This window comes from Atractosteus spatula, chromosome 1, assembly GCF_055471065.1.
Source record: "Atractosteus spatula isolate fAtrSpa1 chromosome 1, fAtrSpa1.hap1, whole genome shotgun sequence".
Classification (NCBI taxonomy): domain Eukaryota; kingdom Metazoa; phylum Chordata; class Actinopteri; order Semionotiformes; family Lepisosteidae; genus Atractosteus; species Atractosteus spatula.
Window position 1 is genome coordinate 20,577,896 of NC_142706.1, and position 144,179 is coordinate 20,722,074.

Genomic DNA, 144,179 nt, shown 5'->3' on the forward strand with positions numbered 1-144,179 from the left:
GGAAATGTCAGAGAGAAACGATGCATGACAGATCAAGGGTGGATATTCTTCTGAAACAAATATCACATTTGCCATTTCCCATCCTGCTGATCTGATAAATATCTTTTGTCACATATATAATACTGTACCTCTTCAGTTACAAAGATGGGATATTTCATTAAAAAGTAAACTTTTTCAGCATAAGCACTTGAAAGGGAAATCTAATGCAAAATGTTTGGAATTAATGTGGCGCAGCAGAAATAAAAAGGAATATTCCGTCCAATCTCTCATTATTAGAAATTTGCTTATCCTACTGCGAGCAAGCTAAAGTCTGTCCTGTGAAAAGTGCATAGTTGGATGACTCTCCCCCTGGATAGAATGTCATTCCATTAGGACTAAAAAGTAATAGTGTAATATTTAAAAAAACAATTTTTGTTGGAGTGTCTATATTATACCTATATATTATAGTATAGGTATGGAGTATAGGTGTACATTTGACTGCACTTTTTCAGTGTAATTTTGCTTTTGATTTAATTTTTTTTGTATTTATTTTCCCAATTATTCGCTAGCAGCTGGCGTCATTCACATCCATTTTCAAAAGCACCTTTATTTGTTATTCATGCAGATAGTTGTTGGTGTCTTGAAGAAACTAACAAACCCTGATCTAAAATCTGCCAGTTTGTCCTGTCTATTTCGTGAGCAAATAGTTAAAAAAGAGAAACTGTAAAGCTTCCTGTTATGTGGCTATGAGGCCACAATAGGTTGAATAAATTTGTCCTTCAGGTTTGCTTCTTGTACTGAGCAGACCTACTAATTTGCAGCTTTGAAGTTAAAATTTCTCATTGCCTAGACTAAGCACAAAATTTCATGTGAAATTCACAAAGACCCAGCTTTTGTTTTTCACACAAATCTCCATAGTTGTGAAATGAGCAACTAAGACAGCAAAAGGTCAATTGTTCTGTTTTTGTTAAAAGAAAATTGTCTCTATCTGCCTCACTTTCATTGAGCAAAAAGTCACAAGCAGTACAAAACTGACAACTCATCACAACTGTCCCACAGAACAGACAGGTTGTCAAAACAAAACCTAATCTCCTCATATTAGCAAAGGAAAACAGGTTTCATAGCTCAGGAACAGTAAAAATAGTCAGCGGTTTTGAAAGCCCATGCTTATTGCAATTTAAAGGTTGTGCATTGGTTGCACACATTTGTTTCTGTCACTGTATCGTATAGAAACTTGTTCCTCTTGATTTATATCCCTTTGCATTACAAGTTAACTGTAATTGTTAAAGGCTCAGATACAGCCCCCAGTTTAAACTTTGCTCAATGTTGATGCTGGTTTCTTATGCATGTGACTCCTTACTCACCTGTCTTTGTCTTTCGCTTCACAACTGCACACAGCTCTCAGCTCCTGGTTACTGTAACACCTCTGCCTTCCCAGCCTTCTCCAGACTAACTGCAGCTTAGCCAGTCCCTATCTCTCAAGTTTGATTTTAAAAGTGAGGATCTCTTCAAGAGTGGGTCTCCACTGACATACAATAGAACACATGTTCCCTTTACCTGTTATTCTGGCCAACTATAAAGTTATTAACAAAATATGTGTGCACAGACAACATAGAAAATTAATTTTGTCAAATACAGCATGTGTTTGAGCTTCCACATTTTCTGCCAGTAGACTGTTTTTCTGTGAACAAAAGGGTGCTTTCTTGTTTTAATCTCCAAAAGGAGGAGTAACTGGATATATGACTAGACTTTGAAAGACTTTGATTGCAGCATGCAGTCCCACTTTGGCATCAAAGATTGTTCCACAACTTTTTTTTTGTGAATGCATGAAAAGGAAATGTTAATGTTCACATGATTGCCCTCTCACTGAACCATTGTCCATTCTCTAGTGATGATCCAAAGGGCTTCCCCTTTTGTATTTCTTAATTATTTGATTTTACAATACTAACAAAAACAGGCACTTAATCTTTGGTTCATCTGACTACCCAAGTCACACCCATGTTTCGGCCAGAAACAAAGTTTTCATGGGATAAGAAGAACAGATTCCCACAGATATGTGCAAGTGCAGTGCCTTCTACAATTCTAGCCTTCTGAAATCATCAAAGAATGCCAAACACATATAAGGAATAACAAAACAAGGTCAAAAACAACGGTCAATGTGCTGCCTAGGACTTGCTTAATGTCTTTATCATTTGTTGACTTGCTTCTGCTTGAAAATGCAGTGTAGAAGCTTTTTTTCACCCGAGAATTATATTTATTGAAGGAGGCATGGTGGCACAGCGGTTAGCATTTACTGAATGCCTTGCAGCACTCAGGCCTTAATTCAATTCTAGACCTCTTGTGCTTTCTGTGTAGAGTTTGTATGTCCACTCTGTACATACAAACTCTGGGTGCTCTGGGAGGGTTTGCTCTGGATGCTCCCTACTGTTAGTGTGTGTGCATGTTTGTATCTCCAGTATGACTGCCCTATGATGGACTACCTAGTGTATCCTGCTTTTTGCCTGTTGCTCACCAGGATAGGCTCAGGTTCCCCAGCGATCCTGATTTGAATGATGCAGTTAGAGAATGAATGGATGGATTAATAGCTTTACGTAAATATGTTTGGGAATGAGTATGATTTTAAACATCTAAAACAGGGTGAAAGTGACTTTTATGTCAGCATCCCTCCTGAACTTCAGTTAAGAACTCCATTTAAGTTCATAACTGGTTTATGTCAAATAGCATCAGTCTGCATAAAAATCATAAAACGGTACCAATCAATAACTCTTTATTAGTTTTGAAGTCTAAAGCAAAGAGATGGAGTGGAATTCTTAAATTATATTACAGTATGAAGCAGTGTTACGGTATTTCAGAGGATTAGAATCTGTCAGAGACTGGGAAGTTGTCCATTTTTCTTTAGGCCTAACCTGTGTGGTTAGAACATACTGTAATTCCTGCTAGGAAGCAAGAACTAAACACAGGGATTGAGGGTGAAAAAAGGTGGGTGGTTTTATTTGCAGACAAACCTGGATGATGTTGATGAGGTGACTAAGAGCATGCAGTACTGTTTGTAACAGTTCAGAAAAAAAACCAAAACATAGCAGGAACAATGGATGAAATGCAGGAAATGGCAAGATAAATACTGAAGTCAAATAAACAGACTAACGGCAGTTTAGTAGCAGACAAAATAAACACATTAACAAGTGTTTAACAAGTCCAGAAGTACATTTTAACAACAGCTTACAAAGTGTAGTCTTGCAGTTGAACTATCTAAACTCTGTCCTTTTATACCTAAAACTATCGCACCAAGAATGTACCAAAAGAGTAAATATTAAAGCCATTTAGAATTTGAATTACTACTAGTTACTTAACAACTTTACAACAAAAGGGGCAAAATAAAATGCCCATGAATTATTATAAACATGAAAATAACCATTTGCAGAATACACAGGAATTTCAAATGATCTATAAGTAGAATATAAAACTATGTATCCCCTAATTCCTGCAGGTGGTTTGATCTGGTCAGTTCTTAGAATGTACTGTACATATTGTAGGCCAATTAGACAGCCATGGCTATGAGCTGTACATTAGAACTATGATTTCTATGAGATCTGACAGTTTGTTGAAGATTACAGATGTTAATTGTAAATTGTTGATCAACTACAGTAAGTTTGTTGTTCAACCATGTTTAACAATAGGCGACCTATAAAGCCTACCAGACTGAGGCCCAGGAGGATCAGGGTGTCCAATCCTTTTCCTTGCAGGGTGATGTCTCTGAGTTTTCATGACCTAAACCACCCGGTTAATAGCTTAAAAGGACACATGTAATGGCATCTCTCAAGTCTTCAGGTTATGAAAGAAACCTTGTGAACTTTCAGATAAACCAGCCAGGACATCCCTCTTTAAAAGTTACTGTATATCGCTTCCCTGACATATTTGCCACTTAAAGTTTTATATGCAGAAATTGTTGGAAACACTTCCCTTAAAATAGGAAAGGAAAAGGAAACTCAAAAGGTTGACCAAGCAAGCAGAACAATTAAAATCATCACTGGAGCACAGCTGGAATGAAAACGTGGTTTCAGTGTGGTACCACTGGAAAATACATATAATTATCTATCATTGAGTTTGATGGAGAATTTGTAACAAAGTTTTTAATATATAAGGAACATATAATAGTCACATCAGTTATTGGATTTTAAATGGTACTGGCTAGTGTTTGCTGGTTTTGTGAGTCTGATTCTTGTTAGCACTATTTAATCAAACAAATCTTTGGATTTTCAAATGAGGCACAGAAAATAGTTCTCCTATTTGGTTAAAATAAATGCATACAATACTGTAAAAAATCACACAGCCAGAAAAAAAGAAAACAGGACCTTGTGAAATAACACCCAAAGAATTAGAAGGAATTGTTTTTTATCTTCTGATGAAATTGTGATGTTTCTTTTTCTCTTTAAAATTTGAGTAATACAGTATATGTGAAATTAGAAGATCATTGTGGTTAAGGGCAAAACACTGAATGAACTTCATTGCTGTGCTTTTTTTTTCTTTATCATACAAATGCCTTCACAGCCTGACAACATCAGATCGTATTGTATCTTTCTTGACAGGTTATCTTAGTTCCATCCATTCATTTTCTAACAGCTTCCTCCACGTCAGGGTCGCGGGAGAGCCAGAGCCTATCCCAGCAAGGAGCAGACGAAAGGCAAGATACACCTGGGACACACAGATGCAAACAAGACATGCACACATTTTGACTTTGGGCCAATTTTTCCAGAAGCTGATTAACCCACCAGTATATGTTTGGACCCTGGAGAGGAAAGCAGAGAACCTGGAGGAAACCCACATGAACTGGGGAAAACATACAAACTCCACAAAGACAGCACCTCAGGTCCATAATTGAGCTCAGAGCCCTAGTGTGCTGCCTGGTCCTCTCAGTTCTTTTACTTTTTTGACAAATAATACTGTTTTACTTAATAGTATACAGTATATTCTTGTCTGTAAAATCTGTATCCCTTTGTGATTTTATTTTTGTGGCAAACCTAAAACAGTTAACGTCAATAGAACAGGAACATAACAGAATCTTCACTTTGGGGTGGCTTTAACCGAATCATACAGTATATTATATTTTTTGCCTAATCCTTGCCAGGCCCTCTAAGAAAATGTGAATTCAGAAAGAGTTCTTTGTCTTTATTTGTTCCAAGCAGCAGATACCATACATATATACAGTGCTTCGTCAGCAATGTCCATTAGTGTACTTTTCAATAACCATTAATAGTTGGAACAAGTATGACTGAACTTTCTGCATGTGAAAATTCATTTGCATTTTTTAACTTTATTTTGCTTAATTCCTTATTTCATAAGTTACAGCCATTTCATGTTGAGACATATTTTGGAATTAGAAATGCATTTTAGCATTAGTAACACTTAAGCTCCTCATCTCTCCTCACCCTGCCTTTGTTTTTTTTTAAAAGTACTCTGCACCTCCAAGATATGTCTGGCCTGTAATATTATCCTTTTCTATTCATTGTTATTTCATTTATGTCTGAATATTTTGAATGTGCAGTACATGCAGGGGTTTCAATAAAAATTAATTGAATGAAAACTGGAATCCCATTTGCTCCTGAGGGCAGATTGAGTTTAGAGCAGCACTGGGGAACCCAGCATGCTCTGGGGCCTTGCAGTTCCTATTCCACCAGTGCTAAGAAATAGACAAAACTTTCAAAGGTAGCGGGAGTCAACCCTCACAGGCCAGGTTCCTGTGGGTTTTAGAGGCATCTTTCAAAAAACACCTGATTTAAAACAGACCTTGTACTCATTTAAATTGATTGATTGTATCCTTAATGTCTGAGACGGAATGAAAACCAGAAAAGAACATGGTTGTTTGTCTGCCTTTTCATTGCCTGTCCCTGACCTCAGGCTTAACAAAGCAGGCTCGTGGTCAGACTGTCGGCCACAGAGGTCACTTTTACATTGTCTGTGAAGGGGAGAAACCCTGTTTGACATAGCTGCACTCAGATATGCATGACCTTTGAGGAATCCCTGCTGCCAATGACAGCAGTGACAATTTCCTCCACGTCATAGACTTGCCTGGTCCAAGCTTTACGTTAAGGAAAATCTTCACACTTTCAGCCTCTTCAGCGATCTCTGCATGAGGAAAGTATGTTTGTGCACTACCATTGGTACAGCTTAGTTTCAGTTGGTAGGAGGTTATATTTCATGTGAAACACACGGTTACTGTGTGTGGGGTGCCAGACAGCAGCAGGACTGTGAGTTGTAAGTACAAGTTTGCCCTGTCTTCCAGCTGGCAGTTTAATTGTTTCAGTTCCAATTGGCAGTACTTAAAAGTACTGTCAGAGCTAGCAGAGTTAGCATAATGACACACTCTCAGGGTGTAAACTCCAAAGTCCACCTTAAAATGAAACAATCTGGCAAGGATATACAGTAAAGAAACTTTAGCATCACAGCCTTCAGTTCTCTGAAATGAAACCCTGAGGGGTGTCCACATGTAGCTTACTAATAATCAAACTCCAATTAAGCTTTTGATCTTAGCCTTAGGTGGGATACGAAACTTAATCTCCGTTACATCATCACACACTCCTGCAGGCTATGGTGAAGCAACTGGCTGCAAGGATGGGCTTTGTTCCTCATAAATCCAACCTTGGGAGACAAAACAGGAGCAATGCCATAAGAAATTCTGCTTGGAGTGGGAAGGAGTAAGGTAGTTGTGCATGTGGCATACACATAAAAGTTCCTTTAAGGTGCCATGCACAATGCAGCTGATATTCAAAGTCCTCAGGTAATCAAAGTCCACTGAAATACTGTACGTGTTGTTGTTATTCTCTTGCTCAAACTGCTACAATAGTTTATTAGCTTGTTCATCAAAGAAGTTATTACAAAACCTACAGCATGTCCGGAACTGTACTGCTCAAGTACAATACAATCTGTATTTCTCCTGTGCTGCAAAATCTACAGTACATTGACTACCTGTCTCTTACGGGATAGGCTTTAAACGTCTCTGGTTGACCCATCAGGAGTTCAATGGGATATACCTGTGTACTTACAAAAGTTATTATCCTAACATGTCCCAGTGTATTCACTTAATTCGGCTGGTTCTAGGCTCCTTAACGTTCCATCAATTTCACATTTATTTTACGCAGCTAAGCTTTTCTAGTGGTAGCCCCTCTTCTCTGGAGAACAGCCCCTGCCCACATTAAAAAGCATTAACAGCAGCGGATGTTGATGTTTTAAATCACCTTAACATTTATGTTTTCGTTTCCATTTTTAATCGTTTTCTTTCTTTTAATTTTTTTCAGCTATGTCTTATGTTTTATTGTACATTCTGTATACTAGGCTGTTTTTATTATACATTTTATGTAAAGTGCTCTGAGAATGTTCTGTATTGAAAGGCCCTATATAACAATAAAATAGATTGATTGGTTGTGGAAAGGCGCTGCCTTCATCCTAATGTGCATGGACATAGAGACTCCTAGCCACATAATATCCGTCCATCCATTTTCTAACCACTTTATCCAATACAGGCTTACAGGGGCACCAGAGCCTGTCAGCAAGCAGCGGGTGAAAGGCAGCATACACCCTTGGGAGGGATGCCAGTATGTCACTGGGCACACACAGATACAAACAGACGCACACCCACTTAAACCAGGGCCAGTTTTCCCAGAAGACAAATATCCTACAAGTATGTCTTTGGACTGTAGCAGCAAAGCGGAACACCTAGAGAAAATCCATATGAATGCAGGGAGAACATTCCAACTCCACACAAATAGCACCAGAACAATTAAAATCCGGTGCTGTGACACAGCAATGGCAAATACTGCGCCATTTTGTCGTGCACTGCTTCAAATAAATTACAGAATTCCTCATTAATGACAGACTGACACTCACAAGATGTTTCTGACCAGAGTGGCTTACTCCTGGTTGTTGAGAGCTGCAGCCCTGCAGGCTTTATAGGTAACTTTGAATCATCAATCCCTAAAGACATGAAGACTGCTGAATAAGACTGCCATTGCTGAAAAATGAAAACCAGAAAACCACAAGACTGGAATGAATATCATCCTTTTTACATGTATTTTTATTGATCAAATAGAAATGTCCTTACACTAGGTTTGTGAGAGAAACCTTACAAAAAGCATACAATATTGCACACTATCACTGATATAAAATAGTGAACTATAAAATTCTAGTGTAGCTTCGTTGTCCTGTACAAGGACTTCGTATACTAATCCGTGCTTAATCTCTTCTTTGGTAGAAAATAGAACTGCTTTGTGATGTGATTTTTTTCTCTTACCTTTTATTTCTGAACTGTTACTCTTTACAAAGGATTCCTTCTGCTCTTTCCATGTCTGTTACTGGTACAAGCCCATACTGGCTGAAAAAACACTGGGTTGGGCTGGTTTCAAAATTCTGAGGTTTAGTAACAGAGTGGGAGTCTGGAAGCCCAGTGCTGCACCTGCATTTCATGCTATCTCCTATTTTTCATCTGCTGAAAAGCAGGATTCTCTATGTATATGTCTGTGCTTATTGAAGTAAGTGACTCAATTCAGGCTCAGTGAAATGGAACGCTTAATACCAGCCCAAGCATTTCTTACACTGGATTTTTTACACAGTAAGGAGAGAAACAAAGCTTATGACAAAATAATTAAGGAATACATTTTCAGGATGTTGGAAGTAACTTATTTTTGTCTGTCATGACCCTGTAAAATCACAAAATTAAAAACTCCATGATATTAACATGATCTCTGAAAAAAAATTGTTTTGGAATTATAGACATATAAACTTTGGTAAACAAAAAAGTGATTATGTTTAATGTTTAGGTCAATTCTTGGCCTGATAACTACAGATCTCACTGATAAGTTCACAATATAAAGCAGCACCTGAGAACAGCTTTCTATCTCTATCAACTTTTCGAAAAGTCAGCAGTTTGGAAAGCAGTCCAGAGAATAAACCTCAAAGAGTTCGTTTCAGAATATGAAAGAAAACATTCATAGATAAAGTATAACACACAGACTGCAAGCCCACATCTTCTAATACTGCTACCTTACTGCCAATTGGAACTGAAACACCTAAACTAAATTGTGAGTCTATGCAATTAACCTGATTCTGAGATAATCAGCTTAAGTTTTGTACTGTATGTGATTTTCTTTATTGTTCATTGTCATGTCACGAGGTATATTCCATGTCTGTTAAAAAGACAGTTTATCGAAATGAGTTTAGCACCATTGGTATACAATATAAATGTTCTTGTACTGTATATTTAAGCGGTCCAATCCCTTTCCTATTAATTTTATCTCTAGAACTAACCATACATTACAGTATATTTATCCCAGTACATGGCAATATTTTGTGTGCCAAAACAGAGTCCATGAACAAAAGACATCCTCAGGTATCATGCTTTCTTCTCCATTATCCATCATTATCCATCAATTGTCTTATCTCTTCTTCCAATTCAGGGTCATGGGGAAATGTATCATACACAGTGGCAAACAGCAAACAGCATATTGTGCATATAAACAGTAAGCTTGCTGATTGAAAATATTAACATATCTTTCATTCTGTATTTTTGTACATACACACTCTATGTATTGTATCGCCACCAGTCATACTGTTACTGCATAGAGTCTGAATTTTTCTCACCTAATTGCAGATGCCAAAATGTGTTTTATTAAGGAAACTACTGGGGAAAAAACTCTGCATAATATCAAGTGGGATTTACATTTGATCCCCTGGTATTTGACCCAGCTGTTGGATTGATTAAAACATGAATTGAGAACTAAACTACCTCTAGATGTAATACTAAAATACTTCTAGATGTAACTACTCTAAATGTCATACTAATGTGCATCACATGCATTTCAACCAGAAATATTTACAGTAAATTGCGTGGCTCTGGAATTGTTTCCAGTTTACCTCTTCACTGTCAATATTTAGTGAAGGATATTTAAGGAACATGTGACAGAAAATGAAGACAGATCAACAATTACATTTCTTTCATTTCTTTTCACTCATCACCTTACAAATGCACCAGACTTATTTGATGAGTCTTTAGAGGTTTTCATCTAAACCCCTAAGTAAAACTAATAAATTCATTTTACATGGCTCTGTTATCAAAGGCTTTACAGGAAATACCTGTCCACGTAGCATTTTACAAGCAGCGCTATACAGTACCTCAGTATACTATAAATCCATATTGCATTACAAATTTAAACATCGTCGGGGCAGACAACAGACTTAGGTTGATTGAAAGGCTACAATGTTTTTTAAAAGGTTTCTATGAAATGCATGGATACACTTCCAAAGACAGGACTTAATCTACAGTATATTACATTTGGCAGCCGTGAGGACAGATTTTTCACTTGCACACAAAGAAAACTACAGTATATATTCATGTTCCCATTAAGGTAATTATCAAAGAGATCAAATAGTGGTTCCCAACGCAGATCTTGTGGGACCCCTGTGTCTTTGGGTTTTCTTCCAGCCAAATTAAATGCAGGTGTCAATTTTCTGCTTCAGATGTGCTTTTTGCTTTCAGCTCTCAAAAAGGTTGAATGGGGTCTGCAAATGGTATCACCCCTGCATTAATTTCTGAGTGTTTCATCTCATTCAGATGCGCCAGTGTGAAATTGATCTTATTGAACCTCTGAGGGAAAAGCGCTCAGTGTGGGAATGCCCAATACACTACCATTCCCAGCTGTGTTTGTTGATCACCTGTTTAGGGAGTTAGAAAGAAAGAAGGTTGTTTATTTAGGAAGTTGATACTCAAGAGAGATAGCATGAATTGTATGTACAATGTAGTTACTGGAATAATGTGGCTGAGGTTGGGAATTTTGTAAACCAAGGGCTGAATGCACAAACAGGTTAAAAAAGTCTATACAAGTAAGCAATTCAATCTATGGCACACATCAGCATTGTTGATTGACAATGTGAAAACAGGTGACACATGTCACCCCAACCATCATCATCATGATCATCATAATAATAACAGCCTTGCTCCGTTGGCTTGCCTGATTAAAAAATTGAATGGAATAATCATCATCATTCCTGGTTTTGTATAGCTCTTTAAAGTCTAATCACTTTACTTTAAACTTTTATTGCTGAAGTGCAGCACCTACCTGTATATAGGTGACTTACTGGAATTATACCCCTACAGCCCAACTACAGAACAGTTCAGATTGAGAACTGAAAAAATGCTACTCTAATCGATCGAAATCGATTAGAAAGACCAGGAGGTCTAGGCTGGTACTAGGGTTGTGCTATCTAAGAGTGGATTTCTGCCTGGACTCTAGGATTAGCATCCCTTTCATTCTAAGAGTGCCATGGACACTTTTATGACCAAGCTGTCATGGTCAAAATTTAACTTCTATAGCAAAGGTGTCCATAATTCTGTAGTGGGCCACTGGAAATTTGGAAATGATGGCCCAGAGGGAAGAGTGTCGCCTACTGGTTCTACCACTGTCACTTGCAGAAGTATAGTAACTTATTGTTCCTGGGAAGTCTCCTTTTCAAGTAGTCATCTGTTATTTTAAAATAAATAGTTGACAACTACAGTTCAGATTCTCTTACTCTTGTCAGGTAAATTTTGTTTCCTGCCACAGGTTACCTGAACACTGTATCCCATTTTGAGGAAAAGAGAATAAGGTCACAAACTGGGATGAATGGATCAAGCAGCTGATTTGTTTTATTCCAGCTTACCTGTTTGAAGGCTTTTGTATATCTAACTAAGGTCGCAGGGGAGCTGGAACCTATCTTGGCAAGTGATGGGGTACACAGTGTTTGGGATGCCAGTCCATTGTAGGGCACAAAGGCACAGACATTCACATACTCACACTGGGGTCAGTTTTCCAAAAAGCCTATCAACCTACTGGTATGTCTTTGAACTGTGGGAGGAACTCCAGAGGATACCCATACAAACACAGGGAGAACATACTGTACAAACACCTTGCAGATACAATAATAATAATAATAATAATAATAATAATAATAATAATATTAGCAAACCAGGTCAGGAATTGAACTCAGGGACCCATGGCTTTGAGGCAGCAGTGCTAATCACTGCCTTTAGCTAAAAGTAAGTCTTCAGGGTGTTATATCAGCGCCACCAAGTGACAGCTTTAAGCATGAAAGGATTGCACTTCAGCGCATTCTGAAGGAGATGTTTACATTTTTGTGCATGTTTGTGACATTTTAGTCTTCACATTTGACATGCAAACCTGTTGACAATTATTGGATATATCACTTTTATTTTGCAGAGATTATGGACATACAAGACAGTAAGCAAAGCATTAAAGGAGAAGCATTCTTTGTTGATGTGCTAACAGATTTCTTATAAAAACACACACAAGGCTTTAAACAAAATTCCTGGATCTCAAAAGCTTTTTGTGTTTTAAGCTTCTGTATTCAAATATCTCTGCAAATCAGTCAAAATCCTCCAAGAAAACACAAAAGAAATGATTCTTTCTCTTAACCCATACATAATTTGAAACCAAGAGGAATTCTATAATAACTTTAGAAGATAGTTTTTTCTCATTCAGCTCTAAGAAGTGTGCCAAATTCGCATTCATTTGTTGCCTCTTTTACTGTTAATCCTGTTAAAGAAAGAAAGAGGCTTTAAATATTTTTTTGATGCCGGATCATTTTTTACCTTCAGAATTAATGTAACCAAAACACTTTGCCACATAAATGTATAGAGCTCAAATGTCTAAATGTAATTGAAACCATGCATCCAGAATATACTTGCTGTATACAGTACAATGAATATATTCATGTAATCACTGTTAGATAAATGATATTGTGTCATGAGTTATAAGTGAATGATTTTGAGTAATGTGCAATACCTACTGAGGAATTCTTTATGTGATTTGTTCCTTACTGAGTACCTTTACTGAGTAATTTCATAGGCCCCCCATGGTAACATATGAATCTGCTGAGAACTACAGGTATAACCACATTAAAAGGTCATGGTACAGATCAATTTTCCAGAAACTCTCCTAACACTCCCTATTTAGGGGATCATTCCAATGTGAGAAAAATGCATTGAACATGGCATTGTAAAAATCCCTGTCAGTTCTTTGAAACCATACATTAACTGCCTGGTAAAGGCATCAGATACTGGAAAGGCGACTCTTCAAAGGGCCAAAGCATAGGGAAGCACTGGGTGCTACAGATTACACATTCAAAATGTGTGCATGACTACCAAGGAAACATCATGCTCCTTTGCCATGGCAATTTCAATAGTCTGATCCAGTTCTTATCCTTGGCAAAGGTGCCTGTGAATCTAGATTTCTGCTCGCCTTGAATGCTGTTGAAGACCTTGCATCCCTGTTTGGCAAAGAGTTCAAATATCAGATCTTGTTTTAACCTTATCACTTATAGGGCTGAAAAATTGCATGCACATGCATCTGAACTGGATGAGTTAGGTACCGTACAGGGCAGAAGTGAACAGCGATGTGGCATGTATACTTCCAGGAGCTGACAGTGAATTAAGCAGGGTGTTGTTTTCTCAGTACACAGTGGTCCAATTATCCTGATGATAATATGGCAATAAAACAGGAAACAATGCTAGAGTCTTCCAGCTCACTAGTTTGTGAATGCATGTTATTTGTTGAAACTTCATCTTAAGGATCACAGTTATAATGGCATTCATTACTTTTTGCTATTGAGTTTTATCGAATTATTACATATTTTGTATAGGAGGTGTGCATTTTGTTTCCTACCACTAAACCTGCCTATCAATGTATCAATTGCTAGATATACAGTATGTACCTTTACATACAGTACAGCAACATGCAACTTATGAATCTTAAAAGACATTTCTGAAAGCAAGTTCCCTAACATATTATGTCGTGTTCTGTGTGTTGCATTTTTTATGCATAGCAAATATTTGAATTTTGCTCTGATCTGTGGCAACTCGGGTCAGATGGTAGGTCTCAAACACACCCTCGAGTCTCCATTTTTCAGGGTGTTAATCTAGCCATCACAATTCAGAAGAGGGGAACGCTTCCACTGACTAGAAAAAAGATACTTAACATAAGCATGAATTTGTCTTTGTGTTTATTTCAATGATTAACACTATATATATTTTAATTATTTTTTTCACAACAAGCATTACATTTTCATGTAACCCAGCACAGGAAGAAAAAAAATATTTTTGTGCAGCACAAACTTTTACATTTTTATTACTATAAACATATATGTGTGTGTATACAGTGTATATACAGTATACCAACACACATACATATACTGTATATTATACATAGACTTTACCACTGTTACAAAAGTAAGCTAGATGCATGACTGTACACTGAGGGTGAAAACAAACACAAAAGTAGCTGAACAGTCCTCATTGAGGGCAAAAATACTCACAATATATGTTCAGAATAGAAACAATCAAGGAAGGAAATGTTGCCAATCTAAGTAAAAGTGCTGTCGGTTCACACTACCCGAACAACCCACCAATGAACAACACTGTTGTAGGTAAAAGTTGTGCTTCCTCTTTTTATTAAAAAATCACTGATATTGTAGATGCCAACTGGCTCAAGTCTAGTAATCTTACTGGTCCTTTTAGGAGTGACCTAAAGTTCTAATGTGAACAAGAGAAACAGATAAAGAAAAACAGACATATATAAAAATACACAGGACCCCCCACATGCTACCCAGTTGATAAACATGAATTGTTCAATGTAATATTACTACGATATCAAAAAGCTTTAACAGAGTGGAATGCTCTGTGAAACAGAGACAGTCAAATTAAAGAAAACCTGAAATGTCAAGCTTTTCCTTTTAAAGGCCTAACTGAAAGGTGAAGCTTCAGGATACACAGTATTTGATTTTTTTAGGTTTTTCTCTTGATTTGGCATTTATGCTATTTTTTCAGAAGCGTCACTGCAGCTTGAATAAATGATACCAATACAGGTAAAGTAACACCCGATGTTCACTAAAGCATGTGGAGGGCTTTAAGCATTTGGTGAGGAAATCAAATGAAAAAAGTGTTGGGAAACTAGAGTGTGTTTTGTGTCTCCAAAATACTTTCAAGGACAGATAAAGCAATTCAGATACTAATTTTATGGAATGTATTGGAATAAAGGAGAAATAATGCACACTGGCACTACAGACTTTGCAGTGTCAATAGACAAGTGTTAATAAACAAACTACTGGCTGAGCGTCAAGCTGTCTACCACAAATGCATGACAAAAGTAACAATACAGTACATAGCGCTGCAGCTTCTAGCAGAAATTAGTACATTTTCAAAATACTGTACAGGAAGTCTATGCAGTACAATAAAAGATGGCCCTGTGGTTAACCAGTGGAAACAAAAGACTCCATGCTGCTAGAACAACTATTTGGCATTTAAGTTTATAAACCTGTTAGGATGTTATGCAGAACTATAACTTGAATTGTGCATTTGTCATTACTACATTGCTAGATACAGCATACCAGTTCTAAATATTTCATGGGACATTATTTTCACTAAATAATAATTAAGCTGCTTGCTCGTACAGAAGCAGACCACTGTCCGTCAACTGCAGTAGTCCACAATCTGTGGGAAAGATAGTATGACTTCCTAAACAAACTGCAATTAATTGGGCTGCTTTCAATAACATCCAACATTTTTAATAGCGCAATACATATTCACAAAAATGTCAAGGTGGTCAATTTGCTACAGGCCCATTTGCTAAATCTGTTTAATGTTCTCTGTTTTTGCTTTAATAGTAAAATTACAGTATTCATCATATTTTCAACAACAGAGATTCAATAGCATCCAAGAACACTTCCAAGCAATAAAGCCTTCAGACTTCTGTGTCTCCGAGAGACCTGTTCATCAGCAATATTTTACATTACAACTTTCTGTACATTACTTATTTTCCCCCCTATTTGTTTTATTTTTTTCAGTTGATCTTTTTTTCCATTGTTTCCAATAAAACTAGCTAGACTGTTAAGCTCTGAAGAAATAAATCTTTTGACTGCTATCATTGCAAAAGTGTTTTTCACCCCTTCTTTCAGATAAATAGTGTGCTCTACATACTGTATAGTCCAAAGGTGGCCCAGTAGGAAGTGCAATCCGCAATGTACTTGTTTACCAAGAAAACATACTGTAAGTGACACCCATTATTTATCAGGAGAGTCTGCAGAAGTTTGACAACTTCCCAAAAGCACATTTCATTCAGAAAACAAACATAAATACTTCTCATGTGAACGGAAAGATTGTACACTGAAGGAGACGTTTATGATAAAGTCACATAGCCACTGTTTTTTTTTTTTTGCACTCATATGTGTAGGTGTGTCGCCATCATCGCCATCATCGTCGTCGTCGTCGTCATCAAAGCAGTAGCACAGATGCAGGAAGAAGCCAGTGCCCAAAGCGAGTGTGGGTGATGTGCACACGTTAGTGAGGCAGGGGCACCAGGATATCCACATAGTTGATGGGGAAGAATCCCGACTGGCCGTGCAACATTCCCTCGTACCAGTTGTCGTCAATCTGATTCGTCAGGGTGATGACATCTCCCTCCTTGAAGCCCAGCTCGCCTTCGTTCTCGGGGTCAAAGTCGTAGAGGGCCCGACAGCAGGGCTGGTCCATTGGGGCTGGAGAGACAGTCAGGGCAAGGAGCTGTGAAGAGGCTGCTCAGAGCATAACTATTCATGAAGCACCAGGTGCTCTAAGCTCTTAAGGTTAGACTCTACAGCCTAGGCTCTATAGAAGTTTATTTTAATGGAAACAAGACAAGAAATATGTGTAAAGGCCTTAGATCTAAAAAATGTGATGACCTCTGATGCACACATTATGTCATTTGTGTCTGTCCCTGTAAAGAATTATGCATGTGATTATGATGTCTTACCATAACATCATCCTAAACTACAGTTTTAAATCAAATTCAAGAAATCAACAATACATTTGGGAATTTTACATTTACTTTACCCTACTAATTTAACACTGCTCAGGTCATTGTATTCTTTGGTAAAAGTGCACTTTCTTTTTCCAATAACTGCATTGGAAACCCTTTTGCCAAAATAAGAGTTGTGCCTCCAGATTGGTTGATATGAAGAGCTGCGATCTGACAGAAGGAATAACATGGGTCTATTTTTATTCCCTTACAGCAGGCATTCATTACATCTAAGCACTCAGTTATTGGATTGAGCCCTTCATTTAAAGTCAGATAAAATAATTAGATCAGGTGGGTAGCTGCGTCAGCATGCATAGGCTGTAAAGGAACAAGTAATAGGTTTATTCCAAGCTGAAAAGAAGGAAGAAAACACAACGTTTTGGCCGTGGAGCCATCTTCAGATGTGAGAAAGACAGGGCAGTAAGCAAAGGTAATGTAGCATAGGAGAACAAAAGCTGGGAGAGAGGAGGAGTGGGAGGCAGGTGCAGGGGACAGACAGAGTGGTCAAGTGGCCATTTAAAATAATTTGATACTGTGTTATTTACTTTCAAACCATTTCACCTGAAATTCAACAATGAAATGTTGTTTCAGTTATTCAGTTTAGTGGGCTCTCCCTTACCTGGGGATTTTGCAGTGCCACTATGAGCTATACCACCATTCTGGTTCTCACTTGGTGTGAACTCCATGACCATGCGAGGCTTGGGCATATACTCTCTCCTTGGCTTGCTTGAGGCTTCCCTTATCCTAGAAGACAGTGAGGCAATATTCTAAATGGGCTTTTCCATGTGAACGAAATACTCTCCAAAGAGTAAGGAGGAGTGCCAGCAAGCACTGTAAAGAGTCTGTTGTCAAGATGCGGATTGTATCTCAGTCCTGATAGAGGAAAGCCTGGCATTTCATTTTATAACCTTCCGTAATATGCAGATATGCTGATGTCCAGATATGCAGAATAAACTCAGATATATATTGTAGGTTTTATGAGGTGGAAAAATAACAAATTGATACAAGGTTTGGTCATTCACAACTTTGTTTAAATTTGAGTGTTTTTAATAAACTTTCGTACACATCTGATCCTGTATTTATTTTTGTAATTTTGTTCAGTTGCAATAGTCATATATAGTTAATAAAAATCATTTATAGTTAAGATGTACGTAATCAAGGGTGCAAGCACTTTCTGTCTGGGACTGTTAAGTCCTATCTTTGTGTATGTGAAATTAAGACATCACTTTGCTTAACCTGCTAAAAACCACAGCTGGTTTTAAATTTAATTAATCTGAAGTAGGCTTAAATAAAGCATTATTGTACATACACTATTCCATTACCCTTGTGAAAGATACTCTGAAATTTTTCAAACAGTTGACCAGTTGGACACCTACAGTATGTGCTCATTTACAGTACCTGTTCTCCAGTTTGCTGGACAGCTGCTGGAGGATCTCAGTAGCTTGTCGGTGATACTCCACCTGTGCTTGGACCAGGGCAGCTAACTGGCTGACCTGTTCAATCTGCTAATACAAACACGAGAGACCAAAGGGTCTCCTGTTACGTACAAAGTAAACAGTCAGGATAAGGCTGTCTATCAGTGCTGCAGTACGGACAAGAGCACCTTCATCTTTGCTGGCCAGTGGAAAATGGATCCCTGTCAAAGAAGGCAGCACTCCCAGACACACCGAATCTTGCGGGAAACTAATTAAAATAACAAACACTCAATAGTGTGCCTTTAAGTGAGAAGTGTTACTTAAAAGTGGGCATTTTCACAGATCTGACTGTTACTATCATATAGTAACTCTTGAGTAATAAGTGATATTAAAATCTTGGACTAGGGTGGCGTTATCTCAACTTACTGTAGCCTTTTGCAATGAAAGAGAATTTTGGCACACTAGTTTGAATACGAAATAATTCAAAATCTATTCGAAACTGGTCGACTATCCAAGTTTCATGTTCTTTTTTGTATTCACCAAACCCTCCCAACAAAGCCTCGTCACTGACATGGTGGTATTATTATGGCATCTAATGATTGCCTTTTTCAAATGCTGAAAAAAAGTGCTGGCTTAGTTAAGGCACTACTAAGAAATATATCACAAATAGTAACATTACATGCCACATTATTATCATCATATTCAGTTGCTTTCTTTATCTTGTTCTGAAACTGAATGGAACACAATGGTTACTGATTAAAATGCCCAGTGCCTGAAAAGACCACACTCAGCTGTCCTGCCCAATCTTTTGTTAGGCTAATCTTCTGATTCTATATAAAATTATTATTTTATCTTGGAAAGTAGCTCTCCGTACTTCTAAGACACTCAAGAATAAAACTGGCCCTGGCTTTAGCTCATTGAGTGCACTCATTCCAGGCCTCAGGGATTTTCATGCTTCTTAGATACTAGAAACTGAGCTTCAAAACACAAAAAAGCAAACAAACAACAGTTATATTACTAAGGAAATGTGAGGGTTAATATTTAAATTTTCTGAACAATGTTCTGTCAGCTCTTAATTATTCAGTTCAGTTTCACGATTAAGAGATCATTGGGAATGAATGCCACCAGACCATGTGAGCCTTGAGGAGCCGGGGTGAGTAAACACTGATGTATCGGACGTGTACAAGACGCAAACACATGAGTTCATAACCAACAGAGTCCTTACATCACTTTCCAACAGGTTAAACATGCTCTGTTCTGCAATCTCTTTGGACTCATCAAACTTCTCCAGGGCTTGCTTGATCTCTTCATCCTGCAGCTTGCCCTGTCTCTTCTTCTTGTAGTCAAAGTCGAGGCGCCGGCCCTCCATCTTCTTCAAGTGGTGCTGTAAGAGCAGAGGAAAACATTACATGTGCACATCCACAGTCATAGGCAAAGTAAATCTTAGATCACACAGATCGTATAGCCAAAAAGATGCTCTTTAGGCATAACCTTGATGTGCTAGCTCAATATGACAAAGGCAATCTAAATTAAATTACTTTAAAAGTTTCTGTATTTTTCTCTGAAGGTGAAACACTTATTCTTTTCTTCTTCTTTTTTTATCTGGTTTAGATCCATCTTTGTTGGCAATAATCCATCACAATGAAAGCCATGAATCTCATGTTTATCATTTAGTCCCAGTTATCCCTATCTTATAGATAAGATCACTTATTGCTGGTACTTATGGAGCCAGAAATACATCTGCATGTATTTAAAACCCATACTAATGAGTTGTTTTCATCATTTCTGACTCTCTCAGTATTATTCCTGCTTCCAGGCTAAGACAGATGGCCTTGAAAAACCAATTCTTGAGGCTCTTTGAAAACCTTAGACCAGCACCAAATTCATTCAGACCATATGGTCATAGCACAAGTCATGAAATAACGCTCAGTGAAGAATATGATGGAGATTAAATACTGTACAATAACAACTGATGAACACTAAATAGCCCTGTCAAGGTTTTTACCTGTATCTCCTTGAGGTCTTTGTCATGTAGATTCTGCAGAGGGTCTATAAAATTCTGCTTCACTTCCATATCAAGTGCATCTTTCACTTCACCTAATTCCCTAATGGCTTCCCCTGCATCAATGAGTGCAAGGCCTGCAAAATAGTAACAGACCAAGATCCAGTATGCAGTGCAAAATCTGTAGCCTTGTACTCAGAACTCAATAATATTCACAATGAACATTCAACATCTAGAGTAGTAAAACTACGCTGAACACTTATGGCAAGCCTTGATTTTAACATGAGAAAAGTTATGGTTTCATCAAACATAGCTTTAATATCTAATTTCATCAGTCATCATTTCTTATGTCATTGGTAAACATGGTTCAATAAATAGTTTGAATGGCAAATGAGGTATGGGTCACATAATGAATGCAGGTTCCCCTTGAGTGGGAATTCAGAATCCTAATTATGACTAAAAACACAAGTGTAAAAACAGCATGGCAGAGGCAGACTGACATGTTTCCCCATTCAGTCTGTAAATCGACAACCCATTAATAGTGACTTGAACAGCGGCTGTCTGCACATATTGGCAACTGAGTAAAGACTTTGCAAACACCAGGCAATTCTCTGATACAGATCCCAGACTGAACTAGAAACATTCTTGTATAGCACGTAATACTCATAAATATCACATAGGAATATTTTAGATACCCAGTTTTGCTGAGTACTTAAGATTCAACTTTTTTATATGAGGTAATGCTCCTACTATACCACAAGGGGGAGCGAGTAGCATTGCACTTTTAATCCTTTCTGCAGCCAAATATGATACATGAAATCATTGCTATGGGGATTTAATTTTGCGCATTAATGGCTCTTTGGGGCCCTTTTAAAATTACAATCCGTAGCAGCTCTTTTTTCAGCAGGATTTTCTACTCTTCCATCCATAATGCTGTTATCAGTGCCCACGCTATTAGTAGCATGTCCCATAGGGGAGTCATATATTTCACTCAAGATGTTAGAAGAACACCGGTACCTTCAGAGGAAAAATATTAAAATTGGAAACCTGTTTGTCCTGCTGTTAAAATAGGATCAAAACATCTAGTAAGCTGTAAAAAACTCAGTTCTTGTCATTTAACTTCACCACGGTTCCTTTCCAGCTCTTAAACAGACTTGTCTTGTGAGCTCAAATTTTATACTTGAAAAATGGTTTAATTATGGTGTTGCCAAAGGAGCTCAAGATTTAAACAAAGATAAAAATGGTTATTAGCAGCCACAAGTGACGAAGTCGAATATCCTGTACACTTATGTGTGTGACAGAGACTGACTGGGTGCTTATCAAGCCAATAAAATGACACTAACTGTGACATATCACATTAAACTAAATAACATTATTATTAATAATACATTTCAGAAATAACCAAATAAGAAATATACAAAAGGCCAGCACATTTGAATACAGATGTTATATATATATACAATTAAATAAGCATAAAAAATTAACATAAAAATTAAACAAGGACAGATTCAGAATCCCTGACAACCCTAGAAAGAGTTTCATAATTGAGGTGACTATGGAATTTAATGCTCTGTCATCAGTGGAGCAAAGCTGTCCCCTTGGCCCATTCAGGAGAACAGAATCAGAGGAACGTAGGCCATAAGATGAGGAGCAGCACTGAAGCAGATCCTTAAGAGAAGATTGTGCCAAAAGTATAAGATAAGATCACTTTATGAGCCATATACAATTTCTTGCATTAGGAAGTCATTTTTTCGCATACCCCAGCTTGCTCTCCATGAGACACAGACAGGGAGAGAAGCTTGGGGTCAGAGCTCACGGTCAGCCATTGTACAGTGCCCCTGGAGCAGTTGGGGTTAAGGGCCTTGCTCAGGGGCCCAATGGAGTAGGATTCCTCTGCCTGCTGTGGGATTTGAACCAGCAACCTTCCAGCCACAGGCGCAGATCCTTAGCCGCAGTGCCACCGCTCTGCCCCCAGTATAGGGAGGCTTGCTAGCCAGAAACCGTATTTTAAAGAAGCTTCAGAGATGCACAAATATAATTTTACAATGTGAGATGGGTGTGCAGCAGCTGCCACTACTGGAGCTCTGCAAAGAATTGCCTGACATCCTACAGAAGGAAACAGAGTTAAGACCAGAGAAATATGTAACAAAACCACAGGCAAGAAATAACCAAGCGTTATGCAAAATGTGTGTTCTTTTATTCTCTGAGACAGTTCAGATGATGGAATAATAATCATGCCTAAACATAGAAGGACAAAGAAATATTAACAATATATACCACAACTATATTATGACACACACAATGGTAAAACTAGTGTGTTACAGTAACAGGCAAAGCCTTGAGGAGAACCTGCTTCACTTAGCAAAAGACTTTAAAATGGGGTGAAGAGTCACATTCCAAGAGGACAAAAACCCCAAAGGTACAGCCAAAGTGGCTTCAGAACAAAAAGGCTGAATGTCCTTGAGGGTTTCAGAATTGAACAGTGAAAGAAACAGATACAGTGCCTTCATAAAGTACAGTATTTAAAACCCCTGAACAAATGTAAATGTTGTTATCACCAGACTTTTTAATACATTGATATTATTTTACTCTTGAATTTTACGCTATTTTACGCTATTAAAAAGGGGTAAAAATAGTTTCATTGTGTAACATTTATCATGGTTGAATATGACTGTTTACTGAAGTATTCAACCCCCAGAGTCAATACTTTGTAAAGGTACCATTTGCTGCAATTACAGCTGTCTTCTTGGGTATTTTTACCCATTTCATGCTTGAAGATTTGCTCAAGCTCTGTCAAGATGGATGGGGGGTCGGTAAACTGACTAATTTTTACATCGATTCACGATAGATTCACGTCTGAGCCACACAAGGACATTCAGCCTTTTTGTTCTGAAGCCACTTTGGCTGTACATTACATTTGGGGTTGTTGTCCTGTTGGAACGTGAATCTTCAGCTCAGTTTAAAGTCTTGTGGAGTGAAGCAGGTTCTCCTCAAGGGTTTGCCTGTCACCGTAACACTCTAGTTTTACCATTGTGTGTGTCATCATATAGTTGTGGTTCTCCTCAAATATTTGCCTATATTTGGCTCCATTCCTTGTTCCCTCTATCCTGAAAAAGTTCACCAGTCCCTCCTTTTGAACAGTATCTCCATTAGATGATGTTGCCACTACCAGGCTTCATAGTAGGAATGGTGTTACACTTCTGTGAGCTATGCTTAGTTTGCACCAGACATGGTACTTTGCATTCAGTCCAGTTCAGTTATTGTTTCAATATGTCAGAGACTTTTTTACCATGTGGTCTCAAGGCTTGCCACTTGCCTTCTTGAAAACTCTAGGTGTGCTATTGGTTTTCACCAAGCCATTCTCGCATAGAGACTAATTCAGTGGAGTGCATTTCTTGGACAGGTCCTCCCATTCCAAACTTTATTATTCATCAGGGTTATCACTGAGTTCTCGGTCCCTTCTCTGACCAAACACCTTCTTGCCCAGTTGTTATGGGAAAAGTGGTTCCATATTCTTTCCATTTCATATCAACCAATTGGATTATCAACACACATTAAATAAATTATTTCAGGTGGGTAGCTGCGTCAGCATGCGTAGGCTGAGAAGGAACAATTAATAGGTTTATTCCATGCTGAAAAGAGAAGAAAGAAAACACAACGTTTCGGCTGTGGAGCCTTCTTCAGGTGTGTTTTCTTTCTGCTCTATTCAGCATGGAATAAACCTTTACTTGTTCCTTAAATAAATTATATTTACCCCCCTAGATTTATGCTAGAGTTGTAAACACTGCTCTTTGATCTTCATGGCACAGTTTCTGCTCTGATGTGCACTTGTCAGCTGAGGGACCTTATACAGAAAGGTGTATTTCTTCTGAAATCTCATGAACTGACCACAGGTCGACTCCATTCAAGTTCTAGAATGATTTGACAAGGAAATTAAAACCACCTGGGCTCAAGCTGGAGTGTCATAGTAAAGGGGGTCAATATTTATGAAACACAAGACTATGCTAGGCCAGGGGTAGTGAGATCTGTTCTCCTTCCCTCCCTTCTTCCTGTCTTGTCTCTCCTCTTTTCTCTGCATCTCTGTTATATTCATGATCTCCCTAGGAAGCAGTCTTATTGAATTGCAGTGAAGTTATTAATTAACTGCACATCAGCACATGAGCACCAAGAGCTACACACAGTCACTCCTTCATATAAATTTAATACTGTTATGCATTAGATCAAACAGCAATAACCAATGAGAGAAAACTGTTGACCCTCTCCACTACAGTCCCATTGATATAAACAGGTGTGTGACCTCCTCCCTGATGTTTCCTATAATCCACGATCATCTCCTTAGTCTTACTGATTTTCAGAGAAAGGTTGTTCTCCTGGCACAATGCTGCCAGGGTTTCAACCTCCTTCCTGTACGCAGACTCTTCACCATCTATGATCAGGCCGATGACAGTTGTATCGTCCGCAAACTTCATGATGGAGTTTGAGTTATGCCTGGCGACACAATCATGGGTAAATTAGGAGTAGAGGACAGGGCTAAGCACACAGCCTTGGGGGGCATCAGTGTTTAGAGTCAGGGTAGAGGATATGTTGGTGTCCACCCTCACCACCTGCTTTCCATCAAGAAGTCCAGGATCCAGTTACAGAGGGAGGTGTTCAGTCCCAGGTCCTGGAGCTTGATGACAAGCTTTGAGGGCACTATGGTAAAACTTAAAGCAGTATTAAGTTCCTGGGAGTTAACACCACAGAGGACACACCAACATTGTGGTCAAAACAGCACGGCAGCGCCTATTCTTTCTCCTCAGGCTAAAGAAGTTCAGCATGCCGGCACATATCCAGGGCAGCTTCTACAGTTGCACTACTGAGAGTATCCTGACTGGTTGCATCACTGCCTGGTATGGGAACTGCTCCGCCCAGGATCGCAAAGTACTGCAGAGGGTGGTGAAGTCAGTGCAGCTCATTACCGGCTGTAAGCTACCAAACATCCAGGATATCTACTCAGCTAGATGTCTTAAGAAGGTCAGGTCCATTCTCAAAGACCCTAGTCATCCCAGTCATAAACTGTTTTCTCTCCTACCATCCGGTAAATGGTATTGAAGCATTGGGTCAAAGGCCAACAGATTACAGAACAGCTTTTACCTCCAGGCAATAAGACTGCTAAACAGCCAAGCTGCAGTTCCTTCAGCAAATCACCCATAATGGCTACATGGACATACAGTTTTCACTGTATAATGCATAATGCACAACTTGGACATAATGTACAGTATTGCATACACCCTGGACACATAGCAGCTCTATTTATATTGAGCTCTGTCTGAGTTTATATTATTCAATTTCTATTGCACTATTATGTATTATTATGTAACCTTATTTTGTAACTTTAATTTTGTGATTTTTATCATTCCCCGTCAGTGAGCTTGTAGAAAAGACATCTCATTGCCAGCAACTACTGCTGTACGCTGTATTGTTGTGCATTTGATAAATAAACTTTGATTTATTGATTGAAAAAATACAGTGAAGTGTTTGCATAATACCCCTTTTCTGATTTATATTCCAGAACCAGAAACCATGGCAGCAATATTCTATTCTAAGAAGTACTTTCAGTCAAAAAGCAGACTGGCCATTGTAAGGAACTTAGTGCTATTCACATAGGCTTGTGAACACAGACAATGAGTTTGTCGTGGTACTGCCAGACAGATCTATTCACATACATTTTTATATTTCACTTTGCATTTGCACTTAGATTACATCTTCAGGACAGTGCTGAGGTAAAACATTGAGTGTATATCAAACCATGAATCTGTATTGGGTCAGCATTTATGGCTTCTTATTTGACTTTTTCTGTTATAATCCATGGCACGCTGATTACTTGCTTCAGCTTAAGGTTCAAACTCTTTATTTTCTGGAAATTGCCCAGCTGACAGATTTAGTTTTCTTTCCCCCCATAATCTTACCAAACCAATAAGAAAGATTAATTTGATTAAATCGTCTTGTTCCCTGCTTCTAATCTCTTTGAATGCGTTAACTACTGTATATGTCATCTTGAAATTAGTCCACAGCCTTCATAATAAAAATACTATGGAGAAAATGTTTCATTTGTGTTTTTAGTGAATAATGACACTTATATGGTGCTTACACTTAAATGTGAAAGTAAATATTTAAAAAGGTCTTAGATGTTTATTTGGAGTCCTTAATTTCCTCCTCCAGACAACTGGGTGAAGCAATGAAAGAGGCCCACAAAATGTGTAGATAAATTGCATAAAGTGAAATGGCATGACTTAAACACTGTATGAAATATGGTCAAAACTTTACAAAAAGGAGAGTGCATCTCTGTATTCAGTTCAATGAATGACAATCAGATCCTTGGATCAATAAGCTACTAGAACCCAAATGAGAAAGATAGCCTCCTCTCACTTGTTACCTTTCTTATGTTAATATTCTACAGGGCCTGTTACTCATATAAAAAATCCTTAACAAATAAATTACGTTGGGTGAATGCAGCTGTATCTAATGCTCGTAGGACTGCCAGCATTTGGTGTTTAGAGAAAAGCCATTGAAACTGATGGCCCTCAGCCTCTTCTTACTCAGTACTGGCTGAGCTGTTTCTTGTGGAACTAGTTTATTAATAATAATAATTGCTTACACTTATGTAGCGCTTTTCTGGACACTCCACTCAAAGCGCTTTACAGGTAATGGGGACTCCCCTCCACCACCACCAATGTGCAGCATCCACATGGATGATGTGACGGCAGCCATAGTGCGCCAGAACGCTCACCCCACATCAGCTATTAGTGGGGAGGAGAATAGAGTAATGAAGCCAATTGATAGATGGGGATTATTAGGAGGCCATGATTGGTAAGGGCCAGTGGGAAATTTGGCCAGGACAACGGGGTTACACCCCTACTCTTTTCAAGAGATGCCCTGGGATTTTTAATGACCACAGAGAGTCAGGACCTCGGTTTCACGTCTCATTCAAAGGACAGCACTCTTTCACAGTACAGTGTCCCCATCACTATATTGGAGCATTAGGCCCCACATAGATCACAGGGTGAGCGCCCCCTGCTGCCACTAACACTTCTTCCAGCAGCAACCTTAGTTTTTCCCAGGAGGTCTCCCATCTCCCTCATATTACTCCAACAGGGTGTAGCTCTGATGCATCAAAGCACAATTAAAATGATAACCTTATCAATTATCCGACTACCAATCCTTCCCACTCAATTTGCATTTTTAGTTTATTTTACTACACCTCCCTTATAGTGAGGGTGACAGAACCAGTTTGCCTTAACAAATACTGTATATAGTGCCAAAAATGGGATTCACTTAAGAAATGAATGCAGATTAACAGTGTTAAAGTTCAAACTACAACTACAAAAAAGACAAAATAATTGTTGAAATCTGGTAGATACATTGTCCGCTGTTTGTACTAAAAATAAGCTTTTTTCTAAAGTTTTAGTGGAAATATTGTGTATAATTGACACCCATAACAGCAAAACTTCCATTCCTTGTGACTGATAACATTCCACATATTATTCTACTTATGTTGCATAAGGTGTAACATTTGTGAGCTTGGCACAAGCTCAGGGTGCAGACTGTGAAAGAGAAGTGAAAGAATAAAAACCAGTCAGGTTTCCCACATACCGAAATTGGACTCCTCCCCAAGTTCTCTGCCATACTTCTGCATGGCTTCGCCCAGTAAAGTCTCGGCCTGTGGATACCCAGGACCTTTTTCCTGGCCCCGGATCTTGGACATGGTGTTGATCATGCTCAGCTTTGCTCTAGAGGCTGACGGGTGAGAAGAAGGACAGTGAAAACATTGTCATCCTCACTTTCTCATCTTTCAAGGACAAGGAAACATCATTGTTACCCCAGCGATCTGCCCCGCATATCATCCCAGACATTACTATTGGCCTGATACTATGAGATGTTCTGATCAGATACATTTACGATTTGCTAGACAAAACAACCTCATCTAAGGTACAGAGTAAATAAATTACAATTACTTTATTTGGTGTATACTTTTATTCAATGTGATTTACATGTGTAACCATTTATACAGGTAGGAATTTTACTCAAGCAATCTGAGTAAGGTACTGTACCTTGGTCCAGGATACTGGATTATAACCTCACAATTATAAATTACAGTATAAATCCATAAACCTACATTCAACATCACTTTACTGCCTCCAAATACTGTATGTGGTGGAACAATCCAGACTATTTTAGCTTAATTATCAAAACTATTTCTTATCACACATTGTAACTAAATTGACCTCAGTCCCAGCATGAATTGTTATCGATGCATGCATTAAAGAAAAAATCTCAAATTTAAAGAGTCAACATCCCCAATCCCCTGAAAGCTTATACAACAGGGATAATTCAGAAAAAAACAATGTGGGAGAGACTTCCTGTCTGAGTTGATTAATTGTGCAATTTGTGTGCTTGACACATCTTCAATTATGGCAGTCTGATAAAGGTGAAAGACAAATCAATGCAAGTTCACACACTTAAAGAGATCCCTGTATCTGTCAAATCACCACAAACAACATGCTAGCAATTGGAATCTCGTTTCCAGTGTAGACACTAAAATGGATTATTCCACCTGACATCAATCACTGAAATCTGCAACTGCCTTTGATTTTCATTAACCTTTACATTGTGTCTTTACGAGAAGACTTTACTAGTGAGTTTGTATTTAAGAGATATAGAATGTCAATTTTTATATGGTCAACATTTTCTCAGTACATGACATACAAAGTAAAACATACAGTATTACTGGAAACAAAAGCAAAACATTTCTTTACAGCCATGAACCAACTGACATCTCCTCTCCTGTAGAACAACTTTAAAATTTTAGTGGAGTCAAAACGCAGGTCAAATGGAATGAAATGGCTTGTTCTCTGGAAATTTTTAGATGTATATAATTTCTTCAGTTCAGAGAATTCTGAAAATACTGGAATCTCCAACTTAACTGAGCAAACAAAAATATGGCCTTTTCATAAGAATATTACCTAGTTTTCAAGTTAGCATTTGAAGTAATATTTGTAATGAGGAACAGCTTGAAATGATAAATATATAGATGTATTTATAAGGACATTTGAACATAAGTTCTGAGTAACAAACATTTTTAATTCAATGTGTTCCACATCATTAGCCTTTATTGACATCAGTGTTTTAGAGCTAGAATGACTCTTTACAGCCAACAGAAAAAAAATATTTTTAGATGATAAAAGTTGGATTCATTGACTTGGAACAGCTGAGAAAGCAAATAAATAAACAGCATCTTCTGACGCATGAAAAGGAAACTCAAGGCTGAACTGCACTGTAGATGTTTGTGGTCTGAATTTGAAGGTCTGTGTAAACACTTTGAGCATCAGATGGAAATATAATAATGGTCATAGTAAACAAAACAGTTAATTTGCTGGTAGAGGTAAATGAACAAAGAATGGGAAATTATAGATTTCTCACTATTTTAGAGACACGGATAGTTTGAATATTCAGGAAAAGGTAATTCCCAAGGAAAAATGGTCAAACAAAATAAAGAAAATATTGTTCTACCTAATAGTGCTGATCATTTGAATTTAATTTCTCTATGACCGTCAACCACTGCTGTCCTGATAATGTGTACAAGGACAGTTAGAGCCTCTAAACATCAAAAGGTAAGGAATCACCACAAACAACACTTGTAATGATTTTTCTCTCTGTTTCATGAGATGATGAATGTGTCTTTCAAGCCTTAAACAAAATACAGTACCTTTTGAGCAGTTCTATATTGTTAACAAAAAAGCAGAGGTGTGTCTAATGTATGCCAGAAATCTTGAATAGCATAGTTAATCACCAGCAATATACAGACATTTTCATTAATAAAGAAGGGAACTGCAATCAACGGCTTTAAAAAAGTCCTTCACAATTGTGGCAACTGTTGACAACAAAAACTGTTGTATGGTCAAATGGAGTCAGAAAATCAGTTTAGTCAGGAATGAAGTAGGGTAAACCTCAGTTACAAATGAAAGATGGACAAAAAATGAATAAATGAATTAAAAACAGCATTCTCTCAACTATTTGTACAGTACCATCATTCATGTCTTTCTTAGTTCTTTAGCAAAGGAAAAACACACAAAAAACACCTCCCTAAGCCTTGCTGCAGAGTCTCTTAAGCTACTTTTTTTTCCATTGTCATCTAACAGTTTTTTAATTATCCCTCTCCCCTGCACTGACATAAACATCAGAAAAAAAATTGCTCACTCTGTTTTAAAAATAGTACTCACTACTTGTACAATTCATTGAGCTTATGAAGCTAAGATCAGGCATTCCTAAGACAATGCATTAGGGCTCCTGTTTTGGTCCTGGAGGGTGTCTATATGTTTTCAAGATCTCTTTAAAGCAGAAATACCCGAAGAGCTGGGAGAAGCTCTTCAAGGGCTTCAGTTAAGTAAGTAACCAGTTGCAAGGTATAACCAGTTATAACTTGCAACTAGTTAGCTGGCACTTGCCACCAGTAACCACTTGCAGTACCAGTAACTAGTTATCTTACCAAGTAATTAGCGAGTAACCACTTCGAGCTTAGAGCTGAGTTGTAATGAAAAACCAAAGACAACACCCGTCTACCAATACCAGGGTTTGACACCCCTGCGTTAGGGTTAACAATAAAGTCCAATGGAATTATTTTCAATATATAATACTCAGCATGCTCTAATAGGCTTCTGGGAAAATTGGCCCTGGTGTGAGTGTGTACAGTATGTGTCTGTGTTTGTGTATGTATCTGTGTGTGCCCTGTAACAGACTAGACATCCCATCCGGGGTGTATCCTGCCTTGTGCCCTTTGCTCGCCGGTATAGGCTCTGGCTTCCCTGAGACTCTAAATTGGAAGAAGTGGTTAGAACATGGTTGAATGGATGGAAAAATCTATCCAGACTGTTTTCGGATCAGTCTATGGTCATTTAAGGTAACCCACTCATTTCCCAATAAATTTTCTTCTTGTACTTTTAAGTTCTATACTGTATCTAGGCACTGTACTGCTACATTAACCATATGTTACAATATGTAAGAGTTATTAATATTACCATAAAGTTCTTTATTTCCTAAATACTTAATTCATTTGTTTTAGTGTGCAGAACGTGTCATTATATCACGAAATACAATGCCTTAACATACAGTACACATCAACTCCTAACCAGCCATTTTCAAGTACATACTGTATTATATAATGAGATCCAATGTCTAACCATAGTTTTAATATCACAAACTTAAATTACTTTATACAGTATCTAGACTATTTAATACAGGACAGAAATGAAAAATAAGGCAAGACATTTTTCATGTTAATAGTACACAGTATGTACTGTATATCGTGGTTATCTTGAAATAAAGACAGATTATGACTCTAAAGGCTGTGCACCTCTGGAGCTGTCAGGAGAGACTGTGTGCTGGGCTACAGAAGAAAAACATTGATTCCTGTCATTGTAGTATAATATTTCTTGTGTCTGCTCCTTCATTCATCTTCTGCTTGATGTACTACAATGAAAACTGGCAATTCAAAATAATGCAGTTAAAGGGAAAATAACTTATGATTCTAAAATGAAATTTTGGAAAGTTTCGCAATATCTTAAATAATATATTATGTACCATATCAATCACAATAACAGATTCAACTTTATCACGTTCTTTTTTCAGTGTTATTCTACCAGATGTCACAGAGTGAATTAAAAATTGTTGTGGAATGCTGATATTTATCCAAAATTGCAGAAGTGGTTCTATTACAATTTGACTTTTTGATTACAGGCTGTAATGTTCCCCTAAGCAGGTTTTAAAACTCTTTTTTATAAGATTGGGATGCAAACTAAACATTACATCAATTTTCCAGTCTATATTCGCCTGTTGTCTCAACCAAAGAACCTCACACAAACTAAACAAACCATGCCCTTTATTTAAATTAGATTATGCAGTACTTAGTCTCTCTTGAGCAGACAGCTTTACTGTAGTAGTGTGGATAAATAGTCCAGTTGAACTGCTGTATCTCAGCTGTTGATAGACTTGTGAGAAGCTCTATTAACTCCAAACATGAAAATGCCTATCATGCTGAGAGAGAGCCTTGTGTGGGGGAACTGTAAAATTTGTGTTTTGTTTATTAAATTCATTGGAGGTACACTGAAAGCCTCTCTATTATTACATGTAAGCAGCTGTAACATAGAGAGATCATTTCTGTATCACACCACCAAAAACATAATGAAGCAGACACACACACACAACACTTCTGCATAGCCTGGCCTTGTGTAGATTCTAAAGGGAATTTTGAGAATTGCACTGAGCCGGTGAGATCTTGTGTAATAGAGAATTCTGTAAAATTTGCTTCATGTCTTGAACTAATGTTCAAGGCTTTTTTTAAACTCTAAGCTTGCTGTTAACAGCTTCAGAAACTTAAATTGACATCATTTCTTGAAATGCATTATCTAGCACTTTTTTATCCCAAAGGATCCCAAAATGCTTTGCAAGTACAGTAGGAAGGGATCCACTCGATCCTCTCCTGAAGTGCTGCACCCCCCTGAGTCACACACAACAGCCATTGTGCATCACCTACCTGGATTTGGCTGGAGATACTCGGTTGTCTTGGTCATTATTTCCAAAACAGCCCTGCTGGTAATGTCGACTTTCTAAACGGATTCCACAGAAAAAAAAAACATTAAGAAAAATCTTAGACAACACTGCATATACTGTATGTACTTGTATTTGGTTACTCCCCCCAGTAAGAAAAGAACACGACGAAATTATGGTTTCTTTTTGATTTTGTAATATCTGTAGTTTTTAAAATCCAGTACACATATCAAAACACCGAAATTCTTGGCACTAGTGCTCAGGTTTCATGTCATTTATTGCGTTTTTGACACAATCAACACTGGGAACCTATGTCTCATCCTTAGTCCCATTCCTACATGTTTACAGCCAAACAGTAGTTCAATTTTCCGGCCACCACTTTTCAAACAGTTTCCATGAGCAGCTCACTGATTTATTTGAGCCAGTGAACCTTTTTGATATTCACCCTCTGCTATCCAATGTACATATGTTGCCAATATACTCCAGTCATAACTTAATTCTGGTCCTGGGATTAAAGCCTCAAGATCAGACTCACCTTCTTTTTCACCTTCACTGCAATATAAAACGGATAAGCACAAACAGAATCTAATGATGTGTGCTAGGTTTTCTACAAGCACACCTGTTTGCAATAAAAAAATGACTGACTTCATTACTGAAAACGAACATGTCATTTGTAATAACCGTGGTCAGATGAGTGCCATTTCTAGTTACACCGCAGCAGGTGGGCAATCATCAAATCATTCACTCAATCTGCCCGTTGCCGTAACAACACGATCAGGTTGGTGTCTGTGGCCACTGGTCCCTAATTAAACACTGCTCACCTGGGGGTATTTATTCCCTTTTTGCCAACCTTAGTTTACTCAGCCTTGCTTAACCTTAACTCTGAGTCGGCACTTGCCCGTTTCTTATGTTTTTTCCCTAGTCTGGTCTTTGGCTTGTTGCCCTTGTGTTTTTATCAACTCCTCTGGCTGGACTCTTTGATCGTTTCCTTTGACACCGATTCCTGGAATCGCCTTCGGCTTTGTTTTGTCTCTGGTGATTGACCGCCCGACTGTTGACCCTCTTCACCTGCTCCCCCTGCTGGCCCTGCAGCCTCACTGCGCTCAGCACCATCCTTCTCCTGCACAAGGATCCTTTCCCAGCTCTCGACCACCTCACCCTTTCGGGGTGCGTTTAGCGATTCATTACAGTAACCACTGTATGTTTTGCAGTCCCACGTGTTTTCCTTGCTGAGATAATCTATTAATGTACTGTATTTGCAGCTATTAATTTTTGTAACTAATCTTTATTTATGAGTCACAATGCATTCATTATCCCAGGTATTAATACACTACAGTATGATTATTCTCCACATTAGTGAAATCTGATACTTTGAGCAAGTGAATTTCTCCTAAAAGTTACTATTTTACTAAAATAGACTGTTTTTAAGTGATTAAAATTACTAAAAAGAGAACATTATCTACCATATACTAGTTTTGGTAGCACCCTTGTATTCATTGAAATGCAGGTGCTATAAGGAAGGATAAACTAAACTATAAGTGCCTTGAATTTAAAATGTACAGTCTAGGATATTCCAATATAGGTTCATTAGCTTGTTTTCACAGATAAAATGTCTGTTTTTTTCTGTATATTTTTATTCCCACTAAACAAAAAAGATCCCTAAATTGGCACTGAGAGGTTTTCTATTTTTTCCCCCTAGTAAGATGAGTGACTGAACAAATATTACAGGAGCCCTGGTTCCCTTGAAACACTTCTGGGTGGCAATCTGATTCTCTGATACTCTGGCTGGAAACTGGCTTTAATTAAGCGTAATGTAATTTCCCTGTGAAACCTGAGTGGATGGCCAGTGAAGAACAAGCCATATTAATCTGTCAATCAAGATACCTAAATCCATACTGCAGTGCAGTATTTTGTAACATTTCAGATGATAGAAATTTCTCACAACACATTGAATTGTAGCTGAATTCCTAAAAGATATACTGTTATAATTCATTGTGTGTTGCCATAGTTGTTTAAGTAGCATGTCTGTAAATATTGTATTGATTGTCCGAATTGAGTCAAGATTGTGAGCGTTAGGTTAAAAACCAATTACGTTTTAAGAGTTGAACTGTCAACTTTTCTTTAAGAGCAGGAGAGATGTGTTCTTCTGCCTGCTGTTTATTCCAAGTCTATCGCAGCTTCTGGAGGAATATTTTTTTAAATGGTAGCCAGCGTCTACCATTTTCTCCTGTAGCTATGAGTGACATCAGACGGATAGTGCCCTTGAGGACACACCAGCGCTGCCCTGAAGGGAAGCTGACCTTTTGGAAGTGATTAAATACAAAATGTCAGGAATCGAAAACCTAAAAGCATAAAAGAAGCAAATTACTTCAATAATTGTGACAACAATTAAATATAACCCTAATCTTGGTTTGGGGCCTGAAAAGAGCTATTAGGACCACTGTGAATTTACAAACCTTATGACATACTCTCAAGTTTAAAAAAAAGTCGTTTTAGACTGTAAAATGTTCTAGTCTTATAAATGTTTGGAGACAATTCAGCTGACTTATTGAATATCTAGCAAAGAGTTAACAGTGAATTTTCAAATTAAAAGATCTCAGATTAACACTAGATTATGCCTTAATATACAGTACTTTAATAAGTAATTCACTATAGCAGTTTCACAACTGGAGCCACTGTGAATGTGTCTTTTTTTCTAGTGAGGAAAATTAAACATAAATGCAAAGACTGAGTTTGTTGGATGCTGGTTTCTTTTTAAATTTAGAATTGCCAATTATTTTTTTGTGATACCCGGCTAATCTGGAACAGTAAATATGTGTTTTTCACATCTCATCTCACGGCTCCAATCTCTGTGATCACACATACAGGAAAATGAGGAAGAGTAAGCAGACTCCCCCAGCATCCTCACCTTTGAGCTGCTCATTTTTTAACACATCACAGTCTGCACAGCTCAAACTGGAGGTTCAGTGCCAAATGGAAAAAAAGGCTCGACCCTGACTGATAGCACCTTCTGTCACTCTGTTGCTAAAAGCCAACAGAGCCATAGATGACTAATCCCAACCTATCCTCAGTGGTGCTTAGCCAATTACACGTCAGCGTTAAGGGAATCCCAGCTAGTGATGTAACCCAGGTTCAAACCCGTGAATCACAGAGCACATTCTGCCCTTGGGAGATCACCTTTACCAACAGGAGCTACTTGGAAGGCCTGTTGGGTTAACTCCTTATAAAATAAATACTAATAAACAAATTAACGCAAAGAGCTCGCATCTTATAGGCTATGCAAGTCTGATTTCATACCCACAGCATGAATAAGAAGGTGATATCTGATTTCAATGTCCATTTAAATGTCCTTTTGGAGTATGAGAATCCATTCTGAAATCATACATTTGTCAGAAAGGGATGTCTTATCCAACATCAGAAACTTAAACCCAAATGTATTATGATGGGGCTGCGCTTTAAAAATTCTACCTAAACACTTTGCCGATTGTTTCAGAGCACTTAGCAACACGATTTCACATTGCTTAATGCCTGTACGGTACGTAGCTCAGAATACTTAATAATAAATCGTTCCTTTGGCAAGAAAAATGGGATTACCACTTTCTTATCGAAAATGATTTGGGGAAAAGGCATCTTACCTTTTCCATTTCTTTGAAGTCATCGTCTAATTTGGTTCCCTCTGCTCCACCAACCTTCTCACTCACTTTCTGCAAGAAGAAAAAAGAAAATGCATTTAAGACTCAAACAGTTAGGGTTAAAGGTGAGTGAAAGAAGTACAGTAAACCGTGATACTTAAGGCCCCGAGTATTAGATCAAACTTCTGCAGGATTTATTCAGTAATATACTGTAGATTTGAAGTTCAAAAGCACAGCTCCTCTAGCCTGAAGTGATATATTAGATCAGCATTTTACATCTAACTGCAGCTCCTCAAATTGGCTAAGTAAGGGAAGCTCTGCTGAATGTGAAGTTCACAATGTGTATTTAGTAAAGGGCTTTGGAATACATATACAGTATCTCTCATCCAACATCACTGTAGTCTAAACTGTCTTTATTACACTTGGAAATGCTGTCACTTGTGTCTGTGTGCTTCAGGAGAAAAAAAAAATGTGAACCACTTGAAGTGAGCAATTGATACCTTAACCTCTGTGCATATTAACTGACTTCATACACTTTGCTGCCTACTAAAATATTTTCTGTGCTCTTTCTTTTACTGCTCAGAAGATGTGCACTGGAATTTGGACTGAAAGTTAAAACACCTATCTCTAGCTGAGAGTCATCTACCTCAGTTTTGAGGTCAGAACCTCAATGAGATATTCAGCAGATATGAATACTTCATTAATATATTCAAAGATTATCTGCTTACTTTATTACATAACACTGTATGGACATGACCTTGTGCACTACTACTATGGTTTACACCTATCATGAGAACGTTTCACATTCAAAAATAATATCTGTCCCCAGTTCCTTCTTTTCTTTAATTTCCTACTTCTTTTCTTTTGATTTCTTTTAAAAAAAGCAAAACTATTGACAGGTGATGTCATGCAATTTCAACTCAAGCAGATACTTATTAGTATTTATATTCAATCTGCCACTAGCATTTATAATTAATCAGTTATTGAATTAAGTACAGTGTATTTCGTGGCAATAATTATTTAAGACCATGGTTCTATCCTGCTAATAATGTGTCAGTAAGCACATTTTCCCATTGTTGTAAAGGAACACCTATACCCGTGACTACTAATTAAATTGTATTTAATTAACCCAAAGCCTTGTAGCAGATTTTTAGGCTCTCTTTCTACCACCTCTTCTCTATCTGAAAAGGACCTTGTTTTCTGAAGTTAGAAGCTTTACTACACCTTTACAGCACAGGTGTCCCTCACCAAAGAACATCTCACCTCTCCACCCCCAAAGTAGGTTGGCATTATCTTTCTCATTTTCCCCAAATGCACAGGTTATGTAAATCTGACTTTTTAGATCACCAAATAGTACACTGGACCACGTCATAACCCAAGCATGATCATAACTGGGACCCATCAGAACTTGAATGCGCTTGAATACAACTTAGACGACATCTGATTTTTAAGCAGATGAGCCAGTTGTGACACACTGAGAGTGGAAGGCAGGAGTCTGGAGTAGTTGCTGCTGTAGGGTGTGATCTAACAACCTTTGATGCCAGATAAAGGTGATCTAAGACACTTCAAAGTGAAAAACATTTTATCTGTCAATTATCACAAAGCAGCTCATTCACGGAATTAGTGTCAGGTGACACGGAATCCATCGCAGAAGTATAGGATGCAAAGTGGGAGGAAGCAGGACAGTTTATCACAAGGCATGCCACATAGGGACAAGTGAGAGAGACTGATGAACCAAGCCAACATCTCGCTGGGAGGTGGAGGAAAACCGTAGCACCCTGCAAAAAACCTACAGTACATAAACATGGGGAGAACATGCAGAACATGTGGTGACATAGAAACCACCACAGTGCAGAATCGAACCTAGGACACAAGACTTGGGAGGCAGCGGTGCTGACTGTCACAACACTGTATCAACCTCTTTCCTTTCAATGTCTTGAAAACGCATCGTTTTTAATCATGTGAACAGAAATGAAGTAAGTTCAAGTACTGTCTTTTTCAAATACAGCTCAATCATCTCAGTGTGTTTTGAAATCAGCTGGTTTTCCAGCCCACACACAGATTTCCCCATTTCAGTCATCGCATGGAATCCCTAACATTCCTAGCAACCTGTTGCCATGGAAACGGAAACCGGCTCTACTCAATATAGGTCTTTCTAGTATCTATAACTTTCCCTGCTTGAAAAAAAAAACATCCGCAACCTCAAGTCCCTCTTGGGATTTACTGACTTGGGAGCGTAAAATTGAAAAAGTAAAAAAAAAAACTACTACCTTTTATTTGTGAAAACATCTCTGTTTTTATAGAACTTGAAAGATAAATTAAAGAAATAAGAGGGAACCACCGGAGAGCAATGAAAAACATCATGCTTCCAAATTTTCTGAACGAGGAAAATCTCTAAGAAAACCCTTCAGGTGCTGTAAACTAGCCTGTGAGGTGACACATCTGTTCTGCTGGGAAAGTACTTAGAAAGGTTAGTCTCTTTGAAAGCTCTGGGGAGAATTTGATATAAAGAACAGAAAGCCATTTTGAACTAGAAAAGGTTATCTCACATTTAAATTGTAACATTCCATATCCTAGGGAGAATTCAGTAATCAAAGCTTCTACACTTAGAGAAAAACCTCTCTGCCATTAGACCATCCTCAGACCTCTGAGACTAGAAGTGGGAAGTCCATCTGAAAGAGGAATTATTAAATCAGAGGGAGGCACTCACAGCTGTCTCACAAAATTGCAGGTTTCCCACGTAATGTCTTCTTAAATTGGTATAGCATCAGCTGTAATCATGGAACTGTGCCTGTACAATGTGTACTCAAACAACTAGGGAACACATGTGACTTGATTCTGATTGCTTGTTCTGCAGTGACCCTGAAAACCTGGAGTTTTGTAAATCACAGACACTATGTCTCCCATACCACCAACATTAAGAGTCTATCAAGACCTCTGTATGGCAATCACTCAATGTTCATTGTGTTGACAGTAAGAGCTTATTCCATGTCAGTGTATCACTGAAGAAACAATTATTCTGATAGCATAAACAGAGAACTTTTTTGAAATATAGCACATTCTATATAAGTACAGTGAAGTTATGAGATTTGTTTTAAAATTCACCATGATTCATGTTTCTTGCTTCTAAACACCCATCTCATAATTGTTAGGTTGGCAAGTTGGAATTGCTATTTTTAATGTGGAGTAGAGGAATTTGATACATACCTCAGACATGAACTACTGTCTGCATAAATCTCTTTTTGCCAGAGCCAATGGGCACTATTGGTAAGTAATCTATGTTTGTAATTTTTGTACGTATTACAGTACATACAGAGAGAGAGTTATTTTAAAATGTTATCCTACAAAACAGCTCTTTCAACAGATCATTTAGAACTTAAAGTTCACCACTCTTTTAGGTATACTGAAGTGTGCAACTGTCACGCACAGATGCGCCAAAGTTTGCAGCCCCCGGTCTCCACAACAACAGGCTGTGTTCGCACATCCCGGTGACGTGATAACTTGTTTGGGCTGGCTATCTGTGCCACCTGCCTTCACTTAAAGGGCAATAATCTCATCAGCTCCAAGTTACTTCGACCCTGCTCTGTGCACAGTCAAGTGCTCCATCATTGAGCTTCCTACTGAATTAGGAAAGTGCTCTTAGCACTAACCTGCCTGTCTGACCTAAAAGGATTGCACCTGAAATCAACCCGATCCTGAGATAGAGCCGCACTGCCAGCCGGATCGCTGTATTTTCCATTCTTATTACGTCTGAACAGCGACCAACCAGACCAGCAGAACTGTGCAACTTCCAGGTTTTCCTGATCTGCCTGGCCACACAGCTTCCATGATTGTTTCTGCTGAGCTGCACCCTGTTTTCCCTCCCCTATTTAACATTTCCTGTTTTGTCCACTCTCTCTCCGCCTGCACAGAGCAGAGCACAGTGAAGTCTTGCCTTCACTGGGATCAAGCAGGTGGACTCCTACATCCATGGCCCTTTCCAGCTCAGAGCCACGACGTAACAGCAACTACTTGAACTGTATCTGCACTTTCCAGTGCCTTATCATTTAACTAAATTTGAATATATATATATATTAAACTGTAATCATATCTGCAAAAACAAATCACTTAAAATTCTGACTGATACAAAGCGTCTGCCAAGAATTAATTACAACTGAAAGTGAAATCAAAATCGACTTCTTAATTGACTCAAAATCCGTTGGCTTGTGTTTCACCAGATGTCAATTAAAACCCATTTCATATACTGTACAGATGCAGCCATTCAAAGTGCGCGTTACAGACACGTACCGCAGGTGACGTCGCTCAGTATGACGCAAGATGACGCGGGGCACCGCAGTACGTGATTGGTTGACCGACAGGGGCACTCGTGGTCCGTTGGTCTGTCGTGGAAAGACAGTAAACGTCTTTGCTGTGCCCGTTGTAGGTATTGAATTTTACCACTGAAGGGAAATCTTAGTAGCTGAGCATAAAAAGAATAGGAGCATACTGCAACGCGTGTGAAGGCCATAAACGATATTAATTTTGGAACATAAACATACAGTGTATAGCTGGTCTTGGTACTTTAAAGAAAAAAATACACACCAGTATTCCATTTCTCCCTAAACATTTTAAGCTTCGAAGTCTTTAACTAACGCGATACCGGAGTCAACAAGCATACTTTTAGAATTTGATTAAAAGGGAATATAATATGGAATCGCGTATCTAAAGAATTTAATAACGGTATTCGTGTGCTGCGACAGGGCTGTGTAGGGCTGTTTCGCCTGCCTGTTCATGTGAGCTGTCTTGTAGACGTGACTACCAGCTGACAGGTTGTGTTTTCGAATCCAGCTGGTGCTGCACTTTTCTTTTAACAAACATTTCTTCGAAAAAATAGAATAGCGATATTATGGACAATCAATTGACTTTTATATTTCAAAATATCGCAACATGATCGATATTTGCGATATTTTGAACATATCTTCCCTTCTGACAGCGGTGCCTGCTTCTATTGTGTGTGTGTGTGCAACAGAGTAAATTTTTAATAGCGTTTTAAGCGAATAGGTAATTAGATTGCTCGTAAACCTAATCGCTTTTTCTACATAAACACAGCATGATTACTCTCTGAAAATGCTTTTCCTTTATTTTTAAAGTAGGCTCAGATTTCAACTATAGATCGTATTATTATAAACTTTCTTGGAAAAATGTATTTTATGTAAACCATGTTTGCTATTAATTCATTTAGGGCTAAAATACGTTCATTGTCTTCCAATCGAGTCGAGTTGACATTGGAAGCCTGCCACACCCGGACTGTTAAACCAACGCATTAGCACGTCAAAGCCCATTGAGGGTATTGAGCCAGTATTGGCTTTAGTATTCCCCCCCTCTCCCCTCAATTCAATTCAATTCAAGGTGTTTTATTTGCATGACAGATGGGTACAAGCAGTGTTGGGTATGTATATTGTAACGCTTACGGCAGACAGGCACTGTGTAACAGCCGGCGCACCAGAGCAGCGCACCGAGGGAGCGTCTGCATTTATAACTTGGTTTTTAAAATTAGTCAAGCAATATGAAGCATCTTCTTTTACTTTTGAGTCCCTTAAATACATTGAACACAGCTTTCTCACCACTTAAGATTGCTCTTGATACCATCCTTACACAAAGCAGAAGGGAGATTTTAGTGCCTGAGCATAAAAAGAATAGGAGCATACTGCAACGCGTGTGAAGTCCATAAACGATATTAATTTTGGAACTTAAACATTCAGTATATGGCTGGTCTCGGTACTTTAACGAAAACATACACACCAGTATTCCATTTCTCCCTAAACATTTTAAGCATCGAAGTCTTTAACTAACGCGATACCGGAGTCAACAAGCATACTTTTAGAATTTGATTAAAAGGGAATATAATATGGAATCGCGTATCTCAAGAAATTAATATGCAATAACTGAGTCAAGGGACTCAGAGGATCCAAGGCTAGACTGAGTATAATAGGCTTCGGGCTTCTATTGTGACATCTACTGTAAATTACAGAAATGTTAAAAGTAAACAAAATAAAGTAACTAAAATGTGGTCTGAAGTCACCCCTTTAGACACCCCTTTTACTTCACTGGTGTCAGATATGAAAGGCAATAGTCTCCCGTTCTGTCTGCTGTGTGTTGCAGCAGAGGGACTCCCTGCAGCCGAAAGGGGCAGAGTAACTTGCATGCCCTCTAGTACAGTTTACACATGCACGACTTTAAAAGCTAGCAAGACAGGTTTCGATTCACATTAGCTGGCGAGCCTTGTTAAAAAAACGAATGATAATGTAACATGCCACTGTTCATGAACAAAGTTATACTGAGATTTCCTAAGATACGCGATTAAAAAATAAATAAATAAAAATTTGAATCTCCTGCGGAACACATTCCATAAGAATCATTGGTTTTACAGTATATATCGCCTTTAAAGGTGGCTTCTCAAAACGCTTTACGGGATAAAAACAACCAGAACAGCAGCAACAACAATATTGTATTTCGTTGCACTTTGAAAACCAAGTAATAACTTAACTATACAGTACGTGCAAACGTTTCGTATGTTGCTGTCGTGAATGCCTGCGTACCCATAAGTATCTTATTTGCCTTGAGTCTGTCTACAGTATCTCTGTCCCACTACCCCCATCTCTCCCTCAATTCAATTCAAGGTGTTTTATTTGCATGACAGATGGGTACAATTCTTGTTGGGAATGTATACTTTGATATTTACACCCGGTGCGGCACCGAGGGAGCGTCTGCATTTATAACTTGGTTTTTAAAATTAGTCAAGCAATATGAAGCATCTTCTTTTACTTTTGAGTCCCTTAAATACATTGAACACAGCTTTCTCACCATCCTTACACAAAGCAGAAACTGTCCGATGACTCACAGTACAAGTGGAAAGATTACAGATTATAATCGTCTTTAATTTTGCCTGTGGAGTGTATCTTATTAAGCTCTAAATTGCATTTTGAGCGCGGTTTTTTACTTTTTTTTTAAATGCATTTTGGGCGCGGACAGCACATACAAGGGTTAATGAACTGCGCCAAGAAATTTAAAATAGTATTCTTTAGGTGTGAGGGTAGGAGTGGACCGCAGCAGGCATAATCAGCAAACCAGGAAAACAAAGAACAGGACAGGTGAGATGTGTATCCAGAAAGCGAGTGATCAGAAAAAGGAAATGGAAAACGCAGAAAAAGAAAACGCTTTACAGGATAAAAACAATAACAACAGTAGTGGCTGGGCAAACGATTTTTTTTATCGAAATACAAATTGAGATACTGTACTGTATATTGATGTGCATGAACAAAGGTATACTGCAATTTTCCTTAGATACGCGATTAATGCTTCGTAGGAGGAGGCGGTCTTTTCCTCTTGTCTAACAGTCTGTCCACAAACAAAACATTCCTGTTAGACAAAAGGAATTGAAAAAAAACAATTTTGTCAATGAAAACCGGTGTGTGTGTCTCTCCCTGCTGGATGTTCCTCTCACAAACTGCTGAATGAATAAAATAATTTTATTGAAAATGCGTTTGCGATTGTCTGGTATTTAATTTGGTCCCTTTTAACTGTTTTTCGATCTACTGTATTGCTTTGAGATGCCACTTTTAAAGGCGATATGTAAAATAAAGTTTTTTTTATTATTGTTATAGAGAAACATGATCAGATTTTCCCTGGTTCAGAAAAAAGATCTAAAGTGCTACACATAACTTTCTTAATTCGATGTATTTAAAGCAGTGAACTACTGTAGGTGTCACATAACATTCAGAAATACAATCACGTATTTGACAAATAAAAACGATTATAATCTAATCCTTCCACGTTTGATCCCAAAATCCCAAGAAATATAAATCTTGACGGGTAGAAAGCTATGCTGAAAGTTTATTAAGATGCTTAGAAGACAAAGATATTGTATCAATTTATGTTGCATTAGCCTGATTATGATTAAAAAACACATATAATTAAACACGCGTTTGCGATTTAAATCAGAACACGATTTAAATCAATATCGATTCCATATATATTAGCAGAAAAGCTTAAAACTACCACTTTTTCACACGCTATTTCACATGCTAGTTAAATACTTCGATGCTTAAAATCGTTAGGGAGAAATGGAATACCGGTGTGTATTTTTCCTTTAAAGTGCCGATTCCTGGAATCTGACTGGCTGACACCCCTCTGAAGTGGTTCCATAAAATCTGGTATACGGAAAAGAAAGCGTTGATAAATACAAGTGTCTTTTAATACACTCTTTGCTGTGCTCTTGAGGATCCTTGTGATGTTTTGAGCTCTAGTTGAATGATAAGTGTCGCATTTTAAATCATTTTCGTAGTTAGAAATTATGAAACGCCCTGTTAAAAGCAAGGAAGTTTTTATGCCCGTTGAAGTAAAACAAAATGCCTGACAAAGTATGGCTTGGACAGATTCCAAGTGTTTGTACAAATGTGCTAAAGAAATAATACTTTGACTATACAGCTTGTCTAAAGTCATCCATTATTAATACTATTAGTAATATCTTCAGTAAAGGCTTTGATGCATAAATATTTCTGATAAAGGTAGGTTGTGTACTTTTGTCCAACTGAGCAATCTTGCTTTCATAAAATATACCAACATTTTAATGACTGATGATTAACATGCTGTAATACACAGTTCAAAATTAAAGGCTCAAATGCTGTACATGAGAGGTTAAGCTCCCCCTGGCGGTTTTACAAGGCGACGCCGGATAGTTAACCACGTGACACCACGTTAACTGCGTCATACCGCGTGATACTGTGACACGCCCACCGGGGTATGCCGCGAAATACCTCACGCATTTTGAATGGCTGCATCTGTATACTTCCCTCACAGGCGTGTATCAAACCCATCTAAAAGAAGAAGCAGAGCTACTATATTTCTCTAAATATTTTGTACTATAATTGCCATTCTATCTTGCAGAAAGAAAGTGAGTCATATGATGTGAAGTGAAGGTCTAACCCCAGACACTCTTGCTGAAATGATCAAAATTAAATATGTGCAAAACATTAATTAGCCGGAATAATGTCATATCCACAAGTGGTCTTTGGAGGATTTCATTCATTGTTTTTATGGTTGATTTTTTAAAAATAAATTGGTAAAGCAGCTCCAAGGCAGGCAAAAGTTTTAAAAAAAAGTCAGGCAGTGAAGACGAGGACTTTTTTTTCCCTATGGGAAAACCAAGCATAAACTGCCCACTTAACAGTAAATTAATTATATGGAAAATAAGTCCTCTATTTGGCCATAGGGAAGGTTCAGCCAAGCAAGCCAAAATTATAATTAATAATAATTCCTTACATTTATATACTGTAGTGCTTTTCTGGATACTTCACTCAAAGCACTTTAAAGGTAATGGGGACTAACCACTCCATCACCAATATGCAGCACCCCACTGAATGATGTGACGGCAGCCATAGTGTGCCAGTATGCTCACCACACATCAGCTATCAGTAGGGAGGAGAACAGAGTAATGAAGCCAATTCATAGATGGGTATATATTAGGGCATCATGACTGGTAAAGGCCAGGGGGAAAATTTGACCAGAACACTAGGGAAATACCACTACTCAGGACCTTGGTCTTCATCTCATCCAAAGGTCAGTGACGTTTTGAAAGTATAGTGTCCCCATCACTATGCTGGGGCATTTGAGCCCACACAGAATGCAGGGCAAGCACCCCCTAATGGTCCCACTAACACCTTTTCCAGCAGCAACCTTAGCTTTCTCTGGAGGTCTCCCATCCAGGTACTGGCTAGGTTCACACCTGCCTAGCTTTTATCAGTTGCCAGTTATGAGTTGCAGGGTGATTTGCAACCACACGTAGGCTGAAAAGTAACCAATGGTCTCAGGACCTCTAAAACATACGTTTGTTGAAATAAAGCAAGGATAAAAAGATAATTTCATGTCTCAAAAGCGAGACTTTGCATGTAAAGTATAATATATTATATACAGTACACTAAGAATAATAAGAATAACATCCAATAATCCATTCAAAGTGCTCCCTATTGTAATGAGTCATTCCAGATGTGGTACTACTACAGAAACCTTGATTTACAATGTTTCCCAAATCGGGGTATCATATCCAATGAAGCAAGAGCTTTTCTTAGTGTTACTTCAAAAGCAGACTCAAAGCACTACTGTATATTCTTACAGATAAAAAAAAACAGTTTTTGAGCAACTATGGGGTAAATACTATAACTTTTGTAAAAGGAAAGATGCAGGACAGTTTTTATACTGTTAATGTCCAGTTGTAAAATAGAACTGGCAGAACAGATGAAAGATTTAAACCAAGTACTTTTAACCCACAGCTCAGAGGAGAAAGATTGATTTCCATGGCAACATGAACAGCTTTCATCACTTCCCATCCTTAATTTTGTAAAAGCAGCAAACCATAACCACTGAAAAAAATCTTTATTTCCATTGCAAATAATTAAACAATAATGTAAGTCGGTCATCAGTGTGATACTTAAAGGTTGAGGGTATAGCTGTTGACTTTGTACAGTATATAGTGCCCTACTGTAAAAAACCACAAAGGTATTCTGTTCATCTTTCACACACCACTGTTTGAAAGCTAATCAGTCCCTTATTATTAAGTCTGGAGAGCTTTTTGCTCCACATAAGAGGCATTATTACACTTCAGTTTTACATTGATGAATATTTTTGTCCTTAGAGATATACTGTAGCTCTTGGTAATGAAAACAGAAACATATACTGTGGTTTAAACCTGTGTGTCGACATACCACATTAAAAACAACCGTAAATCCATCATTTTTATGAAGTTACTCAGAACTGCAATAAGCTTTGAGAAATAATCCCTGCTGTCTTTCAGTACTGCGCTTAACTTTAGTCAGGGATTCCATAAATGTGAAGTGACAATATCCATGCTTTTCAGGTCACTACAAATAAAAACCTACCTACAGTGTGTGGGTACCAGAAGAACATCACTAGAACACATAGCATTACTTTGTGTGGCCTACATTTTCTCAGAGAGTTACAATCTGGAAGCAGATGTGATGTACAAAGGACCAAATTTAAAGCTTTGTGCTATCAATAATCCAGTACAAATTCTTAAAAAAGTTAATGTGATGAAATTTGTAGTTGCCTTTTACATAATTATACCGTCTCTTGCTAAATTTGCACCTTTAGAAGTTAAGAATTACTTTCACTGGAGCAAAATGCTTTGAAAACCATTCTATGGACCTCTGGGTAGCAATGTACTGTACTTGAGTATAATTCCATGACATTTATATATCTTCCAGTCATTCAAAATCACCTCTCAGAGGATTAGATTCTTTAGCAAATGTGACAAAGACCATCAAAAATAACTTTAAAAACTGCAACAATGTTAAGTATTCAATTCTATTCAAGCTTTACTATCCCCTAGGGGAAATTCGTTTTGGGTCTACAAAACCAAACATCACCAACAAAGAATTCAGGACAACATTATTAAACAATATCTAATCATTAAACTATTTTCAATGAGTATAAATACAATCTGTAAAGCAAGTGAACAAGGCCAGTGAACAAAATTAAATTAGAAATAGTGGGCTGAGTGAAATATTTTCTTGTAGTCAAAGTCTTTTCTTCCAATTATGCAATAATGTAAAGATAGTTCTGGTAAAAAAAAAATTGTTCTCATTTGATTGATACGACCACTAAGAAAATCTGTTGAAGAATTCAGTAAAACGTGTTAAAAAAACAAAGAAGGAATGAAGGGGCTTCATTTTGTGCATCCTAGAATGAGATGTAAGTATACTGGTGTGTGGGGGAGATCTTTGTGGAGTCTGTACCGCAAAGCAACAGACTGCAGAGACACTGCAGTGTACCAGAGGCAGAAACAGATGCAGTGTGGAAAAGGAGCATGTTGGAGTCCCACATTAGGGACAGACAAGGTGACCGAGCAGACCACATCTCGATCACAATGCACCTACATTTCCCAAACTTCGGAATTTTGTTTTCAAGATAATTGGAGATTTCTCCTCAGCTAATCATTTTTGGGGCTCAAATTTGTTTTACTCCAGCCTTGTTATGTTTGGTGTAACTTCATAACTTCAGGTCTAATAACTCTGACAGTGTGTGATTTGATTTTACTTACTGTACATGGGATTCTCCTAAACAAGGCAACGATGGTGCTAAGCCTTGATATTTAGTTTGTTTGGTTATTTCAAGCTTGGAATATTGTGCTTTTTAAAGCCTTTTTAAGGCTTTAAATTGGGCAATTGTCAGTGTCCTTGCAAAACAGATAACAAGGTCAGTGTACAGGGAAAAATAATAAAGCACTGCAGCCTCCACAAAGCACTCAAGCCAAGATCAATACAGTACGTGTCAAACTTTACTTGGATCAAATATGCTAAGCAAGGACAATAGAGGCCTAGCTTGGTCAAAGAGGCCAAAGACTTTGACTGGTGTTTTTTATAAATGTGTTCATTCGAAAAACTGTACTTAGAAAAGTCATGATCTTGGAACTGTAGTATCCTTTAGAAGAAAAAGCAATAGCACTGAATGGCAATCACTGCTTAGAAGTGTATTTTTACAGATGTGAATGCTCCAGCGAAATAAGAGTGAAAAAAATCACCTTTTCTCTAGTGGTCTCTAGTGCACACAAAACTACATGGCTTATTAAACCTATTCTAAATCCAAAAACGGTTGGTTCTTCACTTTATTATTTAGAGTGAACAGCACTAATGTTCATGCACTAAACAAGAAATTCTGAATCTGAAATGTATCTCAACAGAAGGCAATATACTGTACTGTAAATCCCATAATAACTTGACACAGATCAGCCTCTAATACTCCTTTTCAACTGGCCAAATAGGCTGTAAGGCCCTTGAGGTTGCAGTGAATTTCCATTTTCCCCGGAACAGGGCTCACAATTAAATATACAGAGATCTGGGGTTCGCATCCTGGCTGGTAGATGTCTATTAAAAAAAAACATTCTTCTCAATAGGGACCCCCAATTTAAATTTAACTGGATGATAATGCTACTATTTTAATTGAACAAAAAACATGTACTAAATCCACAATAACCAAAATACTGCTAAAAACAAAATATCATATTATTTAACATATTAACATAACCAAGGTACTGTACATGATACCATCTAGTAGCGTTAAAAACGTCTATATGAATAAAAAAATATAGTTGAATGGCAACCTTAATGCACATTATGAGTTTTCTAATGCATTCCTGTCATTTTGGAAATTTTATGAATCCACCTGACATCGGCCCTTTCTTTTTTTTTCTTATTGTGTTATATAATATCCCTTACTAATTACAATTAAAGGGCATAAAGGTTTACAAGTTCAAGAATTGTTGGACTCAAAATATAATGCTTATTATAATGCTTTTCCAGAGCATTTTGCATAAATTCTTCGTAATTTCTTGCCCCTACAGGGCTGGGCTCTCATTTAATCTGCCTAATTTGTGTGAATTCCAGAATTTCAAAGACATCCTATTCGTGTCTTTAGAACGAGCAATAGTGTCTTACACGGTCTCTCACCCGATAAGAGGAAAATATGTGGCTCCCAGATACGATGTAACAGCATCAGCAGATGATGCTGAACAATTCGCTGCAGGAGAGCAATGAGTCAGGACTGTCAGGGTTCTCCTCAATGCTAGCAGAATGACCTGTGCGAGCATAGTTCCTCTCAGGCCTCAAAATCCTGTAGGCCTGAAAACAAGGGTCCCACAAAAATGCTAATAGATTATTGCTATTATCTAACAAGGCACAGAGATATAAAATGTTCAGGCTCGGCTCCAGCACAAGGTGTAAGGTACTGTTGAATTACAATTTCCAGCTGAGTCAAATACTGATGATCTTTTACTAATTAACAACCACTTTTATGTTGCTTGAACTCGGTTAGGATGTTTCCAATGTCTTTTTCTTGCTCTTTGTAAGACAATAACCCGGTGTTGACTTTACACTGAAGTAAACCACATCAGACCCTATTCATCAGATCAAGATCTCACTACTAATGAAAGGAGATGCTGCAGTCAGACACAATGTAGTCAGAAATATATCCACTAAAAACATCAGAATGGCTAACAATAGGACATTTTGACTGGCATAAATGCTTATGCATGACAGCTTGTGGTCTAAATAAAAGCTAGACTAATTTGTCAGTATATTAATAAGGAAAGGACCTACAAGAACCAGAATAATTGGGAAAATCTCATCGAATCCACCTCCACATAACAACTCATTCTCCCAGGCAAGCAGACGAGCATGTTTGAACTGGCTGGCTTTGTCAAGTGCTTTGTGTCTGGATTTAACAAATCTTTGACAATATCCTTTGGCATGTTTATTCAAATGGTAAAGTACCATTTCTTTTTTTTATTCCTCAGTTCACTGTTTCAGATGGGGCTTTGAGATCATAAGTTAATATTTTGGAAATCAACTAAAATAATGTTTTAGCAAAGTCCATTTATGAGAAAGGTGTTCCTTTAGCAATGATAACACTGTTTTGTAACCAAACCAGTGCAACTGAAATCAAATACTGTATATTGCAAAGGCTGCTTTCCTGTGCTCTTGTTAGCACCAGAATGTATCATTTTAACTACAGAATTTTTATACTAAACAAAACAGGTTATGTTGTGGTTAAGTTTTATAAGAAACTTTAAAAATCCAAAAACAGATTACATGGAAATGCCTCAGACTAAAAAAAAATTTATATTTTTTTTATAGCTCAATGGCTATAATCCTAATTGTTATTTTTTAGTTTTGACTACAAAGTCAAAATAAATATTTAACTTTTTTGTCATTAACAAAACTTTAGACACACTAAAAACAGGAGATACTGTAATAGCCTCCATCAGCCTCTCTGTCATTAATAATAAAGGTGGTATTGGATTCTAGTGATAAATGATTGTTGTGTTTCAACTGTTAGAAACAATTTGGAAGACAAAATATTGACCTCTCTGTCATATTTCTTTGATTCAAAATAATGATGCTATGTATAGAATCCAAAACTACTACCCCTTTTCCCTCCCAGAAAAAAAAAGCATTCTCAAGATACCTGGACACTATTAAAACATCCTCAAATTTAGAAGCCAGTGATGCAAATATTGTATATACATAAAAATACTATGTGGTTTAAATCACATAAAGTACATACCATAAATAAGTTTGACAAAATGCAATACCACATTTAATGCTTTGCTCACACTGAATTGATAAATAACAATAAATAACACAAATTCTGGCATTTGTTCTTGTCACTATGACAGTCAGGGTGTCAGAGTTGCACATTGTGTGGAGATCGATGCACAAAAGAAAGTCTTATCTAAAAACCTTCCCATGTTCTTTACCTTTATGTTTTTTTCCTCAAGCTACAAACCTACTTCACAATCTAGCAGCTGCTATATAGGACAACAAGACTAGAGCTACTGTTATCAAATTCATGGGGCAACTATGTTACATATACTGTATACACCACCCTAGATGTTTCAGACTTAGTCCAAAACAATTATTATTATCACTTTTAATAGATTTTAATGGATGTAAGTTGTACCCAAAGCAACATGTGCCCATTTATACAGCTACTGTATAAATTTTACTCGAACAAATGGATAGCAATAAAATTGAAAGTTTTTAGTCTTTAACCACTCCTCCACACAGCACTATTGATAAGCCAAAAACAGCATAAATGGTTTTCAAAAAACAGTATTAGGTGGCTACCCCTTAAGACATATGGATAATCTGAATATAGGTTTTCATTTTACACGTAGTGTACTAAGTTGGACTGAGAATTTGACTTGAATTACAAAGCACAGCTCTTTAGTAGTAATTAAAATATGTTAAACCACAAACAATGCAGACATAATTCCTCTGCAAAGTGAAATTGTTTCCAGCACATTCCCCTAAACAATGGAGCCATGAACAGTAGTTCCAGGCTGAAGTATTACAAAACAATTAATAAAATATAACTTTGACATAATATTCAATTACAGAAAGAATTGGCCAATTATTTTATAGATGTGAAGACAGATTGTGTGTGACTGCAAATTACTTGTAAAATACAATATCACCTTACTGTTCTGGCTCCATATTTGTTAAACTGGCATTCTTTTAGCCCACTGATACATTTGCATTGTTAAACTTGAATGAGAAAGCCATCTTATCTGCTCAGATTTCCCTTACTGAACGTTGGGCTTAATGAAATATTAAATAGGAGGAAATTCTAAAGAAAATAAAACTATATTCTTCACAACAGATTAAACTGTTAACAATGACCTCCTGTTTCTCCTAATCATCCAACAGTTATTAAACACCTACATTTCATATTTTGTGCTTTCATTCAGACTGAAGTGCCTCTTCAACACCTTGCAAGCATTTGGCATTTGCACCAAAATAAATTGTTAATTAGCTGCTTAGGTCTGTGCATCATATTAATCATTTCATTTGTCTTTATCAATATCTTGGGAACCTCTAATCATGCTCCATCGGCCTCTTCAGATATTTCTATGCAGAATTAGTCTCCAGTTAAAAAAAAATCAGTTGGTATCTGAATAAGAACAGCCATTTTTTAATTAATGTGGAAAAAAGCCAATGTATAAATAACATGGCTTGGTAGTTTGTCCATACTCCTACAACGCTTTGGGTAAAAAAGTACCTTCTGTACATAGTTTCAACTTGTGTCCTCTGTTTCATGTTTCACTGTTCGATCTGGAAAAATCCACAGTGTTCACTTTGTCAAAGTCATTGAGGATTTTGAATACTTGCATCAGGACTCCTAGTACTCTTCTGTTTCCAAGACTAAAAAGGTTTAATTCCTTCAGCCTGTCAGTGTAGGACGTTCCCTTAAGCCATGGAATCTAGTTGACCATGTTTAATGATTTTTAAAATTTGTATGTGTTTTATTTTCTGAAGATTAAAATTTGTCAAAGTATGAAAAAACTTTTTTGTGCTCTTCTCTTCAGAGAGGTTATGAGAAAATATAATTTCAGATAGTGAAAGAACACGTAAGACATTTAAATCTGAAAGAGAAGTAAAATATCTACTATAGTGCCTTCCAGTTTTTTTCTCTAGGTTAAGTAATAGTCTGTTTTAATTTCATCACTTTTGTGTGTTTGTTTTATGATTAAGGTCTTCCAAGAGTTAACCATAGTTTTTCCTGTTCAAAGCCTTCTGGTTCCTGCTTGCAGATACTATCACTGCTAATTACCAATCATCCCCTCCTGTTTCAACCCCAGAACCGACTGTTTCCCCTGCGCAGCTCAACTGGCTGCCGTTCTCCTTTCTGTCTCCTCATTACTGCATTGTCATCATCCTCCCACCTAATAAACTCTGTAATCTTCACCACTAATCGCACTCTGAGGACAATTACTTCATTGAGCCCCGAAACATCGGAGCCCAGTGGCTAAAGACAACTGGACCCAGGACCATGGAGAAGGCACCTCAGGAATCTGATCCAGGATATCCAACCGAATACACCTTGTACCCTGTCTCTTGCCTCCTCCATGGATACTATACCTCCTGACTCTGTCCCTGTGTTCTTCCAGATACCGATCCAGCCCCAGTCCCAGGCTCCAGGTCAGTGGCCACCCCAGTCCCAGGGTCCAGGTTAGTTTATGATTACCGATCAGAAGACTAAAGAACAGAACAAGGACATTCCATGACCCCAAGTTACTGCCTCCCACTCCTTTCTTCGGGCCTCCAGATCAATGCAGAGGATTCCTGATACAGTGTGAAAAAGTCATGTCCATGTAACCTTCTTCATTCCCTAATGATGCAACATGCGTGGCATATACTGTATCTTTTCTCTCCTTTCCGGAAAAGCCCTGGCATGGGCCTCAGCACTCTGGTATAACGGAGATCCTGTTTGTTCCTGCCACTCCGCGTTCATCCAGAGGTTCCTCCAGGTTTTTCAGTCCCCCGGATACACCAAAAGAATGGAACAAAAACTTTTACAACCCGTCCAGGGAAATCAGTTGGTTAGTGATTATGCCATTTGATTTAGGGCATTGGCCTTGGGAGACGAGGTGGAATGAAGGGGCCCTGTGTTCATTCTTTTATTATGGCTTCGCAGAGAGGATCAAAGATGAACTTGCATGAAACGAATTCCCGGATTCATTTGAAGAGATGGTAACACTGGCCACCCGTATCGATGATCAGTTCCATGCGAAACGCTCCAAAAAGTCACAGAAGAACTCAAAACATGTTACCTCCAATTCGACCTCCAGTTCCACCTTCCAGACTCGTGATTCCCAGTACCCAGGAACCTGTACCCAGGAACCTGAGGAACAGATGCAGCTTGGAGATGCTCATCTACCCCCGGAAGAGAGAGAGAGCGAAGACATCAAAATGGCCTGTGCATGTACTGTGGGGAAAAAGACATGTCCTGGGCATCCGGAAAATAAAACAGATCAGTAATTCTCGAGGAGCCCTTACTGAGCGGATCACTCTATTCTCCTTACCCAGGTGACAAATTGCTACTACCGGCCTCCCTGTCTTGAAACGCCAAGGTGGCACATCTTTCTGCATTTATCGATTCCGGGGTGGCTGGTACTGTAACTTCATTGATGAAGACACGGCCCGCAGGTTAAAGATCCCTCCGGTTTCGTGTATTCCTGGATCAAGATCCAGTCATCAGACTGACTTTTCCTCCGGCTACCACCCGCAGACAAATGGGCACACTGAGCAAGTGAATCAGGATCTGGAAACCTACCTCAGGTGTCTTGTCTCCACTTTCCAGAATGACTGGGTGACACATCTACGAGTTCTCCCGTAACGTCCTAATGAACTCACCCATGTCACCCATATATGGATTTAAACCCCGAAGACCTGGTCCTGGGTCCCGGCAAGGGACTTGTCTGCACCCCGGCTGATAAGGACTTTCCAAGCGAAGTTCCTGAGAAGGCCTGATCCAGCGCCCACAGGGCGCCCCTTTGGGGGGAGGCACTGTGATGCCCTGACGAGCTCCAGTGCTCCTGCATCAGCACCCTCAATCACCACGGCGCATTCCACACGTGGAAGGAGCTCATCAGGGCCATCGCTAATGAGATCAAGCCGTGCTTATCAACCTCGTTAGGAACCTCACACACTATTTAAGCCATGAGGAACCATTCCTCAGGGCTCTGATGTTGAGTCACCTAAGAAGAGTATGTGTTTGTTTTATGTTTCAGGTCTTCCAGGAGTTAACCACAGTTTTTCCTGTTCACAGCCTTCCTGTTCCCATTTGCAGATGCTATCACCGCTAATTACCAATCATTCCCTCTTGTTTCCATCCCAGACCTGACTGCTTCCCCTGCGCAGCTCAACAGTCTCCTCATTACTACATTGTCATCACCCTCCCACCCAATAAACTCTGTAATCTTCACCGCTAATCGAACTCTGAGGACAATTACTTCGCCATGCCCTTTTTCCCACCTACGGGCCCGGCGTAACAACCCTGTGATATTCCTCTAAGTTCCAAAAATGTGGGCATGGTGCTAGAAATGGAAAAACACTGCAAGAAATAATTAGCTCCTCCTTCATAAACAGCATTCTGCATTTTTGATATTTTGCAAACACAGCACTTCAAAATGCAAAAAGTCAGGCACTGCATTTGCACTAGATTCCAATTTAGCATAGTTTGCATACTGTTTGACTACACAATCATTATTAACTGTAGTTACTTACAATATTGTTGCATAATGTAAGGGCGTACACTACTTATATCACATATATGGATTGCGAAACAGTCATTTAACATTTAGTAACATTAGCCAATACAGGCCAGTAAACAATGAGGGCACACAGATGGCTCGCTCAGGCCACCCACTTAATGGCTCAGCGATGTCTGGAAAGCTGTGCAGTTTGCAAAAGCTCCAGGTCAGGTTGGAGAGTTTTATAGAGTGACCTCTAAGCCAGCTGGCCAATAGGAAGTCAGTTGCTAAGGCAGACTTGGGCCATAGGATTTGTTATACAGTATTTATTTAATATATGTTATATTTTAACTTGGTGTCTAATTTCTTACTTGATTTAAGAGGGTGATATTATCATTAATCTTCATAATTTGCTTTCATAGCAAGCTGGTGTACAGAACTGATTTTTAGCTGAATTTGATTTGAATGATAATTCCATACTTATAATAATTTTAAAACACTCCAATTTTTTGTAACAGTATTACAAATTTATATCAAATAGCTTTTCTCTCTAGCAGACATATAAAGCTATTATATATACTGTATACATTTACTCTACACCAAATAATAAAGAAAAAAACAAAAATGCTTCATTGATTAAACTACATAAGTGTTAATGATATTGCAGTAGGATTCATAACAAAGAAGCAAAAGCAATTAAACATTACCCTTAATTTCAGTACCACAGCAGTTCATGATCCTAATTTTACATTGGACTCAGAGTATTCAGTCAAAGGTGCATTTTTGGTTTTAAAAAATATCATTTTGTTTTAATTTTAATTTTTTAATTCAATTTTATTCAGAGCAGAGAGTACTGCTAATAAAAGGATGTCACTAACCTAGAGAGATGTTAGCTAGCTGATTGTCACTCTTGCCTCTCAATTGAAAATCTGAGAGATTTGTTAATTCGGTCTTGGATAGCTTTTTATATAGATTCAACCACTTCTAGCATCTTTTTCTGAGAACAAGTTTTATAACTTTTTTCCTTGTCTTTCAGCAAGTTATCAAAACACTTCAACCCATTACCATGGCAATCAATTTCACACCACAGTTGCCATCTCCCTGTCTAAAATTAACAAGGTATGGCCTGTTCTTCTTAATGTCAGTAAATCCCTCTGCTTCAGGTGTTTAATTCTTGACAATCTTTTAAACCTTTCAAACTGTAATCAAGTATTCTATCTACTGTATGTTATATCTATATATTGTTACAGCATGGTCTCTAAGAGAAGTGTCTCTTAGATTTTAGATAAATGTTCGTGACATTTAGCAGAGTAAACACTTCTGGCTTCAAAGCAAGGAGGATGTTTGCTGAGGTTTTTACAGAAACAACTGTAAAGTTTACCCTAATATACCTAGGTAGGTTGTGGGTTAACGATTGTCAAGGAACAGTACAGAAACACAATATAAGATCACATTAAGAGTACAGAGAGAGGGAAGAAAAGAGAGGAGAAGAATAGGCAGGGAAAAAGGAAGGACAGAAGAGTCCGGAGGAGTTGGGACTTCATCGTCCCAACCAAACCTGACTGGAGCTAAGTATTTGAACCTTGCTAGAGTGAGTGTGTTATTCTGTGTTTTTAGGGAACTTGGGTTTCCTGGGTAAACGATACCTCAGTCAGAAATGCCTTTCCTGCTTAGGGTGCATTTTTATGGATAGGGATATAGGCTTCCATTTATTTTGTGGCATCTGGGGTGCAGAGAGAGAGATTTAACCGTTGGTTACATTGTATTTAGTTAGAAGACAGCTAATGTCTTATGGGGCCTCTGTAGGCATTATGAGTTTAATGCTTAGTTGCAGTCTGGGCTTTTCTGGGTGACCAGAATGTTAGGTCTCCGAAACGCCTTGTTTGTAAATACTGTACATAGAGTAACTTGTGTGGTGTATGTTTTATCGTGTGTAGTGTAGTTTGTGTCTTGTCATTGTAATAAATACTTGTTTAACTAAGTGTGCCTGAATTTGTGCTCCTCTCACTAAAGCTGTGCCAGAGAATAAGGAATTCACTTGCCTCTAATTATACCAACCGCTTGGGTATATTATGGAAAAAGCACTTAGAAGTTGAGGGTTATGAGTAATTATTTCACTTATTGACTAAACTGCTCGGTCAAATCCTGATTTTCACAATTTTCATTACCCCTCCTTTGTAACAATATGTTAAAAAGAGGGCTGCAGGGTGGTGTAGTGGTCAGCATTGCTGCCTCACAGCACTGGGGCCCTGGGACCAATTAACTGGGTGCTATCTGTGTGGTGTTTGTACACCCTGTGTTTTTCATGTAGTTTTCCTCTGTGTGCTCCAGTTCTCTCCCACAGTCCAAGAGACATACTGGTGGGTTAATTGGATTCTGGGAAAACAGACTCCGGTGTGAGTGTGTTTGTGTCTGTTGCCATGTCCAGGGTAAATCTTGCCTTGTGCCCATTGATGCAGGCCATTGGTGCTGTAAGTGAGGAATGTACCTCTCCTCTAATCAGCACCTAGACTTATTCAATGAATAAGCAGCTCAAAATCTGACAAAAGGGATCCAGATAAAACTACAATAAAACAATAATGTATATGACATTTCCTTTCTGAAAATGAAACAGCATGAGAAACAGAACATTCTTCTCACTCCATGATTTTGGCATATAAGCTGTTATCATCATGAACTATGCTGTTCTAGATAATCACTGTACCAGAAGTGTGGTCTTATCACGAGTCAGCAGTTGCATGAGGAAAACAGCTCAGCATCTGCTCAGTGTCCTGGGAAATACAATACAGAAGCAGAAGGAAACTGGATGCATTCAGCTGCCATGGAATTTAATTGAATACTCAAACATATTCAACCAAACTATATCTAAAAACACCTAAGATCTCTTAAGATGAAATTTGATGGAACCTTTACAAAAAAAATAAAATAATCCATTCACCATTTTGTTATGAAAACACTTTATACAAACAGATCTAACAAAATACTGTAGTGTTGTTGTGCGTGGAACATACAGTAAGGCATCTAATGGTTAACAGATTCCATCCCTCCATTACCAGTAAATCACTTATTCTTGGTTGCAGGAAACTGGTGAAGATCTTAAAAGCACAGGCAGGCAACCTTTGACAGGATCCCATCCATCACAGGATACACACACATATACACCCACAAAGGGACAAAGAGAGACAGCTAGCCAGCTTGTCTATAGAATGTAGACGCAAACAAGAGCACCTGAGAAAAACCCATGCTGAAAAGGGGAGAAAATTCAAATTCCACACGGAAGACATTGCAATCTGGCATTAAAGCCAGAGGAAGCAGTGCTAAGGTAGCTATATAATGATATTCTGTGAGCAATATCCTTGGAAAAACGACCCATAAACAATATTACAAAATGTTTTTAAGTATTTAGGATATATTTAAGTTGTAAATATATATTTTTCAGGTGGGTAGCTGTGTCAGCATGCGTAGGCTGCAAAGGAACAAGTAATAGGTTTATTCCATGCTGAAAAGAGAAGAAAGAAAACACAGTGTTTCGGCCTTGGAGCTTCTTCAGGTGTGAGGGTGTTCTTTTTTCTAAGCACTATTCCCAATTCAGGGATGTGGCGAATCCAGAGCGTATCCTGGCAAGTAATGGGCACAAGGCTGGGAACACCCTGGATGGGATGCCAGTCCATCACAGGGCAAACAGGCACAAACACAGATGCACCCACCCACAGGAGGACCACTTTTCCAAGATGCCAATTAACCTACGAGTATGTTCCTCCCCCAGACTGTGGGAGGAAACCAGAGCACCCACAGGAAACTCACATGAACGTGGAGAGAACATACAGTACAAACTCCACACAGACAGCACGCCAGGTTTGGAATTTAAAGCAGGGCTTCAGAGCTGCTCAGCACCAATGCTAACCACTGCACCAACTTGCCTCCCTATACTATATTTATTAAAAATAAGAAAACAGAAAATAAAACATTGCAGTGCTTATTTGTTCTTTTTTATCACTTCGCAGAACATTTTTTTACAAGCTAAGTTATACTAAATGAGCTGTTATAATATCACTTCAACATGTACGTGCCCAGCACAGTACTCTGAAAACTATGCATACCCACAATTTCTATGCTCGATATTCAACACTTTATTGCCACAACATCTATTTGTATGGAATTTGGTCTGGTGATCTCCTACAGTTTAAAGACATCAATACAATTAATACAACATGAAACCAATAATAGTTTCCACCCAACACATCCACATCCTAAACACACACCAGTAATAAAATAAGTAACAGTGCAGTGCAACCAGATAGAATAACAATAAGCAGTGCAAAATTAAAGTTTAAAGTACTTCAAAATCAAAATTAAAGTGCAGAGATTATGCATCTTGTAGACCTTGTCTTGATAGACCTAAGCCGCTTACCAGTGGGAAGAAAAGTAAACAGAGTTTGGGCAGAGTAGGAAGGGTCAGTGAGGATCTTTAGAGCTTTGTGTTTCAGTCTACAGAAGAAGAGTGAGTCCACAGAAGGATGCCAGCTTCCCACAGTACTCTATCTGTTTCTTGTCCTGGTAGAAGTGATGTCATACCACACAGTGATGGAGAAGGTCAAAGCACTCTCAGTGACGGATCAGTAGAAGAGGGTCATTGCTTCCTGTGACACGTGTCACTTCTTTAACTGTCTCAGAAGGAACAGCCTGTGGTGAGCTTTCTTGACCTTGATGGATGTGATGACCTCCTGTTTTTGGCACAGTCCCTAGTAATTCAACTTTGGCCCCTTTAAGAAGGCGTTCTTCTCAGTCAACTAGCTAACCACTCAGAGCCCCGGCTCACCACCACTCCTTCACTCTCTGATTACTTAAGTGCGGAAAGCGTTTACATCATTGCTCAGTATTTGGGTTTTACCCAGCATTGAGCTCTACTCTCTTTTGTCTGTGTGTTTTCTAGGTTTGTGTACTTTTGGCTGTTTGGACTTTGTTTTTGAAAAAACGAATTAAATCCTCGGTTAATGGATTTGGCACCTCATTTCCTGGAATAATCTCCTTGGACATCCAACTCTCTGCCTAGAAATCTGCATAGGATACATCCCCTGTATACTCCAACCCTTAACAGTTTTAAACGGTTGGAGATGGTGGTGCCCAGGAATTTAAAATTCTCCACCACCTCTACAGCCTTACCACTGATGAATAGTAGTGAATAGTAGTGAAAGTGCTCCATTGCTTCACCTAAAGTCCCTCACAAGTTCACAAATTCTAAAAAGATTTAGTGTATGTAACAATAATGCAATTATGAAAAACAATAACAATATAAAAACAACAACAGATAAAATATGCATAATGCAACTGCCTCATAAACTAGTGCTTCAATAACTCCGAGTTATTGATTTTATTTCCACCTAGGGCTGACATCTCTGGGATTTACAACAGTTGTTTACTGCAGGGTTACACATGACCAGCTCCAAAACTAAAAGGTCGCACGCAGGTCGACGGGCCTCAAATCAGAGGAAGAGGCTGCAATTGAAGTTGTCCCCTGAAACACAGCTTGTCATTTCTGTTTGAATGCAAATTCTTCCCTTGAGGAAAAGGATAAGGGTGGAAAAGTACTTAGGCTATTAATGGTCTCTCACTTCACATACATTGAGGGATTAATGCAAGCTAAAAAAACAATAACCCTTCAGGGCAAACCTGATTACACAGCATCAAAGGTTGTGCAGAACAGAAATTTCCGAGAAGTCAATACATCATGCTCTGGTTGTCACATGGATTCCAATATGCTGGACACGTGTGCGCAGACTCTCTCAGTCCATCTAGCCTCATGATCTTGTTAACATCACACCAGCAGGGGATCTCCTGTGTTTACCTAATCCCAAAGCAGCACACTGTAGCTTGACTATTAATATCTCTTAGCATGGTACTGCCACCACAGGGATTAAACACTGAAGAAGATTTGTAGGTTATTTACAGGCAAGGTAATGAGCAGGTGATGGTTCCTGAACGGATGTCCCTTTACTGACCTCTTACTGTGGTGGCTGTCTTTGAGCTTTACCTTTGCTGAATACAGAGGGACTCATCCACAGCAAGGGAGCTGTGAGTTCACATAAGGTACTGGATTTTCCTACTGCTGGAATAAATGGCAAGACGTTATGCTTTTTAGGAGCGAGTAACATCCACAATAAAGGTCTTTAAAAAAGGGAAAGGAGCAGAGCTGGGCAAAATATGTTATATTCCTTTTTGTGCTGCCAGACACAGCAGATTTAAGCCACACGACTCAATAGTCATCATTTTGTCTTGTTTTAGAACAAGTGAGGGCCATATTAAGTGCTTTCTCATTTACAGTACCTTGCTGTTAGAGGGTCTGACTGCCACCCTAGTAGTTAGACCCCTACCACTAAAGCAGTTTTTTAAACAAAAAAAAATGTTTAAGGCAATGGTTGACAAGCTGGGTGACAAAAAGCATTGCGTTTTGTTCTGTATTCTTTCTAGTTTTCTGAAAAGACTTAACCTCTCTGAAAAATCTGAAAAAATCTCCCCCCTTATGTGATTCAGTGAATCACATTCTGGCAATGAATGGCAAAATAGCAAAATAAATTAAATAAAAGATACCCACAGAAGTATGGCAACTGAAAGATGTTCATAATTTCACTTTTTAATATTTCATTGTTAATAACAGCATTGCCATTGCCACTTTTTAATTTTCTTTGATATCGGCTTAGACTGGATCAACCTGCTTTAAAAAACAGGATTTGTCACCAAGACAAACTGGAAATTCATCGATCGGAAATCTGTCAATTCAACAAATTTCCCACTCAACAGATGCTATGGGTCTGTCGGACTACTACGTTGTATATTTCATGTATAAACAAATTCCAAAGAATGAATTAAACCTGTAGCAACGACAATACACCAGATATGTGCCATATTGTAACTCCACCTCTGCTTTTAAACCAGAAACATGCAGATGGATTAACGGGTGGAGGCATCCCCCTCACAGTGAAGACTATAACAAGCTCCTTCTGTTACTTAACCCTTAACTGAAGCTGGAAGTGGGTGTGCAGATTCCATTTTGATAAATTGATTGGGACAGGATGTAAACCTTTATAAAAGATTAAAAATGTATTGAAATTTGCCACTGTCTTTTCTCCTCCCCTATCATGTAGTGCTACAAGGGCCTCACAGCTTCCCTCCCTGATGAACTCTATGGGATTATAAGAGCCTGAGGTGATTTCTTACACAGCCTATGACCAAGAAGGCTCGTTTCTCTGACAAGGGTGCAAGCATGAGGGCAGGCTTCAAGGATCTGAACTGACAGCTTCTCCACCCTCACTTACCTGCATTTATCTGGCAAGACCAACATCTTCCGGCATCAAACCCAGAGGAAGCAGTGCTAAAAAGTTAAACTTTCACAAAATGAAGAAGTGCTGAAAACGCCCCAAAATATATCTCTGTTGAAGAAAATCCTCTCTCTCCAATGCATGGTATTTAATGACGGAGCTCATTCCTCCTTTTTATTTCTCTTTGCTTAATCCCGGTTTTAATTTCACCTTTTTCAGCACATTGAAGCAGAAGCCCTAGCTTGTTATATCATCTTTCCTATCTTAAATATTTAAATGTCTAAATATTTCCCATCTTCCCTGTCTCCTGACAGCAAAAGACAGGAACCCAGAAAATCATTTCTTCACTCCTGTGTGGGTTTCTGCATGCAAGGCTACCATGAATAAAAGGCTGCTTTGTAAAAGAACATTATATACAGTACAGACAGATCACTGTTTGCTCCCCCCCCAAAACAGAATTTGACTTGCGTGGTCCAAACTGTGAAGCACGCTATTTCTCTAGTCTCACCCACAGAGTCAGATAATGAATGTACACACACACACACAGACTTCTGGAATACCCGCAGTCCTCACTCCGTACAAGTCCAATATTTACATCCTCTCTTCGAAATATTAATCAAGAAAAAATTGTACACTGGATATTGAATTGAATTTCTTGCCATTTGTCATTACCAGCTACCAACACTATGTCACTAAAGCCTCAAGCAGTATTAATCTGATTCGCAACTACGTGTGCCTCTTATGTAACAGAGTTGTACAATGCTTGCCAGTGTCTACTGCAGCCATGTGCCCTGGGACAGAAGAAAACAGGACCATCTGGCAGTGTTTGATCAGAGTGTGTGCGGGTTTGCCAAGAGAACACGGGTGAAGATTACCTCACCTACCGCTTGCAGCAGCCTGGCTCTCTCCATCTGAGGTCCGAGTCGCGGATATTTTTGTCCGCACGCCTACACAAGCGGACACACATTTTGCTGCATGATTTCATCAGTCACTTTGAGCCCAAGGTTCTGCAGTTACCCAGAGCTGTACCAGTGTGTAACAATGACAGAAATCATGTCTTTTTCCCAACACATGATCTACTGTATTGTCCCGTAGACATTATTGTTCAAATGCCTGACAAGTCTGGCAAGTGGCCCTCAGATAGAGGATCTCTTGAGTAAGGTTTTGGTTTTTTTTTAAGAAGAATACTGAAACACTGACTTGGCTCCATATACAAAGAAATGAATCTCTGGGTGGGAAGACTTAGAACTAAGATGGCAGCTTTTTTTTCTTCAACATACTGTACCTCTGCCTACTTACAGCTAAGTAGCTCTGAAGTGCTTCTTGGTATAATGAATTAAAAAAATATGACTAGATTTAATTGACTATTTCAATGTCCTTCCTTTCTGTAAACAATCAGAAAATAAATGGAATTTTTCTTTATTTCTAAATTTTGTAGTACATTTTAGTGTTCATACGGACACTTTGTCAGCAAAGAGATCATAAAGTGTTACTTTGTCAACATATGGATACTATATAACAGAAAACGATTTTAAAAAATGCCCTTAAAACTGTCAGCTGTAAAATGCAGCATTACTACTTTGCCGATAATCATTGCTTGATGGCTGTGTGCGGTAAATATGCAATACTGATCAGATGTTCATTATTCCTGCCAACAGTTAGACCATGAGAACAGCTCAACTGTGTTACTGATATATTCAAAAACATAATTTTGAGTTAGGTTGTATAGTAAACATCACTACACTTTTATTACATGGATCCACACAGTCCACCTAGCTATGTGGGAATTAGAGCCTTCAGGGAATCCATTAATTTTAAGCAGACTTGCTCCTGAGGATTTCTCAAGTAGAGCAAAGACAAAATTTGAAAACAACCTTTCTGAGAGATCAAAGTTTCACTTCCAAGTACAGTACATCACAAACAAAAATGCATAATAAATTTTCTCCAGTAGTGCTGGATTGATTTACAGTATGTATATGAGTACACTGATATTAAACAACTTTAGCTTTCATATGAGCCTTGCTATGCTTCAATGGTGGAACACATTACTATTCCAGGAGGTAGCCTTATGCATGATGACTAAATGTCAAATAGTGCTTGTCAAAATTCTTGTCCTTATTTTTTTGCAGCAGGAAGCAGTCTCATATACTTCCTTCTCTAATAAAATATTGTATAGTTAAAGGTAATATGAAACTTCAGATGAAAATTATTTACTCCAAGCTAGTATACTGTAATGATTACAGAGCTTAGCTTACAGAATCGCTAAGACATTGAATTTCCAGTAGCTAATTTATTTAGACACCAAACTACAGCAAGGTCAAACATATGATCAAAGAGTCTGATTGAAAAGATGGAGAATTTTTTTTACAATGAAATACATTTTCACTACATTTGTTACAACTACTTTCATAAATTTGCAGAATAACTGCTATTTTACAAAAATAAAAATGGATTCATGCAATGTATAATGTAATGCTGTTGAGCATGCAGGGGTGCTTCTGGATGAGATGTTTCTGAAATTGTATATTACGGTATCTGTTCACAAACTCACCATGAATACAGAATAGGACTGTAATGAACACAGCAGGCAGACAGAATACTAAATACAAGTTGGTGTTAAATGTTAGAGAACAGAGCAATTTTTTTTACATAGTTGTGCTTCAGAAATCAGAGCTTTATCCATGGTTATGTCACGGACTAAAAACATACCATTCAAACTAAACTGGGGAGTTAAGGGCTACAATTTTGATTTTGTCTGATCATGCCTGCACCTTCATTTGAGTTCTTGACCCAAAAGCTCTAGAAATTACCAGTTAAACTAATTTTTGTCCTGCTGCAATAATGAAGAGAAATAACCATTCAAAGTTGTCTTTACCCATAAAGGCAGTCAGGGGATTATTCAGTCAACCCTCCTTAAACTAATAAAAATTAATTTTATTTTAAAACTAAAACAATTTTCTTTAAAGCGTTAATTACATAATTAATGAACCAAAAAAAGAACTAAAATAAGACCATCAGAAAATGATTTGTAAATGTTCTAGTTATATACATTATTGATCCACTTTTTATTGTTCTCATGTCCATTAATAGTTAATGGAAACACTATGCTCCCAAGTTCTATTAATAGTGTGTAGGAATAACTTTTTAGAAATCCATGATAGCAGTGTCTTCAATAGCAGTCTTAGAATGACATGTAAAGTACGTTAAGTACTTACAGTACTGTATGTACGAATATACTGTCACACATAATGGGATGTGGAGGATGGAGGATTTGCTACAGAGAGTGAGAATGCTGTAAACCTACCTTTACAGATATTATTATAGTTTATTTGACTGTGATTTTATCCATGCCAAAATTTAACCCACTGAGAAAGCCAGGCATTTTATTGGAGAAATTACAGTAAAGAACCTTGCTCAGGGGTAAAACAGCAGTGGCCCACCAAAGAGGTGGACCCATATCCTTCCAGTTATGAGTCCATAGCCCACACCATTTCTCCACACTGCCAAACCATCAGTTACCCTTAAGAAAAGATTTGTGTTTGTTGCTGCACTGCTTCCATATGACTTCTGCAGGCTCATTACTGCAGTAGACTGGTATTGTTGTGCCACAATCAGTGACCTGTATGTTTTTCACACTTTGGGCTCCTAAGCTTAGATGCTGAGAGCAATGCTGCTGCTGCTGTTAATGAATGCTCTAGGGAATATCTGAAGGCCAGAGAAAAATATACTACTAGAGGAAAAGTAGTAGTAAAAGTAGTTTTGTATTCACCTGTGCCTAGAATGAAGATTAATTTCATGTTGTCCTTCGTAAGAAAACCCACTGCAGAAAATCAACTGCTGACGCAGACAAAGTATTCACTTAGTTGTCAAGCCCAAACTAAAGTTTTCTGGTACAGCACCTTTACTTCCTCTCAGACACTAGTCAAAAGTTAAGCAGGAAAAACATTTTGTAGTAAATCAAAAGATCTCTGAGTTGAAAAGTATGCCACCTGATGTAGATGTGAGGGCTCAGTACAGAGGAGTGAAAAGGTGATCCTGTGCCTTTTAGTTGTTCTATCTGACCTTGCAAATGCATTTCCCTAAAATCGGCTTAACAGGACATTCAATTTCATACTCCTTCCTAAAGTGCGGGTATCAGTGGACACAGACTTCATGTATTTATACTGTATGTGCTTTGTGTTGCCATATTCAGAGTTCCTCATGGGCACATTAAAGCAAAATAAATGAAATAAAAGATACAGACAGGAGCATGGCAAGTGGAAGATTTTAATTTGGAGAGCCCCAGGTGTATAAAACTTATTTACTGCATCTCTTTTTCTTGTACTTGCAAGCCTGTACAGAAACCAAGTCTTAATGCAGAACCATTAACAACACACACTTTTTTAAAACAAGCGGTGATTTTTGAACTGAGATGGCCTGACCTTCACATGGAGAATGACTTGACAGATGTCACGGCAGTGGGTGGAAGAGGCTACCCTAGAGTCCATTCTGACGCGATGGAAACCAGTTTCCAGTTTGAGCCATAGGTTCACTGTAGGAATTTTATGACGCCATATGTCAGCTTGACACCTGAAGAAGGCTTCACAGCCGAAACTTTGTGTGTCTGTTCTTTTCTTTTCAGCATGAAATAAACCTTTACCTGTTCCATTTGTCAACTCTGGATGATGTTCATAGGCAAATGGCACCTACTGTAAGTTTCAGTTTTTGCAATGTTGAAATCAGAGCCCAGACTAATCTTTACATTTTAAGATCACCGCAGAGTTATTTTCTTCTGTTGCATTTTTTATTTTATTCTCATCCAATCTTAAATCACAACTTCTTTCATTTGATTTCATATCATACCAATGACAAAACAAGCTATTCATCTTTTGTCAACTTTTTATATGTTGGAAGAGCAGAGCTTCCCTTACTGACAACACATGAAGTCTGCAGGTACTGTACCTAGGGAACTGAAGGACAAAATGTTCTTGGGGTTCTTGTCAACAAGAGAGAGATCTAAGAAGAACAATTCCCACCCCACCATTGGGGTCAGTGGGCTTCTGACACAACTGAGGCCTGTACTTGGAACATACATGTATAGAGCTTTAGGTTTTCATGAGCCACAGTCCTCTCTCTAAACCTGTACCTTTAACAGTCTAAGCTGCTCAGTAAAACTAAAACCATTATTTCTAGACCATGAAAATGAATTTAAATGTCACAGTCAAACCTACTAAAACCAGGCAGCACTGTGTAAGAGTAAATGTCCTTTTTTTCCTATCTTCCAGTTTATTGCAAATAAAAAATTCAAGTTATACTGTACATCAACACAGTTGAAGAGTTAAAACAAAATTATGTGAAATAAAGCTCTACCTATGTTTTTTTTTAAGAAAGCAATTTACGAGAATGAACTGTATGTGTCTCTGTTAAACAAGTTGGCTAATTCACCCTACTGTAGCTATAATTTCCTTAGCATACAATGGGCAAACAATATTACAATCGTCTAAACCAGTGAGATTTCTTTACACGGGTGGATACCACAAGAGTTGTAAATATTTTTACAACCATAAGCTAACAGTCCCTTGCTTAAATGCCAGATTCCCTTCAGTGCTCAAATTTCAAAGACTTTTTCTGCTGTCTAGTAGTCGACCTGAAGGAGTTCTTATTGTTCCTTCGATATTTTCAGCTTGACTACCTTGTATTCTTCAGTCTATCCTGCGTTGAGGCCAGCTTTTATTTTGTTCCATCCCTAAGAAGGCTGTGTTAATGATCTCACAGATAATGATCAGTCATGTAAGACATCAGTAACTTTGCTTGATCATCTAGATTTTAGTGAGAAGCTTTATGAAGGACATAAGTGGGACATTCTCCAAAGAATGCCTTTTGTGTTACTATAAATTTAAGATGTACTGTGAGGTGTAGTAATCAAATACCTTGATTCCCTCACTGAACATAACTATACTGTATATCTATATTGAATTGATAAATAATTGCATTTCATTTTGCTTTTCTACTTTTTATTTTTGGTATTAAGTAACACACTATTTGGAATAGGGACAAAGGTTCCTGTTGGTTTACCATACTGCATGTCTTAGGGAGAGATTTAGTCCTGTGCAGGACCATTTATCTTAAGAGAAGAACAATCCCCTTTTTTGCCTCAGTTGAAGAGTTGAGCTCCTTCTCCTGGTTCTGTAGAAGCTAAGGAAGGAAACTGTAAATATCTGTACCTCAGCTGTACACATTATTGAATTATCTGTTCATCTTTTTAAGTTTGCCACCTTGCTTATTACTCCATTATCTCAATGTTTCAAGAGACAAGTAAAACATGCATATAAGAGTTGTCACTTTGTAGTCCCTGACAATAAAGTGGGGGGGGGGTGTTGTTAACATGTATAATTCCATTCAGGCAAGATGGTGACAGAATCTATTTGTAAATGCTTAATCTACTTTATTCAATTATTTACACCCCTAGCTTTTCCCAATATATTTTCAGCTCAAGGGGGAATGTGCAGATAGGGTAACAATAAAGAGTAAGAATGTTGTCTGCAGCAGAAGTAGTAATGAAGTGCAGCATAATCACTTTCATTATACATCTGCCTTTGTGATAGCAAGGCCACATTGTACAAGCCTTATCGAGCAACAGAAGGTTCAGTGTCAGCAGTAATTGATACACCTGCTACGCATTAAAGTATCATTACAGGAAATAAAGAAGGGCTCTTAGTAGTTTAGGGGGGTCGCTGCATCAGCATGCGTAGGCTGCAAAGGAACAAGTAATAGGTTTATTCCATGCTGAAAAGAGAAGAAAGAAAACACGTTTCAGCTGTGGAGCCTTCTTCGGGTGTTACTTGTTCCAGCACTCTTAGTATTAAGGCATAGGTGCCTTAAAGGTGCAAAACTAAGTTGAACCATGAAATGCCCCGTTTTGATATTTCTTCAAAGTGCAGCTGAACAAATTCATTGGCTGAACCGAGCAAGTTAGTCCATGTTTACTCTACATTCATTTTTAAAGTACTTTATTACTCAGAACTCTCAGGATCTTATAAATCTGTCAGGGTTCTAACAGTAAACAATTCTCACAGTGGCTTTGGTGGAACTAATTGCTGAAAAAATCTAGATGTTTAGATATCAATGCCTGTATGTGTACTGAGAGGCATTAAATATGCAACACATGCTATTGGTTGGAGTATTCATTTTTTGTCTCTCCTCTTAAATAACATCTTCATGATCTTCAATGGCATGTAGACAAAAGATTCACCCCATTTGGTCAATTACGTTTTAGTCTATTTTCTAACAATATTAGTGTGGAAGACAGCAAGCACAATTGTCCATTTCAGCCTGTCTAAACCATCCTAAGCTATTCATGATCAAGTGCTAACGAAATGTATTTAGTTGTAAATAAACTTCAATTCTTGTGATTGTTGTGAATCAACAATCAAGAATATTGCCAAACATAATTAATACCACTTTACCTTTCCTCTAACTGCGAGAAGTTCATATACATAAGATCAGAAGGCTTTTATGTGCTGAAGACAAATTAGAACATAGTTATCAGCCTGTCACTAACTTTGAAGGATGGATATTAAGAGGTTTTGCAACCTATAAACACAGGAAAGGCAGTAATGTCAACCTTAATTTCAAAACATCATTGTAAATGGAGTTAATGATGGGTTCCTTTACACTGGAAGACTTCCATAAGTGGTTAACTGATTTTTGTTTAAGATACTGATCTTATATAACTTTTGATCACATCTGGTTTTCAAGGCAACTCTAACAGTCTTGATGACATCATATATTCACAATTTATGCCTGTTTGTCAACACAAAAGTGACTGATGAAATTGTTTCAGGCTTTTCATGGGCAAGAAAGGAGGCAAGATAATGTCCTGTTAGCTAGTCTTTTTTAAAAAAGCATTCAGATAATACATTTCACTTTATGTAAATTCTATGAATTAGAAACTTAATAATAAAAAAATGTCCATTGCCCTGTTATTACCTTTGAAAACTTTAAAGCTTGTTACATTCTATTGAATGGAATATGAGAAATAACACCCAGATAGAGAGCAAACAATGAGACAAGAGTAATAGCAAAAGCAATGTGTGCTGTAAATCAATTAATTGGAAATGATACAATTATAAATTTCCTTTAATGCTAAAACATTTGTTTTTGTCCAATCATTATTACTTTAAAGTACTAAGCAATAGATTACTTTGCAAAATCATGGGTGACACACACTTTCATTCTTACAAAAATGAGACAAGAATTCAATAAGGATATTTGTTATGAAGTGAGTCTGATGTCATTTGACTGTGAATCTTTCAAAATGTATTGTGAAATTATAAAATTTGTCACTATTGTCAATGTTTTCGTTCCCAGAAACCCACTTTTTACTACCACAATGTCATTATATTTCTATAAGTAACGTGAGAACATTTTATATTTATAATCATGACCTGGACAAACTGACAAATCCACCAGATGCACATCACTTCTCCATTGAAGTCAAATCAAGGCCCACATAAAGACACCCAGTCACGGCAGTTTACAGTAGTTCTGTATTTGGGTGAATGCACTGTATTCTGACATTATTGTGTCAGAACATTTTTAAATCAATAAGATAATGCAGATACACCACTGTGGCTGCTGTGAGGCAAAATGGGGGAGTTGCTTTTTGAGCTAGGGGAAAACCAGGAGTGCGTGTTCAACTGCAATTATATCTTCCCACTTCAGAAATAAAAAAAGACTGTTCTTACAGATAATACTCTACCATTCCTTAGATCTCATATCTGTTAATATGTTTGGTAAGTTTTATCCTTAAGCCAAACATTTAAACATTAAAACAAAATTAATTTGAGTCTAGTGAACTGTAAATTAAGACCAAGTAATGGGTTTATTCCATGCTGAAAAAAAGAAGAAAGAAAAAACAACGTTCTTCAGGTGTGAGGGAGGTGTGTGTGTCAGGCTCACACCTGAAGAAGGCTCCACGGCCGAAACATTGTGTTTTCTTTCTTCTTTTTTTCAGCATGGAATAAACCTATTACTTGTTCCTTTGCAGTCTACGCATGCTGAGGCAGCTACCCACCTGAACTGTAAAGTAAGACTGTTCGTGCTACATTCTTTTTGGATGCTTTAGCTTCTTAGAGAAAAAAAACACAGGGGGCTGACTGTGTCTACATACTGTAGACTATAAATTATTGATCCTAATGATTTCAATTTCCTGCATTCCCAAAGCAGCTTGCTGCTGAAGTTCAAGGAGCTCTGACTAATAACACTAGAGAATCATTGGGAAACAAACAGATAACCTCCAGGAGAAACTAGAGCAAGTGTAATATAAATAATTCTAAACCACAAAAAAAGATCACAAAAAAGGAGGCCATTCAAGCCCTCTAGCCTGTTTGAAAGGTAGTAGCTAATTGGTCCAATTCCTGGTGAAACCTGCTGTTTCTTGAAGAAGGCCAATGCATGGACTTCAACAACATGGCTGGTTAGCCTGTTCCATACTCTCACAATCCTTTGAGTATTGTTCTCAGTTTGAAATGTTGTTCCACATGGTTTCCACCTGTATCTTTCAGTTACAATGAGGATATGATAAGAACTAAAAAGGTTCAGTTCTTTTTCACAATTGGGTAGAACCAACATACCATTACTGGCTTTCACATTCCAGATACACAAGCAAATGATAAAAATATATTTTCACTAAAAAAAGAATATTGGTGTCAGAATTTCATTGTGGGCCATTTTCATAATGCAGTCCTTTTGAATTTCACATGTTCCCTTGACATGTATGATCAAGGAATGGGCTTTATTCCGGAATTAGGTGGATCAGATGATTTGAATCAGGGTTTGGGGGGTTCAAACCTTATCTTGTCCCAGGGGGGGAATTGAGCTCGGCACCTCAATTTCACTCCTGAGGGTGGAGGAGCTCTAGTGCTCTGGGGAGTGAAAAACCAAGCGGGACCCATCCTCCTCTAATCTCCAGCATTACATTTTTCAGTTCTTGATTTCTCGATGCATCGGTTCAGCAAAAAGCATTTCTACATTCATGTTGTGTTTTAAGACATAGTAATCTACTGATTGGCGAAGCCAAAGCACAAAGGCTAACTCCCTTGCTCTTACATAGTCCTATACATACTGCGACATTTGAAGCTGAAATAAGACAAATGTATTAATAATAACTGCAACAGGAGCCGGTCCTGACTCCTGTGTAGTGCGTAGTTTAGGACCCTGTGCAGACGGTATATTCCGGAAGTGACTGAAAAGGGGCTATGGGGAAAACATGGCTAAGAAAGGTAGGGATGGCGAACAGGGGGTGGTGCCGACAGTGAATCCAGGTGCAAGGGGGGAACGCAGGCAAACAAGTCCAAAAACAGTCCAATGTAGGAAATTCGGGGCGCAGTCCAAAATCCTAAATCAGGTGCTCCATCCAAGACAAGATGATTAAAAAAACAGGAACAGGGACAAGGAACTAGGAAATTAAAAACGGAGCGATGAGGCCAGGCGCTCTGAACCCTGGATGCCATTCAGAAGCCTATGCCTTCAAGCCGCGGAAGTACAGTAGGGCGACTTGATGCTAGGCGGGCCTCCGTGCGTTGGTCTTCCAATGCAGAGCCCCGAGCTTCCGGAGCACTGGGTTTAAATAATACCGGTGAATCCAGGGACAGGTGTACGTGATAATGAAACTAAAACACAAAAGGGTCGGATCGCCCCCTAGAGGAGGGATGAAGATCGTGACAATAACCAGTTACAAAATGTCAGCTTTGGTAACTTTATATAGTTATTAATGACACTAACTATAGTTATCAGTATTACTAATCCAATACATATTACTATATCTCTGTTAGGAAAGCTAAGCCTGGAGCATTATGACACTGAGCATAGTCAGGAGTGCTCTGGCACCCAAATTAACACAAATGAGTCTATTTCAGGGGTGAGACAGACCTCAACTTGAGTACCACGTGTGACTAATTATTATTTAGTCTGATCATTTATCATCCCCAGCAGAATGTAAACCGATATCTTGGTATTGTCAGGGGTGACACAATTATCTTTGTCTTAAGAGACAGAAGACACAAAAAGAGCACATGCACACAATGGCGCATCCAAAATGATTTTTTTAATCATGAAGCTCAAAATGCAATTTACAACACAGAGCTCCAAATCCACTCACAGGTAACTTAAAAATTTAATAAAACAAGTGTACCATGTCCAAAACATAAAGAACAAGAATATTCTAGTCCAACTACAGTTCTACACCACCTGTCAGGTTAAAAATGTTTCTAAGGAATAAAAAAAAATCTGAAGAATGTGAATACTCATATATACTATAGCAAATATATCCACTTTATGGTGAAGTCACAGAATTTCACATTACAAAAAGGAAACGTTTCAAGTCAATGGGCTTTTTTAAGAAATCTTGTGCCATTAGATACATTCAATGGTTATTCAAAAATTATTTTGTATTGTGAATTATCATGTGGGTGTGCTCTTTTTTCTTATTAATTGTTGTTTTGTATATTAGCAAACCGGGCTTGTCCACTGTTTATACTTCAGATCTGGCTAAAGTAAAAATTATTTCATATACTGTAGTCTTCATATAAAGGAAATGTCATGTCTGAACACCAGGGGTCACCCAATGCAGTATGTGTTCAAAACTATACCCACTGTCTGTCATCATAAATGAACAGTGGTGGTCAGGAGACTTCAATAAAGTGTTTGTTAAAAAAACAACGACAAGTTCATAGCTTCCACACTATACTGACTATATGCTTTCAATGCCAGGTGACCATTTGAGAAATATGAACAGGCCTTTAGTAATATAGAACAACATCTATATTACCATTCATAAAAAAGCTCAGATGATAGCTAGTCTGTCTCATTGAAAGATGTTCTGGTGTTTTAGCCAAATATTCTCTGCTGTGTGAGATTAAGATGGCCTACTTGAAGAGTACTGCTGCTTTATGCGTTAAGACAGTCTACCTTACAACAATTCCCATGTGCACCTATATTTGGAAGACATCCTTTAAACCTATTTCCCATTTCTGGATTCTTCCTCTTTAATGTGAATAATCTACTGTAGCCTAAACTCAAACTACAGTGCACATCTACTGTTGTCATGCCAACTGTGTCCCAAGTCGAGGAATAGAATCAAGGCATGCGGTGTAACCAGTCTCAACTTGTTTTTTTTATCCTGTTTTATTTCAGAAAACCTCATTCCTCTGTGAAATCTGCAGCTCGTCCTGTACCAGATTCAGTCAGTACTGTCCTTGGTAATGCTGAAGGCACAAACATAAATTATTCACTCAGGCTTTAAGCTGCCAGTAGCTAAGGCTGATAAAAAAACGAGCAGTCATCCATGAATGTCATCCAGCTCAGGCAGTATGATTTGTAATATAATTAGCAAGGTTGTCTTACTGCGGTCTGCAAAATTTTCAATGTATTTTGTTTAAGAGAGAAACATGGTTGTTACAAAAACAGAAAGAAACAGGTAATAGTTCTTAGTGTTTACACATAACAAGCAGTTTTCAGCAGATGTGTGATACCGAACAGGGCCTGTCACACCAAATCCATGACATTCAAGGTACAGAAAACGTCTTACACATCTAGTCCGAAAACTCTGAGAACTAACATTTCACCAATGTGTTTGATGGCTGTGAAATTTTTTTAGCAGGGTTCTCCACACAGCTTTGAAACTGTGAAAACAATACTCTAAACAAGAATAGTTTCTTAACAAATATTAACCGTAGGTAGTACAGGAGTTAGGATATTAAACTGTAGTAAGAACATAAATAACATACAGTAAAAGAGTCTTCTAATGCTAAACTAAAAAGGCAAAAACCTTTGTTCAGTGATTATACACAGTAAGAACTACCATATAATATATTTAATACTTAATTTCCAAAGTTATGTTGTTTCACAGTTCAGACAAAACATGTCCAAGATTTAAAAATAGATGAGCATATATGAGTGTCTTCCAAAAAATAGAAAACTAAGGGGCTTTTAAAATAAATGATAATTTTCTGGTTGGATCAAGCATCTGTTCCTCTGAGGGAATGGGGAAATGAAACCTGATGTGCAGTACATCAAAAATATGCAGCATACAACAGTGCTACTGGTGTTCAAATATACGTTATAGACCTGTGAGAGTTTCTATGCAGTTATGACAATTAAAAATTAAACCAGAAGGGTGTCCAGGTGGGAGGATATTTAATCAGCCACATTCACTGACCAAAACTGACCAACAAATGCTTATCATCATTTTTTTCCCTAATTTCCATATAGAATACCCAATAAAAGGTAGCTAATTGTATAAAACATCTAAAAGAAAATGTCTCATTACACAGTGAGGTCACATTCATATTAGTATTTTCCACCATGTTATGTTTACTGCACTTTTATTAAAAAAAAACAAATGCTACAGTACAAACTTAACTGTCAGGCAATTTTTACTTCTAGGTGTCTTTTACTGGAACAAGACAAACATAACTTACTCAAAACCACGTCACAACTTTGCACTTTACCCACATGTCAGTACTTTACCCCAATATCCTGTGTTGTATGTTTGTTACTCAGCTTTTGCAGTGTGGAGGATGAAGTGTTTTTAATTAGGTCTGTATCTTTAGAAATCCATATATTCTCATGTGTACAGTTAGTATTAAAGTTAATTACCTGCCCCTTTTTCTGCTCTTCTTCACAGAGGTCATGAAGGTCATGAAGGTAGGAGCTCATGAAAGAGTCTTTTAATGCTGAAGTAAAATCACTGACCTTGTCACATCACTTGTCAAGAGGGAATGTGTGATGAAACAAGAAAGCTTTCACTAAGATTTTATTTTATCACCTCTGTTAAGCAGGATCACTTGAAGAAGGAGCTTAAACTCGATAACAAAATGCACAAGACATTTTCATTTCTCATTGGATTTTAAAAAATGTGGCCAGCTGGCGCAATAATAACACAGTTCACCAAGCAGATCAGATTCACCGCTGACTCACTGTTTCAGAGCAAATCTTGACAGCAACCACCTAGACTTCTAATTATTGTAACAATGTGCAAACCACAGTATTTTAATTACCTAAAAGGTGATTAAAAGTCCACTCTATTGTGCTCCTCCAGTAACAGTTCCTCAAAGATTTAACAGGATAGTCAACACGGGTTTACAAAATGCAGGCTTTGCTTAACTAACGTGACAGAATTATTTGAATACAGTGTCTGGAATAAGGTATATCTAGAATTTCATAAGGGTTTCTCATAAAACAATTAATTCTTAAATGACAGGTAGTACATGTTTAAGGCAGTGCGCGGCTTCGGATTAGGAGCTAGTAAATGGATAGAAACTGGAGTACAGGTAAGGAGTGAATGATTAAATTGGGATGTTTTCATTTGTGAAGTACCACAGGGGTCTGTACTGGGAGACAGGGGTCTGTATTGCTCTTCCTAATGAGTATCAAGGATCTAGATTCAATATCAGAAGTATTTAAACTGTAGCTAGATCCAGGGACATTAACATAATTGTTACCAATTAAGGAAGCCTTAATCAAGCCAATCCGGGTCCTTTCTCTATTGTACAAGATTGTGCAAGGGTAGAACTGCCCCAGTAATTGCAAACTAGAGGAAAGTTAATCACTTTCCTGGCAGCCCCCAGATATACAGTAGCATACGCTATTATGGACTTAAAATAAGTTCAAATTAATTCAATAAGCCATTCAAGAAGTCACATATATTCAATTTTAACATTAATAAATTGTTTTAAAAAAACTTTGAAAACTTTAATCAACATTAAAAAAATAAAGTATAAATATATTTAAATATCAATTACCCTCTACCTATACGGTATGTGGAGAACTTCCAGGACTCTTCTAACTTTTTATGGTATCAGCCATGATTAAGAAGGGAATGATTTAGAGAATTTCTCCAGCTATTGCCTTTGCATTTATGGTTGCCTGCCAATCCACTTGTATCACAGTCTGGCAAGATATTCCTGTGTCTTCTTCCTGGCAGGGTGGCAAGTATACAAGAAGCCTTACATGTGTGTGAGTATGAATAAATATCTGTAGGAATAAATCTGGAGGGTACTGTAAAATAACACAATAAACACTCAAATGTATTTGTATTTAATGAAACAAGTTGTGCAGTAATTGGAATTGCCTCTAAGGCAAGCTTGCAGCTCTGAGGCCCTCAGGTTCAATATCTGGGGTGCTAGCTGTGTGGAGTTTGTATGTTCTCCCTCTGCTTAGCTGGGTTTCATCCATGTGCTCTGGTTTCCTCCCATACTCAGAAGATATATGAGATATAGTCCAATATAACCTTGTAGGTTGATAGGTTTCTATAAAAAATGGCCCTGATGTAAGTGTCTGTCTGTCCTGCAATGGACTGGCATCATGTCCAGGGTATATCCTGCTTTGCACCTGTTGCTTGCCAGGATAGGTTATAGGAAAAAGGCTAGATATTAGATGGATTGATTTCCTATTATCCCATATACAGATGCAGCCATTCAAAGTGCGCGGCACAAACACGTACCGCGGGCATTTGTCTACGTCATCGCGCGTCACAACGCGTCATTACGTGGTTTGTGATTGGTTGACCGACGGGGCACTAGTGGTGCGTTGGTGGGTTGTAGAAAGATTTAAATGTCTTTACCGCAAGTAAAATGATAGTATCCGGAATTTCCGCAAGGTGGAGCTAATAAATATATGTATATTAAATGTCTTTACTGTGCCCGTTTAAGTATTGAATATTTATATTTAATTTTACCACTGAAGGGAAATCTTAGTAGCTGAGCATAAAAAGAATAGGAGCATAACGCGTGTGAAGACCATAAACGATATTAATTTTGGAACATAAACATACAGTATTACAGTATGTAAACTGTATATGGCTGGTCTCGGTACTTTAAAGAAAAAATACACACCAGTATTCTATTTCTCCCTAAACATTTTAAGCATCGAAGTCTTTAACTAACATGTGAAGCAACGTGTGTATAAAAAGTGGTAGTCAGTTCAACACCTAGATGTATTCCCTAGCAATCTTTATCACACATAAAAGTAACTTGATTTTAACCTCTTACCCACTTGTAACAAGTAGCCATAATTACCTGGAACCTTAATGATTTTTATATCTTTTCACCTACAGATTGATCACCCTCTATGAAGTCTACATTATACAGCATGTATAATGTTATTATATTATACTGTATGCTTATTTGAGAAATTTACCATGTGCACTAATTTCTAATACTAAATAAATGGATCCATTTTCAAAGAAACCACACACTGCACAAAGAAACAAAATCTGGAATTTCAGCACTGTAACAGTTAAAACAGTTTTCACAAATAAGGTGCCAAAGATCGCATTTTCATAGAGAAAAGACCATCAGAGGTGTCAATAAATGTACTGCCAGAAATTATCAAGACAGCCACATACCGTATCTAAACTCACTGAGTGGATACACAAGACAATACAAGGATGGCATCCATGTACAGTATGTTTAAAATTCTTAATTAAAAATTTATCTCACTACCACCCCCCACAAAGTTTGACAAATGCATCTTTACATTACATTTCTTCTTTACAAGGAGAATGAAGCTCCTACAACATGCCCACGTTTCCAGTCACGCATCTTCTGATGGGCCGAGACCTCTAAGACACCGGCCAGCTTCTCCCCTCAATGAGAGCACTTGCAAGCCCGCAGGCATCTGGGAAATCGCAGAGTTGCAGGTTTGCCCACAACCAAGAGGTCCGCCCAACTAATTCCACACCCAGTGCTAGTTTCCACTCTGCATGTTGTTCTTTGTCACTCGGGGAGACTGAGAGTGAAGTGACCCAGACTTTAAACTTGTAACAGCAGCTGGTGGAGCCACTCAGGAGGCCCCACACCCACGTTGGAATAGTCACTGCAGGACAAGTCGTTCCACACTTCAAAATGTGCCGGCACTTCAGACAGGTTCCCCTGTTCAACAAACATTGTTCTGTATATCCCAAAGACCAGCAAATCAGCTAAGTGCAGCTGAGGCTGTCCCTCAGACCAGGAAAGTGTGCAGCAGGTGGTTAAGATGAGATTAGATCAGGTCAGAGAGTGATCTTCAAGGGGTCACAAAGGACGTCCAGATGGAAATTAGTGCTCTATCTACACTTCACTATCTGATCATGGGGTTTTGCATAGATGTACAGCATCAGATGACAATGTCTTGTCTGTAACAGCAGGTGCATTCCAGTAGCAAATAGGAAAATGTACTGGAACACACAATGAATAAAAAGTCCTCCACCTCCTTTCAAAGGCTGAAAATATGTATCTATCTCTCTATGTCTAAACTAACTGATTTAATATTAATTACAGGGCTGCATGGTGACACAGTGATAAGCATTGCTGCCTCACAACGCTGGGGCCCTGGGTTCAATTCGGGACCTGGGGTGCTAGATAGATAGATTTCAGATAGATTTCCTCTGGGTGCTCTGGTTTTCTCCCACAGCCCAAAGACAAATTGGCAGGTGAATTGGCTTCTGGGAAAATTCATCCTAGGGGTGAGTGTGTGCCCTATGATGGACTGGCATCCCATCCAGGGTGTACCCTGCCTTGCACCTGTTGCTAGCCAGGATAAGCTCTGAGTCCCCCGCAAGCTGTGGCTAAGGATCTGCACCTGTGCCTGGAAGGCTGGTGGTTCAAATCCCCCAACTGCTCCAGGGGCACCATATAAATGGCTGACCCTGCGCTTTGACCCCAAGCTTCTCTCTCCCCGTCTGTGTGCCTGTGTGTCTCATGGAGAGCAAGCTGGGGTATGTGAAAAGAGAAATTACTAATGCAAGAAACTGTATGTGGCTAATTAAGTGATCTTATCTTAATATTGATTTTAGGGATAAACAGAAAAAAACAATTAATTAATAGACAGCTTTCACTTTAAATAGAGAAGCTTCAAGCTTCTAGTCAGACTGAGGATTCAATTAGCAGGAATCAAACCTGGCAGATGCAAAACAATTATCTTTAAATGCTCAGTGCTTTATTACAACATTTCTTTAAACATTTAGTGTGCAGAAAAAGTATAAGAGTAAAACATACGCAAGCAAAATAATGACAGATATGCCCTTAATTTCAAAAAGAGAAATGAAACCCAAAAGTTGAAAAATGCACATAGCATTTACTTGATAACCGTTATCACAATATAGACAGGTTCACACAACCATATTTTACTCTGTTGTTTTGCTTCTTTAGATAACAAGGCTGTGCAGAATATCAAGATAACCCAAACATATACTGTACCACCAAGAAATCAGAAACTCTGCATATATAGTTTTGTGTTTTGAGCATAAATTGATAACAAAAAGCAGTAATAATGTATTGTGCATAAAGCTTGTTAAGTATTTTGAGTTGAACATTGTAACAGAACTGCACATAGCCTTGAATACTGCAATACACCTCTGTTTGTGCAAAACACATTTTTGCAGTGTTCCTCTGGATCTTGGCAAACAGGTTTAGAGGACTCAACCCTGATTTAAGTACTGTCCTTTTCTATGCTATAGTATCAATTTGATCCTATAGGGTTTACAAAGTTTTCCAAAGCTGAAGATCTTACTGTTCTGTTTTTAGAAATATTAGCAACAACAGACAATATATGTGTGTGTCTCATGTAATTAGCATTGGATTTAAGTAGTACCACAGCCATATTTGCCTGGCATGTGTGACTCAAGAGTATTAAAGTCTTCAGGTGTACTGTGTTACATAAAGCACTAGCAAAACAGCAAGGCTAAAGTTATGGCATTTTCTAGAAAAGAACAAGATGCTCAATCGCACTTCCATCTGTATAACAAAATCATGTTACATTATTAAAGAGAGCAGCAGCATTAAGTGAACTTAACAGAATTGGACAAACAAGTCGAGACAGTGGACTGGACAAATAGACCAGTCAAAATATCCTGCCTGTTCTTTATAGTAGAACTGCTCCTGAATTGCCCTCCAGGCTGCGATGGCTAACAAGCGTTAAAATTTTCTGCCGCATGGACACCGAGGATATTCCATATGCAGCAACACGAACATAAAACAGAATGGATGCTGGAAACAAAAACTCAGACAGGACTTAGTGCTTAACCTTGACAGATTTCTACTTCACTAAAACATATACTGTAGCGACATGTTGTCTCTCTTTATTTTTCATATGATCATTTCTTGTCTCTATGACAGGCGTTTCTTGTTTTCTGCATAAAGGGAAAGGTTTAAGGCTTTCAGTAGGTCAGTAGAAAATGATAATTTAATGGATAACTAGACAGTGTGCACATGCAATTATGTTCATTGGCACTAAATTAAAACAGGTGTTTGGTGTTCCGTTTCTTCTAACAAACAGAACAAAACAAATAACACTGTGCAAGTCTGAAGGAAGAAGAACAGTACAATGCAACAAAACAAAAAATGTGAGTTTCCAGGATTTTTTTCTACCTTACATATTTATTCACAGATAACCCACTCAACAGATCCAGAAAAATAATTTTTGCCAAAACAATGAATAGCCTTTGAGTCCAAAGTGACAAAAATGTGACAAAGGATTTGGATAATAACATATTGATCTATGTAGTCTGATTTGTTGAAATGTTTATCACATCAAGCATAGGGGTTTTGAACTCAATTAATTTACACATACCAGGACCTAATGCAGTTCTTTTCCAAAATTCCACTAAAATTAGTGGTAGTATTGTTGAACATGTAGGCTCATCTTCTGAATCTTTCACAGTTAACGACAGCTGAGATGATTCACACTTCTCCCCTGCTGTAGCAACAGCACTTGGGCCGAGTTGTCTGAAGAACAGTGAGGAAGATCAGAGTGTCCTCAAGACGTTACTGGAATACATCCAATTGTTTGAGCCCAGATGGCAAAGACATAGATGAAAGCAAGAAGTGCACCTTTAAAGAAGGTTCCACAGGAAAGATTGGGTTTTAACTTAAATCTACATAAATTCATAATGGCTTACATCTACTGGACATTAAAACATAAGGAAGGTTACAAATGCGAGAAAGTCATTCGGTCCTTCTAACCCATCCAGTAGTTAGTAGTTATTTGTTCAGAGGATCTCATCCGGCCATTTCTTGAAAAAAGCCAGGGTGATGACTGCAACAAAATGAAGGGTAGTTTTTTTCCATACTCCCACAACCCTTTGTGTAAGGAAGTGCCATTTTTCCTCAGTTTTAATTACAAATCAACACAGAGGGACTTGTGTCCTCTGATTTATGTTCAACAGTCCAATCTGAAGAAATTCACAGGGTTGACTTTTAAGAGGGCCTTAATAGTGTGTTATGCAATTTTAACGCATCTTTTTTACACTTTTTTAAGTACTTTCCCATATCATCTAGAAAATGAAAAGAATGTGCCAGCATGAACACTTTCTTGTCTTTTTTTATGAATAGCGTCTTCTAAGTCAGCATTTCTCTAACAGGTTTTCAAATTCCCTGTTTCCCTGTTTACAAGCAGTTTTTAATTCATCTGACCATTACAGATGCTTATAATATTTTATCAATTTACACAAGATAAAGACATAAAATCAATATATCCCACATCGGAAATTATAATATTTCACAACAGGTTCAACTGAATCAAATGTTATGATCAATCAGTGTCTTTAAATTCTCCATAGTGTCTGGCTTAGCCTGGAATGCTCATATCTTTTTTTTTCGCCGCAGGTAAAAATTACAATGGAAACTGCAAAAGCACAGGTGACCAAGCTAGTCTAACAAAAAGAAGTGAATCACACCAAAAAACATAAATATTAAATGTTTTGTGCATAAAATTATTGGTGCATAAATCTTCATATGATCTTCAGAATGCTATTTTTTTTACAATGACCACTTTTTCATGTGCACTATAAAATGACATATCAGATAACAGTTGTTGTGTTGATTTCTGGGAGATACAGTATTACATGCAACTCAGTACATGAGAGGGTTATATTCACAGAATATTCACATAATTTACATAATATTTTTTTCTGGCTGAGACCCCTTATATAAAAACTCAAAACGCTTTATACTGAAAAAAGAAGCAGTTCTGAATCATAATTACTGAATTATGATCCATCTCTGCCAATTTATTTTAAGATGTTTTTTCCCCAATCTTCATCAGTTAATTCTATTTGATAGTTTCTAGAAAATGTAATTTTGTTTCATCTTGATTTCAAAATGAGTACATTACATTGAAGCAGTCCTGTCGCAAAACTCAATATTATACAATAGCAAAACAGATGTGGTCTCTGATTTTATGTTATCTTAGATATGTCACCTACACTCACCTACTGTATGCTCCTACACCCCACCTCACAACCTCTGCTCATATAATTCTGGTCTCCTGTTTGTCTCCCAAGCCTGACTACACTCTATGGGTGACAGGACCTTCTCTTGCTATGCCCCAAAGCTCTGGACCTTTATCCCTCAGGATATCAGAGAATAACTTTCTCTGAGCTCTTTCAAATCTAGACTCAAAACCTTCTCTTCTCAGAAGGGCTTTTATTTAACTGGTTCTGTGTGCCATTTTGCTTTTCTCCTGTACTCCATAACCCCATCTACTATCTCCTCTATACAGTATATGTTTTTTTTATTGTTGTTCTGTAAAGCGTTTTAAGTCACTTTTAAGCCACTTTTAAAAACAGTGGATACCCAGCAGCTATAGTATATCACCCTGCAACTCACAACTGGCCACCCACTGAAGCTAAGCAGGTATGAGAAGAGGTCTTAGTGGGACCAGTGGGGAGTGTTCACCCTGTGGTCTGTGTACTGTAGGTCCAAATGCCCCAGTAAGGTGCTGATCTTTGGGTGAGATGTAAAACCAAGGTCCTGACTCTCCATGGTCATTAAAAATCTCAGGGTGTTTCTTGAATAGAATAGGGGTGTAACCCCAGTGTCCTGGCCAAATTTCAACCTGGCCCTTACCAATCATGGCCTCCTAATAATCCCCATCTATGAATTGGCTTTATTACTCTTTTGTCCTCCCCACTGATATCTGATGTGGGGTGAGCGTTCTGGCGCACTATCCAGGTGGATGCTGCACATGAGTGGTAGTGGAGGGGAGTCCCCATTACCTGTAAAGTTCTTTGAGTGGCATATCCAGAAATGTGCTAAGTAAATGTAAGGATTATTATTACAGTATATACAAATAAAGTATGTTATAGATTATTTTTTAATTAAATAAATTCTTTAAAAAATAGTTTTTAATTTAAAATATACTTCGACAATACTTTTTGAATTTATTTCAGAAGCATATTTTCACTTCAATGACCAAAAATAAATCCCAATCAAATACATTACAATTCCATATTGTAACAATAAAATGAGAAAAAGTCCAAGGTGGGTGAAAACTTTTGATAGCCACTGCATAAAACTGTACAGAGACTATCGTTATGATAGGGAAACGCATTACAAATTCTCAACCTCACTTTAATCTTACACAGAGTAATAAATCCAGTGAACTCCATGAAACCAGTCTTCCCTGACTAAATTACATTTCAATGCAGACTGGTTCGCAAAAAAAGAGTGTAATGTGATGCAAACCATGACAGCTTCTTTTTATGAGGCTAAATCACATTATCCACAGGGGAGAGTAATTTTCGAATTGTCTCATTGATAGCCTTTCCTGCATGAGGGAGCCCTGAATATGTGAGCAACATCGCAATGCTGTCTTCTTCTGTTTATGCTGCTGTTTTTCTTCAGCTTGGTTGGCTGCAGCACTTTGGGAAACAGAGAGGACCGAAGCACAACGTCTTGAATTAATAAGCTGAATTTACACACTCCTGATTGCTGGGCACATACCACAAAACACAATTTGTTTTCTTTTGCTAATTTTTATTTGCATGAATGCAGCTGGGATTGTAAAAATGTACTTATTGTGAACACAGACTAGATTCCATTACATTAAATATTTTCATGACATCAAGCCAAGTATTTTCACATCATCCCACTTTTTTGGAACATACAAAAAACGTGTACACTAGGCGCTTGAATGTGAAACAAGCTGAACTCTGAACAAAAGGGGTATGAAGATCAGAATGCAATTTTTTCACAATGAACACTTTTTAATGCATGCTTTAAAATGCCATCTTGGATAACAGCTACTGTATCATGTTCCATCCTCGTGAGTTTCTGAAATTATTTAAATTTGTTGGTAATGTGTCTTGTAAGTCTTTACTGTACATCCTGACAAGGTTTTAAACCTCTATTAAAGTCACAGCTGATAGGTAAATGTCTGGAAATATGGACCCCAATATTTTGTGGAACTACAGGAATTGACATGAGAACTTAAAATCATACAAACCATAATGTTTGTACTTCATTTTTAAAAAACAAAATTAATTCTTGTGCTGAAGGCTGGAAGAAAAACTGTTGTTTTTGTCACTGGTTTCAGGAATTAATGACTGAAATAATAAATGAGCCCAGACAGCTGCCTAAACAGAAGAATCATGCCAAGATAATTTGAAGGGATTATAAATCCGGCCACAGACCTATTTAATGCATGCAAACATACACAAGAGAAAAAGTATAGGCTAAGGCAGTAAATTATTGTATTTTCTTGTAATGCTTAAACAGATGAGGGAGTGTTCAAACACAAAACAAGACGTTCATGTGATGAGAGTAAGGAGAGAAAATGCAGTCCCCCTTGTGATGAGCTGTGGTTTACAGCCAAGAATAAATCCTTTTTCTGTGAAGCAAATGCGACAGGAGATCAATTTAGTTAACCTGTCCTGGAGCATAGAGCCAGCAGCCTACATCTAAAACTGCGATCGACACGGAATCAGCCTATTGACTTTTCCATTTTGTAGCCTTCCAAGTACTGCTGCATAACTTGATCTGGACCCGTGTGGGCTGAGGGTGTCAAACTGTTTCTATCTCTAACTTATACGACATATACATGTTCTCACAACTTCTCTCTTCCTAAAACTGCAATGCACATGATAAGAAGAGCAGAGTCCAAAGTTTATATGTACTGTATATAAGAGCCTCCTACATGTTCTCCTAAGACTCCCTCGCTAATTTGTGCACTCTGAGATTACTGAAAATCAGATGATATTAGGCCTAGAATACAGAAATGAAATTAGATTGAAACTTGTATTAATGAAATGCTGAATTACTGTATAATTTTATTCAAATGAACTATGGCATCTCACCAGTCAGTTCATTTACTTCTTAGTGACAAACCTGCAGCCTTAATTATCAGGTGACATTTAAAGCATTCTCCAATAAATACAGCATTCACCTACAATAAAAACAGAGTGCTAAACCAGTGATCAGTAAATGTCCGACTAGATTAAGCCTCTACCCTGAAAAGCAATGGACGGAGAGATAACTAGATTGAGTCTCTGCAAGGCACTGCAGTCACTGCAGTCACAGAGGACAATCACCACCCCGGGCATGAGCTCTTCACCCCACTGCCCTCAGGCAAGAGATACAAGAGCATATGGACACTCACCACCAGATTCCTCAATAGCTTCTATCCACAAGCAGTGCGATTGGTGAACACATTTAGCCATGCCCCTTGGACCACACCTATACCATCTACCTCATTATGATTTCTTATTTATTTACTGCACATCTTCAGTCATTGTTTACACGTCTGCATTGTTTACATTCAAACTGTTTACTGTTTACTTGTTTACTTGTACATTGTCTACTGTTTGTTTGTATATTGTCTTGATGCACTGTCTGCACTTTGTGTTTTTACACTTGTTTTAACAATCGAGAGACTTTCTGTAAGTAAGAATTCCATTGTACCAGTACATGTACCGGTTACATATGGCAATAAAGTTCAAGTTCACTATATCTAGAAACCTAGAGAGTTTACAATTGCTATGATTCCTCTGCTTTTCAGGCACTCCCAAAATGGCAGGTACAGTATCTAGTAGGGTATATCCTATGGTGGAAAACAAGGAGAAACAATCCATATATCCATTTTCTAACTGCTTTATTCAATTCAGGACCGTGGGGGCACCGGAGCCTATCCCAGCATGCAACCGGCACAAGGCAGGATACACCCGAGCCCACTGTAGGGCAGACAAAGACACAAGCACACACTCACACCAGGGCCAAATTCCCAAGAAGCCAATGACTCAGCATGTCTTTGGACTGTGAGAGGAAACCAGAGCACCCTGAGGAAACCCATGCAAACACAGGGAGAGCATACTGTACAAACTCCATGCAGGCAGCACCTCAGGAATTGAACCCAGGGCCCCAGCATTGCAAGACAGCAGTGCTAATGACTGCACCACCAGGGAGAAAACACTTAAAAAAAAAATAAAATAAAAACACTTTAAGAATTGTGCAACACTGCTATGATGAGCTCCACCTATTTTTAATTCTGCATAAAGCACAACGTGATGGAGCAAAACAAAGCCTCACCTCTGTCACATGAATGCCACGTTCCCTGAGGAACACTGTGTTTTTTTCTACACTGTTGTGCGGTTCCTGTCACACCTTTAATTTTCACCAGCTATGCAGACTCCTCCATCCCACTCCAATAATGAGTCATCCTCCCACTGTCTCCCCACACTGGGCCACCGGACCTGCCTTCAGCTGTAAATAGTTATTAGCAATCATTTTCGCCCAAGTAAAAAACTAAAAAGGGAAGATGATTTCATATAGTAAATCCAGTTTTAAACAGAGCCACGATATTTTCCTCATACATATAATTATACATTTTTAAATCACAGTTTTAAAAAACTCAACAGGTGAATCCAATGAAGGCTGAATCATCTTTTACTTCATCACTGATATGCCAGTAGTATCACTGGCCTAGTTTCACACAACAGAAGGAAACTTTTGTTTATTCAGAAGTGATTTAATACACTGTATGAGCCAAGAGGTTCCTTTAAAATGCCTTATTATGAGTTCAAATGTCTTATTTCTAGCCGTACTCCCAAGCAGATTCAACATTTCCACCAGTTCTATCAGCATCAAGGACATCCTGTAAGTCATAAATGATTGATAGGGATAGTTTAGACCCATTAATGGATGATGATGCATGTTCCCAACTCATTAAAATCTGAATTCCAAAACTGCTTTAAAACAGTGGCATAATCTGAAATAAACAAAGAAACTGGGGTGTAAGTAAAGATATTCATGGCTCTTTAAGTAGTTTAGCCATACAGTATGAGCTTCAAGCACAGAGAAGAAGTTCTCTCTTTCAATTTTCATCTATAACAATCTTCATCTAAATCAGCTAAATTTATCAGCTAAATCTGTGTATGCCTTATTGTGACTGGTGTATTTTGTAAGGACCCCACTGTAGTACAGTACACATTCTCAAAATAAAAGGTCCTTATAGTGTCTGGTATGATTAAAACATACCATGTTCACACAACTTGTGCAACTAAAACAAAAAACAAAAAACATTGCAATATTAGTGCCCTTATTTTTAGCGTGTGTATTTTAGCTGTTTTTAATTACATGACCTTTTTACAGTATATCAAACAAATGATAAATCAGAAAAAGGAAAACAAGAGCTTCTCTTTGCTACAGCACTTTGAGACACTTGTGTAAGATGATTTACAACACATGGTATCATTTAAATCCTATCCTTAAAATTAGTGAAAAGCAGAGAATGTAGAATCACATAGTGTATAGAGCTGGGCGATAATTCGATAACGATAATTATCGTGATATAATTTTCCTCTATATAATTTTAACAAAAGTTCAATAAATGTTCGATATATATGTTTATGCTTTGCGCATGAGCACAAAATACTGCACGAGTGCACGGGCGTGTTGCAGACCAGGCAGCTAACAGATTTGTTTAATGTTTCTGCTGTTTGGCAAGTGTTTGTTGTGTTCTTAAAATAAAGAGTTGTTTAATTTACCAATTAACTGTCTGGTTTCTTCAACTTTCACTCAGGAGAAAAAATCTGCCTTTAAACTTGAAAGAAATAATGATTTGACATTTATCGTGATAATTATCGATATCGACTGATATGAAAGTGTTTATCGTGATAATGTTTTTGGCCATATCGCGCAGCCCTAATAGTGTAGCAGACTGAGAGGCTGAGTGTACTTGCACACATCTTCTACATGTGGCTTTTCTATCTGTACGACACCTAAAAGGTTAGAAAAAAAGCCTTTCCACATTCTTGTGTCCTTGTCCAGGTCGTATTTTCATTTCAGCCAGTCCAAGTTCAAAATTCCAGTTCAAGTTTCTTGCCAAAAGATTGGTCTTCCCCAAGACAAAATAATCTACACTCTTTTTTTCTCTCCATTTCGCTCCATGTTTCTAGCAACCTCCTCTACTATCTGCTGCTAGCCGTTATTATTTCCTTCCTTTAAATATCCAAAATAGGTGATTCCCAGATGAGTCAGTTGTTCTTCATTTTTTAGTCTTAACTAAAATTCAGAGTTCTGTAAAGTTCCACAACTCTCTTTGGTTGGTAAAAAAAATCAGTGTTCTATTATCCTGCTCCTCAAGTTATGCTGTTATGCTGCAGTTGTGCTGATACTGTACTAGGTTAGTGAAAAAAAAACATTCACAACAAATATTCAGGCAACAATAGAACAGCAAATTCAAATACAATAACTTTTTTTGAGAACCTTGAATTAATTCACAACATAAAAGCTTTCTGCCAGTTGAAGTCTAGCTGTTTCAAATACGGTGCTTCTGAAAATAAAACTTGCTGCATAAAATATTTTTTATTAAATTTCCCCTAGGAACTGCACACACTGTCATATCTGACATAAAAGAAAGGTTATCCATACAGTATAGATGGTAAAAGTCCATTTTTTTTACCAGATTTGGGATCTAATGTTCACGAAAACAAAGAAAAATACCTAGCTAAAAACTTAAGAATACCTAGCTAAAAACCTCAAAGCTGTAGGAATATTGTGATTATATTGTCTCAACTCAGCCACAGAAGTTCAGCAGCAACACAAGTTACAAGTTCTGCTACATTTACATTTGACTGTGTGCTGCAGATCTGATGTTAAATTTGCATATGGTAAAAAGTTGATGATTCGTGTGTCCTGTCACTAAAGGAAAATCAGTTCCTAGAGCTCATGCTTTTAAAAAATCATGTAATTTGTGTGTGTAATGGCTATTCAGTTGACCAATAAATCTTCGAAGCATTACAAATAATAGGGTGAGCAGCAACTAAGTAATTCTGAAACGAAAATTAATATAACCCCTTTTCACACATCACTTACGGGTTAAATCAGTTTATTCATCTGCCAACAACCACTTTATGCTGATTGTAACAATCAACAAAGATCAACCAATGTCAATCCTACAAATGTCCAGAGAAATGAACGTGTAGCTTTACAAGCAACAGCAAAGCCACAGGATGGATGGGAGTCATAATTTGGCATTTAGTCTGCATGCACAAAAAGAACTGCTGTCTCATTCCAATTCATGGCACACTATGCTATTAACTTGAAATAGCCGAAAGGGGACATCTGTTTCATAGGATATCATGTAGGATGTTTATAGGATATCGAAGGAAATTTCCTGTGGAATTACATATTTCAATGTTTGAATGAACTTTGTTGCATATAGTTTGGAGTCTTAGCTTGTCATACAGTACATGAACATCATACATGTCATCTCAAGTAGATTTCTGAATTTGGATGCTTCTTCATATTCTACAACCAGGTGACATACTGCACCATCGACGGAGCTATTCAAAGTGCCAAGTCAACAAGCTCAAGAGTGAATAAATCCTCTTAGAGAAATGACTGGAGCAGATTCTCGCCATTACACAGGAACCTGCCCTCCACAAGCTTCTGAAAAAAAATATTTTTTAAATTGTTGCCAATGTTCCTTTCAGTCTTGTATCATTTGCCATCTACATTTAAATCAAAATGGTCCACTTGTCAAGATTTCTCATTTAAAAAAGTTCCACTTATATCCCGAGTTGTTTTTTAAATCACAAAATAGCACATAACCTTTTTGTACGGTACTACAATATCATTACCTACTGTATGTCAGCAGGACAGCACAGTGGTGAGCACTTCTGCCTTGCAGCGCTGGGGACCTGCTTATCTGAGTTTGTATGCTCTCCCTGAGTTTGCATGGGTTTCCTCCAGATGCTCCCATTTTCTCCCCCAGTCCAAAGACATACAGTACTAGCAGGTTAATTGGTTTCTGTAAAAAAATGGTCCTGATATGAGCAAGTACAGTATGTACTGTATATCTGCCCTGTGATGGACTGGCGTATCCAGGGTCTATCCTGCCTTGTGTCCATTGCTTGTCAGGATAGGCTCCAGCTCCCCTTCCACCCTGTATTGGATCAAGCTGTTAGAAAATGACCACAGACCACAGAGATGATGTTTTGATCCACTAATTATTAACATAATTTGTACACTAATTACACTAATTACTAACTTAAATAGCAATCTTCTCTTTCTTCTGCAATCTTCTTCTGATTTAGAAAACTGCTGGAAAATGTATTTATCTAAGACTAGACGTTCAGCAGCTGTGTCACCTGACAGTCACCTACCTTTTTTTTATTTTTTTCCTTCTCTTTTTTCCACAGCACTATTATTAAAAGTAGTTCAGCATTTCTCACACAGGGCAGAGCTCAGGAGGAACGTACAGTATAAGAGAAGAAAGCAAATGAATTATCTTTTATTAATAAAGTGCTGTTCATTCCAGCTAAGAATTTAAAGCTACTTTAACTGTAGTGTCCTAAAGTGGTCAAATTATTATATTTTGAAAATACATCCTTCCCCAATACTGTCCTCATTCATCCATTCATATTGTACTGCAAAACTGTTAAATTCATTTAGAGAAGAATTTACCCATTTAAAACCGTAACAACCCTATGAAACTGAAAACCACATTCCACATTTGAAATACAAATGCTACTGAACACAATGGTGTTCATTGCAAAAAATGTTTTTTAGATGAAAAACCACATCCACAAACCCTGTTATATTTTCAGACCAAATTCCACTGCTGCAAATGTATTATTCTGAAGGAAGTATAAAAAAACAAACAAACAGAAAACTAAAGGCATATTTCCTTAGCTCCACACTAATTGTAAAGATTAAGAAAAAAATTATTAACAATCCCCCCAAAATAGTGTTTGGACGTTGCATCCACTTACATTCAAGCAGAGTGTCTTCATAAATTGGTAATATGAATACCATCGTGTGTGGTTAGAAAGAGAAATCGATTCTGTTGTACACTCGAGGTGGACTTACCTTCCCCTCACTGTTTTGATTAAGCATAAATATATAATATAGTGTGAATACAAACACTGCAGAAAAAAAACTAGGTGAAAAACAAGCTGGGAATCAGTGCTACATTGTGATAACCATTTCAGACATCTACCTTACTGTATAACAGGTCACAAAATGGTATGCGTTGCCTACTGTCATTCTTGATAGTCATTCGTAAGATCTTAGACTGATCTTTAATTCTAAATGTTTCCCTAATTAATGTACATAAATACATACTGTATGTTTTGGCAAAATAATGCATTCCCTGGGAGAAACAATAAAAACGATCCTTGTTATTTATAACGGAAAGGAGTTAATCTGGTCAGAGAATGCAGCATTAATGTGCAAAGCAAGCTTAGCTGTTTTTTCAAACAGCACATTATCATATTAGGGCATACACAGCAACTGTTACATGCTGTATAAACCTGCAAAATTTAAATCGGTGCATTAATAGGAGTTCATTTGCACTGGCATGATACTTCACACACGATGAATAACCATAAGACAACGTTCTCGTCATGTCTTCAGTATTACAGGCGACTGTTCTGGAATGTCAATACGCAAGGTAACCAGGGAGATTAGACCCACTCTTGTGTAGAAGACTCCACACAGAAGTGCTACATGAGATGACTCTGTTATGATTACAATAAATACCAGGTCAGCTGCAGATATTCATTTTCAAATTACATTCAGTTCACAGAGTGAGTGGAAATTGCTATCTTTGGCACAGCATGTCAAAACTGGACTCTCTGAAGATAGCAATCGAGGGCCAGGCTGTCAGATTCACATGCCAGGTGAATATCAAAGGAAATGCTAAAAAGAAAACCTTGCACACTGTTTTGATATTCTCACCACTTTATCTCTACAAAAAGCCACAAACCGGTAAATATGATAACCTAGTGTACTTCTTGTACAATAACAATATCAGCAAATACCAACAAAGTTAAGCACTTGATTATTGTTTAACTCAATATATTAGAAATGCCTTATCTCTTGTGTAAGTCTTCCCCTATCTTTTTTTCTATTCAACCTCCATTTATCATCTCTGCAGTACAATTTTTATTTAATTTTTTTCAGGAACAACACAATCTATCCATCTAACAAACCACTTTCTAACTGCTTTATCCAATGCAAGGTCGCAAGGAAGACTATCCCAGCAAGCAACGGGCACAAGGTAGGATACACCCTAGATGGGATGCCAAGCCATAATGGAGCACACACAGACAAAAAAGGTACAGCCACTCACAGCAGGCCCAAAAGTCAATTAACCTACCAGTATGGCCTTGAACTGTGGGAGGAAACTGGAGAATACAGAGGAAACACATGCAAATACGATGAGAACATATAAACTCCACACAGATAGTACCCCAATAACAGAACCTAGGGCCCAAGTGCTGTGAGGCAGCTGCTGATCACTGTGCCACCACACTGCCCATGAACAACACAATCATTAATGATAACACCCCACAATAATATACAGTAGCACTTTTTATTCAAAAGGATCCCAAAGCATTTTACATATAGGAAGGGACTGCAATGACTGAGGAGAGCAAACCTTCCCCCGCATATTTTTACCACTTTCTACAGAAGCACCACTGAGAGCACCTTGACCACCTGTATCACTGTTTGGTTTGGGAATTGCAACACTTCAGACCCTGCAACGAATTGTGGAAACAGCTGAAAAGATCATTGGAGCCTCCCTCCCATCCATTTCTATCACCTATCACAAACGCTGCATACACAGGGCCTCCAGTATAGTAGATGACCCCTCCCACCCCTCCCATAAACTCTTTGCCCTCCTACCATCTGGGAAAAGATATCACAGTGTACGGATAGCTCCACCAGACTCTGTAACAGCTTCTTCCCGCAGGCTGGCAGGCTCTTCAACACCCTGGAATCTACTTGCACCCACTCCAATTCCAAAAACAGGGTTTAAATCCCCCCAGTGTGTTGTGTTTATTGTATTATGTATTTGCCTTGTAATTTGCACTATCTGCACTTTGCACTATGTATATCCTGTCTACAATGTCTATGTCAGTGTTCTGTCTGTCCTGCCTGTATTTGCACCGTGTACCAGGAGGAAAGATATTTCGTTCCACTGTATACTTGTACTGTATATGGCTGGAATGACAAATAAACATGAACTTCACTCACTTAATCCACAACTGTGGGTGCAGTATTCACCCACTACAGAGTAGTTCAGGGAGAGAAGTGACAAGCAGCCCAACCAATTGAATTATGGGAGAACATTAGATAAGCTAATCTGTACAAGCCCAGAGTGGAATTCAGTTAAGATAATGAGGTTAACACCACTACTCCTAATTAAACTACCATATGATCCTTACAGCCTGCACAACACAATGCTTGAGATGCTATTCTACATACCGACTCATGTATAAAACACTAGAAAAGTACCGTGTGGGAACAATGTCAACTAAAACATAGACAAAACATTTATTGGGAGATGGACACCACAGTACAAACATTTTCTAGAGTGATAAGATTTGTATTCGTATAGAAATTATTTCCATCATCTTTAAATAAAAATAAAATTACAGATAACAAGAACAATTTACATATCCTTCAGGATAGATGTACCTTGACAAATCTGTCATACACTCACAAACATTTCCCTCCTCTACCACCATTGGTACCATCCTTCAAGCTTCCCAACAAAATACTCTGTGAGAACACCTCGGTAGGGACCATATTCCCCAGAATCCTCAGGGGGAATGAGCAGCTGCTCGGTCACCTGACCAGTTGCAGAAAGCCAATTGGTCTGGTGACTAAAAAAACAAGGAGATGATTTGAGGGTCAGTCAGTGAGTGTCGTCTAGGAGACAGAAGGACTGACCAGGGACTGAAGGAACTTGGGAGTGTTTTGAACACTTTGTGAAATTGTGAAAAGTCTGAGAAAGAGACTTTGTTTATTTGGAAGTGTTTTTGAGAAGAGTCTGAGGGTCAATTGCATGCATGTATGAGGGTCAATTTTATGTAAGATTAATGGAGTGTATATTAAAATACTCCATATAAAGGCACATGACTAGTTATGCGATATTCTATAACTTTCAATGTGCCACAAAATGAGTGCAGCTGCTGGTGGATGCTGATTGAGTCTGATCATATGAGAAATCAATGGTGGCTTTAATTTGCTAAATGAAATAGAGACATATTGAGACACTTTAGATGTTTAAGAGAACACATTTTTATGGTAGGCTTAGGCAACATTTATGTGTGCAAAATACTACAAAGGTAAACCTCATGCACTTTCACTGTTACACTGTACATACAAATGTACAGTAGCAGCTGAAAGTTTGGTTTGTCTTTTGGCCTGGACCTACCTATTTTTGAACATCCCGTTATTACACATAAAAGGGTTTTGTCACAACTGCAGAAGTGACACAGAGCTGGTAGAAATTAAGTTTACCATATCAGTCACCCTTCAACTCACAACTGGCAACCCACTGAAGCTCAGCAGGTGAGAGCCTGGTCAATACCTGGATGGGAAACCTCCTAGGAAACCTAAGATTACTGCTGGAAAAGGTGTCATTGGAACTGGTAGGGAGCACTCACCCTGCGGTCTGTGTAGGTCCAAATGCCCCAGTAAAGTGACAAGGACACTATACTATAAAAGGCGCCGACCTTTGGATAAGATGTAATACCAAGGTCCTGACTCTCCTTGGTCATTTAAAATCTCAGGGCTTTTCTCGAATAGAGTAGGGGTCCTGGCCAAATTTCACCCTGGCTTTTACCAATCATGGCCTCCTAATAATTCCCATCTATGAATTGGTTTCATTACTCTGTTCTCCTCCCCACTGACAGCTGGTGTGTGGTGAGTGTACTAGAGCACTTTGGTGACCATCTCATCATTCAGATGAGGGCTACACATTGGTGCTGGTGTAGGGAAGTCCCCATTACCTGTAAAGCACTTTGAGTGGAGTGTCCAGAAAAGCACTATATAAGAATAAGGATGATAAGTAGTATTCATTCAATAAAAATCTGATTGTATCTGCTCTTAGGCTTTAACAATTAGTACCATGAATCCATTAATCCACTGGAGGAGAGCATCCAATGGACAGAGCATACACAAGGAAGTAGGGACAGGTTTCATATGACAGTGTCTATGAGAGGTCAGATACACTCTATTATGAAAATTTAGAATATTAAGAAAGAAAATGTATATCACCCCAAAATTGTCCGAAGACATTTCTTCAGCTTAAGAAATATTTTCTTAACTTGTTGATTAGGAAGTAACAGGCTCTGCAGCTTTATTATTAGAAGTCAACACTTAGTGTGTGTCAGTCTTCAGAAATAATAATTTCACTGATGATGCATCCTGTTCCTCTACTACGTACAATAATTACTGTTTACCTTTCACATAAAACAAAGTTTACTGTTCATTGTGTGCAACCAATTATAACACTTCATTATTTACTAATAGTACAGTATGTTACTGGAAATGTAACTCCAGATTAAGATAATACATGATTAGCGGTCTTAATTAATGCCACTAAACTGTCTGCAGAGACAGACACGAAAGATTAAGACAAGATTAAGACATCAGTGACTCAGTAGACAGCACATTGTACACAGTACAGCAGCTCTAAGATCACCATAAAAGACATTATACGTTTATATTTCATCTAAATTGTCAGAAATATCAATATATTTTAGCTGATATCCTGGAGTTCACTACTGGTTTTTTTATATACTAGATTTTTCCTTTAAGGTTCGAGTTGTTGTTTCTGAAAAGCATGGACTTACAGTACACGTCTCTATCCATTGTTAAAACTATTTAAGGAATGTGACTACATTCATCCAGCAATACAGCAGCCTGCCAACATGCAAAAATCCATAGAAGAAATTCATTGACATTTAACAAGCTTTTACTCCTAGCTGTGTTTTCTACCACATTCCAAAACAATCGTATTTTCCACTTTCCCAAAATAACAGGAGACGGCTTTATGTAAACATTTAGGAAACAGGGTGAAAGGATTAGCGTCATGCCATATTTCTCACATCCCTACTGTAGGTTCGGATGTGTGCCTCTTACATTCCCTGATATACAGTACAGTATGTAGCTCAGAGCAACATTTTTATGCTACATTCTCAAAGCCATGTAAGCAATTTTTCTCTTGCCAAAGGGGAACACAGACTGAAACTGAACATCAACTTATTACAAACGTCATCTACAGCACTTGGGAGAACCTGTCCCTTCTAGTTGAAATGGCAAAAGAAATGAGTAAAAGATTTCCTAAAATATACGTGTCTGTGAAAGCAAAACACAGGCCAGAGACAGGGTGTACTCATGATATTTTTTCCAGAGCACTGGAAGAGTAATATTCTAGTCATGTATTTAAGGTAATAATAATTTTCTTAAGTGCTCATATTTTTAGATCTTTCTGCTATTTAGTTCAAAGGTTCCAAGTCCAGGCCCTGGAGGCCATAATGGTTTTTACACATCACCAAAGCAGGTGTTGAACAAGTGGATTAAAAAATGTACTACATAAATGCAAACATAATGAATTATTATTCTAATTATTAGCAAACAAAAAGGCTTCCTCCCTAAACACTTGCTCATTTGTCTCATTGAGTTTGCTTGAAAGTTACAGTATATCACATGGAGGCTCCAAAAACACATTAGTTCAGTTTGAAAATGTGTAGCTCAAAAAAAAGTTTAGGAAAAGGAATGAGCTACATTATGTTTTTGCAATTTATTTTTTGTCAGTGTAATTAACTGTCAAAGCTATCAGCTGGAATAGATGTTCTGCTGAAGCTTCAAATGAAATCTGGAAAAATAGGTTCATTTCTCAGGCATCACTTCCCTAGAAGTTGCTGCAGCAGGGTTATTGATCCTATTTCAAAGAGAGCAGCTTGATGACTTTTCCACTAAACCTCTTGAAATAGCTGCTGCAGGGAAGAATAAAAACAGAATGAAAATTAGTACATTTTAGCTGTAGTTAAACAAAAACAAAGCCATTTGAGTAATGACCTTAATATTGGTGGAAATAAAATTAAGCCTCAAAAACATGGATTGTTTTATGTGAGTGCCATTACTGTTAATCATTATATCGAACATTAAAAATGTATGCAGATCAAATTTAATGTTTTGATAGTTTTCGATTAGCAGCTTTTTTCCGGTGGACAACTGAAATACCATACATAATAATGCTCTTGTTCAGCTATAGTAAAATGTTTTTGATATACAAAATCAATACTGTATTGAAATAAATCATGTTCTGTATTGCAGATTGCACTAGAGATGTTATAGCCTGCAAAGAATGTGGGAAGGTGAAATATTTTCCAACTCCTGCCCCCGTATCGCCGTGAAAATTATCTGTTTCTCTAGGAAAACACTCAAAGAAATTTGCACTGTCCAGATTTCCCCTTGGAGCTCACAGGATTAATACAAGAAGGATTAAACAGGGATTAGGAAAAGGTTCCTGCTTTGTCTGGCTCAATTCAAATGTGATTCATACAGCCATTACAATCAAAACTTGTAAAACAATAGCAAATGTCAATGACAATAGAAGATACACTTTAGTACATATTTCATAAGACTCTTAGCATTTATGTTCAAGATCCCAGCCTCCCTTTAAAATGAATATTAGTAGTCATTGAGTCTTCACTAGATGCCAATTTACTGAAAAGTATTCATTGTCCTCCGAGTATAGGATGATTTTTTATTGTTATTAACTATAATTATTTTACACATTGAAGGCCTGCTTGTGATTACTGCATACTTAATTTACAAGACAGTTCACATCCAAATACTGTTGAAAATAATATTTGTCTGGATGCTTTGTTTGACTGCTGGTGAAGATAAACAAGGAATGACAAAAAAAAAGGTCTATCCTCGGCTAAATTGTGAAACTGTGAATTAAACTGCCTTTGGGATTAGTGTTCAACATCACCTGTAAGGGACTCAAGGGACTGATGAGACAAAAGAAACATGATTAAAAAAAAACAACAAAAGAGGATCCCTATTCATAAGATAAAAAAGATTTCCAGGTTTCTGTGTAAAAACAGTCAGGCAGGGAACATGTCTCTGAAAGGCTCAATTTATAGACTAAAACATTCCTGTCCTATCATTCTGTCTTATCTACCTGCTAGAGAACAAACGTAACATTGGACTTTGTTTTCAAATGACAAACCATATGTAGTGTTTCAGAGGCATTATTCTTTTCCCCGATCAGCAGGACAAACATCCATGCCACGTAAAACCAAATCAGCCAAAATTCAAAAGTAAAAATCCCACCATCAGTATTTTACCTTCCACCTTTATTTTCAGATGGGTGCCTTTATAGCAATAGATTATTTCTGTTGGAAGATACCTGCTCTGCAAAAACAAACATGAGTATGGTTTGCTGGCAAGCAATTTTTCTGTAGGATGCTGTGACACTAGTGTTAGCATATGCGATTTGAGGTTGATACTGATTTTCTGTCCAATAAACAGTAATGTGCGAGACTCAGAGAATCATTACAGATTGCCAATCAGCTTTGGAAAATCCTGAGCAAAACATTTATTAAACAGCTTCTAGCCTTTTACAGCTGTTTCCAAGTCTAACCACGTTCCGGGAGAGCCCTAATCTTTCAGGTTTTACAAGTATCTCGAACCAGTACATGAATACATGTACAGTACATGGGATTATTCTTTAATAATTAAACCAGGTATGCTACTTATAAAGAGACATTTAGCACTATTTTTTCATAGTATATCTACTTCCTTTCTAAACATGCCTTTTAATAAATGCATTTGAGGAAGAATCCTGATCTAACATTATGTATTTTTAATACTCAGGATAGCCTGCCTCATCACATTAAAAACTGAAATAAAAAAGGTCATATCCTGTCCAGGGTGTGCCCTGCCTTGCATGCCGGGATAAGCTTCGACTCCCCCATGGCCCTGAAGGAGATGAAGTGTTTAAAATTGGGATGGATGGATTGGATAAATCAGTTCATAACAATAAGTCTTTAAATGTCATTTAAAAGACAGCAGCAGTGTCTGAGAGCTGACACAATGGTGTTGACGTTTGTACTCTTCAGTCCTAGGTTTGATTCTGGACTGGGATGCCTTCTGTGTGGAGTCTGCACGTTCTGTTGTATGTGCAAGCATGTTCTCTGGGTGCTCTGGTTTGCTTCAACCTATCAAAAACATGCTGGCTAGATTAACTGATGAAAAAAACAAGGCAGGAGTATGCAATGGATGGGATGCAATTGACTGGCGTCCCATCCAAGGCATAACCCTGCCTTGTACCCCATGCTTCTGGGACAGGCTCTGGGGTTGGCATGATCCTTACGGGGATAAGAGGCTCTCTGCTAATGTATAGACGGAGCAGGATTTGAGAAAGGGAACTCTACACAGTGGATTGCAGTAGCACAAAAGAGAAAAGTACAGTCTCTCATACTGAACTTTGTTCTTCATACTGTACATAATCACGATCATATTTGGCTCAATACAAGTTCCACTGCAGCATGTTCAGACAAGCAAGTCCCAGAAGTAAATTGCCTTCTAGTCGTTTAAAGCTATAAAAGTTAGCCTTAAGGCTTCGATGCAAAGTAAAATACTTTTTACTTTGACATTAAGAAACCACCTCAATGCAGAAAGCAAAAGCGGTTTCTTCTTCCAGCTTTGCGCTCTTGGCAACATTAGTTGTTTTTCAGGTATTAATGTAGTTGGCTTTTATCCAGCAGTCGCACATTTCCAGGTTGAAATATAAAAGTACAATAATTAACTGTTCAATGTCTCCTGACAATGTGTAGTGCATGCTCTAATTACAGGTTGTTTTACAATAAATATCCAGTAGCAAAAGAAAATGAAAAGCCTGTGGCAAATAAAAAGACCAGACAGTTGGTCAGGCCAAGTCCCTTGTGATACACTCTCCGGAGCAGATAGTATAATAATAATAATAATAATAATAATAATAATAATAATAATAATAATAATAATACTTCGATATTTGATAACAATAATTGGCACAAAATATTAATACATTTGCAAGGTTGACTGGTCCCACAGAGAGTTGACATCAAGACAACACTCTTTTTCCCCCAAGCAAGAAACTAGTACAGCAAATTAAACTGTCTATAGATGCCTTCTGATCTTTATTAGCTAGGGGTCTGCAAAAGAAATCTTTAACTGTTAATTTGATCACAACGTCTAAACAACAGGTTGGAATTACACATTTATTAGAACTAAAGTTCAAGTTAACTGCTGTAGAGTTTTCTTTCCATATAATTTACTTCCTGTGTCATAAACCTTAGGCTTTTGGAGGACAAGGATGAGACACAAGGCCAAACTATGTCCTATAGAAGTGGTTGTGTCCATGCCATTTTATGTTCGCTGGTTTATTACCTTGAACCTATCACTGCTACAAGACTGCTCATCTTTAATATGAAAAACTGAGCAGGATTCTCATTCACCATGTTTTGTGGCTCGCAGCAATTCAGGAATCCTTATCATTCAGCATGGCGCAGAACTGACATCTCTTCACATTGCTCACGGAATTAAACAGGCAATTGTAAACACCTCCTGAGCCTCTCTTGAGATGAGTTAAGAAGGCAGCTACTTAATTAATTATACATATCTAATTGAAGGAGGAAATGGCACAGAATTATGTGTCAAAATCTGTGTACTGTATATCTTATCTGCCAACATGCTGTATTCACACTGTAAGTGGGATGGGAATGTGGGGACTTACATCTTAGTAGTAAAATCATGAGTCAGGCTGCCTCCCACTTCGCTGAGCTTCAGTGCTTCAGGCCACGAGCCACCACAGGAGCAATACAGTACAGATACACTGAAGTAAACTGCGAGGAACTTGCAGTGCTTGTGTAAGATGTCTTTATACACAGGTAAAGGAATAGGAATGTAAGGTCTTAAGAAGAATAATGACAATTTCAATAATCTCTAAAAGCATCGGCCAAGGCTTAATGTATTATGGCAGACTCATCCTACAACCCCCATTACTTAATTTTGTGTGATTCTTAATATTCAACACTCATGCCTAGTGTCACCTCATTCAGGGAGAACTAGATGGCGCAAGAGGGTGAAGCAGGGAAGAAGGTGACCTCACATGCAGGCCTGGCCATTTTGTGAAGCAGCAGTGTATTTGATTAAGTGCTGGGTCCCAAAGTTCAATCAGACTTGGCTGTCAATAATTAGCAATCTCCCCTGATGTCATTTCCTCCCCCAAAAAACTATAAACACTGTATGTGACCCCCTTCTCCCCCTTGAACACTGTACGTCTTTTTGCACCCAATCTCCACCTATGCAGCTGCCCCTTGGTCACTCCTCACTCTGCCTGGGGGTCCCAGACTAGGCCTCAGCCAAACGGGTTAGGCCACATTGTGACTAAAACACTCCTTATTCCTTTCAGTACACTTAATTCTTGGGTGTTGTTATTCCTAGTGAACTTTGTTGAATTACATATTGTTGAAATAAACACAAAATCAAAACAGCAATATACAGTACATTATAAATCGTAAGTTCTCATTTATTCTGTTCAACAAGCATTACATAAACCGTATTTGTGAATGTGGATTCTGTTGGAATGCTGCTGTTAATGTGCAAATTTAATACAAATGCTAAATGACAATAACATCACCTTAGAAAAATATTAATAGTTATAGTATATATACTGCTTGTAGTCCATGTGGCCCTGTGCACTGACTTCCACATGAATTCCCTTTTTGCATTTCTGACAGTGTTCTGTAATGTAATATTTTTTATGAATTTACTGCCCTCCTAAGAACAGCCGGATGGGTTGTCCCTCACTGGTATGAAGAAACAGCAGTATTTGTTCATGTCTGTGCTTTCCAGCATACAGTAAAATCTCAAGACCGTCTTTCAACTTTTTTAATGAGGAAAGAAGGACTCACTGTCAAAAATGATATATCCACCTACAGGTTAAAAAACATCTTCAGACCATGAGTTTTAACTTGACAATAGAGGCCTCTTGTTCTATATCAAATGAAAATCTAACAACAATGAAACAACAATCCTCCATCATATTCAGCCACTGCAAACCTCATATAATGAAAGTAGTATTTATGTGGCACTTGTAGACTTATTTTCTTCAAAATTACAAGCTTTATTTTTGTCATCAGCCTTTCAATTATGTTCCACCCTGGTAGAAAGCCTTTCCTGGCCTCCAAAACAATCCAAATCTGAATTCCCCAATTTATTTTTCTGTTTGTCTTTTCAGTCAAAAATACTGTATGTACCTTCCAGAGAACAACAGAAATTAAACAGAAAAACCTTCTATATTGGGAACATTCTAGGTTGCGTTCTCTAGTCACAGGTTCTTCAGCCAAAATCTCATTTCAGATCTCTGGCTGCCTTTCAACGACAAGCAGAAACTGAATTTCTACACCATCTATTTTAGAGTCTCATTAGTTGCAGAGACACCATGCAACACCTCATGAGGATGAAGAAAAGTTTTCTCTGTAGAAAAGCACAGAAGAAATACACATCAAAACCCACTCATGCATATGGAAATAAGTGGAATTTAGCTCTTACTAGGTAACAGATGGCGAGGAGAATAAAATAATATATCTTTGCTTTTTTTAAAGCACAACAGCAATGTCATGAGCCGCTTTGTTCATTTTCGGGGGAGTGATATACATTATTCTTTATTCACTGTCTCCAAACCAGCCAAAGAGCTCTTTTGATGTAGCAGAATCCCATCTCACAAGAAATATGACAGGTATCCGTGAGACTGACTATAAGCAGCTACAGTATAGTAAAATGAGTGAAAAGACAAACAGAACACTAAAACGTTAGACTTTTGAATGAATATGTGCACTTCAGACATGTTTAATGAACTCTGTCACAATAAAAAAAAATACTTCTCTACAGTCAGAGAAGGATTTATGCCTGAGCCTTTATGCTTCTTGAAAAATGTACTGTACTGTTGGCAGCATGGTGGTGTAATGGTTAACATGGCTCAATCACATCAATAGGGCCCTGGGTTCAATTCCTGGGGAGCTATCTGTGTGGAGTTTGAACCCTGTGTTCACGTGGGTTTCCTCCCACAGTTATACTGGTCTCAAAGACATACTGGTAGGTTAATTGGCTTCTGAAGAATTTGGCCCTGGTGTGAGTGTGTGCATGGCTGTGTTTGTGATTTGTAAGCCCATCAATGCACTGATATTCCATCCAGGGTGCATACTGCCTTGTGATCGCTGCTTGCTGGGATAGTCTCTGGCTGCCCTGCAGTCCTGTACTGGATAAAGCAGTTAGAAAATGGACGAATACTACACTATGTGCACTAAGATAATATCCAAAAATGTCATTGGCTTGCTTTTCTTTCCTTTGACAATAATAAGATCTAAACCACTGTGGCAACACAAAGGCCTTCTGGGACTTAGAAATCAGCAATTTCCTTTTGTTGCTTGTCAACAGAAGCCAGCAATGAACCCTATTAAATTGTACACTACTGAGCTTAATATCAAAAGTGTTTTATTATAAATATTAATAGTAGCATACATAATGCAGTGGTAGGATTCTAAATGTGATTTTAAAGCAAGACAGCTTATAAACTTGGAACATAGAAGCCAAGCATATGATCTGAGCATCTCACACGCCACTATTATGCAGTACTTACCAACAATTGGCATATGTGCTCAGCAAAATGTGCAATTCAGTTCCTTTCGTATTTCAAAGGCAAGAAAGAATAAAAACAAGATGTGGTGCAACATATTCCATTATTTCTACTGTTGTATCTTGCATTATTGTGTTGCTTTATGAATACAATGGAAAGACATTCAAAAATGAGCTTAGTTATGTACTAGTTCATTATGTATTGGCTTTCTGCTGGAGTAACTATAAGGGTCCTAGTCTCTGTTGGTCACTGCATAAAACAGAAAAAGAATTTTAATCACATCACATTAACACTTAATTTGCAAAATAAATTCTGACTTTTCATGTGGCTACAGTACCCGGAAGCTCATTTATCTATTAGGTATTTAAGGAAAAAATGTCTAGCACAAAGCCTGCAAATTCTTTAGATGACATCATTTGGAGGACATAAAAGTCCAGGACGAACACTATGACTCAAATTCTGGGCTAATTCTACAGTTACTGTGCCCTGAGCTCCTCTACAAGCATAGATATGTCGCTTTGAAGCACTCGGCTTTCACTCAGAACCTGTCGCCTTCCACGTGTTCATTCAGCTCTCTGGGCTGCTCCTGGGCAGGCATTATTCTCAATTGAATCAGCAGTACAGACAATTCAAAATTCCTCATGCATCCGTTTTAAGAGGGGGGTGCACAGTACAGTAATCCTCTGGAATTTTTGCAAATATCCCCCCCCCCCCTTCCAGCAAAGAAAAAGGATAAATCAAACACAAGTATCATGTAAAACATAGGGTGATGACAAACTTTTGTTTTTAGATTATTTTAAGGGATCTACGGTATACCTGATGTGCAGCTGATCCGGCGTGTCTTAAGATTCAAATACTATACCATTTTAAGAGGCCTGGTATAGAAAAATAAGATTCTTTTAGGCATCTTATTTTTTACACATGTTAACAATAACAATAATCCATCCATCCATTCTCTAACCACTTTATCAAATACAGGGTTGCAGGAGTGCCAGGGCCTGTCCTGGCAAACAACAGGCACAAGGCAGGATACACCATGGATGGGACACCAGGATGGGATGCCAATTTTGTGCGTAGGGCACAAACAAACACAAACACACCCTCACTCACACCAGGGATAATTTCCCGAGAAGCCAATTAGCCTACCAGTATATCTTTGGATTATGGGAAGAAACCAGAGCAATCAGGGAAAACCCATGAAACTCTGGGAAGAACATACTGTACAAACTCCATGCAGATATTACCCCAGGAATTGAACCCAGGGCCCCAGAGCTGTGAGGCATCAATGCTGACCACTGCATCACCACCCAAGAAAAATAATAATAAGGATAACATGATAAAATCATTTTTGTTTCTGTTTTTCATCATGGACATTCTTGATTTAAAGTGAATTTTAATATAACTATTATTTATATATTGAATAGTATAAATAATGTTCTATTATATGAAATATGCTTTATTAAAATGAACATTCTACATATAGACATTCTGACTTTTTAACTTAATCCATTTTTCCGAATTAATTAATTGATAAGACAATAGGCTAAAGTACCATCAATTCACATACATTTTCTACTTGAGAATCAAATAAATCCTGGGGGGTTTACTTTATACTTGGGAGTTGTCTAAAAAGCTTAAAAGTGGAGTTGCATGAAATAATTACTGGCTTTCAGTTTCCTAGTAAGAGTTTAGTTGTCAGCTTATTTTAATTATGAAATCATAGTTGAATATTTTAAAAGAGTAAAAGGTCTTCCATAAGTAAGGAGACCTAAAAATGAAATCTATAAATGCAGCTATACGAGAAGTGCTGTTCCTGAAGTAAACCAATATAACTCTCTTTCAGATCATGCTGACTGATAAAGATGAGTGTCTGTAGGTGATCCTCCATGTGAGAATTAAACAGTACAGGTACACCCAAAGTCACTGTCACTTTAATGTTGACAAATTAATTTGTACAGCTTTGCTATTGCATTTTATCCTGAATCTACAAGACATTTTTTCATTCCACAGTGATATAATCTCTTATCTTTGACACAGTAATTGCAATTGCATTGTTTTTAATGTATAAAGTATTAAATTGTTCTTCTGTATAAACATTGCCCTCACCTGTAGTATATTTTTGCAAACTACCTGTATGAAATCTGTCAGAAATAAGAGCATCTGCTGAGCAAATAAACACTGAAATTAAGATTAAAATGTTTTAATGTGTTTTTGTTCTTTTGTTTGACTACACAAGTGGAATTCAGTCCTCCTAAAGACACCGTAAAAGCAGTTTGTCACGGCTATAGACTAACACATATTGAAATTTCTCCTACAGTACCTGGACTGTGCTACAGTATGGCTTGCTTTTTGTTCTTCATTAAATTCAAATGAATTTTTATTGTTACTTTTTTATGACCATTCAAAGCATTTATATCCCACAGTTCCCTTTCACATCACACCTTAACCAGAGAGAATCTGAAAAGGACTTTATAATTCTTTCTCATTCATTTATAATATTACTTTTATGAAATAAATGACATACCAGAGTGAAAGGATTTGTTTATTTCAATGCAAGTAAGCATTTCAATGCATTCATTTACTGTACATGCTAGCTTTTTCCATTGTAATGTTTGTGTGAATATAAAGAAAAATGTGAATTGCAAATCACATTTAAATGTACTGCTATTTTTAAATAAATTGCAGCTCTGCAGAGTCAAAGTCAATGAGGTACAGTTATACATATTTGAATAGTTACGGATAACTTTGTTACTCTCCTGTACACTATGCGGGTTTTACAAGTACTGTAACAACTACAGATAATAAAATAAATTAAAAACAAACATAATTGCACGTGCGTTTGTTTCAAAAGCTCTTTCCCTACTGTCTAACCGCTGCCTGCTGAAACCTGCTAATTAAATGCATTCTAATCATGTGTTCAAAAACCAACATATAATTGAGACTGTGATTTAAAATGAGATTTTGTCTAAGCACATACTGTAGACCAAACTGCATTCAGTGTAAAACAGAAATGTTTAAAATGTGTTTGTTTTGCTTCAGTTAAATCCATCCATCCATTTTCTAGCCACTTGATCCAGTAATGGGTCACAGAGGAAGTGGATCCTATCCCAGCAAGCAATGGGTCCAACACAGGAAATGCCCTGGATGAGACACCGGTCTATCATAGGGCACACACATATACTGTACACGCACACACTCACACCACAGCCAGTTTTCCCAGAAGCCTGTCAATCTACCAATTTGTCTTTGGACTGTGGGAGGAAACTGAGCACCTGAAGAAAACATGGGGAGAACATACAAACTCTGCACATATAGCACCACAGATCTGGATTTGACCCTGGATTGATGCTAACTATTGCGTCATCGTGCCACCCTTCAATGAAAAACATTATTATTAATAATAATTTCTACTGTATAAAGAGTACAATAACAATAATAATTATTTGCAGGTGTACAACACTTTTCATCCTGCAGGATTCCATTCACTGCTGAAGTGCAGCACCCACCAGTTAGAAGTGTGGCAGCCATTCTCCAACAGCAGCCCCTACACAGCAAGTCTGGGGATGCAGTGTGAAATTGAGGTGTTATCAGGTAGGGTCGATTATTCAAACTTAGAATGGAAACTAGTCAGGAAACCAGGACTAACACCCCTGTTTTTACTAGCTGTACCACGAGATCTTTACAATGAATGAAGGCATCTCCTACAGCTAACTGTAGTGTCCTTGATCACTGTACTGGGCTAGCTGAAATATTCTACAGGTTTTTTACAGGAGGAATTGTATCTTTTTTTGTATTAATACAACCTCAATATGACCACCTGTCAGCATTATGCTTTTAACATCAGATTGTTTTGTTGTATTGGGAAAGATGACAGTTTGCTACCAAAAGGTTTTTTTGTGGTTGATTTTACTCTAAGAGTTTAAGCAAAAATTCATATTGAACAGAACCCTCCTTGATATCTAATAGAAAGCATCCGTATTTAAATGAGTGTTTTTACTGTGAATTCCTAAAATGTAGTCACTTCTATTTTGTTAGTCATATTGCCCTGCTCTTCAGTTGATGTTTTATTATTTTCTATGCATTGTGCTGTAATTCCTATTTCAAGAGGTTGTGTCCCCAGCTTCAGTCACGCTATACAGCGCAGTTACAGTCAGTTGTGATGTTGTGATACTTCTTTGAACAAAATTAAATAAATAAAATCACGATAGTTTCTAAATAGCATATCCCAGCGCACACAAGAACGCACCAAAAACAGTCACTGTACATCATGCACATTTATTTTTTTACTAGTACTGTATTACCTCTGACGCTGACTCATACTGTAGTTCTATTTTAACTCACATAACGCTACTGAAGTTTTTGTTATGGGACGCTTGGATACATTTTCACAGGACAGTGGTTGTGCGTTTCTCTCTTTGCTATTACCTGCACTTAAAACCCAGGAATCCAAACCCCGCAGTTATACTGTTATAATATAGCACCAGTTTCACGATGTCTAAAACAATGTTCAGCTGGGACAGCAACAGCATCTTGTATTATATACTCACGCAGGAAAGACCAACAAAAGGTCATCTTCACAAAGCACAGTTTTGAAACCTAGAGCCGTGAATTCAAACTAAGGTGAAAGTGAAAGGCAGTGAAACTGTTTCATTTACATAAGTCATAAATACGTTCTTATTATAAATAACAAACCAGCAGGTGTACGGAGAAAAATCAGTAGAAAATGTTGTATACAAGGCAAAATATTGGAATTAAACGGAAATAATAATAAACCAATATTCTGCTTGACCATAAAATAACAAGCGTCTGTGCTTTTCTTGATCACAGTGGAAACGATATTTCAATGTTGGGGGTGTATTTTTGCTGCTTGAAAATGCAGTCTGAAGGGTAGTCTCCGGCATATTCATCTTTATTCGGTGATGAAAACCAATGACATTGCACCGAAACTGTTATATTTCTCTTTCATGTTTTATATTTTCACATGACCAAAACTAAAACCATATTTCAGTACTGAATGCACAATATTTAGAAAATGTCAATAATGTTTTTTTTTCCCACACATCTACTGTCAATAATGTTATTTAAAGAGGGGAAATAAAAGAAAGAATAGAGCATCACAAAAAAAAATCAAGGGATGGAGCACATTTGTAAACTGAACCTAATGTGAATGGAATTGTCGCAAGACATTTGCAGTTATAACCCAGCACTATGGAATCTGAGACTCGAAACCGTGAGCTACCGAAGAAAACGCAAAGATTCGTCGTATAAAAGCTGCTCTCTTTATATATAATTTTTTGTTTCATGTCTAAATACGTGCCCTACATTACATATTGCAGGCACGACTTAGTGCAATAGGAAATTAGAAATATATATATAAACCCAAGCAACCAAAACAAGCAAGGAGTCAAAATGGGTCTCCTCAGTGTTCCATCAAAACAGAACACTTACTGCATTCCCACGTCCTGCAGGAATGCACAACATTGCATTCTCTGCGATTCCAAGGATAAACAACAGGAAGACTTACCTGGGTGGCTTTGTGGAATTGCTTCTTCAGTCCTGCCACAGACATATTTTCAGATGTAGCGGTTTGCTGTTCTTTGTTTTCTGATTTCTGCTCTTGCTCTTGTCGCAGAGTGTTCAAGATGCTCAGTTCAGACCTTGCTGAAGCGCTCAATTCCTCGGGATCTCCAGACTCGGGGACTGACTAATGCTATGATCAGGTTATTGAATGTCACTCTTAATGTGACCTGCCAGTGACGTCACCTTGCTCCATAACCAACCTCTTAAAGGCACAGCGGAAATAGCAACTACAAACATAACTAAAAATACTATGGCAATTACCTTAGACAATACACGATATGTGCTTAAGCAAAGGCATGAAAGAAGCTTGACACCGTTATGCGTCACATAACCATCGAATGATATAAAGGGCACCAGAAGAAAAGAAAATTAATAAAGCGTGTGTAAAAAAATCATATGAAACGAATGTAATTTCTGAACGAGACCTATTCAAGGTGTCCTATAATAAAAATATATCTATCTCCCTCCTTCACATAACTTCTTCAAAATAAAAAGTTAAGAATGCTTATAAACGAAAAGAGGTTATTCTACCCATCTAATCCGGGATTTTCAGTCCCCTGGTTTTCATTACTCCAGACTCTTATTGACTTTTATTCAATAACTGTCAATGTATTGCAATCGAGTGTTAAATTATTCATCTGTATTACCCCTTTTACATGCCTTTACTCACTAATGATTAGAAGTAACCTATAAACCTAATAGCATGCAACCCTCCAGGACCATGTTATATTAGAATGAATATTTAGCATAGGGTTAGTATTGGTGTGAATATTTTAATATGTGCCAGGTGCAGCCTGTATCTCTGAGAAGCACTGTCCCATTTATAATAATAATTATAAGATTTGCTTACACTTATATAGCGCTTTTCTGGACACTCCACTCAAAGCGCTTTACAGGTAATGGGGACTCCCCTCCACCACCACCAATGTGTAGCCCCACCTGGATGATGTGACTGCAGCCATAGTGTGCCAGAATGCTTACCACACACCAGCAAATTTGGCCAGGACGCCAAGGTTACACCCCTACTCTTTTTGAGAAACGCCCTGGGTTTTTACTGACCACAGAGAGTCAGGACCTCGGTTTTCCATCTCATCCAAAAGACAGCACCTTTTTACAGTACAGTATCCCCATCACTATACTGGGGCATTAGGACCCACATAGACCACAGGGTGAGTACAGGGTCCCACTAACACCTCCTCCAGCAGCAACCTTAGTTTTTCCCAGGAGGTCTCACATCCAGGTACTTACCAGGCTCACACCTGTTTAGCTTCACTGGGTTGCCAGTTGTGAGTTGCAGGGTGATATGGCTGCTGGCAGAAGAGCATCAGTTATCCCAGTTTCAGAACTAAGAACAGTTACAAACAAGAGGAACCTTCTCAGCCATTCTAGCACTTTTCATAATTGTTACAGTAGCTAACTGATCTAATATCATCAGCTGATTTTGGAAAAATGCTATGATTTGACACCATGGCTGTATATAATACTTTAAAAACGCTTCCTGTTGTCACATTCCAGTGCAACTCTCTGTATTTTCAACCTGTGTCTTCTGGCTTGTGCTGATGCTGAAAAATTCCATTAAGTTAACTTGAATAAACACCTTTGGGGATCCTAGAATCCAGGCTCCTGCAGATTCAGAGCTATCTGACTGCTTAGCAGTACATTTAAAAAATCCTTGAGACAGATAAGCCCGTCCAGAATCCTGACTTTCCAGCAGAACAATGGAAAACCACACAGTGCTAGGTTACAATGGAATGACTTTAAGAAACCACTGTCTATTTCTTGACATGGCCAGATTTCTTTTCTGCTCTGAATACAATGGAATATGTGGGACTAAGGTGAATGCTATCGGTAGTAAATAACAGCAACTGGCCATTTGTTAGCTGGTCAACTGCCCAAAGGATCAATGGTAGAACATCTCACAGCAGTCTGTCCAGAGGCTGATGAGGTCTATGTGTCAGCACTGCAAGCTTTGGTTTTATACTTAGGGATAAAACAGTGGGGCATATTATTACAGTAGGTTTTAGAAAAGATTAGTAGAAATCTTTCTGTTGCTTTGAAAACCTCTGGCAGTCTCCCTCACTGATTCTAGACATTAGGAGTGCATGTTGAGGTAGGCCTCTCTGATAACCAGGATGTCCTGACTCTAAAACAAACTATGGGTCCATTTTGACCATCATGCCATGATGGCTCCTTTCAATCTGGAACACCAGGGGTGTGACCTATCTGAGTTGAAGCCTGGAGACCAGTAAGTCATCCAAAAGATGACCTATCAATGAGAAAACTGGACCTGGTGACATCACAACCCATGACTACTCACTTTAAGGTATTGTAATGCCAAGAACTTTGTTCACTTTGTCTCTTTCAATTCAAAAAGAAAAAGTTACGTGAATGCTATTGTCCAAGTAAAGAAAATTAACTTTAATTCAAGGGAAATTTTGTGAACAGCTAGCCAATCTGAATCATTCAACTGGAACGGAGACAGACCTTGAGCACGAACTGTTAGAAAGCTAAGCTCAGCGTGACATTAGGTGGATACTTTTTCCCAGAGGAGCAATGCTGAGCACAAAGCTAAGTAACACTATTTCCGGCACCACAGGAAAGAGATTGAACATAGCTACATTGAACTGAGCCCAGTTTTCTCTACCAGTAGGATTTTAAAAACCTCTTTACAAGATACATTGACCAGCCTCACCAGATGAGTAAAAATTCCATGTTCACATTAGAAGAAGTTTAAAGAATTTATTCCAAATACATTTGACAAAGTAACTTCACTATCTACTTGTCTTTGAGAACATGAATGATTTTAACTTAGGATAACAAATGTTAGCATCAGTGTGTTTTATCCCTGATATTATTGCTATTTTTGTAATCATTGAATGAACAATCAGCCATTTTTATCAAGGCCGATCAAGGCACTCTTGAAATTTACTGCTCTAGTTTCTAATTGGTCAAGAAAATTCACATAGGGTAAGTAAAAGCAGGTCATATCCCATTCTGTAAAAAAGTTTAATTTTTGACAGTGACACATTTAGTTTTTATTGAAATGTATCATGATTCTTTGTTTTTTGTTTAGAGTCCTAGGATTTATTTATTAAAATATCTGGTTATATCCATTAGACCTCCATACTGAGGTTCTTTTGTGCTTTTGGTGGGAGACAATTCTTCCCTGCTAAAATGGTGTTAACAGAGTGTTCTTGCTAAGTGTGACCCCGCTATCATCTCTCTTCTTCCACTGGTTTCCAGCAGGTGAGTTTCTGGAGGCAGCTCTGCCCCTGCAATGCAGTACTGACCAACTTGGAGAGTTCTGATGAATCAATTAGAAGAAATATAAAATAACAATCCTTCACACTTTAAAACGTTCTGCTGATTCTTTCTAATCCCGAAATATAAAAATAGCCTTGCAGTTCCCCTTAAAGGGCTTTAGATGAAATCGTTCACCTAAAAAAGTTTTTCTGAATGTCACAACACTTGATCAACATTCGAAGACCGAAACAATCTCATCACAACACTCCAATTAATATTTTCTAGGAACCATGCACATCTGATGGGGTCGCTGATAAAACTTATCATTACTGATTGCTAGCAGCAGTTCATGGCCAAAATGTTTTCATGCATGATTTACGCAGGAGACCTGTAATGTTTTACATACTAAAAAGCAAACTATTTAGTACTCAGAAACATGGTAATAAGATGATTAGTGCTACTACATCGAACTTCCTCAGTTCTGGTTTCAGTTCTGAAAAAATTTCCTTCTGTGTGGAGTTTACATGTTCTACTTGGTACTGGTTCATTCCCATAGTGAAAACAACATGCTACATAGCATCTCTTAATGTCTGACCTGCGATGTCCCAAGCAGGGTTACTCTACTATGCCCCCGATTGGATGGATTACTCTTAGTTCTGTTTTCTAGCTCAGAGAAAAAAAAAAAGATTTAGACAGATGTAGAAAATAAAAACTAGAACACACTATTATACACCAAAGCAGGACTCTTCTTTTTTAATTGCAGAGACAGTATAGGAGTTTTAATGTCTCTCAGTATATACTGGTCTGTGAAGGTATTATTTATACTACATGTGTAATAACTCACTACATATTTAATTGAGCATTTTATAGCTTTACGCTTCTTGTATTATTAATTTACACTAATTGTGCTGCAAAATTGATTGAGCATTCTTATTTTGAAGTAATCCAAGACCAAGTTTCAGTTTGTTCAGAAGTCCAGTTTACCTTAATAAATGGGTGAAATTCCGCCATGTTTTGAAAACTCTCAAAAACACCAAGTGGAAAGAATGCTCATGTTGTTGGTATTCTATTTCCGGGAATGATCAAGTTCCTCCTTTAAGAAAAACAATTATACAGAAAAATATGTATTCTTTTATGACGCAAGTCCTCATTTACAAAAAAAAATACAGAAGAAAGCAAATGAATTAAGAGCTTCTGGTGTGTTCTAGACTATTCTAGTATGTTGTTGAGAAAATGCCTCAGAATTGTCCTTCAAAATACCTAAAAACAATGATAAAGGAAAAGTTAAGACTTCAACACAGAGAAACAAATATACAAATAATATTGCTATTTCACACAATGTAGAGTAATGCCCTTGGTTTTCTACAGTAATTCACTAAGACTCTGTTCCCTAGGTTTCCTTCTGCTGAAGCAGCCCCTCCCACACCATCTCTCCTGATCTTCTTCAGTGGGAGGGGGCAGAGGAGGGCTTGGTGCTGATGACAGGGGCAGGCCAGGCTCTGGGTCTGCCTCAGTAAGGGGGGAGAGGCAGGGATTTCAGGGGGAGCTGGGATATCAGAGATCAGAGGAGGAAGTGGATCTAGAGATGGTGATGGGCTGGGCTCAGAAGCTGCCTCAATGAGGAGAGAAGAGGAAGGAATTTGGAGTAGAGACATCAAAGAGGAAATCAAGAGGAGACAGAGATGGGTTGAGTTCTGGAATAAGTTCAGTGAGGAGGAAAGAGGGAGGAGTTTCACAGAGAGCCACAGAATCAAAGTGTGGGGGAGGCAGAGCAAGGCAGATGGGGTGTCCAGGTGGTGAGCTGGGAGCTGGACGCTGAGGGAGGGGACAGCTGGTCATTGGATTCCACAAGAAGTCATCGTAGTCAACTGACTAGTCCTCTGGGGTCTGTGGTTCAATAATACTCTCCATACATGTGAAAGGAGGCACAATCCTATCACTGTGAGACAAGTAGCTCATATAAAAATGAGAGCAGTAAGAACAAAGCTCTCGATAAATAGAAGCAGGTGGTTGAAGAGGGCTGTGAAATGGATACATTTCTCAACTGTTTTACTGCACATCACTAAAATGCAGTAAACTGACAAAAGGACTGATGCATGAGTATTAATTGTAAAAAATATCCGAAGTCCCTCATAATGGAAGGACTGTTGTTTTGTAGTACTTTCTAATTGATTCATCAGATTATCTAAGCTGGTCAGCATGGACTCAGTACTGGATTGCAGGCAAAGAACTGCCTCAAGCTATTCACCTTCCAGAAACTCCAGGAGTAAGGGAGATGATGGAAGGATCACACTTAACAAAAAAAACTCTGTCAACATCATTTTAGAAGAGAAAAATTGCCTTCCAATATCTAAACATACTGGAACACAAAGGAACCTCAGTACTGAAGATCAATGTATATAATGAAATATATTAAACACAGGCTTAATCCTGAAAAGTACAAAAATACAGGTCAAAGAGCAATGATGATTTTTTAGTGTGAAAAGTGACACTGCCTTAAATTAAAATATTGCAAACTTGGTATTGTATATGACCTTTGTAAGTAATAAAGCAATCCTGACATTGCTGACACAAACCTCATCACCCCTGTACAGAGTGCTGTGTCCTATCACTCTTCTTGTGCAGCAGCAGTCAGCTGATGACGTTTGGCCAGTCACGGTTATCTGCTGCTGATAGCATTCACAAGCTGGTCCCATGAACATTCAATTGGACTTGGGTCAGAAATAAAGCTGGCCACAGCAAGACCTAGATATTGCTTTTTTAAAATAAAGTCATGCCATTGTATCCTAGCACTGTGTGGTTGCTGTTGTCCTGCTGGAAAATCAGCTATTCTAGGACTCCAATCAGCTCAAGGACTTGAATGCACTGCTGAGCACCAGAGGTATTTTCATAATAAAAGATTTCAGCGGCAGACCAGTATGTGATCTCCTGTCACAGCCTAAGTAATGAAGAATGGTCATCAAATAACAGTACATTATTAATTCTAATTGTAATATTTAAATTGTTATTTGGCTATTTACATATTGTTTATAAATGTGTATATATGACTACTGTATATAGCAGTTACTTTACTTTTAAAACGAACTAGTAATATATTCTTAATATCTGTAACTGATCTATATTTTTTAAATTCAATTCAAGTTTTATCCAATAAAACAAGGAAGACATTAGCAGTAAGGAAGATGGTACACCAGTGTTACAGGTGTTTGAGAGAGATATTGCAGCAAGGATGAATAGATTTCCTAAGTCTATTACTTTTACACCAGGGGACATACAGTATACAGTAGGTGTCTCCCAGCTGGTTGTAAATTCACAGTGGAGGGGGTGAGACACATAATCCATAATGCTCTTTGACGTCTTTTCAACCTTTTGTTTGTAGAGGATATTTAAGTCCATTTAATTTGCCCCAATTATTTTGATTCTTATTTTCCCTATTTTTTCCATCCTATCACCATTAACCTTACGGATGCTGCCAAACCAACAAGTGATAAATGAGTTATAAATAAATGACTTAGAAACATCGAAAAGTGTTAAAATAGTTGAGTTTCCTAAGAGTCGCTTTTGGCCTTTTTTATAAATGGTGTCACAACAATTGAAATCACTTGTAATCACTGAGAATTTCTACACTGTTATCGATAATTAGGTAGGTTGGAGGGGTTTTACCTTTTCCTAAAATCAATGATCAGTTCCTTTGTTTTCAAGACATTTAACGTCAAAGAGAACTCCTCACACCATTTAGTAGAATGATCGAGAATGGACCCATGGTGATTTTCTGGGTCATTTAATAAGATGACCGGGGCTGAGTCATCAGTAAACTTAATGAGATGTGTTTGCTCTTACAATCATTAGTGTAAAATATGGACAGTATGGGGGGTGAGATACAGCCCTGTTGTGATCCAGTAGAAGTGTTGAGAGTTATTAAAAACTGAGGAAAAATCAGCAAATAAGACGCTCACAAATGTCCTAGTTTGGTCAAGATGCTGATAGACCATATTTAACAATGTGAGTATTGCATCATCTGCTGCCCTCCTTTCTCTGTATGCAAACTGCAGGGGGTCAATAAATCTCCGTGGGTTTTTTTTGGAACGTGTTGCTTCACTCTTCCCTCCAGACTTTACATTGAGAGAGATGTCCGAGCAAGTGGCCTGTAGCAGTTAAGCTCACTTGGCTTGGCGGTTTCTGGAATGGGAATAACAGCAGACTTCTTCCACAGAGAGGGTTTCTTTTGTAAATGTAAGGGCATCTGAAAATGCAGATGAAAAAATATCTCATAGCGGGTCTGCACAAGACTGCAGAACTTTTCCACATACTTTATCTGGAACTGTGCTTTTCCTTACATTAATTATCCTAAACTGCCTATGCACCTCAGCTGCGCAATGCTAGATGATCAACATTATTAGTGGACGCAATTGTGGTTTTGAAATTAAGACAGGTACAAAACACGTTTAAATCATTTCCCAGCTGTTGCTCATCCATCCAATTTACAACAGGTACAGAAATACTGTACCATTATCTTTCTGAGATATACAGGCCAGGGATTAACTGTCCTGCTATACCATCCAGGTATTTCTCATTACCATGCTATTCTGTTTTTTCCCTGTCCTGATCCTTAGCTTTCCTGATCTTTTTTCACTCTGCACTACCCTCCTGAGCTTTGTGTCCCCTAGAGATGTACATGTTTGAGACTCTTGGTTTTCCAGGTTAATCCTTTTGTTTCCCAGATACCATATTATTCCTGATATGCTTGTAACGTTTGTGAATATGGCAGAAAAGCAACTGTTAAATAATTGTTTCTGGTTTGCAAAACTGTAATTAATCATTAATGCCAGTAAGTCTACCTAACTCCAAATTTGCATCAGATTTTAGCACCATGATAAAGTGCAGGAGTGGCAGAACAGTACTCTTTTGTGATGAACCTGTGCTCTGTAAATAATGTATGTCATTGCTATGAATTTACATTATTTAACCACTGATGCAGTGATGTCAGTCAGGGACATGCCTCTCTGCCAATCAGCCCTCTGCCTCTTAAGTCACTTTGGAGCTTGCAACCTATCAAACGATAGGTTCCAAAAAAACATTCCAAAAAAACCCACAGAGATTTATTGACCCCCTGCAGTTTGCATACAGAGAAAGGAGGGCAGCAGATGATGCAATACAGCTCAGCGAACAGGCAGAACGGACAGTCCTGTCTTTTCCTCAGTCTCCACACATGTGGGTCCTGGAGCTCCGCTTTGTAAACTGAGAACTAAAAGAAACATCTGGCAATTTCAAATTGTGTGGCTGTTTAATTCTTCTTTTTTTTAAATTGGACTCATTAAACACCTGTATGCTACGTTAAACCATGAAAAACAATGGAATGGACGCTTCCGTCTGGTAAGCATTATAGGAGCATAAAAGCACGACCTTCCAGATTCAGAGACAGTTTCTTCCCACAAACTGTCAGATTACTGAACTCCACTGCCTCACACTGATGTTTTTTTTTCTAAGATGTTTGTTATTTAACTTGTTGTTAGTGTTGCTGTTCTGTGTTTATGTTGTTGGTGTTTCTTTAATGTCTTTCTATTGGAGCATACATGCAAATAAGCATTTCATTGGACTTGAGCATATGACAATAAACTGAACTGAACAGAATGTGTAAATGTGTTAGAAACTAGGGCTAGCTGGTTTTTTTCCCATCAAAAAAGAACCCTTCCGTCACAGAAACACCATAACAGAACATGTATAAACTGCTTTTACTAAGGGTTTAACCAGCTTTGAGGTGAAACTTCACTTCTTTGCTTGAAGTCCATTTCTTGCAGGAAATATTCATCTCTAACAAGCAGCAGTGAAATCTGGTGATCTGGACTTCACTACTGTATTCACCAATGCCTCAAATCACATAAGTGTCAACACTGTTTTAGAAATAGATTTTCTTTGGTTGAGCCAAATGTAGAATACAAGAGATCTATATATATATATCATGTGTATATATATTTCCTTTGTCTAAAATATTCAAAAATGAGAAATTACTCCATGCACTCCTTTTCTATTGTATTTAGAAAATTACAGTATCCTGCATGTGAAGACACTATGTTGAAGAGCACATCTTTGAAAAAGCTAATTCATTACTGTGAATTATCCATTACATTTTTAATTATCCATTTATCTGATGTTTTCATCAAAAGTAACTTTAACAATTCAAATTTGTTTTCTGAGGATTGCTACAGTAAGAGGATCAACATTAGGTGGGTCCATGTTACTTGTCTTTATTCTCATCTTTTCATTTCTGGTTGTTACAGGAGGTTCTGTCCCTCCAGGATTTCACAGCCCTTTTCTTCATTGACCTGCTTCTATTTACTGAGAGCTTTATTCTTACTGCTCTCACTTTTATATGTGCTGCATGTCCCACAGTGATACAGTAGGTGTTTACCTCCTTTCACACGTGTGGAGAGCACTACTCAACCACAGACACGGACTGGTCAGTTGTCTACAACGACTTCTTGCGGAATCCAGCTGCCCCCTCCCTCAGCGTCCAGCTCACCACCTGGACACCCAATCTGTCCTCCTCTGCCTCCCCCACACTTTGATTTTGTGGCTCCCTGTGAAACTCCTCCCTGTTTCTCTACCTATTTCTCTACTCCCTGTAAAATCCCTAGTTCCCTCAGCCCTGAGCTCATTCCATGGACCATCCCACCTCTCTCTCTGGAGACATGCCGTTCCCTGCCTCCTCTGATCATTGATTTATCTATTCCCTGTCAAATTCATTCCTCTTCCCTCCTCATTGAGCCAGCTCCTGAGCCCAGCCCACCACCATCTCTAGATCCCCTTCCTCCCCTGATCTCTGATATCCCAGCTCCCCCTGAAATCCCTGCCTCCCCCGTACTGAGGCAGACCCTCCTCTGCCCCCTCCCCCTGAAGAAGATCAGGAGAGATGGTGTGGAAGGGGCTGCTTCACAGCCTTATGGAGGAACCTGTTCAGCAGAAGAAAGCCTAGGGAGCAGAGTCTTAGTGAATTACTGGAGTAAACCAAGGGCATTACTCTACATTGAATTAAATAGCAATGTGATTTGCATCACATTGTTTCTGTGTGTAAAAGCTTTACCGTTCCTTTTTCATTGTTTTTAGGTGTTTTGAAGGACAAGTCTGAGGCATTGTCTCAACAACACATCAGATTAGTTTGGATATTCCCTCCTCTCTAAGGCCATTCCAGATCCAATCCCACCCCACTCATTTGGAACCATGTTCTTCCCTGCCTGCTTTGATACCTGATTTCCCAACATCCTCTGAACTTCCCTCATCTTTCTTTTTCACAAAGAGAAATCCAGAATCCTAGCTAATCCCGGCCACCTCACCCTGAAGAAGAAGCATCGTCATCTGCTCCCAATGACAGGAGCTCCTTATCTCTCACCACCAACCAGACAGTGACTGTGTCCAATGTGTGACATTGTTCTTTTTGGACTGGTGTCTGTCATGAAGCGTTCTTTCAAGACCCTATGCAGACAACACAATCCGGGGAAGAGTGAGGAAAACACGAGGAAAAAAGCATGCAAAGGGGCTGGAAGGAAAACAGGGGGCGTGTTCATGGTGAGCTGATGTTCGGGGGGGGTGTGGCCGAGGCAAATAGTCCAAGGGAGTCCGAGGCAAATCCATGGGTGTAGCAAAAGTCCAAGACCAGGTAATCCATCCTGACAGACAAACAGAGTTAAAAGCCGGAGCGGGATCCGGTGGAGGGACGGGGGAATAAAAGGGGGGTCACGGGACCAGACGCTCCCTAATCGCAGACTCAGTAGGTCAGGACGCCGTGATGAAGCCTGTGCCATCGAGTCGCTCCTAGACTCGTGGATAGGTGGGCTTCCGGGCATCCATCTTCCAAAGCTGAGCCCAGATTGGCAGGAATGTCTGGCTTTTATAGCACGGGGGGCAGGTGCGGGAGATGAGTATAAAACAAGGAAGGGCTGGAGCATCCTTAAGAGGAGGGGCTTACGAGCGTGACAGTGTCTCTTCCCTCAGGGCTTGGCCCTCTTCATGTCCTGAAATTCCCTGCAGCATCCTGACCATTTCCTTGACCAAGGCTAGCTGCTCCTGTGTGACCTTCGTGTCTGCTATTTGATTAAGGTAAAACCACAACTGTGTGAGCTACACCTCACATCTCCCTCAGGTGCACTGGACCAAAACACAATAAAGAGTTGCCATATTGTTAACCCACTTGCTTGCTTAGACTCTGCTGCCAAGTCCTTAAGCAGTGCCACAGTTTTAGATTCACGATATTTGTCTGTCCAGCCTTGTCTGCTTGAATTCTTGCAATCAATTATTTTACTCCACATTCATGGGGATCTGAAGAAAAAGCTTCCTTCTTCTCTGTATGCCACCCTATCAGCTGCTGCTCTAAGCCATCGTTCTGAGCACAAGCCAATTTGACTTTGCACTCGTTTATTTAGCAGATGCCCATTCTCTGATTGCTTCCAAGTCTTCCACACCAAGATTATGACTTTGGATTCTTTTCATGGGAGCTTTCACATTGGAGAATCCCAACTTGGTTCTCTTCCCTCTACTTTCTTGGAGCTAGCCTCCACAGCTGTCTCTTCTCAGCAACAACCTGGCAGAGCTTAGGACTGAGAACTCTCCATCCCTGTGCAAGACATTCTTTGCTGTAGCTCGATGAGGGAAGTTACCGCTCGCTGTACTGCGCCTGTTAACTGTCGCTGCTTTACATCTTTCTCAACTCCTCACTTTAGACACAGCTGCAATGTTCACTTTCATCTAGCTGAATAGCAGCTGACTGACCCATTCAACCACTCAAAAGTCTTTATTCTCCAGTCTCTCTCTCTCTGTAGCTTGTCAGCCTACTGGGCCTTTCTTCTCTCAATCAACACCTTAGCCAATCTGATGCGTTCTTGAAGCAGTTTGTTCAATTCTAGCTGAAGGTGTTACGCTGCTCTGGAGAGGAGATAGGGATCCTATGCAGACGCAGGAGTAGGTGGGAGTTACGGCAACTACTGTAACAATCCGAAACTAGGAGCCAGATCGTAGTCAGAGGGAGAAAGGTAGGTCGAAATCCGGTAAAGTCACTGGTGGCTAACAATCCGAGTCGTGAGGCAAAATCATGGTCAAAAGGAGGAAGGTAGGTTGAAATCCGATAAAGACACTGGTGGCTAACAATCCGAGGGGCAAGGCGAAATCCGAAGACCGAAGACGAAAAGGGGAGTCAATAATCCAGGACAACAAAAGGTATGGTAAACGCTAGGTAGAGCTCACGAGGTGTATACTCAATACCGAGCAACGGGAAGCAGGTAAGAATGGTATAAATAACACAGCGTGCCGCACAGTAGAGCAATTGCAGGTGTGTTAACGCATGCGGCGGCGCTTGTTAATAATAACCCGCTGCTGGTACTGATTAGCTCGCTTACGAGTTGATCTCTGCTGGCTTGTGGTTGTGACAGATCGTCCAATCTTTGATCTGCCCTTCCAGGGTACGCATTCATAGCACAACTCCATATCCACTCTCATTTCATTTGCTCTGGTACTATTTGCTCTCTTTCCCCTGTTCCACAATATCTTGAGGAAACTACTGTCTCCTTCCTGTATGCTCTAAACCTGAGAGCACTTTATTTCCCTAAGTAGACCATATACAACATATAGTTTTTTTCTTCTCTTCTGATGGGGTTTTCCAGGATTTCGGGCATCACCATGGTGACCTGGTTCAGATCTTATTTCCCCTCTTTCTCATAAGGACAGGCATATTCCACAAACGGGCCTCTGTTTCTTCTCCCAGGCTCTTCTGTTCATCACACAAACCATGTGTGCCATGAATTGAAGACATCTTAAATAGAAAGTCCACACTTCTGAAACACCTCATGACTTGATGCCTTGAAGAAGTCTAGTATAATGTTCAATGAGCCTGTTATCTCAGGAAAGAGCCTGTTATTTAGCCCCCACGTCGACCTGCCAGAATGTAGTACTGGAGTCATTCATCTTCTCCAAGTCCAGCATTTTTTTCAATTAAAAAAAACTTGGATGGTCACCAAATAGGCACTAGAGGGCGTTGTTCTCCAAAACCACAAACTATTCCACGTCTTTCACGTGTTCTGTCGCAACAGTCTTTAGACTGATGTCAGTAAACAGAAAGAAAACGGAAATGCAATAGATCTCCATTCTTTACAGTGCGAGAGCACAGCAATTAAACCAAAACCTAAGCTCTTCTTTGAGCTCTAGTTACACTTCGTCTCCAATCATCCTCCCTGTGAACACCTGCATAGCAAAGCTGTTTACCGGCATCAAAATCCAATCCAAAAACTTACAACACTTCATGGACACTGTTGTATCTTCACATGACGCAAACAATGACATGGAGGAGGGTGTGGAACAATGAACTATATATATTAAAGTTTGGTTGCACAGAACATTACACTACCGACCCGACATCTTACTCTCACGCTAGCTCTCTTCAACTGTTCTCAAGCTCCCCAGTTCCCCGGTTTTCTCCTTTGCTTTCTGGCACCAAAACTATAACAGCCGGGTGACTCCTACAACTTAGGAAAATGGGGTAGAGCCATCTGACAGACTATTACTTGTAATTCCAATATTACTTATACATTTAATATACTGTATATGCAGTGTATACTGTATATCACTTTACTACACTCCCCCTTTCTCAAGCTAAAAAATGTTATTTCTCAATAAATATTCACAGTATGGAATAACAGAACTTTTTTTTTCTTTTCTTTTTTTTTACACACAACAGCAAAATTCCTACTCTAGGAAGTTCAGGGTAGACCACCTGACTTCTGTGAGATCAGGGCGCATTCTTGCCCTTTCTGCAACACGATCTCACTCTTATCTAACATAGTCTTTCAAGGAGGTGGGAGAACGTCTCTCTCGTGTGGAGCGCCGTACAGGCAGTGGGGCCAGTAAGTCTCCACTCTCCAGGGACGCCTCCTCTGGTTCCTGGGGTGCCACAGCAGGACCGCATTCTGTATCAGAACTCTCCTGAGGCCCAACAAGTCCTTCTGGAAGAGGCTCCAGCTCTTCTTGGCATTCTCTACCTCCCTCTGAAGATCTATCCGGAGATGGACTTGGATCTAAATAATGTTTTCTGATTTGATCAACATGTCTCCACATTCTCTTTTCCTAAGATCACTGTACAGTATATGACACAGGACCTGAACACGTCTCTATGGAAGCAGGTATCCATTTCGGCTCCAAACTGAAGTTTTGCACGAACATGGGATCTCCTGGTGAAAAAATTCTCATTTTAGCTGTTTTGTCATGATTCAATTTTTGCTTCATTTGCTTTCCTTCTATTTTAGTCTTATGGTCTGGCTTGGGTAAATCAAATGCGGATCTTAGTCTCCTGGACATCAGCATTTATGCAGGTGTAATGTTTCATAGCCGTTCAGGGATGCCAAATACGTAATCATAGTGGCTCTCTGAAGGCACCAGTTCTGTAGGGTTTGGGCATTTACTGAGACAATTATTAATTGTAGCAGTAAATCACAAAGTTGATTCTTTTGATGGCTTTAGAATCCAACCACGCGACATAACTCAAACAACGCGCACACACGGGTACTAATACACGAGGATACATTTATTAATACATAGAATATGCATATAAACCTAACAGACCTTATCGAGAGGGTTATCAGAATACAAAAGATATATATTCATTCAGTTACAAAGTGTTACACATATCAAGAGGACATACGTTCAGTATATCATTCATTTAGACCGTTTCGTAAATGAACTTGGTTATAACTTCTACATTAGATACTCAAAACAAGTACATAACTCTTAGGAATTAAATTGATATCAACTGGTTGGGATAACAATTGAATTCTCGAGCTGTAATGCATTGAAGTTGAATACTCATCCAATTTCTGGGGATTCAGATCTCCAGCGGGCACAAAGAAACAGTTGCAGGCTGTTGCTGTCCAATCCGCGCTCTCTGGCTCCGTGCCAGGCTGTGCTGTGCGGCTTGCGACGGTGCGCTGCTGATGCTCACTGTCCGGCTAGTTAGTGTTGGCTTTAACTAGCAAAGTTTGTGCACAGGAGAAAAGATGACTGTGGGTCCCAGCAAGTCAGGAAGAGGACCGGTTCGTTCCTGATGAAGAGCTAGTTCTGAATAGTGATTCAGCTGTCCACAGTTCTGACCTGTTCACGAGGCCTGCTGCTGGTGCTAACCTCGGGTGGATCCTCTGGTTATTCTCTGGCAACCTCCGCTCTAGACTCTTAGAACAAAGGAAAGTTCTGGCACTCGGACACACTGGCCGTTCCGTGGTTGTCCGGGCTGAGTCTCAGGATGGTCAGGAGGCGCGCTGCGAGAATGTCCTGCCCTTGGGAGCCTTCTGCTCCTGGGCCGTCCTGCCCTGGAATTCTCCTTTGAATTCCCTTTAGAACAGTCCACAGAATCCTCTCCAGAATCTTACTGAATCTCCCGAATCTCCAGGCCTGTGTTGCCTGTTTTTACCTGGAGGAACTTCAGCTCGTTGATTGGCTGAAAGTTCCATGGGCATCAGAGTCCCACGTGGGTTACTCAGCCCTACCAGTCCCTGATTGGTTGATCAAGGTGAGATATGAGTCACTTAGTCCTGACACTTAGTAATGCAGTCCAGATGTCCATCCGGCACTCCCTAGACTGATAGGCGCCAGTGGATGACCATTGATCATGATAGCCAGACTTAGCTAAGTGCATCCCCCTTTGGGAGCTGTCCTAGGAAACCTTAAATCACCCTGCACTAATGGTCTCTCTGTGGCTGCACCACAGAGATGAACAGAGAAATGGGGCCTCATTTGGGAAGCTCAGAAACACTTAATTCTGCCTTATTATTAAGCCTCGCCGCTACACAGGTGACAATCCTGTTGTTACTTGAGGCATGATACCGTAACTGAACAAGAACCTCGAAACTCTTGTCCCTATGCTTCCTCCTTGCATTTTTCTCATCCCCTCCTTGAAGGTCTGGACAGCTCGTTCTGCCAACCCATGAGAAGAGAGATGGAAGGGTGCAGATGTTACAAGGTGGATTCCATTTTGCTTCATGAATTTAGCAAACTGAGTGCTGAATTTAGGGCTGAGTGCGGGGGATTGGGATCCTATGCGGTGCTCTTCGGAAGGATAACCGCTAGTCGAAGGCGTAGTCAGAGTAATAGCAGAGTCCAAAATCCAGGTAGGCGTTGTAGAAGCGTCGATGTTGAATCAGAAGGCGAAGGCGTAATCGAAGAAACAGGCAGGGGTCAGGATCCGGGAAGGCTTTGTAGAAGCATCAGTGTTGAATCAGAAGGCGAAGGCGTAGTCGAGGAAGCAGGCAGGGTTCAGAATCCTAGAAGGCTCTGTAGAAGCATCAGTATAGAATCAGGAGACGAAGGCGTAGTCGAGGAAGAAAAGCAGGGTCCAATATCCAGGAGAGCGTAGTAGGGGCGTAGGTACGAAGTCGGGAGGCAAAGGCGTAGTCGAAGAACGGCAGGGTCAAGATCCAGGAGTCAAACAGTAGAATCGCAAAATGAGAGAGTAGAAACGAAGCTCAGGGAGAAAATCTCAATTGTGAGCACTGAAAGGGGGTCTGGTGAGGGTTTAAATAGAGGACAGATTGGTGCGTGCACATTTGGTACAGGGAGAGCTCGTGGGAATGCGGGAGTGCTTGCGTGCATGAGAGCGATTCATGACAATGGGGTAGACGTCCATCCACTTTGAATGGGCATCGATGATCACTAGAAACACATGTCCAAGGAATGGTCCTGCATAGTCCACATGAATCCGAGACCATGGCTGTTCAGGCCATTCCCAAGGTAACGGTGCGTTCGGTGGCACTTTCCTATTTTGCTGACAGTTCTGGACATAAATCCAAGTGGTTTCTCAGTTCCATCTTCCATTTTGTGGGACAACACAGCACCAACCCCATATGGTGAGGCATCGCATAATAGAATCTCAGTCTGCAGAATAAGGAAACCATCACTTTTACTGACTGAAGTAGTTCTTTAGATTTCTTGAAAGCTTTTTCTTGTCTTGAGGTCCACTTCCACTCGGCATCCTCTCTAAGAGGCTCATGCAGTGGCGCCAGCAACGTGGAGAGATTTGGAAGAATGCGATTGTAATAATTGAGACACCCTAGGTAAGCCCTGAGCTCTGTAACATTCGTGGGCGATGGGGCCTCCCCTATAGCTTTAACTTTTGTTTCTAGAAGATGCAGTCCATTGGCGTCCACTTTGTGTCTTAAATAATGGACTTCCTTCTTCAGCAGTGTGCATTTGCATCTTTTAAGATGCAATCCGGCTTCCTTCAGGCTATTGAGCACTTCATCCAGGTTCTGTAGATGCTCTTCTTCATTTGCTCCTGTTACAAGAATATCGTCCAAATATACTGCAACCTTCGGTATGCCCTGCAACAAGCCTTCCATCATTCTTTGGAATATTGCCGGCGCAGAGGATACCCCAAAAGGAATTCGGTTATAAGTGAACATTCCCTTATGTGTGTGTATTGTCAGGTATTTCTTGGATCCTTCATCCATAACTATTTGTTGATATGCATGACTCATGTCAACTTGCTGAAAATTGCTGACCCCCTGACAAAACTGTAAATAAGTCTTCCACTCTTGGTATTCGAGTACTGCTCTAGCGAAGAGACTCTATTGAGTCAGTTTATAATCTCCACAAAGTCTAATTGAACCATCTAGCTTCAAAGTTGGTACTATGGGTGTGGCCCACTCCGAATGTTTAACATATTGAATGTTTCAATAACCTGTTGATTTCAGCTTCTACTTTGGGGCCCATTTTGAAAGGAACTGATCTGGGGCGGTAAAACTTTGGAGTAGCGTCAGGTACAACACGAATTGTAGCATTGACCCCTTTTAGAGTTCCCAATTCACCTTTAAATACTTCCTCGTTCTTTGCTAGAACTTGTTGTAAGGTCAACCTCTCGGCTTTCACATGTTTAATTTCTCGCCAGTTCAGCTTTATTTCTTCCAACCAGCTTCTTCCTAGCAGGTTTGGACCTGAACCTTCTACTACAAAGAGTAGTAGTATTTTCAGTGGCACATTGTATTGCACTTTCACTTCAGCTGCACCCAGCACCTTAAGTCTCTCCCCAGTGTATGTTTTCAATCTGAGAGACATGCTTTTTAATGCGGGCCTTTCAGCACCTTTCCAGTTTTCTTTGAAATTTGTCTGATTCATTAACATGACACTGCAACCCGTATCTAGTTCAAACGTCATCTGTTTTCCATTGATTTTCAAATCAACGGTGTTTGTTGATTTTCCTGTTCAGCGGTAGCTTTTTTTATTTGGGAATGCCGTCCAGCTCTCGCGCTTTTTTTGGTATACTGCGGGAGGGCTGTTCCACCCCCTTATACTTTTTCATACCATAGTGATAGCTTTAACTCGCAAATCCTGCACATTTTTGTTAGTCGCTTCCATGACCTGCGCTATCTAGTGCATTTTCAAAAGTTAAATCAGTCTCGGACAATAGCCTCCTTTTAGTCTGGTCATTATTTATTCCACACACCAGTCTATCCCTGAACATTTGTGAGAGCGTACTGCCGTAGTTGCAATCCTGCGCTAATTTATGCAGCTCTGTCACATACTCAGCTATGGTTTAGTTTGGCCTCCTTGTGCGTGAATCGAATTTAAATCTTTGCACAATTTCACTCAGTTTGGGGTTAAAGTGATCTTTTAGTAATATAACTAGATCTTCATACGAATTGCCGGGACTTACAAAATTCCTCATTAAACTGTACATCTGTGCACCGCCCACGCTGATGAGAACTGCTCTTTTCTTATCGCCGTTTTCTATTCTGTTAGCAATAAAGAAATGCTCCAGTATCTCACAGTACTCCTCCCATGTTTGAACATTCTGATCAAACGCAGCGAGCGAGCCTATTGTCCCCACCATTCTTCTTTCTTTTTCACCCCCCTTTTTCAATCACAAACTGTCCTACCAGATTCTGCCGTCTGCCTCGTCTGGAGAATGTCACCAGTAGAATGCGCTGTTCTTGTCTGAAATGCCTGGATTCACGCTTTAACTGTCATCCTCATTGCAAAAATATGTTGTATTTTGAATGACACTGAGGCGGGTGTGGAACAATGAACTATACAGTATATATTAAAGTTTGGTTCTAGAGAACATTACACTACCGATCCGACATCTTACTCTCACGCTAGCTCTCTTCAACTGTTCTCAAGCTCCCCAGTTCTTCCCGGTTTTCTCCTTCGCTTTCTGGCGCCAAAACTATAACAGCCGGGTGACTCCTACAACTTAGGAAAATGAGGCAGAGCCATTTGATGGACTATTACTTGTAATTCCAATATTACTTATACAGTACGTTCATTTATATATACAGTATATATATCACTTTACTACAGAGACCTCTCTCTCTTCCACAGTGAGTCGTTTGGTCGTCCTTCTCCAGTCTTGCTCCAGCGTTACAGAAGATCACCTCTTCCCTCCTGCGAGATTAACAGCCAACTAAAAACCTTCGCTTCCCAACTGACCATCAATCGCTACTTAAGGGGTCAGGTGACTGTGACGTAAGGTCATGCCTCACAGGTCTCTAGGGAAATGTAGTTTGAACAACAATAACTGCCACGTGATCACTAATACTAATTATTAATAATAATAATAATAATAATAATAATAATAATTGCTTACACTTTTATTGTGCTTTTCTGGACAATCCATTCAAAGTGCTTTACAGGTAATGGGAACTCTCCTCCACCACCACCAATGTGCAGCATCCACCTAATGATACTGCATAATACTGTAAGAGATGTGCGCATTAGTTTCACTTGAAGTTCTTGTCATTTCAAAAACACGAATATACAGTACAGTATTTATCTGTGTAGTATATTACTGCATTACTGAAATTGAAAAGAAAATGTAATTCTGAACAATGTTTAAAATGGTCTTTAAGAACTCTCAATAGATTTTATTTTACGAGTCATTATTTAAGTGGATAATACTTGACCAGTAAAGCTAAAACATCCAATTTTATTATTAAAACATTGAGAGCACATAGTGTCAATACTAAATAATACCTTATTGATCATTATATATTGAGAGACATTATAAAAGCAACAAGAACTACTGCTTCCTACATTGTAGGAAAAATGCACAAGAAAAATTATAGTGCTGATTACGACAATCACACAAATTATCCACTTTAGTACACTCAATTAAAGATGGTATTGATTTTCCAAACAAATGTAAAAAAACCAATATCACTAAATATGTCATTAAGTATATGTTCCTTCATGTTGCTACTTTTTATTATGCAGTTGTTGGAGGCTGTTTTACAAATGAGGTAATTTCCGTTTTGAGCTTGTAAGTGTAAACCAGATCAGTCTGGAATATTATTAGAAATACGTGCTGCAAAGTCAGTCATCAATAAGAAAATACACATTAAAACACATAGGATTTTCAGTAGTATATTCCAGAATGATACAGAAGCTGATGGTAAATCTTGCCATGTAAATAAACATTTAAAAAAAATAATGATTAAAAAATGTTTTTAAGGTAGTGATCAACTACCAGAAATGTCACAATAGCAATTTATTTCGGGAGAGCCAGTTGAGTATGGGCAAAAACGTGTTGATTGTTACAATTTTATGTCAGGCAGTTCACGCAAATCTTCCTTAGTTAATATTTCAGGATACTTGCTCTTATTCTCTGCCTTTAATCCTGATGGGATCCTTTTGGTTAGTCTCAAGGAGAAGCTGGGAGGCATGTCTTCCTGTGGTGCATGTTGTACCCATTGAATGCTCCATCTCTGGAGACTGCTTTCTTTCTGCATCGGGAGATTTGACATTAATAATAATTGATCCGTTTTGAATAACTTCTTAGTCCAATAGTCATACAAGATTATGGCAAGTCTTAACCAGGAGAAGACTGGAGCAATGCAGTATGCAGTCTGGAGGAGAAAAAACAGTTCATTGCCAAGTCACACACACAACCTAGATAGCAACACCCACATGGTCATAGAAAGAACATGCAAACTCCGTACAGAGGGACTTCTATAGCAGAATAGGGCCTAAAGCCCAAATGCTATGTGCCAACAGCACTAATCACCATACCACCATGCTTGTCCAGGACAGGTTACTTTTACAGTCCAGAAAAATTTCAGTAAATCAACAGGCATATATTAAAAACTATGCTGTCAACTGTTGTTAGCAATCACTAACACGGTGATAAATATTGCCAGCAGCTCCTGTGAAATGTCCATGTTCCTATAAAACAAGATTTGGAGCAAAGATTGTGTCAGTCTAATACATTTACTGTATAAAATTCAGAAAAAAAACAGTTTTAGATGAGTGGTTCTTAAACTTTACTGCAGCCTGTATCCCCTTGGTTCTTAAAATATGTTTTTGCACCTCCTATCAAAAATCATTGTCATTCAATTCTTTAAACCTAAAATACACAGTTATCATAGAATGTAGAATGTTTCATTCATGTCGAATGAAAGATATAGAATAATATATACATTTATTTTGCAGTAAAATTGAAAAAATAAAGAAAAAATACACACTTTTTTAAGTTGACCTTAAAACGCTTAGATTTAATGGAACATGGTAGCTGTATTTACGTGCCTGTGCTTAATTTGTCTTTTTGATGATTGACCTTCTAAAAGAATCTAGCCTGTCTCACACCCCCAGAAAAGATACTACCTCACATCCCCAAGCAGTGTATTCACCCCAGGTTCAGAATCACTGTTTTAGATTTTTTTAAAATAATTTGGTGCCTTTAAGCATAAATAACAAGAGGAATCGGAAACCTCTCTCCAAATATCGCTCAACATTTCATTTGATCCAGTATTCATAGCCAGAAAACCATGATTTTACATTAATGATTTTAAATGAGTAGTACTGTATCTGTATGCAGCAAACAGGAATGATTAGACCAGGAGTCTCCAGCCTTAGCAAGCCACTGCCTAGAAAATTTCATAGGTCCCTGCTATATAATATATTTTGAAAGCCCTGAAACAGTTTAGGTATTAGTTTAAATGATTATTCTTTAATACTGTATATGGTAATTTTATCATTTGGAAAACAGTATGAAGATTCTTCTCCCTTCTAGTCCCTTAATTGAAAAATTAAATCAATATATGGACAGATACATAAAGATTGTTTGCAAACCAATAAATAGCCAAAGTAATAATTTCTCAAAATCTGTAGACTGTACTTTGTAATTTTTGTGGGTTCATCAGATTTCTCTAAGCTGGTTAGCATTGTGCTCAGTACTGCATTACAGGCACAGAACTGCCTCAAGCTAGTCACCTCCCAGAACCTCCAGGAGGAAGAGAGATGATGGAAGGATAGCAGATCACACTTCATAGGAACACTCTGTTAACACCATTTTAGCAGGGAATAATTGCTTCCCAGTATCTACACTAAGTGTAAAGAAGCAACAAATATAATATGGGGGTCTAATGGATATAGTCAATATTTTAATTACAGAAATACATCCCCACAAATGTGAAAAAATACAGATCAAAAAACAATGATTATCTTTAAGTCTGTTTGACACACTGTCAAAAGTGAAAATATTGCTAATTTATAATTGGATATGTGCTCTCAAAGCATTAAGCCTCTGAAGAGACTGCTGTGAGATGCTTACACATGTTCTATTGGACTCAGATCAGAAACAATTCAGGTCTCATCAAGACCTGGGAATTGGTTTCTTAAAGCCATGCTCTTGTCACCCTAGCATTGTATGATCTTTCATTGCTCATCTGGAAGATCAGCATTTAAATGGAATTTATAACGAAAGTTCAATCAGACTCAGCTGTCAGGAAGTCGTAATCATTGCTGATGTCATTTCCTCATCCAAATGTAATAGACATTATACATTACCCCCTTCTGTCCCTCGCATACTGTACATCTTTTTGCATCTCTCCTCCACCCCGTCTCCATCTCTGCAGCTGCCCCTTGGTCACTCCTCACTCTGCATGGGGGTCCCAGACTTCTCATCCTCTGGCCAGGAGGTAAGCCCTCAGCCAAGCGAGTTAAGACAAAATTTTGACTAAAACACTCCATAATCTTTTCAGTTTACTTAATTCTTGGCTCAATATTAGCTTACTGGAATGGTAAAACTGTGTGACTGTTGGACTTCATTAATGCATCTCTGAGCAATACGTCTGCCCTCAATCTGCACATTCTTGTGACAGGGAAAGAGGTCGCATGTATGTGATCTCGTCACAACCTGAGGGACATTGAGTCACCCAAATTATAGTACTGTACTGTATGTTATTTGTTCTAATTAAAGTCTATATGTTTTTCTTTAGACTGTTACATAATGTGTATGTACAGGTATATATATAGCACATACTGTACTGTATGTGAATATAATTAGGTATTTCATGTCAAGTGATACGGATTAAATATTCTTATAACGGATTGCATTTTCTTCTGTATACTGTACATCATACTGGTCATTATTCTAATGTTGTAACGTTTATAAATCATAAAGAAAACAGGTGTTTGCTAATTATTATTGCTACACTGTAATTCACTGGTCTTGTCGATAAAGCCCCTTGAAAATTTGGATCAGCACCACGAATGGTGTATAAAGTACTTCCACATTAGTGGCAGCGCAGTTCATGTACATAAACCAGGAAGAAAAAAACTCTGTCCTTTGTGATGAATCTTCAGGTTGTGAATAATATGTAGCATGCACGAGTTTGTTTATAAAACTGTTTCTATATTGTAACGCACACAGCCGACATTGCAGGTTGCTCGAGCTGGCTTGCCAGTGCGATGACGTCACCGCCCTTCCCTTTCAATAGCAGGGACCTCAGCTGCCTGGCTGAGGGGAGATCTCCCTTTAGCTCAGCCAGCTGATTCCGTGTTGAGTGACGCCAGAGGTCTGGGTTTGAGTCCCCAGCAGTGGGGGGACTGACCTGAGGGGGCAGTGGCAAGGGTGCATACCCACGTGAACCCAAGAGCCTACGTTGGTGTAAGAAGTGGGATGGGATAGCCCTTTGCCGAGGACGGAGAATTAAGTGTAATGCATATGGCCAACATTACAGGTAGCAGGGACCTCAGCCTCCAGGCTGACGGGAGATCTCCCTTTAGCTCAGCTGGCTGGGTCCCTGTTGAGTGACCCCTGAGGCCCGGGTCCCCAGCGGTGGGGGGCCGACCTGAGGCGGCAGTGGTGAGGGCATATACCCACGTGAACCCGAGAGCGCTACAATATGATTATGTATCATTTTCATGTTTTATTCTTTTCTCTTAGTATTAAAAAATAACATCAGTTACGATTACAAATTGAGAAACCGCAAAACCACTTGCATGATAGAATCCACAAAGCCAAGCCTAGACCAACTCATTAGCAGTCTTCACAATTTAGCGAGTAGGCAAAATTGACAATCCTGTAATTAATTCCCTCATCCTCCATGTGTGGGGTTATTGATGATCCACTGTTTGTGAACGGAGAAGTAAAATAAGCAGTTGGCAATTTCAGATTGCACGATCAAACAAAAATAATTTAATTCTTAAAACATTACAACACGCAGAACAGTGGAACGTGACATGGAAATTAGGATGCTCGGACTAATTCCATTTTTTTCCAAACAGAAACTGTTCTGCATAGAAACACCATAACAGAATATTTGAAAACTATCTTTACTAAGAGTTTAGGCAACTTTGCCGCAAAACTGGCTTTGAAGTAACTTGTTTCTTCCGATTTCACCATGGCCTCTGATTTTTCCCTGAACTTTATTTTCAACTACAACAAGAGACGGTGGAGTAAGAAGTATGATGATCATGACTGTCTTCACCAGTTTCTAGAGTATTAGTACAGTTTTAATGATACATTTTCTTCAGCAGAGACAAATGAAGTGTATGAGATGCATATACAGTATGTTTCTTTTGTATTTGTATTTGTAAAAATTTGTATTTTACACACTGTAATGCTCAGGTGTAGGACAGAAGTGTCCCATATGGAATTTGAACCCACAACGTTCCAGTCTGAAACCAATTATTATACTGTAACAACAATTCTGGAGATCAACACTATGCGGTTCAATCTTACTTGTCTTCATTCTCATCCTTTAATGTCTGTTTGTTACGGGAGTTTCTGTCCCTCCAGGATTTCACAGCCCGCTTGTTCAATCACCTGCTTCTATTTACTGAAAGCTTTATTCTTACTGCTCTCACTTTTGTATGAGCTGCATGTCCCACAGTGATAGGAGTGTGCATCCTTTCACACATGTGGAGAGTACTACTGAACCACAGACCCCAGAGGACTGGTCAGTTGTCTACAATGACGTCTTGTGGAATCCAATGACCAGCTGCCTCCTCCCTCAGCGTCCAGCTCCCAGCTCACCTCCCCCTCTGCCCTCCTCCACCTCTTCCACAATTTGATTTTGTGGCTCCCTGTGAAACTCCTCCCTCTTTCCTCCTCACTGAACCCATTCCAGAACTCAACCCATCTCTGTCTCCTCTTATCCTTGATTTCTCTACTCCCTGTGAAATCCCTATTTCCCTCTGCCCTGAGCTCATTCCAGAGACCATCCCACCTCTCTCTCTCTGGTGACATGTCCTTCCCTGCCTCCTCTGATCCTTGATTTCTCTACCCCTTTCAAATTCATTCCTCTTCGCTCCTCATTGAAGCAGCTCCTGAGCCCAGCCCGCCACCATCTCTAGATCCCCTTCCTCCCCTGATCTCTAATATCCCAGCTCCCCCTGAAATCCCAGCCCCTCCCCCCCTTACTGAGGCAGACCCAGAGCCTGGCCTGCCTCTGTCACAGCACTAAGCCCTCCTCTCCCCCCTGCCCCTGAAAAAGATCAGGAGAGATGGTGTGGGAGGGGCTGCTTCACAGCCTTATGGAGGAAACTGTTCAGCAGAAGAAAGCCTAGGTAGGAGAGTCTTAGTGAATTACTGTAGTAAACCAAGAACATTATACTGCATTGTTAAATGGCTGTATTATTTATATTTATCCTGAAGCTAGGATCACACCTTCCCCCTTCTCTCAATGACATCTCTCTATTCATTGTAGGTTTCATTTCACACCTCTCTTCACCTATCCTGACTTCACACTACCTGATTGGCCACTTTGTCTGTCCCCTTCTCCCGCCTCTCGCTCCTCCTCTCTCCCAGCTTTTGTTCTGCTACTTTACCTTTGCTTACTGCCCTGTCTTTCTCACACCAGAAGAAGGATCCATGGCTGAAATGTTGTGTTTTCTTTCTTCTCTTATTAGCATGGAATAAACCTATTACTTGTTTGTTTGTATTATTTATATATTTCTTTCTGTTTGTGAAAGTCTTAACTTTTCCCTAGTTATTTGTTTTTTAGGTGTTTTGAAGGACATTTCTTGAGGCCTTTCGTCAGCAGCACATTAGAATACTTTTGATGTTTTCTTATTTTTTTCCTCTTAATTTATTTGTATTCTCCTGTATTTTTTTTCTCTATGTCAGAACTTCCCTAATCAAAGAGGAAATAGTTTTCTGTACTGTATATTGTTTTTCTTAGATAAGGAATTGGAAATAGAATATCAAAGATATGAGCCTTGTTTCCTCTGGCTTTTTTGTGAGTTTAAAAAACGTGTCTGAATTTCACCCATTTATTAATACTAAACAAACTGAAACTTGGTCTTGCATTACTTCAAAATAAGAAGTCTCAAAAGATTTTATAGTACAATTAGTGTGAATTGACAATAGAAGAAGTGTTGAGCTAAAAAAATATGTAGTGAGATATTACACATGTAGTATAAATAACACCTTCACAGACCAGTATATACTTAAAGACATTAAAACTCCAGTACAGTGTCTGTTAATAGTAGACTGAATACAGATTTATAGTTCAAGACTTCAGCTTCAAACACATCTATAGTAAATCTATAATACTTCCACTTTGGTGTATAACAGGTTTGCCAGTTATTCAAATGCATTGCTGGTTTATACTTAAGCAATTATTGCTAGTAGAGCCTTTGCCAAGTCTGATAACAAGTAAGACTGAAGCTATAATATTTTCTTGTAACCATTATTTTAATGCTCCATCTCTGTTCTAAATAAAATCATCACAGTCTCAGAAAAAATGTATAAACTTTTTTTTTAGAATAATAAAATCTGACTAAAAATAACCCAGCTATTTTCAATAACTGCTCATACAGTACAGTATCATCGTGATTCTAACCCAGGAGACAGCTGGAGCAAAGCAGGATACACTCTCAACGGGACACCAGTCCATCACAGGTCAGACACATAGTGGACAATGCAGAGATGTTGAGCTGCCCAGATAGCACGTTGTTGGACTAGAACATACAAGCTCCACACAGAAGGACCTCTAGTCAATGCCCAACACCCAAGAACTGTGAGGCTACAGCACTAATCCACCCTACTGTACTCCCAAGCACTGAAAAGTTTGCTTCGTAGTGTGTAAAACTAGGTTGGTCATAGTCAACAAACCATGGTTTTATGTTAGTGATTTTATTTGGAAACCTTTTAAAACAGATATCTGGAGGAATATGTAGACAAACTGTCTGCAACCCTGCTCCTAGAGACCCTCTATTCAGCAGATTTCATAGTTCACTGCCACTTTATCCATTATAATGTACTGTATACTGTATATATATTATAATGTCCGACACAGTTTAACTACTGTATATTGAGTTCAACGGGTGATTTTTTAAAATATAGTAATTTAGGTATAATTTGTAATAGTGTTGTGACTCTTCCACTGTCCCAACTAGCTGGTCTGAAAAATGGAATTCCTAACAGAAGCTCAGGAGGAAGGTTTAATCCTAACCTCGCACACTTCCACTCGCTTTCGATATACAGTACAGTACGTCTTGCACCCAGGACTTTGCTTATCAACTTCTTCCTTCTGGCAAACGTTTTAGGGTTCCCAAATGTAAGTCAAACAGGTACAAACATTCCTTTATTCCACTATCCATTCAAGCTGTCAATGCACATGTCAAGGATAAACACAATTTTGACTCTTACAACCCACTTGAGTGCAATATGTTTTGTGATGTGTTAGAAATGTTTATGTTGTTATGTGTTATACTGTACATGTGCAATAGAATAATGTGCAATGTTTTTCTTTTCTTTTTTTTGCATTCTATTTAAATGTACAGGAGTGCTGGGTGTCCATAAAAATTTTCCTCAGGGGACAATAAAATCTTAGTGGGGGTAGTTCCTCCCACTACCCCTGTGCACCCTTGCAGGGATTCTAGCTCTCTCTTGACAATATTGAGGGGGGTTTGGATAGTCTATCCTCATGGCTATGCTGCCAGTCTTTCAGGTACAGTAGGTGAGTCAAACCCAGTACTCCCTTATGTCTTATTAGAATCTAACTGAAGTACTGAAATGCAATAATTAGCATAATGCACACTGTGGTGTATTTTTACACCTTTTCTTCTGTAGTCTTTCAATGGGCAAATGTTTTTATCAGCCAACGAAATACCACTCCGCAACCACCTCTTGATTTTTCTGACCCACAGAGGACAGTGGTTTTGTCTGGGTCCCTATATTTTCTCTGAACTTGTCTTTCCTTCTTTTATGAAGATTTTGTGTTTCAGCCATTCTTTTTATGAATTTCTCATGTTACAGAGTGACAGTCTGAAAATGATTACTCAGTGAATGAGATAGTCCTGGATTGGTGTGATGATGTTCCAGGATGTGGCCTGCCCCTCATAGAGTCAGTTACCTGCTTTCTCTGTATTTGAGGGTGATTTTGTTTTCTCTGAAAATCTCTCACACACAGGCCTATTATTCTAATGAGGAAAGCAACCAAACAATTTTCATTATTCAGATATTTCTTGAGTATTAGTCATATTCTTTCCTCATTCAAGCATTACATAAAATCATGTTTTCGAATGACTATACTGGGTGTTAGTCAACCTATCAATTGAGAACTTGACAATTTCTTTGAAATCATGGCTCGAGCTTTGTATTTTTTTATCCCACAGAGCAATACCATTTTATCAGTTTCTTATTATTAAATGGAAATAATATTATTTACCAATTGAGCTATTCATTAAATGTAGTCAGGTGTGTTTTTATTATGCTTCAGAATATTTCCATTTTTGCTTCTCTAGAAGGTACTTAATTGTGAGATGGAAAACTCAACTTAAGGTACTCTTGGTTTTAAAAATTAAACTTCAAGTTAAAAAGTCTGTAAATAATAGGTCAGGTATTGTATAGTGCACTTGTAAACAAGGTAACCATAACATTTGACTTTTTTGTGTTATTGTACAGTGATATTATCGATTGTTAATTGTCAGGCAGACTACCATTAATTGCAGCACTAAATTCCATTAACTCTTTTAAATAAGGATTGAGTAATGCATACCTATTTTCACAATTCACATATCCAAGTGAAAGTACTATCTTGCTGAACAATGATGGGACTTAGATCTTGTAGATGAATGCACCCCCTTATTAATTACTTAACACATCTTACTAGTGTGCCAAAAGCCTACCCAAGAACTACCAAAAACCACAGCCCAGAGAGAAGTCCTCTACAAATGTCGCATCTTTTAAGTTTATGTGTTAACCCGCTGTAGAACAACATAAGTAAACGAGCCTTTCTATTTTACAATAATGCAAGTAAAACAGAAATTTGTTTTACTGTGTTTAATGAATACATATTTCATTTTAAAAATAAAATATTATTTTCCTGACTGCGACAGTAACGAAACTGCAAGAAACTACACGACAGCCCGTCACGTTCATATTTTCCGTTGTGTGTCATTGCTTCCACCTTGTGGCCAAATCTCAGCAATGCATTCAAGAATTTTGTTCTGTCAACAAAAGTTATTTCCCGAGACGGAAAAATGTAATTTTATCTTCACTTCTTATTATTGCTGCTGTACATTTTAAGGCATTGGTTTCAGCCGCTGATAATATCGTTTTTTTTCAATTTATGATATTGAGAATGGATGCAACATGAATATCTGAAAAGCAAAAGAAAGACATTTTAATGAAAAAAAAATCAGCTTAATTATTAGGCGTGATTAGCATAATCGTAAGGTTTTCTTTTATTTCAAAGCTGAATTGAGTTGTATTTGCCATCGTTATTAATAATATTTTAAGTTATTATTAGTCTTCCTACATGAATTTTACAGTAGAAAAAGACTGGAAAAAATCGATGTTCACATTTTATTTAAAATTAACCTAAACTGGAGGGAGAAAACCAGAGCGCTCCGTGCAAACCCATGTGACCACGGAGACAACATGCAGACTCCACACAAAAGAAGGCACAACAGAGCACAAGACTCCAGAGCAGTAAGACAGCAAAGTCAACAGCTCCACAACCCTGTTTTGTTGTAACTGCATAATGAAATAACGAAAACTGGGACAATGTAGAACTGTATAAATAGAACTATGAGGACTTGTTCATATGGGCAATGACAACAATGTTCAGAGGGCATTTCCATTGTTAAATGCCGCTTATATAGCATATAGTGTGTTAGATGCTTACTATATGCGCCTGGAAGCTATGATTAATAGCGGGGACACAACCAGTGGTCACATTGAGCTGATACAATGATCTTAAGGTACTCACTGTTCTTAGGGACCTATATTTCTTTTCCTTAATTACAGTATATAATAATTGCATGGCTCAACGTCTTCTTATTTTAGTTGTTTGATGGGGGCAATTTAATCAGCTGTCCAGCTTGTATTTGTGTTTGATAGGAGTGCCATCTGGTGGTAATTGAAAAATTTGCACTAAAAAGGTTACATCTTTGCCGAAAATTCTTAGCGCGACCTTGCTTTTGCACGAAGACGGATCACTTTTTTGGACTTGTATTGTAAGCTCACACGGCACTCATTGAGTGCCCTGCGTCTTATATTGATTTAGAAATCAACAAAAGCACATATTATCAGATAAAATAAATACAGAGACTATTCTATTTTAAAAAATAAGTATCTGGATTTTAGTTTTTGATAAAATACTTTGGTAACATTGATTAATTGATTCATTATAGTTACAATTACTCAGTGATGCACTTGTGTGACTATGACTGCTGCATAAGAACTTAATTACAGGCACAGGTGATGAGGCGATTCCACCTTCTGAAGGCCAAGGCTGTTTTAAATCAAGAAAACTAGACGCAGAAGGAACCAACTCGCCCCATTATAAAAAGATGAGCCGTTGTTAGGGGTTGGACTGTTGATCACTGTCTGGGGGTTTTCTCAGCTAGCAGTTTCTAACCTGGCTAGATGTTACAGCCAAACACAGTGACAGGCCAACATTCCAGGACAACACACATTCCTTGTGCTGCTCATACTGTATAATAGTGGCTGTTTTGCAAGATAAGAGTGTCGCAATTGCTCTGTGGATGCCCAACCTACCAGATGTGAGACCCACTGAGAATTTGCAGGATGAGCTGGGGTGAGGTGTAGCATCAAGGGATCATAGACCAGTAATAAGACTAATGTTTTTCCAGGCTCTGTGGGAGGAATAGGACAGAATCCAAGAGCACAGCATTGTGTACAACTTGTATTGGTCCCAACAGAGGCCACATACAGTATGTAACTGGATTGTGACTTTTATTAATCTTGTTTACCACAAATGTTAATCAGCAGACTGACTTTACTGTTGTTTGATCGATAAAATGTGAGTCAAATGCTACAAAAAGATTATAATTTTTCAGATTGATAATTGTGGATTTCAAGTGGTAATAAGTGATACGTTTCTTCTGATGGTCAGTATATAAAATGAGTTGGTCACTTCCAATAACTACTGCTTACCCATATTTCCTGATGCATGACACTGCAGGCATCACTAGAAGGAAGGAATGAGGATAAGAACACTTTGGAAATATTGCTACAGGGTGGCTATATTAAAAATAAAAAATAGTCCTATGATACTAATTTAATAATGACCCTTTTATGTTGCAGTGCCCAAAGAGCAGGCCAAATCGCAGGTGCTTTAGATCTGTATGTTGAGATATATGTCCAGAAGGAGTGGAGACAGAATTAGAGACTGAACTGACCTGAGTCTGCTCCTTATATAGTTGGCGATTCATCCTGATCCAGCCTGTCGCGTACTAGGCCATCCCAAGACCAGTCTGCCCTAGCAACAGGCTTCCTATTGGCTGGTAATTGGAGAATAACCCCTACTTTGACCTGGGACTTTGGTAGTAGAGCCACTGAACAAATGGCCTTAATTAGCCTCTTCTTCCCCTCATTGTTTTCTGTTAAATATGACTGAATATGAAATCACTGTTTCACAGTCCATATTGGTATAACTAGTATACTCTAACATGCAACAATCTTTGTTTAAGGGCTTTAAAACAATACTGTTTTTTTATTTGAAGGTACTTCTGATTAATCTTC

At 38.5% G+C, this 144,179-nt stretch overlaps 1 protein-coding gene across 1 annotated transcript; it reads right to left on the bottom strand.

Moving 5' to 3' along the window:
- Positions 1-14,005: 14,005 nt before the first annotated feature.
- Positions 14,006-112,003, bottom strand: LOC148840733 (endophilin-A1-like). Its single transcript, XM_088918852.1, has 9 exons — positions 111,636-112,003; positions 36,485-36,553; positions 32,836-32,908; positions 27,900-28,043; positions 20,271-20,404; positions 19,491-19,649; positions 18,249-18,355; positions 17,470-17,594; positions 14,006-16,551 (listed from the first exon to the last, which is right to left on the bottom strand). The coding sequence occupies exons 1-9, from the start codon at positions 111,678-111,680 to the stop codon at positions 16,355-16,357; spliced, it is 1,053 nt and encodes a 350-aa protein (XP_088774978.1). The 5' UTR covers positions 111,681-112,003; the 3' UTR covers positions 14,006-16,354.
- Positions 112,004-144,179: the final 32,176 nt, after the last annotated feature.

What these genes read in the sequence shown, in the direction of transcription:
- LOC148840733 (XM_088918852.1), bottom strand. Translation starts at nt 111,680, where the DNA reads ATGTCTGTGGCAGGACTGAAGAAGCAATTCCACAAAGCCACCCAG. An exon ending in AATTCCACAAAGCCACCCAG is followed by an intron (nt 36,554 to 111,635) that starts GTAAGTCTTCCT and finishes TTCTTCTTGCAG; the next exon opens with AAAGTGAGTGAGAAGGTTGG. An exon ending in ACTTCAAAGAAATGGAAAAG is followed by an intron (nt 32,909 to 36,484) that starts GTAAGATGCCTT and finishes GAATCCGTTTAG; the next exon opens with AAAGTCGACATTACCAGCAG.